This window comes from Centroberyx affinis, unplaced genomic scaffold, assembly GCF_046629955.1.
Source record: "Centroberyx affinis isolate AG114_WGS23_722 - 3 ecotype Tasmania unplaced genomic scaffold, CSIRO-AGI_Caff_v1 ptg000555l_1, whole genome shotgun sequence".
In the NCBI taxonomy this organism is placed as follows: domain Eukaryota; kingdom Metazoa; phylum Chordata; class Actinopteri; order Beryciformes; family Berycidae; genus Centroberyx; species Centroberyx affinis.
The window spans coordinates 380713-509671 of record NW_027279199.1 but is presented as its reverse complement, the minus strand read 5'-3'; the positions used below and the strand labels follow the sequence as shown (position 1 = coordinate 509671).

The following is a 128959-nucleotide window of genomic DNA, read 5'->3' as shown; positions in this document are numbered from 1 at the left end:
CACACTTGTCGATTAGAGTCTGTACCCCTCATACACTTATAGATTTTCTGTGCCAACTGGCCACGCCGACTGCCCCAAAATCTGCAGACTAGTGCAGACCAGGACAGACTCGGCCCGATTGTGAATCCTGGCTAAAATCGGGGCAATAGTTGTCTAGTGTATCCCCAGCCCGAGTGGATATGATGTTGGTGGGAGACAAAATTTGCTGGGCTGGGCAGTCACTTCCTACATCCTTCCCCTTTGCCTCTTTAAATTACCTGTCACCTTTCCTGCTTCTCGATTGTTCCACACCGGTTGGCTAAATGGGTAAAGACGCGGGCGGCCATTGTTGCAGCAAAATGGACTGTCGCTGTTTGTTGAGGGGCTTGTGAAATTGCATTTCAGCGTGAAGGCCAGGTTTTAGGCTGAAGCTGTTGTTGTGCTCTCTTTTTCCTATAGACCCCAAGCACAAAAGAGCCCCAGCAAGGAATTTTTCAGAATCTATAATAGTTTTGTACAACAACAGCTCAGGGAAGAAAGAAATCTATTAACTGTGCTCTCTCACCATCAAGGCCTTCAGCTCAAGTACCAGAGTCCCAGTAAAAAGCGAATTGACCTCAGGGAGCTCGGCTCCAGCTTGTAACACAGCTGGGGTGTCTTTGTGGAGCAAATTAAAATGTTGGTTCTGAATAGGCATCAGAGCTTGTTGCTCGCTGTGTTCTGTCCATTTTTCCCCCATCTCTTGTATTGATTCTTATCAATCTAGATATATAGTTTGTCTTTTAAATTTGGAGCGTGGATAATCATTTATAAAACCACTGTATTGTCTAGTTTTGTACTATAGGTCTTTTTTGAACGGTGATTCTAGCAGTACATGCAAACTGTATCTTAGTGACATACTGCCATAGTTCATAAACATATTAGAGTGGATTCTAGTTCTATTTTTAGATAATTTGATTACTGGCATTGTGCTAGATAAAGAAAAAAATTTTGTGCCATAGAAACCTTTTCCAACAAGGTTTTTGAGTTTTTGTGGAGGCAGAAACATTCTCTAACCGAGGCCTATCTCCCAAATATGTTCATTGCCGCCAATGCCTTCACTTTTTATTTGGGACCTTCAAGGCTTTCTTGTGTCAGCACACCAGTAGAATTCAAAGGTCTAATACTACTTTTATGTCTTACGTTCCTTGGGTGTAGGAAACAATCTTGAAGTTGCAGAGAATCAATCAAATGAGAAAGTATGTCTTTGTAATGAGTAGCTCACTGATCTTTGAGTTGTACAGCCTTGTGGAGATGCCTGACGCACACTGAAGTGGTGAATATATTAAAAAGCCTTTATTGAAGCATGGCTAGGCAAAGATAAAAAATTAAAATGACCAATGTGTTTCAGCTCACAGAGAGCCTTCGTCAAAGCACCCAGACCTCCTTAATTGCGTGTTTTGCAACTGGACTCTATAAACGACCCAGGTAGCGCTCCTTCATTTTTCCACTCTTGAAAAATGAATAAACAGTGTGTATGGGGTGTATGGCTTTCTCCAAACTTAAACCCATCCGGATGAAGGACAAAGGGTGAAAGACGACTCATCGGACCATATTACTTTTTCCCATCACTCAGGGGTCCAGGGTTTGTGGTCCTTACACCAGGTGATGTGTCTTTATTCATTGGCCTTGGATACAGTGATTTCCAAATGGCAGCCCTGCCGTTAGTACCAGCTTTGTGACGCTCACAAGGTATAGGCTAGATTTCTGGAGACTGTGTCACAGTGGTGTTCATTAAATTTTGTGGTAGTTTTTGGGGGTGTAGTTTTGTGGTGGCTAGCAACTATGCTGTTAAATGTCCATCTAGTCCTGTTGGTGAGCTGTGACATGCAACCACTGTTCCTCTACTTGGCATTCAACCTGAAGTCATACTGAAATGAAAAATGGGTTTTTCACATTTTTAGCGCATTCTAACTATCATGCCATACACATATTTGATAATTTATGCCAAAAATATTTTTGTGTCTCTTTACATTATAATCTCATTCCTTTTACTTCCTGGAAAACAGAAAATCTTTAGTGGTGACTTCATCGTGTGCCAGTAGGTGACATAAAAATCCCAATCAATAAAACCATCACAGATTTTTGAACAGTCCCGCACCTCTGCCCTGCCCATCAAATAAAACTGCCTTTCTCTCCCTAACCAATATCCCATTGGTTTACAGTATTGAATGATCCCTCTTCACATTATGAACCCCAACATCCTGAAAATACATCACATTAAGGAAGCAAGATGCTCTCAAAATGTGGTTTCATTGTGATTTTAAGATGACTCCCCTGTGTAGCTGCCTTTTGAAATTGTGATTTAGTTATGTTGAAATTAAAATCAAATCCTTTATTATGAGATTTCATTTTTTGTTTGTTTTGTCCACCCCCTTATATTTGTAATAGAGGGGCAGAGCTTAGAATACTCAAAAAAATGTATTCATCAGAACAGTATGAGTCCCTCCTAATATTAAATCAGGGTTCCCACTGGCCTTGGAAAACCTTGAAAGTTTTCGGATTTGAGAGCAATAAAAGAAGGCCTTAAAAGTTTTTGAAAATGAATGAATGAATGGATGACCTTGAAAATACTTGATTTTTTGTATTAAAATATAGTCTAGCACCCAAATTCATCATTCCTTTCTCCATCCTAGGATCAACATTTCCACATCAACCAGTTGATTGGAACTTTGAGGTTTAGATAAACAAGTTTTACTGCAGTACCTGATTTCTGGATTTTTTGGAATCTATTAGTGATGCGCGGGTCAATCCAAAACCCGCGGGTCCCACAGCTTTATCCATGGATGGGGCGGGTTAGGGTCGACTGAGGATGATATTGAGAACGATATTGAGAACGGGTCGGGCGGGTGTGGGTCAAATGGGCTATACTCACAGTACACACATAATGTAATTCTAGACTAAAATTGAACAAGTTTTAAATTTAATTAACGGAACAAACTTCTCTAATCTCCAGCTGGTTTATCCCACCATCCACAGGCTACATTATATTCTGAGCACACTGCACAGTGCAGCATTTAAGTATTAGGCTACCTTAGTTACACAAGTCTTTGGAAAATTACCTGGCCTCCTGAATCTTTTTTTTTTCGGGTTGCGGATCGGGTTCGGGTCGTTGTTTTACATGGGTCAGGCGTGTTTGGATATGTGTATGTGTTGGATCGGGCGGTTGCGGCTCGCGGGTTGAAAAAAACCTGACCCGCGCATCACTAGAATCTATAGCCAGTAGTTTGTTGTTGTGTGAGGAAGCCGCCTGTCAGTTAGGCCTAGCTGAGTCAATAGCCAGTAAGATGCTTGTCCCCTGGTGGTGCTTTCACAGAGGTAATCAAGGGTGATTCTGTCTTTATTCCCACCACCGCACATGAAAGTAGGCCAGATAGTGTGTAGCAAAAGCTGTGTATGCATGTGTGTGTGTGCGCGTGCGCATGTGTCTGTAAATAACACGGCACTGGGTTCTCTTGGCCTCAGATGGCAAGGAAACAGGCTTTTCATGCCCTGCAGTCACAACAAATTAACGAATTAATAAGACATTTGGTGTTGCCTGGCCTTCCTCTTGACTGCCTGCTCTCTGCTGCATGAAGGGAGCTGGCCTTGGCTCTCCACACTGCTGCACTGTAAGTGAACATGGAGGCATGAAGCCCACTGGCCATACAATGTGACTGTCTCTCAGCCCAACTGTGAACCACATTAAGAGGGTTATCAAAGCGGCATTTGAAAAGGTCTTTGTTTTTTTAAAAATATGTTTTTATAAGCTCTTGTTTCTGGCTAGATTATATCAACTGAATTCTTACAGTATGTGGCTGTTACACTCAACTGTTAAAAGAAATGCCATTGTGTTTGATCTGGAACACTAGTAAATTTAAGAGAGTAACAAATATCGATGTAAAATGAACTTGAAAGGAATGAATTGTCGTTCATTGTGGTGCCTCCCCAGCTGCCATGCAGTCTGGTGTTGGCCTTGGTAAATTCTTCAACCCAAAAATTTGAAAACGATCCAAAGGCATGACAGAACATTGTGCTGTTGACTGATTCCATTTAAGCTTGGTGAGTTTTTTTTCTTTTACAAGTGCTTGAGTATATGTTTTTTTCTGAAAGTAAATAAATCACATCTTTCTTCCTGTATCTCTTGTGTGAAAAAAAGAGCAGGAGTGCAGGAGGTGTTGGTGTGCGTGTGCGTGCGCGTGCATGTACGCGGGCGAGCCTGAGCGTCGTGATGCTTTCCTCTGCCCTGGGGAAAGGCTCCACAGTGTCACTGCTGCCCACACTCGGTGGCTGAGCAAGGAGGGCCAGGTGGTGGTGCCGAGCGCAGCACAGTCAAGCGTGGACGCAGCGCATGCTGACATTTGCCTTCGCTGACTGCTGCAGGGAGAGGAAAAATCTGCTTTTCCATATGCTTGTGCTCATTGCGACCCTTCCCTCCACCCACCACCCCCCCCCCCTCCCCAGTCCCTACCAGATGGCTCCCTGAACATTGTTTACCTTGGGTGACGGTCCCAGATGCAGAGTGTGTCCATAGGCATCCCCATTCCGCCCAGTTTGCTTCCCCATTCCTCTGCTCCCTCTTAGCTGAAGTGCCAGTTGCAGCTCTTACACTCCTTATCCAAGTCTGTTCGAGTTGTGTCTCTACTCTCGCAAACACTAGAACAAGTAGACACTCTCATTTACACACTCTTTCTCTCTCTCTCTCTCTCTCTCTCTCTCTCTCTCTCTCTCTCTCTCTCTCTCTCTCTCTCTCTCTCTCTCTCTCTCTCTCTCTCTCTCTCTCTCTCTCTCTCTCTCTCTCTCCCTCTCTCTCTCTCTCTCTCGATTTCTTTCTCTTTTGCTCAGTCATTCACACTTGCCTAAACACATCTTTTCACACCTTCTCAATCTCACACCAAATCCAAAAATACACAGTTTGTTTTTTGTGGAATGGGGCATCAGCCGTCCCCCGTCTCCACTTGTTTTCCATGCGTTGTGTGGGTGTTGACATATGGGCGCTCCCTTATGGCTGCATAGTGGAGATAGAAACAGGCCCCCAGATGTTGCCAGCGCAGAGGGCCAGATGCTTTTGGCACCACTGGGTGGAGTGCCACAACAGCCAGTCGTCCCGACAAGCTGAACCTCGTCCCCTACCTCTTAGTCCCAGAAACCACAGGACAAGCCCGAAAATACACAATTCTCATCAATAAGAAATGGGACTTCCTGCCATTGTTTGAGTATCTTGCTGAAGAATTAGAAATTAAAGAATGTAAATGGTGTTGTTATTATTTATTGATCTGTATTTTTTCTGTCATGAATTGTTAACATTTTGCAGTCTCAGTTTGACATGCCCCAAGACACTAAAAAAATAGCAGGTGACAATGTCCTTGGCAAGAAAGGACAGAAGGGCCTTGAGCACAATTATCAGTTAAAGCTATGAGAATTTGAAGTAAGACATTTTTGTGCAGCTGAGAAAATATAATAATGTGGCACTGGCAAACCTGGAAGTAACTTTGAGTGTGTGTGTGTGTGTGTGTGTGTGTGTGTTCAAGTGATTGTGGATTTTTCTTCTCAATTCCGTCTAACAGAAACGTTGCCCCCAGGCGCCTTTGCAGGAGAGGAATTGAATTGAGTGTTACATGTAAATTGCCGGGCCATGAGTAAAAAAGCCCAGGGTTCATATCCCAGCTACCGTGACTAGGGCACGCCTGCCAGTGTCCTTGGTCTTGGAGAAGAAAAGCTTGCTGGGTAGAGGCCAGCAGTGGGCTGACTGCTGCTGCTGGATGAATAGCTTTTTCAGTAATGTGTTGTGCATAAGGAGTGGTTCTATGAATTGAAGCAGATGTGCAAAGGCAAGGCCATTTATGTGTGGGAAGAGTGGTGAGAGTAAAGGTGCAGGTTCTCATGATGATTACGATGGTTTGGTTTCAGTTTCCTTGGTTTGGGCATGAGTGGGTTTAGGCCAGGGACCTCACTGCCAACCTGCTGTCTTGACTGGTTTATTTGGGTGAAGTGTTCTTGGACCAAACTCATTCACACGCTGCAGCCGTAAAGGGCCAGGGCCAACTGTCAGAAAGGAATGGCAACTGACTTCTGAGTCCTTGCTATGATGGTTATTGAGCATATTGTGTGACCAATTGTTGGTCTATTTCTTTACAGCCTGAAGTCCTGGAAGTAATATTACTAGTCCTTGCAGAAATTTGACATTTTGCAATGGGAAGATTTTATGTATTTTTATTTTTTTGCAAAATCAAAAAAAGAGTTTGCAATTCATCATTCAAAATATCATTATAACGAACACATTTTTGTGACTTTCATAAAAGACAGATAAAACACTTCCTACCAATCACGTAATATCAATCAAATGGTAATAATTGGGTAGATTTCAAGACATCCACCTAGCCAATACATAGCTCATATCATCTGCTAGGGACTGCAGCTATGCTGGATGTAGGTGTGTGTGTGTGTGTGTGTGTGTGTGTGTGTAGGCAGCTTGCAGCCTCTTGGAGCATGAAAGACGGGCTACATAGTGTAAAATGTGTAATTCTGAGCTGTGTGCTGGGATGGGGGAGGGTTGCGTCTCTCTCCAGTCTTGTCTCTACAGCCTTGGGTCTTCTCACTTGTTTTGCTCATTAATGCTTAATGTGATGGAACACCACTTGTCTTTCCCTTCACTAACCGGATGGACGACAATTAAATTAGAAGTGATGAGCTGGGATAATTGTTAATTGTTAATTGCTCTGTCTAAGCCTTGCATACCTATAGCCAGCATGTGCGCTAGGTAACTATTCAGTGCTTGTGGCCGGCTAGTTATGCATTAACGTACGTTCAGACAGTTTGGTCACATGACTTGGATGGAGTCCTGCTTTGAGTTGATTGTTTTTTGATTTACTGCATTAGGCTAATTTCTCACTGAAGTGAGAAATTTCAGCTTGAGTTGACTCTTTGCCTCACTTTGCGCCACCTAGAGCGAAGTTGCCTCCATCTCGTTCCGTTCCCCTACTTCTATTGACTTTGAATGCATTAGCGCCACCTCTATTTTTTTTTTGCCTTCTGTCTGAACATAGGGTTAGAGTTCCTGGCATGTCTTACCTCAAAAGCTATTTTACTTAAAGTTCTGGCCTTAGCCTCCTTTTTAACGAGAAGCCAGGTGAGGCCTTTGCCTGTAGACAAGCTATTCATATGGATTTCTGCAAACTATGTGCGTGAGGGTTTGACCTCCTTTTACTTAATCTGCCTTGCCAGGACTTCTCACTGCTAGTTGTATCAGTAACACTTGTCATTTGTATTTATTCCCAGCCTTAGTGTTGTTGTTAGCTGCTGGCTAGTCTATCCCCTGCAGACTATCTGTATCTCAGTGTTAGATTCTGACCATCTGTATCTGAGTTTCTGTTTTAGGTTAGTTGTCATTGGTGATCAGGAGTAACAGCTGGCTCTGGAGAGCCACCCCCACCTCCCCCCCACTCCTCTCTCCAAACCAGCGGAAACTTCTCCAGCTGTCATCTGCTTTCCAGATGACCCAGCTCTCCTTCCAGCTGCCATCCCAGCACCCTGCTCCCAGCCCCATTCTGCTTCAAGGCCAGGCTGATATTTTTTCAGCTCCCAGCCGCAATCCTAATTTCAGGGCAGCCCCAGTTTTCTATCTCTGAGGCCCGATTTCACCCCTAACCCTAATCAGAGTTCCACCCCAGCCACCGTCTGAGGTCCAACCCCCATCCTCAAGCTTAGCTGCCATATCTTGGTATCAGCAATAGCCTCAGCCTGAAGGCCTGATCCAGCTGTAGACATTGGAAAACTGTCTTCAACACCCAAGACCTTTCCCAAACCTAAGCCCCATCAGCTATCTGTACCTTCCATGCTCATCCCTACTGTTTCTCTCATATCATGTTACCAAATGCATAGGTTTTTGCAGTTGTTCTGCCACTGTGCATCACTGACCTATTTAGTCTTGGTATTCCAGGGACGTCGCCCAAGATCATCAAGCTGCGAGAGGAACCATTTGACTATGCTGACCCGGCCAGAGGGGAAGAGTCCAGTCATCAACAGCATGTTGGTTCCTGTCAAAGGCATCAACAACCTGGGTAACACCTGCTTCTTTAACGCTGTTATGCAGGTTGGTATTACTATGAGTCCATTCATACATAAATATTTTTATATCTATGTATATTATCTATTTTTATATATTATATTATATTTTTATATGGATATCACGGACAAATCCCAATACATGGCTACTCAATGATGCTGAAATCATTTTTTATTTCATTTTATAGAATATAGTGTAGTTATATTACACCAGTTTGTCACAGTTAATAGAAAGTAGCTATGAGTTAATTACAGATCTGCAGCAAGGTCAGTTTGCTGTAAAGTGGATTTCTGATTGCAATTAACCTGTTTGTAGTCATTGCTTTATGCTAATAGATTCTATGATTGTACCCTCATGGGTCAATGGGATTTTCATGCTAACATTACATTATGAATATGAATGCCCAAAGTATGTGTAACTGCTGTTCAAGTGGTGCCTCTTAGAAGATTAGGCTATAGCAAATCAGTCATAGGATGAATGTGAGTGTAAACAGGCATAGAGGTAATATTATGTTTAGGCTTTTAGGACATTTTGCAGTATATTCAGTGTAGCAGTAAATGCAAGGCTAGCTTAAAGGCTTGGACACTTTCACCTGCCCATACACGAGTGGCACTCAGTTGGTACACAGCATGTTCACCATACAACCCAGCTACAGAGCCTCCCAGTCTTTCTCTGGTCGTGTCGTGGTGACTGCACTGACTGGGAGACACTCGCTGAATTCTTATTTAATGAAGGTTTATTGCATTAAGTGGTGGTGACACGTTTTTCTTACAGTTTGAAATGCTGTATAAATTAATAAGTCATTGTGATGGTTCTGTAAATATACAATGTTACATCTTTGTATCTGCTATGTTTCTCTCTTCTGTATATTCGAGGCAATTTGCTTTGGGTTGACCAATAAATTAACATGTTCCTCTATTTCTGTACGTTATTTCTGAGCTTGTCTCTGACTTCCAGCAATGTAAAATGTGTGGGACAAAAGTGTCTGGACAAAAGTAGAGCCACAAGTAAAAATGCAGAATGCAAATAGTAATATGCAAAATAACTAGGTATGGCTGTGTAGTTAACACAATGGTTTGTGTCCGAGTCTATGACATTTTCAGTTTGTTCACAAAGTGCTCAGTTACCAGGCTAAGTTCCTATTCCTTCAAAATATGGCTGCTGCAAGCAATTTAAGATATCTCACACAGGTACAAACACAGGACTCATTCAAATCAGTTTCATCGCTGTCCGCTGCCTCATTTCAACCTGTATACACAGTGTGTTAATGTGATACTGAGCAACAAAGCTGATGTGGTAGACAGTCGCTGAGCAGAGCATCCCACCTAAATGTAACAAGGCCAGCCGGAAAAACACATTAATGACCCAACAGTTCTACACAGGACATTCTCAGATTCTATACAAAAAATTCCCCTCTGTGTCAAAGAAATCTTTCCCAGCTTGCACCACAGGAGAAATCTTTGCTGTTAGCATCAGTTCTTCAAGTTCGCTCTCTGAAAACACCTGTCCATCCCAGTCCTCCTCCTCTTCCTCTTCCTCTTCCTCCATAGCATCATTTTTGGTAGCGCTGTCTTCCTCTGTTGATCTTGCTGTCACTGAGGCATGTTTAGTAAAACCAGCCAGTGAGACGGAGAGCTGGGTGGGCAGCTGAGTGGTAGGACTGGTCACCAGGGATGTCGAGCCTTTGCCTCCAGGTATCAGAGTCTGCTTGGCCACAGTGACCAGTTCACCGGCTTTACTTCCACTGGGCAGGATGGCTGGTGTGCTTTGCCCAGGCAACTTTGGCTTGTCCTGCCCTGTCCCACCTGGAGACAGAGCCTGCTGACCGAGTCTAGCCATTACATTAGTGTCCTGCTTGGCTTTTCTTTCAGGAGTGGGGATGAACTTGCTCCTGAGGACTCTCCGGACGACGTCGGGGCTGACGGAGAAGCTGTTGGCCAGACGCTCCACTGTCCACTCCTCTGGCTGCTCCTGCTTCAGATATCTGAAATATGAATAACATTTGATGCCATGAAGTGTCTGAGAGTGTCATTTGCACAAATACACTGAAGAAAGATTAGATTTCTTGTGTGAGTGGCTGGAATGGATAAAATCATGGGTCACTACTGCAAAACAGAGCTCGTCACCTGATCTGCTGCATAGCATCCCATGTCAGCTTCCTCTCTGGAGCTCCTGATGGAGTCATCTGCCTCCTCATCACATGGTATTTCACAGTCTTCCGCCTCTTCCTATCCTCGCTGAAAAACAAGTGAGTGAACATGCAGTTAACTTGTCACGGCTTGCCAACACAGTATGCACAAAGGTCTAGATATTTGAGAAAATGTCCAAATGAATGGTGCTGCTTCTCACTCAATCAAGGACTGGAGCTTGTCCTCTACATCCTCCATGTCAACATCGTCATCAAACATCTCGGGGCTCTGTCTTGGTGCTCTGTGCACACGGCTCTGTCCCGTCCATGCCTTGGCATCTCTGCTTGCAAACCGACAGCTCCTTGCAGAAACTGTGGGCATCACTGACAGAGGACCCAGCCTGGAGAGCAGGGAGAAGACCCGCAGGGGCCTGGCCATGCTGAAGGATCACTAGTCTGGATACTGTGGAATCACAGAGACAGCTGGTGTCATCCTCTTTGAACCAATACTATTAGTCTATTCTGTTAGAGAGGCTAATTAATAGCGTGTTAGTTAGCTATCTAACATGCAGGTATTGGCTTCTGTTTCAAAATAGCCTAATAAGTGCCTAATAACCGACCTTGTCAAGCCTCTCAAGTCTAAGCAGCATCCAGGTCTTGTCAAGAGGCTGTCTAGAAGAACATGCGCTAATATTTTCTGGAGTAACACAACAAAACTCGTGTGGATACTACTAGAAATTGATGTACTTCCGCAAATATACTCTGTAGCACGAGCCTCGTAGCACAAAGGCTCGGTAGTGCCAGCTGCTGGAGTGGAGGCGCAATTATTGGTTAGGCCTGAACAAGGAGGTTCACCTTTAAGATGCAACTATTAATACCACAGCATAATATTTTATCAGCTGACGGTGATTCGCAGGTACAGTGTAATTCGTAGACAATGACAGCATTATATCCCTTGGGAGCTTGCAAAGGAACAAACAACAAGGTCTGCTAGTGTATGAATGAATGCAAATGGTGACATCTGCCGGGCGCCAAAGGGCTTTGCACCTGGAATCCTGCTTTCATGTTTCAAGCAGCAGCTACGCACCTCCTCCCAGTCGCTGTTGTTTCATTTGCGCCATTTTGTCCGCTCACTTTGGTGATTGGGCTTTAGAAAGCTGTACTAGAGCCAATCAGAGGGAAACCGGACAGCGAAGATACGGTAAGGGAAACCCGATTGAAGGCATTGGTAGTTGTCAGCACGGATTGGTTTGTCATGGACCAACCAAATTACTAACCCCACTAAATGCAAAAATCGAATGACAGTTTGATTCCGACCGCTCCGTCCCCGGCTGGGTAGCCTGTAAATAAGTTCTTGTTCCCCACATTGCCTGTTGTGTGGAAACATGATCTGTGTGGTCGACGACCGTTAGCTAGCTAGCTAGCTAAAGTCTCGAATCTCAAACAAAGGGATGATGGATCACGTTAACACCCAGCTAGCAGTAAATGCTCGCTAGCAAATGGGGATCATGTCAACAACAGCTCATCTACATTTATGTGTTGGCTGGCCGACTGACATTAGCCAGCTAACCGTTATCTTTCTACGTTTTTTGGCATCTGCCACGCTATATAGTTAGCTAGGTTAGCTAAACTGACGCTAGTCTGGTTAGCTCTCCCATGAAAATAACATGCCAACATAACACCACACAGCAAGCTGACAGCTGCTCTATATCAGAATATGGGGTCATGTCCCACCCCTCCGATTTACACAAAAAGACACGCTAACGTGACGAATTGGGCTTAAAGGAATACTAACGTTGGTTATTTAAATATCGTTTTATTTCTTGCCTTACACACAATGAGTTAGCAACATGTAGTAAACAGCTAACTTACACAAACCTCGCCTTTGGGGGTATTCAAGAAGGAGAGAGTCAAATGTGAAAGACATTATTGCTAATGATCTAATGTCTCTATCCCTAATGTTTTAAGAAGGCGGGGTGTCAAATGTGAAAGACAAGCTAATCATCTTAACATGTCTCTATGTCTTCAGGGAGGACCGCGACACTAACTAGCTATGGAGCAGTACACCACTGCCACAACTACAACTGGGGAGCAGATAGTTGTGCAGACTTCCAATGGACAGATCCAACAACAGGTGAGGATTCGCTCAAATAAAGCTGGTTTTGAGCACTAAGATTGTCACACAATAAGCTGTCAGCACACAGGTAATGGGTATCCAGAATTAAACCATTCTGAACCAGTCAACTTTACTGATAGTGCTGAGATATCTGCGCTGTGTATAGTTCCTTGCCCGAGACTGTAGCTGTCCTGCCTTGTCTGCAGACACAGGGCACAGTGACGGCTGTGCAGCTGCAAACAGAGGCGCCAGTGGTGACGGCCTCGGGCCAGCAGGTGCAGACACTCCAGGTAGTGGTGTGACCGCCGCCCTGTGTCACAGTGTCACAACAGTGTTACAGCCTACAAGTTTGCATGGTTCATGACCCATACCAGTGCTGTTTGGTTCATCCTCCGCCCTAGCATGTCCTATAGCTGCCTGAGCTGCATGTTCTTGACTCAGCACAGTGTGTCATGTGTGTCAGCCTCAGGTCTCTGCTTCTATGCTCATGGCTGTCAATGGACTACTGTTTATCAAAGTTATGTTTTCCATTTCTTGCCTTTTTAAAAGCAGGTTTCACAAGTCAGACCTTGTTCTCCATGATGTGGACACAGCCATCTGAAACATAGGTGTTATGGATGTGTTTTGTAACTAGTAGGAGAACCTTGTGGGGTTCAGTATTGAATGTTGAATGCCACTTGTCTTACATGGATTCATAGTCATTACAGGCTGTCACTTAGAACTCATCTCATGCTATATTTTTCTTACTGTCATTGTGAAATGGCAGTGGGTTCCTTACATTTGGCATTTTTTATTCATTTTTATATCCCAAAACAGCTGGAATAATGGAAAAAATCATCAAATACCATTAACCAAGATTTGATATCTGGGATGTTCCTGAATGACATCATTTGCTTGCTAAATCATAGCCATGGTATTAAGGTAACTTAACAGATATTGTGTTGTTAAAACAGTTTTGTGTCTCTCTGTGTAGGTCCAGGGCCAGCCTCTGATGGTGCAGGTGAGCGGTGGGCAGCTCATCACGTCGTCAGGGCAACCCATCATGGTACAGGCCATGTCGGGGGGTCAGGGCCAGACCATCATGCAGGTCCCTGTGTCCGGAGCCCAGGGACTACAGCAGGTAAGGGATACAGTTCAGTTACTATATCAGGATCAGCATGCAAATCTTACTCTTATCCTGTACTCGGACACAGTGTTTCCTGTACAATTGTATTGGGTACATGTGGAGGGTGTAGGAAATGCTTAGTCTGAGACCTACTTTCACTCCTATTCCAGGATCAGCTCCAATGGGCATTGCAGTTTAAGAATGCCTCTTATTTGGATATGTATTATAATGATAATTGATTTAAAGGAAACACTGCTGGGACATTATGTACTTACCATCTTATTAAAAAGGAGAAGTGAACCAAGCCAACCTGTGGATATTACTGTGTGCATGTGCAGATCCAGCTGGTGCAGCCGGGCCAGATCCAGCTGCAGGGCGGCCAGACGCTGCAGCTGCAGGGCCAGCAGGGTCAGCCGCAGCAGATCATCATCCAGCAGCCCCAGACAGCCATCACCGCTGGACAGAACCAGGTCATTTTCCATCCCTTTTCTGACGAGTCCTGTTTTACCAGCTTCGACTGGCAAATCCTTGACATTATAATAACATCATTAATGAGTGTCTTCCCTCGTCCCCTGTGGTCCCACAGGGCCAGCAGATCAGTGTGCAGGGCCAGCAGGTGGCCCAGACAGCTGACGGACAGACCATCGTCTACCAGCCTGTCAATGCAGATGGCACCGTCCTGCAGCAAGGTAAACTCATCTCTTCTATACCTTTGGTGGTTTTGTTACATTCACTTCGTAGACTTTTAACAGCAGTACCACAAGTATTAATTTTGACTAAGAATGGTGATGTTAATACCAAGATGATGATGATGATCCTTGTACTTGTAGGAATGATCACAATTCCAGCCGCCAGCTTGGCAGGTGCCCAGATTGTACAGGCTGGGGGTGCCACCACCAACACCACCAACAGCGGCCAAGGCACTGTGACCGTCACCCTGCCAGTCTCCGGCAACATGGTCAATGCAGGTGGAATGGTCATGGTAAGACCCTGCGCAGAGGTACCCAGCATCTTATTACCTACTTACCACAGGAGATGCATTGCATCCATTTTCAGGCTGAGTGTGGACATACAGTGAAACAAAATCTGATTTTAAGAGTCAAAATCTTAAAAATCCTGTCAAAATGACAAGTGTAACCATAGCCTTAGATGTCCTAGTCTATAATTCCAGGTCATGTGGCCACTGTGCGTGTCCATCATGCACAGTCCCTGCGTGTCTGTCTCAGTTTGTACTTGTCTTTACCCTTTCCCTGCCAGAGGTTCTAAGCACTGTGTGCCTGTATGTGTGTCTCTCTTCTCTCTCAGATGGTGCCTGGAGGTGGCACAGTGCCCACTATGCAACGTATCCCCCTGCCAGGAGCTGAGATGCTGGAGGAGGAGCCGCTGTACGTCAATGCCAAGCAGTACCACCGCATCCTGAAGCGAAGACAGGCCCGGGCCAAGCTGGAGGCTGAGGGCAAGATCCCCAAGGAGAGGAGGGTACGGCACATGGGTCATCATCATACACCACATAGGCCTAGGTTTTCACTGCATGTGTGAAGGAATACAACACTGGCATGGCGGTTGATTCCTGATGAAGTTTGGACACACAATGTCTGTTTACAACATCAAATAAGCCGTGGTCCAATTCACCACTTTCTCTCTGTCAGAAATACCTACATGAGTCTCGCCACCGTCATGCCATGCAGCGCAAGCGGGGAGATGGAGGGCGTTTCTTTTCACCTAAAGAGAAGGAAGAGATGTCTTTGGCCCTGGCACAGGTAAGGAAAAACAACATTACCTCTAGTTTGTCATTAAATATAAAATAGAGGATCTAGTCTGTAGAAGTGTTATCATTTTGTCAGCCAAGGACTTAAGCTATCTACCTTCATTTGACAAGTATCATAATTTGTAATTTTGTTCTGTCAATCATTTTGTCACTTTACTTGATAGTGAGGCATCTTATTTTGGAACAAAACTCTTCATATTTTGTTATGACCGGGCTCTCTTTCCTCTCTCGCTCAGCAACAGCAGGAGGCGGCGCAGGCAGCAGCAGACGAGACAGTGGCTCAGATGATCCGAGTCTCATAGCACCGTCACCGACATAATGCCTCCATCTGTGAACTCCACCCTGCCTGAGACTCTTCACCCTAGCTAACCCATCAGCTGCACCTTCTCCTCTCACCCGTACTCTCACCTCACCCGTACTCTCACCTGCCCCACACTCATACACCGAACCATAGCCTCGCCATCGGGTTTCTTCCGTTTTCTGTTCACTCCTTCATTGGTCTTCCAGGAGCTGGCCATGTGGCCGCTGAGCCTGTGGACTCCTGTGTTCCTCTCCTCTGAAATGGAGGATGGCTCCCTGCTCAGCTGACCCAGCAGAGCGCTTTGGAGCCGCTTTGCTTTTCATAAGGACATATAATTTGGACAATAGTGAAATGTGAAGTTATGCGGAACCGGGGCCGAACTCGTGGAAACCTTGGAAATGACAGCTATGAAGCCATACTCTCAAAAGGCTGAATTCGTCACCAGTGGATGCTTTTTGCTTTAAGTATTTTTGGTAAATGGTACAGATTTAAGTTTGGTTTGTTTGTTTTTTTCCAGAAATGCAATGATAGTTGACACACTTACATGTGAAAAGTGAATTTATTATACACTTGTGCCCTATATATTTTATGTGATGTCCTGTATGTTGAGATTTCATTTTTTTTTCAATCCACATATTGTGGGAAGAAAAAGCAAGTCCAACTTTAGTCCATTGAGAAAAGACTTAAATCTGATACTGATGTCAAGATATTGTACAGAATTTCTTTTTCCCTAGTGTGTATCAGCTGTACTTAATAAGGTGCCCAATTATCTGGATGTATTTTATACAATCTTTTTCATGATTAGACTCGATGTTTGTAGAAAAAATAGACAACTCATTAATGTCACATTGTATCATGTAGTTACTTATTCATTGTCTGTCAATCCACAGTAGGGGTGTTTTTTATTTAAATTGTAGATAATAGCTTTTTTTTTTTATCCATCTGATGCAGTCCTACAATGATATTTTTTTTTAATAATGAAAAAAGTTGGACGTTTAACTCATGATGAAATTTGTGTTCATTAAATTTTATCAAAGTGTTAAGTTTATTTGTGGTTACTTTTTCACTCCTGGTTTTGTGTAGTTATTGGGATGGCTTGGTTTATGTGAACATAGTACAGACTTAAGAACTTAAATCTGTGACTTATACATGCATATATTCTGCTGTCTTAATTTTTACCATTTGGGTTATTTCCATGTAAACACCCCAACTCAATACTGATGCTTTAAAGCTTCTTTACTCAAGAAAATACAGTAAAGCCATTATCCTCAACCCGTGGTCCAGCCTGCACCTACAGTTGGGTAATGCAGGTTGATCCCAGACTCCCTTGAAGCTTTCCAGTCCTGTCCTCAGCAACAGAGGCCACCAGCTCTCATTTAAGGTCTTAAACTAATCATTTCAACAATAAACCCTGGTGAGTTTTACTTTCATGATGGCAATCAATAAAATACATATATATAGGTGGCATAAAAATAGTATAGCACAAACTGTTACACAACATTAAATATGAATGCTCTTGCATTCCTCGAATTTCCTTGTATTGTTTTCCATTTATTCAAAAATATGAAACAAGCTGAGACAACCTTTAGATCACAATTCTATGGAAATAAGCCAAAAACCCTCTACTTTTTAGGGGAAAGATGAAGTGTGATCTTTTCAATTTGTGTAGCCTAAGAGGCACCCTCATATGTGATTTAATTGGGCCTGCAAGGTTTTTCCCACTTTCTTTTTTTTGTGTTTTATGATTTGTGTGGAGTTACACAAGATATAGCCTATCAATGGAAGTAGCAGCCATTAGGCTTAAATTTATTTTGGAAGACCAGACCAAGCACTTACAGCAGATTTATAGTGCTGTGGACAGGCAGGTCAGGTCAGGGTCAGCACATTTATTTCCTATCAAAAATAATCCCGTGTTCCCGTACCATTAGTTTTTTGGGGGGAGATTTTTGCATTTTCCCCTGTGAATGGCCAGGGGAACCAAATAATGTTCAATACTTTTGCTGGGTAAAATCAAACTAGTGGGAATGTTTCCACTCATTTCTGTCATTTCTCATTTTAGCTTTGTGTCCGTCTGAATGAAACTAATCGATGGTGAAGGTGGAATATTTTTTTTAGGTAATCCAACTACAATCTGATATTTAACAGATGGATCGATAACAAAAGTACTTGAATACACTAGGCCTACTTATTACTGGAAAAAGTGATGCATTTTCAACTTACCACTTTGCTTACGCGTTCGGTTATCACCATGGTTATCACTCCCCGTTAGCTTTAGTTAGCTTAGATGCGAAATGGCAGAAGTGGCACAAGTGACCCGATATCATTACTTTTGAAATAAGTAACGAGTAACGAGCCCAACACGGATCATTTTCTTCCCCACCGATGCTGATTGGATGAACACCGCCCACACACTGCCCACTTGTTCAGGTGACAGCCTCAACACACCGCCCCCTGTAGATGCTGCTGTCTGTGGATGACAGCTGACCTGGACAAAAAGAAGTGTTTTCCACTGCCCATCAGAAAGCAGCGAGGCTAAAAGAAAACAGGTGTATTGCTTAATACTAATTCTCGTTCCGCGCAAGGTCAGCTGTAGGTGCTTCAGTGCTTCTTTACTGCCCCGCTCGGATATTTTTCAAGGCAACACGAAGCTTGACCAAGACGAGGAGGAAGGCGACGGACTCTACACTCGTCAAAATCGGACATCATTAGATATTTTCCAACGCTAGCTCGACATCACCTGAATGCCATGACGGAGACGGAGGTTAAACAAGCCACGAAATATGTCAAAGAAACCGAAAACGTTGCAGAAAAATACTCAGCATTGACTGTTAGCAAAAACAGCGATTTGAATATGAACGTGGGGGATTTGCCCTCCGCAGCCTTCACTGCGGTCCCCACTCTGAAATCCGTCAAGAAGGTAAGAAACGTGATCCCCATCATCATTCACTGGCATAGGGGATGGCTGTGTGCACTGTAGGCTGTGACATGTGAGGAGGATAAATCCGCGTTGATGCGCATTGCACTGCAGCAAAGTCTACCACACAAAGGCCAGATAATCTATATTAGTCTGTGTGAATGTGTTCATATAGGCTAGCACCAACTGTTATCATTTTCAGCCTGAAGGTTGATGGACCTGTGGCGAGCCCCGCCATGCATTTGTTATGATACTGCAGTGTGTAATGAATCATGTTATTTCACGTTAATTAGTTATCCCGCTAAAGAATCACACCATCCCAACCCAGCATGTATTATGAGAAACTATTTTAACCATAAAAGACAGTCAGTATGAGCTGAAGGATTTGCAAAGTTGTGCAGTAATGCATCAGGAATTTAATTATCAAGCCTGTGCTACTAGACAGTCTAATCCTATCTTATATGATTGTATTACATGTTTAACAATATTGTATCAGCCTCAGTTACAAAGCAGCTTTTATCAAGTCCTGAATATTGTTAAAATCTGTTTTTATGTGGCCTTCCTGGTTATTTTAATCACAGGTTCCACATTATGCCGGTGGTATGCTTCCTCTAAATAAATAAAAAGGCATGTTGCCTCTTAACCCTCTGTCTCAAGACACTGAAGGAACACATGATCATAAATACTTAATAATAGATAAGATAATAATGGAAACACCTAACAATTTATGAATTTCAAGTACCTAATGAGGTGTAGGGCCACGCTTTGCCTTCAGAACAGCTTCACTCTTCCTTGGATTCCCATCATACAAGTCCTGATCTGTGTGTAGTGGGATATCAGACCATTCTTTGAGGGATGGAGGAGATGGAAATCTACTTTGTACTTTGTGTTGCAGTACTTCCCATAAAAGTTTAATCATGTATATACTATGTATGTGATGATTGGGGAGGCATTTGACTTCATCCGGGGGTGTCGTCGTGGTGGAATATGGGAACATTGTGATTGAACAGTGTTTAGGTGCACCTATGTGAAATGGCCTTGTATTCCCTGGCTGTTACACAACCGTGCAGACAGAGCAATCATCTGACTGAACGAGTCCCTCGAGATGGCTGCTCATACTGTTACAGATTCACCAGCATGCTTAACAGCTGGCAACACACATTGTGGGTTGAAGGCATCCTTTGGCTTTCTCGAGAATTTCACCTGTCCAGATGTAGGAAAAATGGTGAAAGACGACTCATCAGACTGTATTTCCTTTTTTCCCGTTGCTCAGGGGTTCAGGTTTTGTTCTCCTTACACCAGGTTATGTGTCGTTGGCTGTTTTCCAATTGATAGCCCTCCTTAAATACCAGCTTTGTGGTGCTCTCTATGAAAAGTTTTGTTGAGACTGTGGCATAGAGGTGTTGATTACATTTTCTGGTCATTTTTGAAGCTCTAGTTTTGTGTTTAGCAACTGTCCTGTTGTCTGCCCATCGCTGTAGGTAAGCTTTGACTTGTGACCACTGTCCCTCCTTGCTGATGCAGTTTGTCTTGACATAGGCTATGTTGTTATGATTTTCAGCACCGTTCCCCATGCTACATTAAATTATTTGATCAGTTTTTGTGACTGATGCGCCTGCAATTTGGGCACGAACTATTTGGCCTCTTTGGAACTTCATGTTGCTTTGAAAACTTGAATATAAAAGTGGGGATTGTCAAACCTCTTTTAAAGGTGACACATACTACTGTTAATTGACATTCAACTTAATATGACTTGCCTGTGTAGCTGCCTTGATGTGATTTGTTTATGTAAAAGTTGAAGTTCATCCCTAGTATTTTTCTTTTTCAAATTTTACCCAAGAGTTTAACCACAGTGCAGAAACAAAATATTTTTTTCTCAGCAGCGGGGCTTGTAGAGCCCAGAATATTATCCGCGACCCCCTGTCTGGCAAGGCAATAATGTGTGGACTGTGAGCAGCCTCAGGGAGCCTGATGTAAAACATATTGGATGGTAGGAATGTGGACCGCGCTTATGAAAACAAAGCTCTGTGTTATGAATAAATGTGAGAGCCCTGTGTCAAGCGGTGCCACCTGTTTGTGTGAAAAAAAAAATGAATGGGTAAACAAGATACTGAAAATGATAGAAAAGGGAAAATAAAACAAATTAAATTAAAATCAGACTGTATCAAATGTGACAAGGGTGCCATAGGCAAATATGTAGATGCCACAAAATTGATGTTACTGTGTGTGTGTGTGTGTGTGTGTGTGTGTGTGTGTGTGTGTGTGTGTGTGTGTGTGTGTGTGAAACAATACCACTACTCTGCCTCTTCTCTCTTTGAATCCATCCAACAGTTACACAATACGCCCCCCGGGAGTTGGACTCAGTGACTGTGAATTTATTCATGCATCATCATTTTCATCTGATGCCTGTGGGCTATTTTACATAGAGGAGACCGATTCTGAAAAGTGTTCATATTATATTGTTACTATCCAGTATTGTCTATCATAATGTTATGGCATAGTTGAGGTCAAATGTTTTTTGTTTTTTTTGATAGGTCTATATGATGAAACAGAAATCTCAGATTCTGACAGACTCGGATTCAAAATTAAAACTTAATTCGGACAAACTATATTGAGAAATTGCTTTGAGGATGGGTTCTTTCTAGTGTTTATTGAAACACCAAATCTTTCATGCACAAGTACAGCATTTGTCCTCCAGTGTGAACCATATTAACACTGGGGGAAAAATCGCTATAAGCTGAGAAATATAACACATCCATAGTGACTGGTTCCTTCAGTCTTCCTCTGTGTTTTAAGTTGTGCCGGTGGAATTTCAAAAGGATCTCTTTAGCTTTGCTGCAGTATTTCTGTTATGCTTTCTCTAACTTGAAGTTCTCAATACACCGGGTGCCTTCTCAATGTTGGCCTCCAAAAATGCATTTTTGGGAACAACAAACTGATATTGTCTGAATATACAGTATATTAGGGCCATATGTAGGGTTGTACCCTCTTGTAGTTGTACACTACCTTATTGTACATATTCTTTCAAGATCAAGGTATAGCTAGTAAGTAGAGGTCATAGTGTCTGCCAAAAGTCGTGAGGGATTAGCAACCTGTATTTTTTTCACAACACTACTGTGTAATCCGTCACGCCTGTGTTTATCTAAACAGACGCCTCTGGAGACCAAGGAAGTTTAATGTCTTTGGAGCTAGACATCTCTGAAGAGTTTAACTCTCTTAGGTTCAGGAGTTTTGCTCACGTACTATACACCATTCATACTCCATCGCAGTTTATTGAGTGTGACAGCTGTCAGTAGTTTTCAGGGCCTGATGTTTATACAAAGAAGGTCTGTGAGGATTAGACTGGATGTCTTTTCAATCAGATGGCGCTGCGGAGCATTAGTGGTGTCAGGGTAAGTGGTTGATGTCGCCTTATGCCAAACCCACATTCAGCCCTTATACCGCCCATTCACAATCACACCACGGCTTAAGTCTGTGACCTGCTATCTACGAAAGAAACGGTATTTTTAGCTGTAGGATGGGACTGGATGGGTTGCTTGTTGATGCGGCACAAGGCTAATGGAAACAGGGTTTAATTCCTCCTGTCAATCCCCTTTCATTCATTAGACCGAACCAGGAATACAGCCGGAAAGTAAAAGCTGCAGTAAATGTGGTTTGTGTGTCTGTGTGTGTGTATGTGTGCAAATTTTTCTGTCTTTCTGTGTCTAAGTCAACATCTTAGTTTGTGTGTTCCTGCACTTAAAAAATTAGACCACAGCCTACAAACCACTGACTTTAGCAGCTAGTTGTCAAGGGCAGAACCAGAGAGAGCGAGAAAGAGAGAGAGAGGAGGGCCGGGTTGGACCCCCCTCCACTCTCAAGGCCTCTCTCTTTCTCTCTCTCTCCAGGTTGGCCATTAGAAATCATGATAATAGTTGGGAACCTCCCCCCAGCCCTGCCTGGGAGTGTTCTGGGATAATAGCATCAGGGACACCTAGTACCATCACACAGAGGACACACAGGCACGGGGAAATAGGCTGAGAAACTGGAGAGAGCAGGGAGTGACTGGCAGCCATGGCACACAGACATGGGCACGGGAGAGAAAGGGTGAGTCACTACTAATGCATCACCAGGAGCTCATCCAGCACATTTATTGAAGAAATTGCATGTCCCACACACAGATGTGACAGAGTTGCTTTTGGCACACCGCAAGTTTTCTGTCCTCTTGTTGTAGTTTTGCAGAATGGTTCTTTATCTTGACTTGCGCACCGATGCGGACTATACAGAAGTGTGTTTTCACTGACTTGCCATAAAAATGATATCCGTCACTGAAATACAGGTAGGGTGTACAATCTTCTCTTCAAAAGGCCCAGGTTATTAACAGGGCACGCCTCTGGAGTAATCTACTCTGTAAGAGCAGAATGCTGTCTTAAGTAACGCTAAGCTGTTCATCATTCATCCAACCAACCTCTATTTTCTTACATGTTATAACCACAGAGGAAGGATTCTCTGCTTTTGCTGTCTGTGTACTGAGGGAGGAACAATGCTGAAATTCAACAAACCAGCCAAAATTTATGCTGAATCCCCAAGAGTCCAAACTGATGCAAAGCAAACATAAAATAGTATTTTGCAAAAGTGTGAGAAAGAGCACACTCCCATTTGCCAAAACGGAGACCTGCAGAGATCCCCTCCGCTCACACTGTCTCAGGAGGTTCTTGAGTTTCTTTGTACTGACACAGTAGATTGTTTAGGCCCAGGCATCACTGCCCATGGAAAGAGGGTTTGTGAGATGTGGACACTTTGACTGATAGTGAGTAAAGTCATTGTACTGTTTCAGCCAATTCTTACTGAATAATTAAAAAACAATTTTCATGTGATATTTGTAGTGTTCTTGGAGGATCTGCTACCAGGGAACTGAATCATGCATACCAGCTTCACCTGGTTCCTGCAGTACTCTCATAAAAGTTCCTTCTCAGCATTACGTTAGAAAACAGAAATTATCTCTCAGCATACAACATTGCTTTGTATGTAGGTGCTCTGTCAGCAGTCGCCTGAGTATTTTATCATTACACAAACACTCTGCAGTCTGTCCTCATAAACATAACACTAAGCTAAACCTGTAAGACATTGCTATGGGATACTGGTCATATATGCAGCGCACCTCACACTCAAATGTTACCCACCTCACTGTTGTTGGTCTGGCATTCATGTCCTCCCGGATTTATCAGCTGTGTGTTGTGTCAACTCTGCTGGCCTGCACATTCGTTTTTACTCCAAACACATTCTATGGACATCTAAAATAACAATAAGCAATCCTACAGCCTTTCCAGAATGAATGAAGACACTGGATTGGTATCATGTATAACTGAGGCAAAGTGAGTGTGGAAGAGTATGTAAGCCATGTGGAAACTGAAGGGTAGCATTGAGTATACCTGAAGAAGAATTAACTACAGAGGACACAGCGCTGTAATGCTGCTATTAAACGAAAACCTTTTGTACAAGTCGTTTAGTGTACACGTTTTTCAGGAATTACAAAGATCTTTTAAATTTGTACAACAGTTTTTGAATGGGTTTCATGGGCGTTAAACTTACTCAGCCCATAAAAGCACCTGCAAACTGTCGACCATCAGGAAAATCACCAAAACTGATTTTAAATGTTTTCGCACAATGGCAGATAAGGAAGGAAGGAAGGCAAGAAGGAAGGAAGGAATAATCTAAGAAAAAAGAAGTAAATTTATGTGAAGGCCTTTCTGCACTAACAATAAGCATCGTGGAAGTCCACCGCCCTCGAGTACATGATTCATTTTTGTGACAATATACAGTGTTGAGGGAAAGAAAAGAGATGAAACATCAAAGGACGGGCTTGGATTTGATCCCATGCGCTCTAGCCACTAAACCACCAGGACACCTGTAGGTTTGATTTCCTGGAAAGGCAGGGAGGGATAGAACCACTACACTAGAAAAGGGAATGATTTGTTTGTCAGCTTTGGCAAACATCCCTATTAACCGCAGCACCCAATCAGACTGTTCGGGGGGTCAAGGTATCATTAGTTTCATCATTTCTTTCACGCAGGGTCTTGTTAATGATTTGCTTTGCTGCTAGACCTACAGTAGTAGATCTCTTGCCGACTGCGCTCAGGGTGTTAAGAGCAGTGGTACATCAGTGCCTGTCAGGTCTTTAATGAGGACAGGATCCTGGTGCCTGTGTTGGTTCAGACGGAGCTGTAGCCAGAAGGTCCTAAACCAAATGACATCAAGAGATCCAGACCTGATGCTTCCCTGCAGACGTCCTGTTTCACTGAGCTGCAGAGCTACACTCTTCTTCTTACAGACCCATTTTTGTGCAGATCTCACTGACATGGAGAGTTGTAAGCAAGATGGAAACTACTACTAAACTACTACTACTACTACCCTTCATCTAGGCTGTACATGGCTCATCTAATTTTTTCAGATCTCCTATGGCTAGGCATGTCTTTATAATTACATAGAAATGATCGGTATAGCATGATCGGTAAAGCAAAGCATTTCTGCATCCAGGATAACGGGAATTGCAAGGGATTGTTCCTGGATTTTCCCTCATTACCAACCTAGGTGTGATAGTGTGTTCCACTGGAGTGTAGCAGTGGTTAGTGCCTCCTCACTGCCCTCACTGACCCAGTTTAAAGGACCTGACGGGACATCTGGTTAACTCTCCCTAATCTTTCTAATGTTGACAACTGACTGTTGTCTACTGCTAGTGCAGCCATACGGTTCTTGGCTCAGCGTGTCTAAATGACACTCAGTGGATTTGTCAGATCTTGAGACTAATTCTAACCCTAGCCCTAACCACAAAGCCCTAAATAGAGCTAATTTCACACTAGCCACTGGCTTTAATTCTGCAGTTAGCTGTGTTATGCTTTTACCAAATAAACTTGTGTGGTTTTGTACTGTAACCCCAGGATAGGACAACTGAGACTTAATATTTCTGTTAAAGCCATGTCTAAACTAACAGATAGCCAGGCTAGCTGCATTTTCATTCACTTTCTGTGCACCCAGGTCTTTCATCTTGGGCCCTTTGAAGGGTTGGGTTGACATGGTGGTGAACCACGCCAACAGCTGAGGCCTGTGTATTTGAACAAAGCATAAATCACAGAGCAGGAGGGAGCATCCAAAAATAGCCACCGGCTCCCTCCTCCTGATCCACCTGTGATTTATCTGCTCTGTGTTAATGTAACAGTCTCAGGTGAAGCCAAGTACTCACAGCCTTTACCTTTGAAGGGACATTTTTTTTCTTTATGCCTGACACAGCAAAATGAGTCCAAATACAAACCAAGAGGGTAAACATTAGCAGAACCGTGGGCATATAACAGAAACTGTCACCTTTGTTAATGTTTGAAAAGTTATATTTTGTTCCTTGCTGTATGGCGTTTCTTGAGTAGTTCCCGTCTCCCTCTGTGTCGTTGTTGACATTAAATCAGCACATGTGGGCAGACATAAGTCCTAACACGCACTGGCATCAAGTGATTAATGTCTAGATTTTATTTGCCATTTATGTTAACGTTGTGTGCGGTTTTGTCTTGGGTTTTTCCAGATCCAGTTTGCGAACACAGAGGACAAACAGGAGTTCAGCAAGTATCCTACCAAGGCAGGCCGCCGCTCCCTCTCTCGCTCCATCTCTCAGTCCTCCACAGACAGCTACAGCTCAGGTACTGCACATCTGAAAAGGTTCATTACAAAATCACATTCCCACCATTTGAAAAATGTGACACCAACTCTTACAAAATGATGGCTGTCATGGTAGTAAAGCCCATTATAGGTTAATATTAAAGTGTCGCCACCGATTTTAAAGATTCACATATGTTATTCCTGTGCTCCAGGACAGTTCAGTCAATACTACTACACTCTTTCCTAAAACTAGAAACTGGAGAAATGACACTTAAATTTGTGATGTCACTGGGATGTAAAATCTGGCACTGCTCCATAGACAATGAATGGGGCACTGACTTTGATTTGTGGAAGTTCTCGCACCCAAATGAGGTTTAAATTCTGATTCACACCTGAGTATTAATTTTGGTCTGGCAACACAACTTCACATCTAATGGGTCCACAAAGTCACTTCCCCATTCATTGTCTATGGAGCAGTCCCAGATTTTACATCCCAGTGGCATCACAAATTCAAGGGTTCTCTCTCTGATTTCCAGCTTTAGGAAAGAGTGGAGTTCACAAACATTGACTGAACTGTCATGGGGCACAGAAATAACATTTGTGAATTCTTAAAATGGGTGGCATTCCCCTTTAAGACCTCTGCTTACAAAACAGTTCTGTTTTGAAGGAAGAATCACCTGTGGATAGCCTGTGGATTAAGGGGAATGCCACCCAATTTAAGAATTCACAAATTAAATACTTCATATATGCACACATGCTCACACACGTACACTGTGTAAATGCTCACACATGTACACTACTGCACACACACACGTACACACACACACACACACAAGCGCCACCCCTTACACAATAGATATTAAGTATTCATTTCATAATTGTCTCTTTTGTATGCTTTACCACAATAGTGACCTTTTGTGTTGCACATTTCCCAGCTGCCTCCTACTCTGACAGCTCTGATGATGAAACCTCCCCGCGGGACAAAGCCCAGGTCAACACCCAAGGCAGCAGCGACTTCTGTGTGAAGAACATCAAGCAGGCCGAATTTGGCCGGCGCGAGATTGAGATTGCAGAACAAGGTATATGTGACTCAGCATGGGAAAACGGGCACATTGTGGGAGTTTTGCATAGATAAGCGATCTTTGTATCCCAAGCTTTAAAATGGCATATTACATAATCGGGGGTCAATAAATTATTTTGTTTGAATTATTGAATATTCAAACAGAAAACCTTTTTTCTGATGTAAAATGGGTTTCCTTTCAAGTTAAATGAGCCTGGGTTTGTGGTGTTTGGCCTCATATGGAATCATTGTTCTCTCTTCACACGATGTATAATCAAAGATACACAGAGAGGCGATCATGCACAAAGAGAGTTCAGTCTTGTTACTAGGATTTTCTATTAACTGTAAATGTTAGTCATACAGTATTGCGGGGATATCACTTGTTGTGATACAATTGATTCAGTTGTTGTTGGGATAAGAGGCTCAGTATCAATGCCATCAAGACAGAGAGGGCTTTGAGCTCCCTGTTGAGACTTTGTTCCCAGATACGTATCATGTGGCATCTGTTTTGCTGCTTAGACATTGTTTGAGTCAACTATTGGTGTAAAAGTCCTCCTTCTGACTCCAGAACAGTTCATGACCCAAGGCTGGGGCTGTGTCAGTGTTCTTCTGGGAAAACACAATCAAGGCTCTTTCTTTCTTTCTCTCTTTCTCTCTCTCCTGCTACTTATTTTCATATTTTTGACACCTCTCCCCCCATCTCAAACTTTTTCGCAGACTCTCAATCTTCAATCCACCACCTCCTCCCTCTCTCGTTTTTCTCTCTTTCTGGTTGTTTACAATGCCCATTTGAGTGCTAAGTAGGCCTAAGTGCTGGATAAGTGCTCCTCTAGCCTAAGCCTGCGCCTCAACAGCTGTTGCCGACACTGTCGTTCAACCAATCTGCATTTAACAGCCATTAACTGCACATCCACCACACAGAAAGAGATGATTTTTGTATTCAAAATGCTCTCATATGCAGCCATGAACACCCTCTTCTCCAAAAACTTCTCTCTCTTTTTGTCTCATTTTCCAACCAATTTCCTCTAACTTGTGCTCCCTCTGTTCCTCCACAGATATGTCTGCCCTGATCTCCCTGAGGAAGAGAGCGCAAGGGGAGAAGCCACTGGCCGGGGCGAAGATAGTAGGCTGCACCCACATCACTGCTCAGACAGCAGTACGTCCGCTCATTCAGTTACCTCTCTCTCCTCATTACCTCTGCAACCTGTTTTTGCATTTACATATTCTATCTATCTTTCTCTATTAGGTCCTGATTGAGACGCTGGTAGCTCTGGGAGCTCAGTGTCGCTGGACTGCCTGTAACATCTATTCCACTCAGAACGAGGTGGCGGCTGCTCTCGCTGAGACAGGTGAGATGATTTACACAGTCAACACACACTTTCCTCTAATGGACCTGTTGCCTAAGCAGCTGGCCAATCCCCATCTCTCCCTCTCGCTCTGTCTTTGCAATTATGTGTGTGTGTGTGTTTTATTTCCTACAGGAGTACCTGTGTTTGCATGGAAGGGCGAGTCAGAGGATGACTTCTGGTGGTGCATCGACCGCTGTGTCAACACCGAGGGCTGGCAGGCCAACATGGTATCAGCCTGACAATCCCACAATGCACTCGACACCCATCCTAGTCTGTATATTGAGCTCTACTATCAGGGAGCGACTCGTTATTCATCTTTCATGTGTTGTGTTTCTCTCAGATCTTGGATGACGGGGGAGACTTAACCCACTGGGTGTACAAGAAGTATCCCAGCGTGTTCAAGAAGGCCCAGGGCATCGTGGAGGAGAGTGTCACTGGGGTGCATAGGTCAGACGGGGCTTAGACTTGATGAGTCCTGGGGGTTTTGCACTGTTAAATGGGCATTGATGATTTTATGACTTTTACAGACCTCTATCGGCAACCAAGGAATTGCAACATCGACAAGTGCCTGGCACAGCTGATGGTAGAAATATAATGGACAGAAATATAAAAGTCACATTTTTACAGTAGAACAAGAAAGCTAGCTAATGAGAGCAGATAACCAACAGAAACATCTAGTGAAGAGGTATTATATCACATTTCAAAATAACACTGCTTTGTCGTTTGTTTGAAATTGAATTTGGCTTGGCTCTGTTTTCCAAAACAGATTACAGGTAGGAAAATTAGTTTTCAAAAGCCAGAAGTAATCGTTCAGCCATACTGATCAACACTCACACCCCCACAGATATATTATGGTAATTGTGTGCTACGGGACAGTGAAATCCTACTTAATGCCCCTTTAACACTGAACTGAACTGAACTGAACTGAACTGAACTGAACTGAACTGAACTGAACTGAACTGAATGGAGCTGAGCTGGAAGTAAACCAAGTTCACATCGAAAGCAGTTGTTAATGTATGATATATGTCAGGAGGAACAGTATCAAAAGCACGGATATGACTCAAATCAGTATTAATACACACTGACATTGGAGATTGAAAAGGGCACTATCCTGATTTGACTGGAGCCCATTTGGAAACATGTCACAGCAGCTGTCCATATACAACTCTCAGTGGATCCAATTAGACAGACTATCTGGAAAGTATAATATCACACAGCCCTCCAACTCGGTGTGTGTGTGCGTGTGTGTGTGTGTGTGCCCATGTTTCCCCATGTGTCTTCTCAGATTGTACCAGTTGTCTAAGGCTGGCAAGCTGTGTGTCCCTGCGATGAATGTGAATGACTCAGTCACCAAGCAGAAATTCGACAACCTCTACTGCTGCCGTGAATCTATCCTAGATGGGTGAGGAGAATGCATCATCTAACACTTAAAAAGCCAAAACACTAGCCACTGTTAATAAATGTAGTGCTGTAGCTCATTTGATTGTGTCAATGCTTATGACTCTGCTTGCCTCTGCCAGCTTGAAGAGGACCACTGATGTAATGTTTGGCGGCAAACAAGTCGTCGTGTGTGGTTATGGAGAGGTGAATCATTCTTGGATTAAATAAAGTTCTCAGTACTTCAATTTAGACAGCATGACTGCATTGCATGATTGCACATGTTTTATTTTTCTGTCCTGTGGTGTGTAGGTGGGGAAAGGCTGTTGCACTGCTCTTAAAGCCCTCGGAGCCATTGTGTGCATCACAGAGATCGACCCCATCTGTGCCCTGCAGGCCTGGTGGGTGACTAACCATCCCATCAGTAAATCAATGTGCTATCCCGGTTGTCCTTCTGCCTATATGCTGCTGTGCATCGGATTAGTTGTGAGGCCAAAAGGGCAAAATAATCATAATTTATTTCTATTCATTTGGTTATTCATTTCATTTATGCTGCTTAAACTTGAAAATATCTGTATATGTGTCCATACAGCATGGATGGCTTCCGAGTGGTCAAGCTGAATGAGGTCATCCGGCAGATGGACGTGGTGATAACCTGCACTGGTAAGCTGCCCCATGCAGTGACATCTATTATTTCTGCTTTGATAATCACAAGGTTTCACAAGCACAGAAATCAACGCCTTTTTTCAAATATCCCACTTGAGGTCCCTGGGAAAAATTCAGGCGTTTCATCCAAATGCTAAAACAGTTGCGTTTTGAGTCAGTGTGCTGTTCAGATGAGGGAATCGCCAACCAATTCACAAGTCAAACCCTTCTCAACACATGCATTGATTTTATTTGATTTTCACCCTCTAAAATCTTGAATCTCTCTCACTTCAGTCGCCCTGTTACAATAGGTCAATTCCTTTTCTTTTTTATTTAGGTAATAAGAACGTCGTTACCAGAGAACAGCTGGACCGAATGAAGAATGGTTGCATAGTCTGCAATATGGGACATTCCAATACTGAGATTGATGTGGTAAGTAATGCTTTGATACAACTTAAATGTATGTGTGTTTGTGTGTCTATCAGGGCATTTCTGCATGTTTTATTTCTGTACATTTATGTCAGCCTGTTGTATGACTGACCAGTCTTGTCTGTCCTCAGGCGAGTCTGCGTAGTCCTGAGCTCACCTGGGAGAGGGTGCGCTCTCAGGTCGACCACATCATCTGGCCTGACGGCAAGAGGGTTGTCCTGCTGGCAGAGGTAATGTGCCTCTGCAGCCCTGTATCCTCACAACATAGTGTCTGTTAAACGTCCCTAAATCATATAAATTAAGCTTCCCACACAGAAGCATCTTACTGTAACTCACGGCTTTGTTTCCCATCCCTAACTCCTACTGTGTGCTCTGTGGTCCCTTTCCTAGCTAGATATCTGTATGTTATTCCTAATTGTGTTATTGCAGCCTGCTGTTTTTTCTGTCTTTAAACTACCCATTGAATGTGAATTTCTACACGGCACTTTCTGAATTTTTACCCACCTCCTGTGTTGTTTCTCAGGGCCGGCTCCTAAATCTGAGCTGCTCCACAGTGCCTACGTTTGTACTGTCCATCACTGCTACAACTCAGGTTAGTGGTTTAATTTCTCTTTCACTGGTCATGTCAGTGTGTTTCAGTTTCTTGCTCAGGGACACTTCAGCAGGGCAGATGCTTGTACTCATGGGGGCAGCGACACCCTGCTGCTCTATAGTAACATTCTTCTCCCACCAATTCAGAAAAATCAGTTTTAAAAAATAAGGTGAATATCTCAGCATAAGAAAAAGTATTCCCATAAGAAATAGACTTGATCGGGCCCCGGCCTCCCATCACCATCGCTATTATTTAATTGGTGATGGCGTAAATCATTCAGCCAATCACAGGGCCCGTCAAACTGTCAGTCATCATGAGGCAATTCACAGCAATCAAACAGCAAGATGTCAAAGTGACACCTACCTGTCAGGTCAAGAGAGAGAGAAAAAAAAAACAGAGGATGTGGAGGCACAAACTGAAGGTGTTGCTGTGTCTAAAGTTATAGTTTTCTTATATCATGACTGCCAACAACAAAAGTTTACTAGTTTTGTAGCCACTGGGTGTAACAACGCTTAGGGCCCCCAAAAACCTTGGGAGGCTCTGCTTGTGAGTCTTACAGCTGGTTTGGTCTGTTGTCTGTAGGCCCTGGCCCTGATTGAGCTGTTCAACGCTCCAGATGGACGTTATAAACAGGATGTGTATCTCCTGCCTAAGAAGATGGGTAAGAGCAGATTCACTTTATATTTAGTATCTGAATGATTATATCATAATTTGTGAAAAAAGCACAGTTTAGTGTCATATTCTGTAGCCAAACTTCCCAATGCTCACTTAACTTGTGTGTAGCTCATTGTTGCCACCTAGTGATCTGACCTCGAAACTGCAGGATCCACCATAGTAAAAAATTATATACAACATGTAGAAAGTCTGGATCACAATCTGACTCTTTCCTCCAGATGAGTATGTGGCCAGCTTGCACCTACCAAACTTTGACGCCCACCTGACAGAGTTGTCTGACGAGCAGGCCAAGTACATGGGACTCAACAAGAACGGCCCCTTCAAACCCAACTATTACAGGTAGACTATACCTGTTCAGTCCAATGCATCTCTTCTTATTTAGTTTTTACTTAGTTTATTCAGTTGTGTTGATTCACATCTGTACAATAACACTGGATTTACCTAAATGTTAATTTTGTTCACAGGTATTAATGGGAGTGTCTGATGCTGTGACCCTTAACACACAGCTGCCCTGGGATAAACAGAGATATCTATTTTATTTTGTAAATTGCTACAAAAAACGGAGGAATTATTTTACTTATGCTGAATGTAACTGAATATTAGCACTTCAGGCATTGTGTTAGATATGAATCATAAGATTAAAACACATAGGAAACATAAGATGTGACCAAGTGTACCATTACATGCCTGTCACTTGTTTAAAAAAAGCCTGCTTGCATGCTCTCATCTGTATCTACTCATTTAGTTGCTACTGCTTATGTTGCTAGATCACAAGGTTGTCGATTTGTCTATTTATCCTAAATTTACACTCAGTGCCAAATGATGGCCATACGATTGAAACAGGAGATACCATTTACGTTTTGTCTGTCTATGACATTAAAACTTTATTAGTACATTCCATGAACCAGGGTTGGGGCTGACCCATAATGGACTCTATATATAATGATGTATTTTAGAAATGTTTTGTTATCACATGCATTGATTAATCTCATTGAATGGTAACTGCATACACACCCTTAAAGGTAAGGTAACATCCAGTCGTCCTATTTACTGTGACAAAGTTGATGTATAGATAATGTGACCTAAAGTTTTTTTCTGTCTTTTTCTAAATCATAATAGCCTACAATTGGTTGAATATTTTTTTAAATGTCTGGCATAAGATGTTGGCTTAGAGAATTCCCTGGTTGAGTGTGTGGCGTTGGCGTTCAACACCCATCCTGAAAAGATCTTATAAACAAAACCAGCTTCCTCTGAACAACTGGACAGCAAAGGGATGTTTCACATGCCATAACAACTGATTAAGACCTTTGGTATTCTACTATTAAAGGTAACAGACTGTATTATTTCCTTAAAAGGGGGATACAGGGAAAGAACTATGAGCTTGAGGAAGAGGAGCCAGGGAAACCTTTTCAAATTGCTATAACTCCACTGTCATTTAAGAGTTTTCATTTGCTTACTCCAATTCCGTCCAACATTAGTCACACTGTGGAACTGTACTGTCTGGTATGGAGTGTTTTGACTGGATAATACCTTTAAGGCCCTGGTATGAATGTGCCTTTTGAGTCATTTTATCAGCACCCACATTACTTAACTGGGTATTCCCTTTTGTTATACCACATATTAGAAGTGGTTAATCCACTGTCTTCCTTCCACTGCTTCTGGTACTAATTGTTATATTGAGGTATAAGCTATATGTTTAAAAACAAAACAAAAAAAACAACCTATGAGACTTAATGTTTGCCATATGATTATCACTGTCTTATTTTGATCCAACCGGGTCACCTAAAAGAATTATGTTTCACAAGTGATTATAAAACATATATGTGTATACAATGTATGTAAAAGAATGTATTAAATCAGCAATAAAGTCAACCCTGTTAACAGAGAAAGCATAACTCAAATGGTTTATTTTTATGCAAGAAAGATGGAAACAGCATGAAAGAGAGAAATTCAGTGGTCACATACTTTCCATTATTCTGGGTTTAAAGCTCACATTCATGGCTGCTCACACTTTCACGCACCTTCCTGAATGTGCCTTACTGCTCCATTCTCTGCATTGTGTTCGCTCCATGCCTCTCAGTCAGCTCTTTTGGCAGAGTGTCAGATTGCTCAGCTACAGGCTGTCCCACTCTAGAATATTCACCGGCTCTCGCGGACCGACCCGACTGCATTAGTTGCTAATATTAACAGTTGAGTCACTGAGCTCAGGGGAGCTGGGAGCATTCTGGAAACTTGCTTTCTACTATATAAGCAGTGGGTCTGAGTCTGTGAAGGCATGACTTTTAGAAGAACCACACAACTCAGACGCAAGAGCTGACAAAGGAAACTACTCAAGGGGACTCAGCTGAGATCCTTCTACATCTTTAAGGAACAGAGAGCTTACTACTGAAAGTAAGTGGCAATTGATAATCAGATTTTAGTCTAATGTGGTTAAATGAATGGAAACCAGTGGACAGTCTTCTATATGGTGTGGGGTGAATCTTCTGGCATTATTAATTCCCTGGAAGACAAGATTAGAGTTTATCGATATTAATGTATCGATTCTGCTTGAGCATCTTGATGATGCTTGATGATGAAGATGTCTTCCAGACTCCATTCCAGAAACTGCTGTAATATCTGGTTACAGAGAGGGAATATAGATATGGCCAACAGATTTATCATGCTGTTCAAAATACTTGAAACCTATGGATCAGGGCATTTCCACCCAGGAATACATTGCTAGAAAGGTGTCATGGGATAAGGGTGAACACTAAGTCAATATTATTTATTTTATCATGGGGATAATTAGAACAAAATCATGCCATGAAATAGACTCGTCACCAGTGCATAACTACCAGAACTCTTAACTGTAAGTTAGTGTTTCCATTTAGTCAGTATTTCCTTCATTTTGACTATACCTCCTACATATGGCTTTATCTGAGGTTTGGATGTGACAAAAGTGTAGTTTCTTGCTTCCCCTCAGGGTGTCCTGAAAGACTAATTCACCAGTGGAGGCTTGCTATGCCTAGGCCCCACTTAAACTGACCCCGTATTAAGGCCTGGATATGCTTCCTCAGAACTGCTTCTGAGAACCTCCCAAAACAAACTTCCAGAAGCCCTGAACTTTCATGGTTCTTCAGAACAGTAGGGTTTGTAGGAGGAGCTGCAGGCTGTCCGTCAAACAAGGGGGAGTGGTGGTAAACAGGAACTAGGCATAGGTCAGAGGTGAAAGCCTGTGTTCCCTGTTGTCTGTTCAAAAGAAATGGCGGCAGGCTTGTTTCCCCATGTCACAGGTTTATTTTTGGTGGCGCTCTGCCACAATATCTGCACGAGCCACAAAATCAAAAGTTGGTCAGTATATAGAAATTGATCTAAAGCCATCTGTAAGGCTGCACGTCACATTATGTTATCTGTTGCACCAGAGACTGATCTCACCAGCGCTCACAGCTTCTGCTTGTAAACTCACCACACACACACACACACACACACACACACACACACACACACACACACACACACCTCTCTTCCCTCTGTATCTCTCCTCCTGCGGCTCCACTCACATAAACCCAGTGTTTTAATAACTGTGCTTACAGTGTTTCTATAATAACTCAGTCCTATAGTAACTGCTATAGCGTTTTCCCCCGGACCGTGCCGCCGCTGTAAGATAAAATTCTCGGGGAAACACTGGATAAACACCCAGCTGCTCTCTCCCTCCAGCAGCTGAAAGCCTGGTCGACAGCAGCTTACAGGAAGTTGTTGTGAGGAGAAGCTACAAACAGAAATTTGTGGCTCACTCCATTCCCAGCCCCCTTCACACCTCTTTACATCTGGCCAATCGCTGCAGAGGGGGGCGGTGTGTTCGGACATTTGTTTCTGAGAGTGACTTTTCCAACCTGCATCGACCCGCCCCAAACGGAAGCCCCCTCCGACCTCCAGAACACGTCTGAAACCCTTTAAGAACTGAATATAAATCACACTTTAGTCTCACTTGTCCCTGAGGCCCTTGGTTTGGTATGGGCGGGAGTCTCTTCCCTTCAGGTCACTAATCCAACCTTAGCTCCCGTAGGTCTAGAAGCCACAAAGGGATATTCCCTGAGTTCCCCCAAGAGAGAAGGTTAATAGTTTTAACTTTGCTAGATTTATGACTTAACTCTGTATCTAGTCTTTGTTTTTTAGCCAACCAAGTTCACCCTGGGTCACCCTGGTGAGAGCAAAATATTACCCCTGAAAAAGTGTCAGCAGGCTTATCTGCTGACACGCAGAAAAAAGAGGAAGTAGTCCTGGGTTTGTCTTCCCAAATTTGTATATAAAAAAATTATCACACTCTCCCATCATTGAGAAACTAACGGCTGCCTAGCAAAAGAGGAAGTGTATCTGTCTCTTCAGCAAGCAAGCTGGATATATATAGCAAGCTTCTGCAGGGTGTTTTTCTTACCACCCCTGTCATCATATTTTAACATATTCCTGATGATTAAAACATTTACAGGCATGTCCTGCTTTCTTATAGGTGGACAGTGTCTCTAGTTAAATCAAGCATTACATTTCAGTTAGCAAGCAAGCAGAAGCACAGCTAAATATGCTCACATACATTTAACAATCTTCCAGCGAGCCTGTTGCTGACACGTGACCCCCTAGTCTCGGCGAGCTTCTTCTTATTGCCTCATCTTCCTTCTCCTTTCCTTCCAAACTATCTTTCACATCTGCTTTTTGTTAACCCCCTGTCCAGCTTTTGCAAAGCTTGTTGTTTTCTGGTGGCAGGGTCTACAACCCCTCGTGCTAACCAGGTGACAGGCTCAACAAAAGGATGGTGCTTTATTAGTAACTTCAAAATTTTAATCAGAATTATTGGCATCAATCATTTAGAATGTTTGATTTAGAATGATTTCAACTACAGTGATCACTGCTTTGATATGTAGTATTAAAATACTAAAACATATTTCCCTAATCTTCCTAGGAACTCTAAAGGAATAAGCAAGATGTCCTCAGCTAAGGGAATATCCATTGGCATTGACCTGGGCACCACCTACTCTTGCGTGGGTGTGTTCCAGCATGGCAAAGTGGAGATAATTGCCAATGACCAGGGCAACAGGACCACTCCCAGCTATGTGGCCTTTACTGACACAGAGAGGCTCATTGGAGATGCTGCCAAGAATCAGGTGGCCATGAACCCCACCAACACAATCTTTGATGCCAAACGGCTCATTGGCAGAAAGTTTACCGACGCTGTTGTGCAGTCCGACATGAAGCTCTGGCCTTTCAAGGTCATCAGTGATAATGGAAAGCCCAAAGTCCAAGTGGAGTATAAGGGAGAGACCAAGGCCTTCTATCCAGAGGAAATCTCCTCCATGGTGCTGGTTAAAATGAAGGAGATTGCTGAAGCCTACCTGGGGCAGAGGGTGTCAAACGCAGTCATTACGGTTCCAGCTTATTTCAATGACTCTCAGAGGCAAGCCACTAAAGATGCTGGGGTGATCTCCGGACTGAATGTTTTGAGGATCATTAATGAGCCCACGGCAGCAGCCATCGCCTACGGCCTGGATAAAGGCAAAAGAGTAGAGCGCAATGTTCTGATCTTTGATCTTGGTGGGGGCACCTTCGATGTGTCCATCCTGACTATTGAGGATGGCATCTTTGAGGTGAAAGCCACTGCAGGAGACACGCACCTTGGTGGGGAGGACTTTGACAACCGCATGGTCAACCACTTTGTAGAAGAATTTAAAAGAAAACACAAGAAGGACATCAGCCAAAATAAGAGAGCAGTGAGGCGACTGCGAACAGCTTGTGAGAGAGCGAAGAGAACTCTGTCCTCCAGCTCGCAGGCCAGCATCGAGATCGACTCTCTGTTTGAGGGGATTGACTTCTACACCTCCATCACAAGGGCGCGCTTTGAGGAGCTCAACTCTGAGCTCTTTAGGGGAACACTAGAGCCAGTGGAGAAGTCACTGCGAGATGCCAAGCTGGACAAGAGCCAGATCCATGATATCGTCCTGGTTGGTGGCTCCACAAGAATCCCCAAAATCCAGAAGCTCCTGCAGGACTTTTTTAATGGCAGGGAACTGAACAAGAGCATCAATCCGGATGAGGCGGTGGCCTACGGTGCGGCGGTCCAGGCTGCTATCCTCATGGGTGACACCTCAGAGAACGTTCAGGATCTGCTGCTGCTGGACGTGGCTCCTCTGTCTCTGGGAATTGAGACTGCAGGCGGAGTTATGACGGCTCTGATCCAACGCAACACCACCATCCCCACCAAGCAGACCCAGATCTTCTCCACATACTCAGATAACCAGCCAGGTGTGCTGGTTCAGGTGTATGAGGGTGAGAGGGCCATGACCAAGGACAACAACCTCCTGGGCAAGTTTGATCTCACAGGTATCCCTCCTGCGCCCCGAGGCGTACCACAGGTGGAGGTAACCTTCGACATCGACGCTAATGGTATTCTAAACGTGTCTGCAGTGGACAAAAGTACAGGCAAAGAAAACAAAATCACCATCACCAATGATAAGGGCCGCCTTAGCAAAGAGGAGATCGAGCGGATGGTACAGGACGCTGAGAAGTACAAGGCTGAGGACGATGTTCAGAGGGAAAAAGTAGCAGCCAAGAACTCACTGGAGTCCTATGCATACAACATGAAGAGCAGCGTGGAGGATGAGAATATGAAAGGGAAGATTAGCGAGGACGATAAAAAGAAGGTCATTGAAAAGTGCAACCAGGCTATCTCCTGGCTGGAGAACAACCAACTGGCTGAGAAAGAAGAGTATGAGCACCAGCAGAAGGAACTAGAGAAGGTGTGCAATCCGATCGTGTCCAAGCTGTACCAGGGTTCGGCCCCAACAGGAACCTGTGGCGGTCAGGGAGGGGCTAGCTCCAAGGGCCCAACCATTGAGGAGGTGGACTAAACAACCGAAAGTCCCCATTTGATTTTTACAGAAATGCTTTGGCTGTATCACTGTTGTTCAATACCATAACTCCTGTAATTTCACTGTTTTCTTTTCTTGACTTGTCATAATAAAAGTCAATCAGAAAATGAAACATTTTGGAGTTGTTTTCTTCTAATGCACACTGTTACATTCTGTGTGATAGTTTAAAGATGTTGCTTCCAATGCCCTTTAATTGCCTTTCTTATGTGATGCACTCTCATTATTATATCTCATTATTATACTCTCATTATTTACAACCAAGATTAGTTTAATGTATGATTGGTGGATTTATTCCTCAATTTATGAAAATGTATAAAATTTCCCAATTTTTAGTAACAGTGATCTCTAAATACTAATGCTTTAGCACTACAATGGATGGCTCACTCAAAACCCCTAAACAGACGTTTCATTAACATGTTGTGCTCTAAAAAGTCCAGTAGGTGGCAATCTTAGGTTGTGCCAGCAACATCACTGTTTTTCTAAACACTGATACAACACCTGTTGGATTAGACTATAAAGTATATGTCAGAATAACTGCTCAGGTATCAATGAGAACAATTTCCCATGTATCTCTTAAGAGGCTTTTACTGAAACTTTTCATTTGCTTGTTAATGTGTTAGTCTAAAGTAGTCTAGCAACAACTTAAGAAGTAGACAAATTTAAGAGGTTAGTGTACTTGTTTAGTTGATTTCTTGCATTTGGGGATCATCATTCCTATGCGTAGTGGTGTTATGTCCTTTATTACAACAGTGGTCTAGTCTATGTTTATATTGTCTCTTGAATGTGCATATATTTCTATTATCTAGGCTAAATGAGCATTCTAATTTTGGCATATAGTGCTCAGTGCTTTATTTGTTTGTAGTTTTGGGGATAGGCGTATATGCGTCTCATTACATTTATAGGTATGGAATTATTTTCCAAATCTTGGTGCCCACTGTAGATCAGCATGATGTCCCCACGAAGACACACAGACCTGGTAATATAACCACAACGTTCAAATTGTAACGGTACAAAAATTAAATTGTGGATTTCTAAAACACATGAGTTATCGGTCGCTTCTTACAACTTCATCAGCCAAGCCTCTCAATCTAATTAAAGGGAGTGGTTCAATAATGCGCCACAATCTCCACCAGCAGGCGAAGAGTTAATCTGTCGAGCCTGTTGTTGAACGCACCATCCAACCGGGCTGTGTCGGTGAGGGAGGATACTTGTGGAGGAGCAACAGATCCTCGGGTGGAAAACAACCCCACATCTTGCATGCAAGCCGAGCTTTTGACAGCACGAATTGATGGAATATTTCAATGCATGATTAATTGCGCGACTGGATCATTCTTGGGTTTCCTCATCTTGCATGGAGAAAAAAAAAGTTGCCAGGGTTAGTTTTTTTTCCGCGTGGATTTTGACATTGCAAAATTTGGATAGAATTTGTCAAAAAGGTGAGGATTAATAATATTCCTCTACCAAGCTCAATGGTTCAGTCTATAGGCCTGTAGGTACAATACTAACCTGTGTAATTAGCCTATATTTTGTATTGGCAACCCTGTTTTCATGAGAGGGAACTAATTTACTAAGGTCGCTGTAAGTGCAACATCTGGAGCCATCAATTTGAGTCACGTATTTTTATTTTATTATTATTTTTTTTTTAAATACTCTGCTTACATGTAATCTATCAGAAGAAAACACCTTACAACACCTACAGCAAGGCTTTACCTCCGTTTTGTTGCACACCGCCGCGCCGCTGGACCTGTCTGAGTGAGTTCTATTGTAACAGGTGGTTTTTATTCCTGGGCTTCTCACTCTGGCTCTGTCTGGACTATTATTTGGATAAATGAGCCGCACAGTCTACTATAAGGACTGGGGTCTGAATTTAGGGCGTACTCTGCATTTATTTTGTGTTACTGCTCGAGCGGACAGCAGTTTATAACCCAGGGAATAACCAGAAGCTCTCTCCGGCTAAATGATAAGCTCGGTGTGTGTTTCGTCTTATCGAGGGCGCAAGTCGGGCAACAAACCCCCGTCTAAATCATGTCTGAAGGAGGAGATGGCTAGGGGGGAAGACTCGGACAAAATTGTCATCAATGTAGGTGGCACGCGACACGAAACCTACAAGAGCACCCTCAGGACCTTGCCGGGCACCCGCCTGGCATGGCTGGCCGACCCGGACACACAGGTCAGCTCGGACCCGGACTCTGCCCCGGCAAGTACAAACGAGTTCTTCTTCGACAGGCACCCCGGTATTTTCGCATATGTGTTGAACTACTACCGGACCGGTAAGCTCCACTGCCCCGCCGATGTGTGCGGTCCGCTTTTTGAGGAGGAGTTGGCGTTTTGGGGAATAGACGAGACCGACGTGGAGCCGTGCTGCTGGATGACCTACCGGCAGCACCGGGACGCAGAGGAGGCCCTCGAGATCTTTGAACCACCGGACCCGGACGACACCGACGACGACAGAGAGATACCAAGGCGGTTCGGCATCGAGGACTGTCCCGACAGGTCGAGGGGCTGCTGCGAAGTTTGGCAGCCGAAGATATGGGCCCTGTTTGAGGACCCGTACTCTTCCAGGGCTGCGAGGGTGAGTTCACCAGGTGTTTGTTCTCTCACTGTTTAATCATAGGCTTCCGTGAATGGACAATGTAAAAAAACCCATAAAGCCTTCAGGTGATTTCCATTTAAAAAAGGCGCGCGTGCTGCCCAAGTCAACAGGTGTCCCTACATGAACCAGCCAATCAGGCAGAGGTAGGTACAACTTTGAGTCAGCGCGTGATAATGTTTAGCTGGATGTGAACTATCGGCTTTGTGCTTTAACTTTTACAGTCAAGGTTTTCACTTATTCTATTACGTCCACATTTAACATTCAACTGTCCTGAGATATTGAGCTTCAAAAATATGTAGGCCTATATCTTTTTAAATATTTCATGTTAAAAAAAAAAAATAGGGCACACAAGCCTAAAGTAATATTCAAAGATGACGAATATGTGGATAACTCAATTTTGATTAAAAAAAATGTCAGCCAGAAGCTTGTAATTCCAAGCTCTTTATGCTGTAGCCCAATTTACATATCTCACACTACACTAGGCAGAAGAGTCAGGAACTCCATTGTTGGTGTGAAAGTGTGACCTGAAGTCACACCTTGAATATGCACTGTAAAATCTGCTCCAAAAGTTCTTCGTTTAATCAGTGTAATTGGGGAAGTTGTATTTTCTGAGAAAAGTCACTTTCCATGTGTTGCGCTTCAATTTCTGCAGTTTTTGACCCTGGAAATACTATATTCATAAGATAATTGTGACTTTCTTGTCATTATAGACATTATGTGAATGAAAATTAAACACAGTTGCAGCATTGGATCTGTTGGACTTTGAAAAGAGTCTGGCAGCCTATAGACTTTGACAAGTTGAGTAGAAGGTGCATGCTGTGCTTAGTATGGTAATGTGTTTTTTTTTCGGACACTATCTGCCCTCTGACAACTGTCCTCATCCTCACACCTGTTGTCTAGTAGTGTTAGTGCTCCTACACACACACATACATTTGGAGTTGAACTTGAACATTCTCCAATATCACTTTAACTTGGACTTTAGAAGCTACAGTTCAACTGGAAAATCATCAATACAAACACCAGTCTAACTCTCAAAATTATGAACATTTTTAATATCTTGTTTGGTGTAAGGGTTAATAATGCAAGCTCACAGATGACAGGTGAGACTTCTTACTGGATCATCGTCACTGGTGACTGAAACAATGGGGGAATTGAATACAAAATTATACTATAACTTTACATCCACTTTTCCAAGTGGTGCCACCAGAAAATAAGTGAGCATGTAATTGTGTGGTCTTCACTATGTAAAAGCAGTCTTCCAGTCAAGATTAGATTAGACTTGTTACTCTATACACTTGTGTAGTTGTTAATAGTGTATCAAAACACTGGAAATAGAGAAAACTACCCATCTCCACTCCACATCTATTTTGATTGTGTCATGACAGAGATATAGTGTTACTGAAGTGTTCCCACACATCTGCTTCAAGGTTTGCACTTGAAGATCCTCCAACAGCAACTGAAAGGCTTCAGTGCTATACATTGATCTAGATAATGGGCATCTTAATACATTTCTTTAGGCAGTGCATCGATGGACTCTACAGTAGATCAGTGGAACACAATAAACCAATCATCTATCTACTATACCATTAATTTGTACTGTTCTTATTCAAGAAGGTCAATTGAGCAACCCATCTTTAATTGAAGTATGGCAGTTAAACACAGTTGCCCCATTTCTGGTGGATTGAAGACTTTTTTTTTTTACACTCAGGGCATTAGTGATATTAGTTTTACGTGTATTTGAGGTTGTAAAACAGGTTTTAGATGTGTAATATCTGTAAATACTGGAGTATATGTGACAATACCCAACATGTAGGTGGTCATATAAGTTGCTAATTATATTTTGAAGAACAAGTTCCTGTTTACAATGATACCCTGTGTTTGGTTCGTAAATAATTGTAGCTGTGATGCAAATTAAAATCAATTAACTAGCATTGCTTCCGAGGGGGATATCAGACAGCTGTAGCATTTGAAAGTATTTTGTAGCTAATAGCTGTGCAACAAAAGCAGCAGAGTGCTTAGTGAGGTAAATGTGAAAGCAGGTATCAAGTGACATTACAGCAGTAGTTGTCAGGCAAATGGCAGTGCAAGGTTGCATTGTTATCAAGAGCTTTCAGGAGTCAAAAAGAAGACCACATTTAATCCAGAAGAGAGTGAGGCTGATGCTCACTCTGTATTTCTGTTTGCCTGTTAATGGAGTTGTATGGTCTATTCAGACACTCACACAGTGTTGCAGAAGTATAATGTCCTTATTGCATGCCAGTCATACTACAAATAGTGTTTATTTTAGCTTTTAGTCCAGGTGGCATTTGCAGGCTGTGACCGCAGAACGGCCGACATCACTGAGTCACACAGCTGCCATGACGCTGACGCCGTCTAAAGATGACCTGCCCCGTTAATCACTTCTGTCTCTCACCACGGAATATTTGTAAATCATGTGAAATAATTGTGATTTATGCTTTGTGAACTTCTATGGCAGACAGAAGTGCAGACGTGAGGCGTTCCGGAAGTGAACGATAAGAAAGAGAAAAGACAGATCCATTATGAACCAGCTATAAGGCTCATTGTCTGTTTCCTCTCCGTCTGATTCATGCATGCATGTTGGCTCTATGTGCATTCTGAACGGATGCAGAGTGCATTTTGAGGGACTCACGTTACCGTTATGGCCTTTTTATTTTCAGAGAGCCTCTGAGCCCATCCCAGGTAATGTGATTCTTAAAAGCCGGGGGGGGGGAAGTTAATCTGTCCATCATTTACACCGCATCCTCTTCAATATGAACCAAGGCTAGAAGTAGAGTAAAAGTCAGCACATGAAGCCTCTATACTGCAAGTGGGAGGAAGACAGAATTATATAACCCCACGAAATATAATAGGAACCTAAACAGGTATATCAAAGAGTACAATAGCCATAACATATGTACTAGTAGTGTCTTGTTACTGTACGACTTTAAACAAATATGCTACACAATCAGTGGAAGGACTATTGAAATGCTTAACATGTAAGAAAAATATACAGCTAAAATAAGTACCTAACAGTCTGTAATTATTTATAATACCTGTATAGGGAATAGAGATGTTCATGACACCGATACTAGGCATTGTATTTTAGCTTTGTAGCATGTGACAATCACAGACCATAGTTAGTATTAACACTCAGCTCAGACCAGATAACTTTCTACAGTCTTCCCTCATGCACCGTTTCATTAATTCCAAGCTCTTGCTGTAATTAATCACTGCTCTGGTTAATGGGCTGCAACTTGTTCTTAGTGGTGAGCAATTACAACTCCCGAGCCCGGAGAAAAGCTCCCAAGCAGAGCGAGAGAAATCAATTTACCATTTGAATCAGAAAAAATTTTGAGGTTTGGTCATTTCAGAACATCACCTGTGGTATCAGGGAATAGTATCAGTGTAGCCAGTTGTTAAATTCCACTGGTTAAAGCTTTTCCAACAAATACATCATGGAGAAATGATCTAATCAAGACTTTATTTATCTGCGTGTTTGGAATAAGGACTGAAGTAACATTCAAGAAGCCGAGTAACAATGATTTAAAGTAGAAAATACTGTCTACTGTCTTTTAATCAATGGCTTTGTTCATTGGTGATACAATACAATTTATTCACACACTTTACCTTGTGTCTCAGTGTGAAACCCAGATGAGAAATAATAAGAAGAGACTGTTTGAGTACAACCCCCCCATCCCAAAGGTAGCAGCCCGGCTTTCACAGGGCCGCCACCTCTCTCTACTACTCTGTGAATGGAATACAGGGTTTGATTTTTCACACATCATCAAAGCAACACATCCTCGTTAGGGAGGCTTTTATCACATTGAATTCTCGGTAAAAGGGGTTTGTAATCCTGTGTGATTATGTTTGTTGTTTATTCTGCTTTGGTCTAAGCTGTTCGCTGAAAATAAATTGGCTCTCTTGCTGCAACATCCGTGGATGCGTCAGCGCAAGGATGAATAAAGTCTGCGACTCTTTGCAGACAGTTCTGACAGTCAAATGTGAAATTACCCAGCAAAAGCCACCTCACACAAACTGAAGGTGAGGCAGCACTGTTAGTCTCTGCTTTGGATCTGCATCATTTGCCTTTATAGATACAAGGGGGGTTTCTGTGTATCCAAATCAAAAATCAATAAATTCATCTTACTGACAATATAATCTTAGTTCCACACTAAGCAAGTAGCACTTATCTGTGACCTGGCTTGTTGGTCTTTGAGCTGCAGCTTACTGGCTTTCTTCAGTCTGATTTTCCCTTTTTAAAACAATCTGATCTGGAGTATTTGGAGGACAAATTGGCTGACAATAGAGAATGTTGATGTCAAACATTATACTGAGCTAACAACTCAGCACTATTCATAAGTGGGACACCTACTTGGTGAAGCAGATTGAATAATGTTACATAGAGTGTTTTTTGCTATATTTTTATTGACATATATAGTTTTTTTTATCAGGAAAACTTCATCAGGATTGTGGGAGCTATATTTAAATGCAGAGGGAATGTCAAAGAAATAAGAGCTATATTCTCATCTTAAAACTTCCTAAATTTGGGCAAATTGTTGCAAATGAAAGGTGCAATAAGAAGGTTTTTACTGGCCCAAAGCGCAAAATGATCATAATACATTTGGGATTTTGATAAAGTTGTTGATCAGTACCAATGACTCAACGATTACTTCGCCAGATGTTGAGATTTCTGGCTTTCAAAACTCACTTTCCAGCCCACATTCTCTGTTGTGGAACAAAATCTCCCTGCCTAAAATGCACCCAATCTCTCTCCAACCACCCCCTCAAACCCCCCCAAACCCCCCAACAGTGGAGGACGGTGGTGCGAGCGAAGCGCACGCAAGTATTGTTATTACAGTATTTTGCATCATGATACTTTTCCTCTTCACTAGACCTTTTTGATTGATCTCTGCTCTAATTAATTAGTTAGCTTACTTGTCTCTATTGTGAAAATGTGAGTATATTATTTGTGTCAATTAGAGGCCACTGTAAGCTGAGCCAGTTATCGCATTGACTGTCGATGCTGCTATTCCTTGGTGGCCAATAGAGGTCAATAAAAGTCATAGATTACTTAATGCCCCTTTAATAGAAATTCAAAGAGACAGGAGTCAGGCTGTGTCTGAAAACTACAATGACAATACAGTTCATCCCTATGATGTTTCTCTTCCACAATCAGAAACAAGCATGTAGCCATGTTTCTGGTCTCATTATCTACAGAAGTGGAGTAGGTAGTTCACACTTATTAACTCCTACCCCCTTTTTTGTGTGTGATAATGACAGACATTAGATGTAAGAAGCTGATGTAAGAAGATGTAAGAAGCTGACAGGCTGGGTAGTGGACATAACTCTCCTTCGCCCTCAGGTCTACGTCTTCGGACACTTTGACGTGAGTCAAAAAAAGAAATCGTCAGCGGCTGCTCTTACTGCTCCCGCAGCTGCTGGCTGGTTCGGTGCCATGGTGTTATGTATAGAGCGCCGTGTCTCTGTGTTAGTAACAGAGTGTGATGCTGAACAGCTGGAGGTGATGGCTGTGATGGGACTCCCCAGCTGCTGCTGCCTGCTGCCCAGCCTGCTGCCTGTCTAGGGTCGAGCCACGCTGCCTCCCGCTCCGGCTGTCCCAGCTGGGCCCCGGCTCCTCTCCCCTCCGGGCTGTTCACTCTGACTCCTCATAACCTTGGACTGTTGTCGTTTTGACATCAGTGTCTGACATCTCATATCCTCAGAGGTTTCACATAGGGCTGGGTGATATGGTTGAAATCAATATCACGATAATCATTCTTCTTTCACAGTATCACGATATGGCTCACCTATGCAAATTCACATCTTAAATAATCAAATGAATGTACATCCCATTGAACCAAATGGTAATGTTAGGTGTAGGGATGGTGCAATATATCGAAATTCAATATATCGCATTACAAGAAGTATACATATATGAATATGTGAAGTATACATATATATTACATATATATTTTCTTAGATTTTATATTTTAATAAATAAGTATATGTTCAATTGCATCCAGTTATTGAATAAGCCATAGGTCTTATAACTGATTCTTGCTTGTCTAATAGTAATGGGCCTTGCAGACCAATGCAGAAATGCTCTGGCAGTCATTCCAACACTGACAGTGTTTAAAGTTTCTGATACTTAACTGTAAACGTAATATTGTGGTAGCCCCTGGTGTTACGCCATAAATATACACACACATTTAAATGCTGCTAGGTTGAGTGGCAAAGGCAAAGACATTTATATACAGACATGGTGGCTCCATGGCGGCTCCTGAAGTTTCACACACAGATGGATACAAACAGCCAGATAGACAAACAGATAAACAAATACACCGCTACACACCCAAAGACAGACTCACAGCAAGAGATCTGACAGACAAACATGTACATAGCTGCCTGCAGACACACACACACACACACAGGTGCTGTGTCAGGCAGTGTCATGTTATTGTTAGACTTTAGGGCTGATCCTTTTATGAGCAGAGCGAGGTGTCCTCATGTGTTCCCAGACCTCCAGCACCTTCGCTGCACATGGTGCCCTTGGACAAGACGGCGTGCAGATATACAGCTCTGTTTAGTTCTGGGATAAACCGTTTGGCATTTGAATAAACCAAACGCTGTTGGGGCATGTTGGGCTCATCACACACTTCAGAACAGCGGAGCCTGAGCCTGATTCACCGTTTTATTTGGTCAGCTGTCACACCACAGTTGAGTACAGAAGCCTTGGTGATATCTTTATGTTGAAACCAAGAGAGGTGTGAGTTATCTATTCACCCACCAAAATGAAATTAACATGATTTGGAATCATGTTAATTGTACATATCAAAATTGATGTAGTCTCACAAATATCTAAAACCATACATTTTGGTGTTGTCATCTCACCCAAGGCCACTGCATGCACAGACCTGGGATACATGGCTGCTAGGGCTGCAACTAATGATTATTTTCATTATCGATGAATCTATCGATTATTTTATTGATTAATTGATTAATCATTTAGTCTATAAAATGTCAAAAATAATGACAAATGGCCATTACAAGTTACCAGAGCCCAAATTGCTTACTTAGTCTGACCAGCAGCCAAAAACCCCCAAAGTATTCACATGATATAAAACAGAGAAAAGCATCAAATCTTAACATTTGTGAAGCTGTAACCAGCAAATATTTGGTAAATGACTGAAACAATTAATCGTTATCAAAATTATAATCTATAATTATTTATTAATTTATATGAATGGCTACCATATCATCTAAAAATCTAATAATCCATCAATATGAAATGTAGTTTATAGTAGTAGTAGCAGCTTTTGTTCACAAGCAGTGCAAGACACAAACAGGCCAAACACACAAACCAAACGTACCAAAAGTAAATATATATGCACAACCATCCCTGTCTATACTAAGCAGACAGTTAAGATACAACTCCATTATGATCATTCCTCAGTTTCATTGCACTGGGTTAACCCTAAGCCTAACCCTAACAAATGTCAGGGGATGACATTGGGATGTCAAAACCCTAACAAATTTTAACCTGTCTGTAGACATTGTGGGAAGTTTAAACCTGTTACTGAATCAGCTCCTGTGTTGAATCAGTACTTTGTGAATTGGGTGATCTGTATTGTCCCTGTACTGTCTCTGAAATTGTGACTTGGTTCTTCTTTTGCACAGTACATTTAGTGATTCCAGATTACAAACCATAGTTGAACCAGCTGTCTTAATGATCTTTCCCAGTTCGTTGTCATCCGCTTTTCTAACCCTAACCCTTTCTTGCAAGTGAGGGCACAACTAAGAACACTAACAACATAAAAAAAATTGTCACAGACATGAAAAGACCTTCTTAAGGAAATGGAGCCTAGATTGTGCTTAAATATCTGTAATGAGTTTTCCCTTCAGTTCAGCTTATTGTCCAGAGTAATACCTACATACTTAACTAACAACTTAAAGTTGTCCATTGAGCCTATAATTTCCCACTGTACAACACCTGGATTCAGGGCTTCAGCCTTTTTCCGTAAGTTAAGCGCTAGCTCTTTCGTTTTCTTAAATTGAGGATACAATTTCTGCATATAGCTCAATTCCTGATTGTGTTTAAAGTCATTTGTATACAAGGTGAACAAGAAAGGTGAGAAGACCCTTGGGGAGCCACTGTGCCAGTGGAGATCAGATCTAAAGTGACGTTCATGAAATTCTATTACTTTGAGTCTGTAGGACAGCAAAGTAAATGTTCTATTAGACAAATGCTTATTATTTATAGCTCTTTCAGTGATCAACATTGGATTTTGTCTCTAGATTAAATGTTTTATCATGTTGTGACCTTTGTGTCTAACCGTATCCAATATTTAGGTCACAGTTTACACTGATGGTGCAAATTCATCTGCTTAAATAGCGCTACAATAAATTATTCAGTGATTTATTGTGAGTCTATTCATCTGTACCGGTGTCATTTCCCAACACAAAACTCAAGTGGAACATGCTCCCAGTCATCATTACCATGACAAAATATTACATTGATACATTTTCAGGGTCTGTGGTTATTGCTATTATAAACAATTTCATGCCACAGTGAATTGCATAATTAGTTAGGTGTGATGATGCATACAACGCCAACAAAGGTATCACCTTTTTTTTAATTGTAGCTCAGAACTGAACTACGGCACATACTGTGATGAGCGGTGCAACATACTGTGTAGTTATGTTAATGACAAGCTATTCTGTCTAGTATTGAGCTTCTGTTCTCTGGAGACGTTTTGCCTTCTATGGCTTATTGACCTTAAGCTACAGTAAGAGATTGCATTATGCAAAAGCAGCCCAAAAGACTCATTTAATACTAACATTTATATGTTACTGCTTGTCTCCCATTTACCTGATGGCTGTTACATCAGTTCTACTCAGCATTCATGAGGTTATTAAAGTCATGAGATGGCAGTGCTTGCTTTTTCTAAGTGCTTAATGCTCGTTTGAACAAGTCCACCGCCAGTTCAACTTGTACCACAAGCTCCTTCTTTAACAGCTCTTCTCTTGATACTTCTAGACACTTATGCTCCACCATTCAGGCTGTGTGGTGAAAAAAGAGCAGGTTATTATTCAGACTTACGCAACAAGTCAAGAGCCCACAGCGAGATCTACACATCCACAAAGGATAGAGCGCTCTGAAAAGCTGGGGCCATTTTTGATTGATTGACTTTGGAAATTTTTGCGATGACGAGCTGCAACGGAGGCTGAACTGACTGCCTTTGTCTGGCACTGATAGACAGATGCCGTCGCCACATTGGCCTCTCAAAATACTCTTGTTTGTCAGGACCGCCTTAATTATCTGGCACTGGCTGCATATCTGGCTCTTTTGTCTGGATAGCTCTCGAGTAGGAAATTATGGATGAGAGCGACACAATGAAAACATATTTTGTATCTGTGTGCGTGTGTTAGAGAGATACTGTGAGCGCCTGTTCTCATATACATTAGAACCTCATTGATTGGAGGGAATGAAGGCTGCTCAGGCTCGTTCAGTGTTGAAGTACGCTGAAATTCCAGTGTAAAGCTCACATTAAAAACAAAGAACGTGAGTCTAATTTGCTTGAAATGCTTGCAGTTTTAATGTCTCAATAACTTAACATTACAATTGCCAATTGTTTTCTTCTCTGTGCTAATACATTTGTATGTCTCAGGATCAGATAAATGAAGTACTTTGGTATAAGCATATGCGTGTTTGTTGAATGAATGAAACCGGAAGACAGGAGGAAAGAGCTGGCTGTTGCATTTCCTGTCTGCGCTCTGCAAGTGAAAGATAAGATCTTAATCTTGTTGATGCATATAGGAAAAAGCATAGTAAAATGCCTTCTACATGGTTACAATCCTCAGCTTCAGGCACTGAAACATGCTAAATTAGTTACTCATCCACCCATGTGCTATAATTTCAACTTTACCATTTGGGTTGTGGCTGTTCATATAAGGGTGCAATTATTCACAGTGACTAGCCTTGGTAATGTTCAGGGTAACTGTGTCTATGCAACAGGGGGAACTCTGCAGTCCTCCTGGGGCAGAGTTAAGGCTTCTAGGCTTTCCCTCTTGTCCCGTGGCTGGGAGCTGGTCTCCACCGGCTCCTGGGGGACGGCACGGCACTGTGGGCGGTGGAGCTCCCTGGAGGTCTGGAGGGGCCCCACATGGAGCTGAGAGGGCTGTTATGGTTGAATGTTGCAGATAGGTTTTATCTGGTCGCACGATAGGTATTTGAATAGACAGATATAAGATACTATGCTAATATGTGTGTACAGTATCTCAGGAGTTTTTGTTGTTTTGAACATGCAAACAGAGCCTGTCCCTAGTTCCACTCAATAAATCTAGTATATTGTCCAGTTCTTATTTTATAGTCTTAAAGAGAATATGTTTGTCCCACAATGAGTGAATGTCCCCATTAGTAAAGCTGGACATCATGCTTTATTTGTTTTTCTAACCATAGACCCAAACACTATAGAGCCGATTGATTTGTGGCTGACAGAAGAAAATGGTTGATAAGTGCATGCATGGCACAGGTACATATTTATCCAGCTGGGAGATGAGTAAGGTTGGAGAGGCATTACAATTTGTCCAGGCTATAGTAAACAATAAAGACAGATCAGGTATTAGTTGGCACACAATGTTAACACAAACAGACGTGGCCATTGTGCTGGATCAGGTGAATGTCTGCCACATCTTTCAGTTTTAAGAGGCAGACACCTGCCACGGATTGTTAAGGTGATTTAACTCACTCACCGTATTGATTGGATATGGATTTTTAAGCTAGCTAATTTGGATTTTTTTTTGTCAAAGAGGGAATATTGAAAGCTGTAACACTGAAAAAATAATATTGTCAGATTTTTTTTTTCATAATTAATTGCAAGAACAACACAGTTCCATGGTTTGTTTTTGTCTACCTTGATAAGCCAGCGCACACTTGGTGCCATGTGAGCCCCCCCTGCTGTCTGTGAGTGGCAGGACCCATGATGGTTGAACTTAATGGATTAGCATTTTCTCTCAGCATGATTCAGTCTGTGTGCATAGCAGTAATTGATTTGAAATGGGGCTTTTTTTCTCTGAGAGCGTTGTCGTGGCTTTCTTGTGGAAAAATTGGTTTCTTCAAATGAAAACAATAGCTTCAATCATTAATCTTGAAACAAGAACAGTAGTGTCCAATCATACGATTCTTGATTCCCTGACAGGTAATAACATGTTGTAAGGAGGCAAAATGAAGCAATGATAAGCATATTATATTGGTATCCACTTGGGCTGCGCGATTATGGCAAAAATGATAAAACAAAATTATAATAAAAAATGATTATTGTGAATATTGTGAGTACGATTATAAATCAGAAATACTGATTATTATTATTATAAGTTATTTTATTGCACTTTGACAACTGACATATATTTTCACTTCTTCACTTCAAGATTAATTGTGCAGCCCTAGTATCTACTGTTTGCCTTTCTGAATGAGCTGTTTTGTCTGTCTCCTCCAGGGAGTAGCATTTGCCTCTCTCTTTTTCATCCTGGTGTCCATCACCACCTTCTGCCTGGAGACCCATGAAGCCTTCAATGACGTGCAGAACCAGACAGAGGCGGTGGTGGAGGGCAACGTCACAAAGCAAGTGGAGAAGTGGAAGATCGTGACCAAGCCTATCCTCACCCTGGTGGAGGGCGTCTGTGTGATCTGGTTCACCTTTGAATTCCTGGTGCGTATCGTCTGCTGCCCAGACAAGGTGGTCTTCATCAAGAACATGCTCAACATCATTGACTTTGTGGCCATTCTGCCATTCTACCTGGAAATGGGCCTGAGTGGTCTGTCGTCCAAAGCTGCCAGCGACGTGCTGGGCTTCCTCCGTGTGGTGCGGTTCGTTCGGATCCTCCGGATCTTCAAGCTGACGCGTCACTTTGTAGGCCTGCGGGTGCTGGGCCACACGCTGAGGGCCAGCGTCAACGAATTCCTCCTGCTCATCATCTTCTTGGCGCTGGGTGTGCTCATCTTCGCCACCATGATATACTACGCCGAGCGCATCGGAGCCAGCCCTGACGACCCCACGGGCTCCAACCACACGCACTTCAAGAACATCCCCATCAGCTTCTGGTGGGCGGTGGTCACCATGACGACGCTGGGCTACGGAGACATGTACCCGCAGACGTGGCTGGGCATGATGGTGGGGGCGCTGTGTGCGCTGGCCGGGGTGCTGACCATAGCCATGCCTGTACCCGTCATCGTCAATAACTTTGGGATGTACTACTCCCTGGCCATGGCCAAACAGAAGCTGCCGAAGAAGAAGAAGAAGCACAACCCGAACCCGGACGCACCGACTGACTCGGCCTCGTTTGGGAAGTCGGACACTAACTCTCACAGAGACAGCACTCAGAGCGACACATGCCCGCTGGCTGCAGAGGAGAGTATTGGCAGGAACCGCTCAGGTCAGACCACCCATCCAGTATTAAGCGAATGTCTTTGATTGGATTTGTTCATGTTTCATGTACAAAGATGTGGATTGATTTTCTTGTTTAACCCATTCATTTAACTAGTGGATTCATCTTTTAAAACCTGAATGACAAATATTTGAGTGATGTTAATGTCCCAAATGGTAACACAAAAAACCACTGTATTGCTCATCTTATAGTTCCTGAGGCTTTTCAGCGCTTGCCTGACAGATGAACCTCGCTTAGTCATAAGGACAGTAACACACCAGGATCCAATTACTCCTTATAAGATCTCAGTCAAATTGGATTTCATCACAGGAAAATACTGTTTTTATGCAATATGCCTCTGCCTTTGTCTGGGCCCTCAGGGGAGGCTCAGTAAAAGCTTTGGCATTTACGTTGCTGTGTGTTTTTGTCATCCTGTCAGACTCCAAACAGAACGGGGATGCAAACGTGGCCCTTTCAGAGGAGGAGGGCTGCAGCCTGACCCAGCCGCTGTCCCCCAGCGAGAAGTGGTCCCTGCGCTGCTCCCGAGCACGAGACAAGACTAAGAAAGAGGCCACCTGCTTCCTGCTAACCTCTGGAGACTTCTCCTGTCCCGGAGAGCCCACCGTCCACACTGGTGGGTTACACACACACATGAATAGTCCCACATTTTACTGTGTTGTTTTTGGAAAATTCACGTTTTGTTCTGCAAGTCAAAAAAACGTGAAGGAGTGCTTCTTGGGTGTTTCGTATTACTTCCACTGGTGCTCTTTGGGAAGGGATCAGATTATTCAAGAAGAGTGTGTCAGTCAAGAGATGATTGGCTGATTTAAGTGATCTAGCCGATACTTTATTGACTGGTGGCTGACATGTGACTTAATTAAGCCACATCCTATACATACATGTCTGTTTGTTGAGGGTGACACCCTGATGAAGGCTTTGGTAGCGTGAGAAGCATTTTAATGTCTTAGCTCTAATGAAATAAAGGCTGTTTAACTCTACAACCCACATGAGTGCCTTGGACTTTATATTTCTTTTCAGATTTTGCTCCCTTTTCAGCCATCAGAAGGTAAAATAATGGTCTTGTAAAAGCTTTGTGTTATAATATGCATATTTAGATCTATCTATAATATTTATAAAAGAAAATGCTGCATGGCAGTTGCAGTACTAGTGGAAGATAGCTGCAGGATAGGAACTTTATTGATGCATACCACTGTAAGCTTCTATAGATTTAACACACCGGGCCATACTGTACCAAGGCTGCAGTGTGTTGCTAAAAAGGTGGGAGAAAAACTTCAAAGTATACCCACTTCCATTCCTAAACCTTTATCAGCTTTCTTGCAAACCCTAACTGACTAAGGGCAGTTTTTAGTCATTATTCATCTGACAGATCAAAGGAAAATCAATTGAAGAGCTTTGTAGTACTAATTGCATCATCTATCTGTCTGTGTGCTCTCAGGGACTTAGCCTTTGTTGAATAATGTAGTGTCTTCATAGAGAACTCCCAGGTTGTGTGGCAACACAGGGTACTAAACAAAGTGTTGTATCTAAATATGTATATAAAGTAAGAAAAAGCACTATTCATCACAACTACATTAGCGTTTGACATGTTGATACAAAGTTATTGTATAATTAGAGTATTACTAAGCAAATCAATCATCTTGTTAGATCTTACCAGACGCTCTGACAGAACTATAAACACATTCTGTCTCACTCCTTGTCTCTCTACTAACTTAAGCTACACAATTTTAAAATGCAACACCAATATTCTGAAATTCAGACTATATTAAGAGCTAGATCTGAAACGGGCAACGTGGGTGCAGTGAATGAGAAGGTGACGCTCCTCCTAATTCTTTTCATCAGCATCCGCTGTCAGCCTGCCATCTCTCTCTGCCTGAATGGCCTGCCGGATCTCACATCTGAGCTTCCCAAACTACCCAAAGCCCCTCGTGAGAAGAGGCTCTATATTTGGCAGTCATGGATTCATTCCTCACATCCTGAGCAAACATCCCACCCCTTAAACATCCTGACTCTCATCTACAAAAGGCCCAACGAGAATGAAGGTGTTTACCTACAAAAAAGCACTTTCCCAAGATGCATTTTTCTAGCAAAGCTCATTAGTACATCACTGTCAAGGAAAAAACAACAGATAAATGGGGCACTTAGCTTGGCCCCAATGAGAGTATCCCCCCTTTTTTTCCGACAACCCATTAAAAGGAAATTATATTTCAACGAGTTGCCTGAAAGCCTTGTCAATCCCTGAAGGTGTTGAGTGTTGTAGATTGGTGTAGCTTAATGGCATGTTGTCATGTGCTGATAACAGTCACACAGCCTCAGTTAAGCCTGTCAGAGAGGTGAGAAGAAGGGATGTGTGCGGACACGTTGTGATGTGTAGTAAGGGTCGGAGCTGAGGACACAGATAATTCCCCCTGCCAGTCCGAAAGGTCTGCAGGGGCTGAAATACACCGTGAATACAACATGCAAATCCGTCATTGGATAGGGGCACACATGTTCCTAAGTCTGTCTTGATGTAGTTATTCCTAATAATATGTTAAATGATATGGTTATCTTATGGAAGTGCCCAGCTAGCCCCCCTCTGATCGCCGAGACAAAAACGCTGGAAAGCTGAGCAAAGCCAGAACGCCTCAAAACTAATCTTTGAGAGCGAGAGGAGGGGGGGGGGGGGTAATTCAATCCTGAGCCCTGTGTCTGGTGAGTATGTGGATAATGACATCCCAGTCTATTACAGGAGAATATCACACATACACAACACATTTTAGTGCACATTACCTGCAGGATGGGTGAGGTGGATCTGCATTGTTTCCTAACAATATTAAAGCATTTAATTATATCAGAATTCAGTGCAAAATCAGAAATCCTTGCTTGGGTGTAATATGGAGGAGGCTTGCCATCGTAATTAGAGCCATTTTGAATTGGTTAGTTGGAAATAGATTATGGCGCACTGGCTCTGCTGTTCAGTGTTATGCCCATAGGGGATGGTGCTAGGTTAATTCCAGGATTAGAGGATGTAGGGTATGGATAATATGTCAGGAGAGCAATATGGCAGGAAACAGGGAAAAGGACAGATGGATGCAGCCGGTCTGAAAACGCTTAGATGGTTATCAGTGCCAGGAAATGGTTGCCTGCTCTCTGGTAGGAGCAAAATACTGGTGGATTTGGTTGTGACAGTCTGTGACAGCGTCTGCGCTCCCTGTCACAATTTATACACCGAAGCAAGCGCTCTCCTGTTTGAAAAGCACATTGTCTCATGATGTGACAACTGCCTGCTCATTTCCTTACGATGAGTGCATAATGGTGTGGCAAACCATTCAAGTGCTGCTAAGAGGATGCAGCAGGCCGATACACAGAGAGGCAGAGAAAGGCTTATGAGTTGGGATGGGCTTCCGTATTCCCAAGTGACTCCTCCAGATGATTGCCACTAATAGGTTTCCATTAACAGCATGGTTGGTCAAGGCTAAAGGCTCCTGCTGGCCTCTGCAGGGTTCTTCCAATATACCTGTGGACCTTTCACAGTTTAAGACACGGCCGGGGTCAGCGTTTATTCAGCACAGATCTTGCATCGCAGTACAGAAATATATATATAAACACTACCAGTTAAGTTTGGACACACCACATTTTTCTTTATTTTTTTTACTATTTTCCACATTTTAGAATAATAGTAAAGACGTCAAAACTGTGAAATAACACAAATGGAATTATGCAGTGACCAAATAGGTGTTAAATCAAAACTATCTTATATTTAAGATTCTTTAAAGTAGCTGCCATTTGGAAAGAAATTCATACATAGGCATCAACTTCACTATTTATATTTGTCTAAGAAGCAAATTTCAAGGATTCAAGCATAAGTGCCTTTAGATCAAAATGGCTTTAAGATAATGAAAAACATTCAATCAGGTATGTCCAAGCCTTTGACTCCAGTTCCATTTTCCAGCTCCTTAATGCCCATATCAGAAGATGTTGTTTGATGTGGTTTTGAGTGATTGTATTTCCACCCTCTGTGTTGCCCAACAGAAAGCTGTAAAGACATCCTGGCCGCCACGGGAAACTACGCTCAGCCGGAGGTCACCACTCTAACCTGATGCTGATTGGCTGCGAAAAGGAGAAAGGGCACAAACTCACGGTGAAACAAGGACACGTGTTGGGTTGAGCTTCGGCTCTGTTCCCCTTCCTTCCCCCAGCGAACGAACTGCAGACCGGATTCTTTTTATTCAGGATAAAGAATACTTTTTTGTCTCATTCACACATCCGAAACCCTGTGGTAGAAAATCAGATGCATAGTACACAAATGTGCACTCATCTATATGTTACGACGCATTTTGCATGTAGGCCTATTGCATGATCTAGCATTGTATGATGTACCTTGAAAATGACTAACATTAATATGCTTATCATTTAGCAGTCATATCTTAGCTTGTCTGGATCTGAAGTGACTCTGTTTTAATCACCCGGCATGAGATATTGCTACCATGCATTTGAGAGCGAGGTTTTTTAATGTGTGAAAAAAAAGTGTTTAGGTATGGTTAGTTTGAGTTCTTTTTGGAACTCAAAAAAACGCTAACTTTGATGTCATTTTAACTTCTGTCTTTTATCCATCAATGTCGTAACTGTTGAGTAAAAAAAACACCCAAAACGTGTGAATATGGGATTGTACAGCAAAAAATGTTACTGTGAACTAGAATTAGATGAAAACTTGAAATTGTTGTCCAGAGTACTTTGTTGAGGAACCGGTCTCTGCCTTCTGTCGTGCCACTGCTATTTAACACAGACCACAGGGACAACATGCAGATATTTGTCAAGACACAGCGTGTTATGAATGCTGCTCAGGCAACACACTGTCTGTAAATCCTTGTACAAAAGAGAGAGAAAAAAAATCAATGGAACGGTATTGTCTGTCTATTACATTAGCTGTATACAATTGATGCATCATTACTGGTTGAGTCGGGACCAAATGTAGGCTCTATTAGATTACATGGTAGATTTTCATTACCATCGTTAGTGAAAGCATAGTAAAAAATACACACTACGACATCAGTTCCAGTTGTGCCTATTGTTAAGTAATGGAGCTTTGTGCAGTAATGTAATTAGATTTGTTCCTTAACACTTCTAGTTGTGTCAGATCTGTAGAAACGCTTTTACATGTTTCCAAGGAGGGAACAGGAGGAGTGTGGTTTCTTTCACTGGTGACTTAATATATTCCTCATGGTCGACCATAGTTGCCTTATGTTTAATAAACAAATGGAAAGTTTATTTCATCTTAATTAGACTCCAGCCCCATTTTTATGCTGACACAGAAGTCTGTAATTATGTAAAAGCACAGTTGTATGTAGCACAGTACGATATACTGGATCATTCCTAAATCATTTTCTCTTATGTATATGACATGCATATGCATCATGAAGCTCTGTTAAAGTAACCAATAATGAAAGATTATTATAAAGATTATTATTTTGATAATTCAGATTTATTCACCTTTTTAGCCTCGTTTCCCATTCCCCCTGTTGTATATACTTGACAGAGGAGAAGCACACAGTACATCAGTTTGGGATTTCCTTGTTATGGGTTGTGTAGGTGTGAGATGTCTTGGATTGAAACCCAGTCAAACTGTCAGATGTTGTGCGTCCGATGCAAAGCAGTGGATATCTTGTATCATGTAGGCATGTGTTTCTATGCAGAAATACAAATAAAATCCATTTCCCCCCCTGTGTTTCAGATAAAAGCGTGCGACTGTCTTCTGTGTGCGTTCCCGTTCTGTTTTGACGCAGAATATTTCCAATCACAGCTTACGCTATGGAATCCACATTGTTCCATTAACGGCACAGTTTGTGACCATAGCGGTGCTGTTTTGTTAACTACCTCTATTTATAGTGACACCCAACTGTGGTCTGGTTGATCTTTTGCTCGCTCAAAGTGGTGTAATGGAAGTCACAGCCATGCCTCCTGCTCCCCTGTGCCTGCATGATTATGTACTGAAGGTGTAGATGGCATACAGAACACATCTCCATGGAGATTTGGGATGACAGGCAACGCTAATTACTGTTCGCCTGCCTCCGTCTCCCCCTCCCTCTGTCTTTCGCACGCAATGCATGCAGAAACACTCTCTCACACACTCACACACTTGAGTCAAGCACACATGCACCCGCGCAGACAGCCACTCACACTCACACTCACACACACACTCACACTCACTCACACCTCAGCTCAGGGCAAGATCATCATTACTGTTGTTGCCCATGAGGAACGTTTTGATGTTCAGAGCTGAAGTGTGCACTGCACTGTGGTGACAGGGGAGGAGGACAAGATGACATCGGTGAGTCACAAACATCAAGGCTGCATGAATATGAAAGCAGACACCCTGTTTTCATATGAGAGCAGACACACACTCTCTTACCAGGCTAAATGTGGGCTGAGAGGTTGACTGGACTGATAGGAGCAGATGCACTTGTTCTGTTACTGTCGCTCAAATGGGTGTTCTCACTTATTTTGCTCTGTTTATATTAACAATTCATTAAATTAAGGATTCAATGGTTAAGAAAATTAAAGAATAATAGCCATCTTATCACTAGAGATATATATATATATGTGTACAAAGTCACATTGAGATTAAAACCTCTTTTACAAGTGAGACCTAGCCAAGACAGGGTCAAATAGCAGCATCAAAGACATAACAGGACGACAACATCAAATCACAACAGCAACAATAGGTACGACAAGAATACATTACATAATACAGTGCATAAACAAGGCAGCAATATTTAGTCATGTGTTTGTTAGTTGAAGCAACTAAAGCTAACAGTGACCACTTCCATTATTCTAAGTTTAAAATCATTTAAAGAGATAAGGGTCTCAAGTTTGAGATTGGCCTGCAAATCGTCCCAGGACCAAGGACCATAGTAGAACAGACTTGACCATTGCCACCTTGACCATTTAAGGCCGCAAATTGGCAAGTTGTTGGAGTTGAGTGCATGCATCACCTCTATACCATCTATATGCAAAGTGATGACATGGGTCAAATTGAAATTGTGTGATAGGTGGGTTTTGTAGCTTGAAGGCTCTTTCATTAGCAAACCTTTAGGATTTCATTTACCATTTGCCACAGTATTAAAATCAGATGCACTGGTGGGCTGTGTTTTGATTTTTGGGGCCATTTTAGCATTTTAAATGGAGAACCAGCCTTCAACATGTCTGTAAGTGATATGCTGCACTCAAATCTTTGGTATGATGCTACTGGCACTCTGTCTAGGGTGTTTCCCTGCCTTCCACCCAATGCATGCTGGGATAGACTCCAGCCCCATGTGACCCTGAAAAGGAATAAGCAATAAAGGAAGGTAATGTAAAGGTAAAGAAGGCATGAGTGAATGAAAGTTTTTGTAGCTCAGCTCTTGTTGTGAAGGCAAACTCTTAATATCAGTCATGTTCACTGCGATGGCATTTGAATGTTATGGTCACATCAGATATCACATAACATCCTGGTTTAACAGCAGAAAATGCCTTGTGATCACCACATGGGCTCTTATATCCAGTGCATCTGCCATGCAGTTGGCAGTCGCAGTCGCACAACAAAATTATATAACAAAAATTCACTAATTCCTGCGAGACTTATCACCTTAACAGTGTTTTTTTAAACTTGTGTACCTCTCTTTGGCGGGAGGTGATAATTGCCCGGCTGGATGCTTCCCTTTGCTTGAACGCCATATTTTGACGACTCTATCAAAACAAAGCAGTCATCATCACAGTAGCTGATAGTTTTGCACACCTGAATAACTCTTTTGGTGTAGCAGCATCACACACTCCGAGGGCCAGGAAGCACGCTCCAGTGATTGACAGATTGCCGGGCCGTGATTCATGAAACAAGATCAGCGCGAGGCAGAGGAGAGAGCGACTGAGCCGCAAGTTGAGGGAGAGTATCTGTCACAGGCCTCGTCCTGTCATCCCTGATTACTCCCTTTCATTGTTTCCCCTCATTTGTTGTTTTATTTTTTTCTCCTCCGTTGAAGGTTGTCATGACGATATTGAACACAGTTTCCATGGAGAAATGCTCAACCTCAGCCCCAGCCAGTTCACCGCTGCATTCACTCAGTGATACCCTGTGGAAAGGGGCCATCTTGACTTCTTATCTTGACTGGTGGAATAATAAACTTCACTTATGACTTTATGAGGCCACGATTTAGAGGGTGGCCTATAATAAGCAATGTCTCTTTCCACTATCCATAAGAGGTAAGGGGTCTCCATGCCTTGTATAAATTATGTATGACTATTGGACTATTGCTCAAGTTCAAAAGCACTTGAGAGTTGACGACAGATTGGTGCATGGTGGGATTTGGATCACCATACTGAACACACTTTGTGCAACTCTAACTATAGTTTTATAGCAGCTGTGTGAGTCTGCTGGTGCCTCTGTCAAGAAAGCCTTTCCATTCCTCTGCTGTTTGCAACACATGGTTGTGTTTTTTTGTTTTTTTTTTATGAGTGAGAAGATTCATTTCGAACTCCTGGGATATGACTAAGCCTTTTTAGTTGTTTTGAACAGCTGTACAAGTGAAAGTATCTTACTTTAAAGATTTCACATAGAAAGCTTTCATTCCATTTTAATGAATCTGTATGTGCTGCTGAATGTTTTGTAAAAGTAAATAAAGTCCATCAAACACGTGAACAAATATTGACGTCTGACGCAAGGAGTGGTAACATCAAAGCTGACACAAAACTTATATCTTTCTTTTGTATGTAGCTCAAGAATATTTTATCATCAAAAGAGAAGGATTTTTTTTTAGTAGCCACAGCCTACGCCTAACTAATGAAAGCCCGTCCAGAGCGAGAACAGCGTGTCTGTCACATGTCAGAAAGCGAAGGTGTAATTGGTTTTGGCCTTGTCTATCAGTATTCACAGGCTCTCCTCTGTGCAAGCCTTGTTCCGCCAATTCCTCGCCTCTTAAGGACAAATGAAAGGAGGGAGAAAACAGAGGCACAATGTGGTTGCTATGGAGATGCAGCTTTAGGGCGTTGGGTGTTTTTTTTTTTCTTTTCCCCTCCATATCTCTTCTCCCCGAGTTCAAGCGTCATCCCCATTTGGAGAGCTAACCCCTATTAGCCTTTAGAACTGGAGTGGATGTGTAGCCGCAGAACCTCTTCACTGATAGCTATGCACGGCATTATGGGAGCAGAGGATCCTGTGTCATGTTTCCCCCCAGGCTGAGCTCACAACTTATTATATTTCATCACTTCAGATGGCGTCAATCAATCTCTGACGGCTTTGCAAGCCACTCAGGTGCCACTGCGCCGCTACAAGAGATCAAAGCACGCTATTAAGATCTGCCTGGCAACTTCAAACAAACTGAAAACAAACATGCTGATCTATCTATCTATCTATCTATCTGTCTGTCTGTCTGTCTGTCTGTCTGTCTGTCTATCTATCTATCTATCTGTTTATATGTCTATCTGTTTATATGTCTATCTATCTAATTGGTGGTTAAGTGCCTTGCTCAAGGGCAAAGTGGCAGTATTTGTTGAAGTGAGAAAGAATATCACTCCTTCACTTTTCCTAGGCGGTTCAGTATTTAAATGTAACTTTCCGGTCACAAGCCTGTGACTCAAATCTCTCTCTACTGCCGCTCTCATCTCTTCTACAAATTACTAGAATTACGATGTCCGTTTCTATCATCGTTTTTCAAAACTCTTCATAACAGTTCAGGCAGAATGCATCCTGAGGACAGTCCTAAAGTGAAAAGTACAATAACAACAACACACACACACATACACAAAAATAATGAATGAAACCAATCCAACTCTGTGAACGGGGATGGAAACTTAATGATCTGTGAAGAGCAAATGTATTATTTCTCGGTCAACACTCCTAGAGGGAGTTTCCCCCTGCCGCAGAAGCATTATGTGTTCAGCAGAAGGCCAGTCTCAGTGGGGCCACTAATGGACAGCACTCCCTGTTCTCCTCCGGCCCCCTCTGTGTGTTGTGTGTGTGTGTGTGTGAGTGACAGAGAGAGAGAGAGGGAGACAGGGGGGTAAAAAGTGGGAAAGTAAGTGTACGACAGTGAAAGAACATTGATATTGCCCTTTGACTCCGCAGCTCCATCAGTGACGACCCTGGAGGAAAACACACCACATCAGCTCCCTTACTCCCCGCCATCAAACACTGCCGCTCTCTTCCCTAGCAACCGTGACACGATCATCAGACCACCGACAGGACACCAGCTGAACACGACAAACCGGCGCAAACACACAGGAACTCAAGTCATCAGATACTACGCAGCATTATTTCTGAACCAGAAAGTCAATCTGGGCTGATAGACTTCGTGAACAGATTCAACAACAGATCCTGTTATACTGTGATTTTCAATAGACTGTTGGTCCAACGTTTTAGAACATAATTCCCCCCTATAGCATTTTTATTGATAGAAGAGAACAGAGCACAGGGACACCATTTAGGAGAGATTGTTCCTGTTTGGGGGACCGGATCTACTTTAATTTTTTAATACTAATTCTAGTGTAAACCAAGAATAGAAACGCAAAATGTGGAGGTACCCAGGACTGCTTTGTTGTCTTAAAAGCAGGATCTGTTGTTGAATCTGTTCACCAACTTGTTAAATGTAAGTTTTCAGGTTTTTTTCGTTGCCTCATTCAAACGAATGGGAAGTAAAAATCTGAATGCTACAAACACGTCCAGCTGCATCAGATCTTGGTGATTAGTTTATATTCGAGTTTTCATGGCGGTCAAGTGCCAAATAACCCCCACGTTAAAACTAAGTGGAATATTGCTTTAAGGGTCAACATGTCTGCTGAAGATGTGTGAGGTGTGAGACTACAGAGACTGAAAATGTTTGCAAGTCGAAGTATTAATAATGTTAATAGTGCAACACAGAGGCCAAGGACACTCATTGGGACATATGGCTTATGGTTGAGTCAGTTGGTAACAGCTTGTGATTAATCAGCACAAAAAAACAGATATGATCAGTAATGTTTTAGTCTTTCAATTTTGCTGTTGAATATGGTGAGCTTCCATGGAAAGATCATTTGCATTTGATCATTTGCATCATACACTCTCCACAGTTACGCTGAGATAATTCTTTTAAATCGCCACGGGTGCACACGGTCCTTAAATGAGTTCACGTTTTGTTTTTGTTTTTGTTGGTTCCATTCAAATGCCAGCCAGTGGAAATAATTGGATGCTCGCTGTTTCAATCAGCTGTCCAGAAGACTCAGGTGCTGAGCATTCACATCTTAATGAGTGACGGAGCTGCTGCATGCAAGCCAATGAAAAGGCCAGGAGGCACAGACAGCAGAGTTCACTTCATAATAAGCTCATTTGGACCGGGCTGAGGCAGGAAAATATGACAAAGCTGTGTCTGGATTTGTGATGTGGGAGATGGAGTCGAGTTTTTTTTCTTTTGTATAATCATACAGTTGTGTTTCCAAAGTGTTTTTATACAGAACTTTGTCTCCTATCAGATATTACCCCCCTCACTGCAATATCACTCTCAAGTCGTTCAGCCTATTTACTCTTAGTTTTGAGTCTTTAAATCTTGTTTCCCTTAAAAATGTGAAAGAAATCTCCAAATGGGTAAGATAATTTCACTTGATCAAGTATCAAGATAATGCCCAAGAAAGTCTTAAAACATGTTGATTTGCATTGGGAACAAGTGAAACTTTCTCACCCCATTGGCAGATTTTTTTGCACATCTTGAAAACATGATGATTTTAAGTCTAGATGCTAGACTACAATATAATCAACAGAAGAAACATGACTAATGTCTAATCTGAACAAATTGTACTCCACACTCTACCTCTGAAATTTCCTGTTTGTCAGACATGTTGGGCCTGTGCCTGGTCTGGAATGGGACGGTGTCTCAATAATCAAGCTTCACCAAGCGCCAAGTGACCTGGCTAACTGGATACGCATCAGCTGGTGGAAAACATCTACACTGCTCCTTTGGGCCTTTCTGAGAAGTCAGCTCTCGTACTCAGATATCTGGCGGAAGGTGAATAGAACGTATGATTGTTTAAACTGTGTAAGAGTTGGAAACCCATGTGATGTGTTTCCAAGAAGCATTTATAGTTCCTGAACTAACTTACAAACACGATAATCAATCAAACTGACATATAACTAATTGACTGTCGCTCTCTCATTAGTTTTGGGCGACATTTTCACTGCGACTGTATGTCTTTGTTTTGCAGCGGGAATCAACTAACAGCAAGGGAAGTTTATGAAACTTTGAAGGCAGCGTTGTCTGGACAGCCTCTCGTAAAGCTCTTTACTACCATTTAGTAAATTCATGTTACAGGGGATGAGATTCCTCTTAGAAGAGAGAGAGAGAGAGAGAGAGAGAGAGAGAGAGAGAGAGAGAGAGAGAGAGAGAGAGAGAGAGAGAGAGAGAGAGAGAGAGAGAGAGATGCCTTATGTAAGAGCTTGGCCATTATGTCTGAAGACAGGGGGAAATAACATGGCCATTAGTATGTGCATTTGCCTCTTCGCGATGTCCTCTCAAGTCTCTGAAATACTGGGTCCATTTAGATACATTCCCATGCAGTCACTTCCTGACACTTTGAAAGGAAATAATTATAAAATGGATAAAAGGAGGGCTGGGTGAAGGGGCTAGATGTGAACGGTAGGATTCATGAATATTAATCAGCTCTATGGTTTCACTCAAAAACATTTCTTGCCACACTGTATGACCTTTCTTAAAATGCCTTCTCTTTACAGTAACACTACATTGCAAACATTGCTTCGATCTCCTTACTGTAGATCGTTACTCATGCATAATAAAGTCTTCTACCTCCTTCTGAGATCAATGAGGAGTGAGAGACTGATACCACGCGTTGTTTCTCAACAGAGGTCTAATCAGCGCCCACCGCTCCTCAGCTGTCGTTACGGACAGGACGTATCAGAGCTGCACTCCAGACCGATGGCTGAATGGGTGCAATCATCCCTTTTGACTGGGGCTGCACACATTAAGTGGCTAATGCATTAGAGCTGAGGCCTTCCCCAGGTAGGTGGGGAATCATTAAGGCGCCGATGTTATTCATCAAGGAATTACTGCGCTACCCTCAACTCACTCACTTTGCTTACACTGCTAGAAATACAATGTGAAGCTGTTAAATGTTTCATACGGCGGTCGATTCACTAATTGGGGCCCCTATCAAGTAACCAGGTATGATTGCTGGTGGGTGGCTCATTCAACTTCAAGCTGTGGTTGAGGAGATTTGCAGTGGATTTGGTATAGTGGAAAGCATTAGAGCCCTTGATGTTGCCCTTGTCTCACTGACTGACTCATGCTCTTCTCTCTCCAAATTCATATTGATCACATGAAGCCCTAAAAAGACTAGACATGTAAGTTTACCTGTGTAACGGGATAAGATATTGGCGTCTCCAGATGGGTAATTTAATCATCACTGCATGGGTTATTTTTTGATAGCCTCTCCTTCCTCCCCAACCTGCCTGGTGTGAGGAAAACGACAGCCCGGCTCTGCCAGGAGACAGATTTGGCATAGACCTGAAACCATAGCAACCAACGAGGATCTCTCAGCAGTGGCCATATGAGCAGCTTCAATCAGAGTAGTGATCAATGCAACAAATCAGCCTCCTCAGCCTTCTGAAGACCCACAAAAGGGAACCACAATGCATCTCCCCCCTCCTCCCACATCTCTCCTCCCTCCTCCCAGTGCTGGACAATCATCCCCGACCTCCGGTGATCACATCTGAAGATGAAGATGAGGAGGATGATGAACATGAAGATAATGGCACTGCTCTATCGCAGAAGAGGAGATCTTAGAGCGGTCGGTCTATTCTGACACTGGCTATTAGGACGGGTCAGAACGTCTAATACAAATCAATGGTTGTAGTCCAAGGATCTACATCTGTGGATGTTGAGCCAGTTAAATTAACTCTGATGTTGAATGTCCTCCAAGACCGAACTATGGCAAAAATAAAGCTCACTGATATGGAGAAAACACAATATGGACGGTTCAATTTTACTGGGTTTAACACACCTAAAGAACAAATATATTGTGTCATCACACAGGTGCAGCACTATATCTATATATCTATGTTTTGTAATGCAACAAAAAACCCATTTCCTCAGATTGTAATTCCTCATATTTTTGAAGTGGTTCCCTGCTAGCAAGAGAAAGCGCTGTAATCAGAGCTACACATCACTCAGGAGGGGAAATATGTTTCCCTTGAAATTGGTGTCGGCCATCCCACTCACACCATTTGATAGGGTATTGTATTTCCAATTAAGATGCCTGATTAAGTGAGATCAATATCATAATATTGACCTACAGGACTCTTGCCAAGCACTGCTGGAGTGGAATCTGAAAGAATGAATTGCTTCCAAATATTTCCAAAGATCCCTGCCGCCTCCTGCCAATTTTCTCCTGATGCTCGTCCAAAGATGCCATGTAGATATTTCCATCTGCTCATGAGCCTGCGTTTGCTTTGCTTGGGATGAGTAATATTTCTTTTTTTTTTTTGGTGGAACATTTTTTGGCAAGCACACTGCCGTCATGAATTCATAAGCTGTCAACCACTGCTATTTTCTGACCATGACATCTGTAGTGACGTCACTTGCTTTTGTTTTTAAAGCCTAGTTTAAAACCTGCAACAATGTGGAACTTGATAGCATTATATTATTCTGTCTGTGGTTACAATCTCTCAGTAATGACTGCTTGCATATATTGTTAATGAGAGTCTGTGTATATACTTATTCTTGGCAAAACAAAAAGAAAAAAAGTTGGCTTTTCATTCATGTATGCTAAAAAAAAATGATGTTGTGATGTTTGATAAAGTTAAATATGGCTTTTTTTTAACACAATGATAGTGTGGGATTGCCTTGTTTTGACAATAAATGTGTTCCAGAAAGCCTTTCTCAATACCAAAAAAACGATTAATACAGTCAGAAGGCAGTGTTTGTCTTCGGCTTGTTTGTTTATATTAGCACAGATGGATTCCGTGACCTCTGCACCTCCCTCGCTCTTCCTGGTGCTTTTCAAACTTCTTCCTGTTTACCTGTGACCCTTCAAGAAGTCAGATACAAATAGCTTTTATGTGAGGATGAATGGAACAGCTTTGTATGGCTGACCTGTGTGTGTGTGTGTGTGTGTGTGTATGTGTGTGTGTGTGCATGTGTGTACGTGTATTCATTCTGTGGACAAAGAAAGAAATAATTGCGGAGCATGTCACTTGAATTAGAGTGTTGTTTTTACTTCTTATTTTCACACTGAACAATTGTTGTGCTTAAATGACTTAAAGTCCAGTGAAAATTTTCTTGCTCAAAACACAATGCTCCATCTTTATTGCCGGTCCAGAGATATTTCTGGCTCTTCTTTGATACCGTACAAGCTCCAGTGCAAGGGAAACACGAAAGGTTCTCCTCTTCATGGTTCAAGGCGTCGCGGCGGTTATTAAAGGTGCTGGTTGTCAGTGGGTGTCTGGGAGCGCAGCCGCTTCAACCGTCTAATTGGGATCCAGGAAGACAAGGTGTATTGTGGTCCAGCAGGGTTTGAGTGTGGAGATAATTGCTGGTGTCCATGTTCCTCTGCTGTGAACTTTTAACTACGAGCCATGGTTTGTGCTCAAGGATTACTCTCATGTTGTAAGTTTTTATATTGAACATTACATAGAGTAAAAGCAGGCAGACACTGTATGTGCTGTTTAATGTTCCAATTCATGAATACCCTATCTCTATCAGGGTTGGGGCCATTCATTAATTGAATTGAGAATGCATGGTAAAGTCCAATTCAGTTGTTGGAATTGGAATTGGAATGTCACCCAGCTCCATGGAAACAGAACTGGAATTGAATTGGAATGACAGGAAACATAATTGAATTCCATTAAATTCCATTAAATTCCACTTCAAAGAGAGTTTGTCTTGACTTGCTAAACATTATAAATCAAACATCATGAATCAAATGAATGACAGTTAAACAAATCAAATACATTCAATCATAATGTATGTATTACGATTACATGTTCTGCATAAAATACCACCTGAAAGTGATCTTTAATATTTTATGATCTTCAGTATTGATAATATATAACATATAATCTCAGATATGTGGTAAGAAAAAACTAAAAAACTTGGAATTTCACAGAATTTCATTCAACTTCCTGAAATTATAAGTATACATTAATTACAATACATAAATAATAATTTATCAGTTGAACTATAATTGATGAGTTCATTCACGAATTGTCCCCAACCCTGATCTCTATTAATGTAAAGAGAGTATTTTCTTTACTTAAGCAGCAAAAGCAAACATAGGGAGTCCAAACCAGAACCTTGTTATCCCTCTGCTCACTTCTGATCAAGTTTGAGAAAAGAAACATGTTACAAGACCTATTATTGGGTGGTTCTTGAAAGGGGCCCATTGTATCCTGCTTCCCTTGCTGTGCCATCAGATAATTGACCTCTCCGTGTCTCACAGCAGAGCAGAGAGCCTGACGCACGACTTGCTGCTCATCCAACAGGAAAAAACAGACTGAGGGGAAACAGCCGGCTCTTGTGACCTGCTCTACCTGTTTCTCTGTGTTCAAACTGTATCACAACTCATAATGACTACTAACCTGCCCCTCACCACTTCACACACTCACTATTCTGGATAATGATATAATAATATGACTAACTTTATTTATATAGCACTTTTTAGATCATTGCTATAAAGTCATTTGAAAGCAATCAAATAAATAGAAGGCACTTAGAGAGCGCAAACCTCCGCCAACTCTGAACAACTTCCTGTTACACCCAAAAACATCATTACGTTAAATTGATTCCTTGACCCTGCAAACATTCCCTTAGTATTTGGAATCAAGTCTCTATCTCCATTATTTTTATAGTTATGGCTAAAAAAAACATCAGTGTCTCATCGCAGAAATCCCAGATCCAGACCACCACCAAAATCTGCTCAATCATTCCTTGACCCAAGGCTGATCTGTCCTCCGAATTTAATGGAAATCTGTTGATAGCTTTTTGAGATTTCCTGCTGACAGACAGATAAACAAACAGGGGAGAAAACATAACCTCCTTGGCGGGGGTAAAAATGAATAAAAGGCAATAATTTAAACAATAAAAATAGCAGACATGAATGAAAAACAGGATGACAGGAGAGTGAAACATGCAAATGTGCTTTATTGATATGTGTTTAGTCTTGTCAATAACCTTCTGTTGAGTGAGACAGGAGAGCAGGGCGTTATATTACTATATTACTACATTACAGTACTTGATTTATCCAGGGAGGGTTTGCTGTTACACCCAAATACATCATCCCTATCTCTGAAGTTTTAAGTTAAATTGATTTCTTGACAAAAATGCCCTTAGGATTTGTCTCTATCTCCATTAGTTTTATAGTTTTTTCTGATTCTACAAATGCTACTTATTCCTATTAAAGTCTTGATGAAGACTGTGACAACAGCTGGTTTGACTACTGTTGAAAAAATGCACTTTTTGGAAGTCGCTTTGGACAAAAGCATCTGCTAAATGACCTAATGTAATGTACGATCATCAAACTATCATTGCCTCATTGTGGGAATCGCAGATCCAGTTCACCACCAAAATCTGCTCAATTGCTCCTTGGCCCGAGGCCGATCTGTCCACCAAATGGGCTTTTTCAGCAACGCCTGCTTAACATCGATACAGTTACACACATTTACACCTGGGAGATCTCCAGTGCAACCACAGTCTTCTACTGTTTTTTTCTATTCATCCATCATCCATTATCCTGCTCAGATTTCCAAGGATTCAAACTATAGCCGCCTTCCTCCATAAGCCGAGTTACTGCTGCCCCCTCATCCTGTGATGCTAAAAACTAAAGGCAGACAACATGTTTTGTTGAGGCACGCTGTCATTTTTAAAAGCGATCTGATTAACAGTGTCTGTCAAATGATAAAAAGTGCTTTATTGATATGTGTTTAGTTTTTGTCAATAGCCTTCTGTTGAGTGAGACAGGAGAGCAGGATGTTACATTACTCAGTTACTCCAAGTGATCTGATGAAAAGTGTCTGATGAAGATGAAAAACATTTTGTCACATAAAATCACTTTGTCTATTCAAAACACTTTGCTTATTGCTACTGAACAACATATGGACTCCTTCACTGCGAATGCAGTTAAAGCTCGGGGTTGTTTGCAGACTAGCTGGTCATACAGTAATGAGCTGTGGTGGCTGTCTGGTCAGTCCCCTGAACAGGCCTTGTGGAGGACCAGCTGGCCTCTGGTGTGGAAGCTGACAGCGAGCTGAAAGAGCCATGTGAGAATATGACTGATTGATCTCCTCCCCCACAATCCCTTCTGCCAGGAAAATGCTGCTCAAAGTGTGAAAAATGTGCCGCACCGCAGCCTCTTCCTAATTCAGGTGGCGGGGCCAGTGGGAAAATGGGAAGTGGCCTCTTGGCTGCATGCGCTCTTTTTAGATAAACATCTGTAAGGGAACCTGCGCGTAATTAGCTGTGAAGATGGGATTCCCATTACTGCGTGTGAATATGTGTGTGTGTGTGTGTGTGTGTGTGTGTGTGTGCATGATTGAGTGAGTATGTGCACACGTTAGCCTCTCTAAGTGTGGCTCATTTGTGGGGGACTGAAGTGATATATGCATGTGTTTATGTGTGTGTTTGTGTGTGTGTGTGTGTGTGTGTGTGTGTGTGTGTGCATGTTTACACTGTGTACACCTCAACCCATATCTGTGTAACTCATGGGGGACAGAGGTGGAGCAGTGGTGGGAAATGAATTTGTTTACAGGATACTGAATAGTGAGATGTGCTTCAAAGTGCGCAGGACTGCCAGGTTAAGAATGGAAGTGTGACGCAGCCTGGGAGAAAAATAGAGGGACATTTACGCACACAACCTGTGTGGCCAAGCCAACACACTGGAAGTCCCAGTTCCTGCTTTAGTGGAAGTCTAAGCACATGCGGTCGGATATCAATTAAAGAAACAACACTTTGTTGACTCATAGATTGTAGAGTTGAAGATTACCTGTGGGAGCTGTGCAGCATTTTATTAAATCCACTACTCAGCACAAGTGAGGCTAGAATTAGACTGGAATGCTCAGCTTTGTTTTGTTTTTTTCAAACTCAAGGACATGAGTAGACCTGGGAGGCATGTGTTTAGAGACAGCAAGCCAGGCTATTTTCACACCAGTGTGACTGTTGACATTTTGCAAATGTTTTTCTTGCACAACAGTGATATACAGTAAATCTGTACCATTTGACTGCACTTGTATAAATGCTCAGCCACTAAGCAGAGGTAAAGAGCAGGTGTTGCGCCTGGCAGCTCAAAAGGCAGATGATGTGTTGCTGTCAACAGCCCATAATAAGGCTGCGTTGCGATGGATGTATGACTGTGTGCAGCCTTTACTCCTAATTTGTGTCCATGCTGAGATGTTAGAGCTGGATAATGCCTGGTTCCATGCTACGCTGCTAAGGCTAAATTGCACCATGTGACAATAATGGTTGCTGAAGCTATACCTAACCAAATTGCTGCATCCATTTCCAGCCAAGTGTGCACCACAATGGGATGTGATCCAAGCAATTTCATTCAATTTAGTAGTGGGAAGAGGTTTAACAGCCGTATGTGTAAAGTGGCCCTGAGAGCCGAAAGGATGGAGGGTGGACTCGGCTTATTGCAATTACCACAGTTTCTTCTTGTTACTGAATGACAATGCACCCGAGATTATCATTGATTGGGCCAAGTGTAATAACAGCAAGCAGAGGGCAATGGGCATAGAACTAGAAAGCTGCCCATTGATAGGAAAAACACAAAAAAGGAGCTTGATCCACGGTCCTTTATCATGTAGTGCAGAAACTGAGGATGAGCAAGAGCACTTGAGCATGATTTAACACACAAACACATGCTTATAGGGATGTATTCTGCACCCGCACACACACACACACACACACACACACACACACACGCACACACTCTCTCTGCCGTTCTCTTTCTTTATGTCTCTCTCACACACACAAACATACACAAACACACACATCCTCCTTACTTACAGTCCACTGTCCTGGGAGTTTCTGAGCTGTGGGTCAGTAAGTAGGTAACTGCATCCAGTGAGCTCTAGTAACTGCTGCTGCTGGCGTGGGGCCAGGCTGAGCTGTGCTGCTGTGTGTCTGACTCCCAGGCTCCGTCACTGATACTCAGCACTGTGCACTGAGGCTTGCGGCGGACATTTTTCATACGTACCGAGATATGACCCCCATCTGTGACAGTTACTGAGCAATTCAGCAACTCGCTTGCTGCCGACAGCGCAGGAGACCAGTTGAATCAATGGTGATTCTATTTCCAGTCGACCAAAATTTTGCTTCAATCATTCACCAGAAGCAACCATAGTAAAAACCAAAATCTGCCTTGGATGGTATCTTAACATCAGAAATTGAAAACACATTTTAGTGTCTGGTAAGGAGACAAATATAAAAAAAAACCACCAACCAAATTAGATCACATGGAATTTGGGCATCAAAATATAATATGTACATTTCCTGGCAGCCTCTGTAAATCACTACTAGCAACCAATGTCCAAAGGGAGTATCTGTCCCCTCCCATAGAGACTATATTCTGACAGATATTACTTTTCCTCACAGGCAGATATTAACTCCCACCTCCATCTTTCTCCGCAAGGAGCAATTTCTTGGTGCTGTGGCCTAACCAAACGGCCGCATAAAGTTGAGATCTAACACCTTTTTGGCTCTTTTTTTTTTCTTCTTCTTCACACATCATGACAAGATTATGTAAGATGGCAGATGTCAGGACTGCTAAAGAACAAATATTGTTCTTGAAATCACAGGAATCAAGGAAAGCCAGGTCACTATAAACACACATTTTGACACACTTTGGAGTGTAAGTCTCATGTAAATCAGAATAAATGACACATGCAACACAGTTCTGTTTCATAAAAGTGGTTACTTTAATTTCTGGTTCCCTCCATCATGTTTGTACAGTATACCATTCTCTTAGGCAAGGAAAAAAAAAGATTGTTTCTGCTCATCATTGTAGTCACACATTTCATTTTGATTATGTTGTCAGTTTTGTGATGGAAGCCACTGTATCTCCAGTGAGCGGCTCCAGAAAACACAGAAGAGATTGCTGACATCAGTGGTCCCAGGTCATCACAACAACAGGAGTCTATCTACTGGATTAGGTAAGCAGCACACAACACTGAGAGTGGAGGAAAAAACACACACGTTTTAACACCAAAACCTACATGTACTTGTACTTCACACGCACACACACACACACACCCATGTACACACACACACACACACACACTAAACACAGTCGCTCGAGCTATTTTGATTGAGAACAACCACACACTAACACCATAGATCAACAGACACCAAAGGTACATTACGTACAAAAATCAGAAATATTTCAAAATATACAGTTATTATTTACAGCTCAAGTATTCACCCTGTCACTCTTACTATAGATACTCATTGTGAATTTCTCAGAATGTACATCAATATATACAGATTAAATACATTGTCTTAAGTACTATAAATATAGCTATGGTTTGGTCACATAAAGACTCTATTTGCACAGTTAAATAAATACACTATAACTCTAATTTTGTTGCGTTAATCTCACTAATTTGAAATCTGAGTTAACTTGTAGGAGTTGCTTTGTAGTACACATACAATACATATGACACATGGACAAGACAAAGAGACCCTGGAGTGGTAATATAACTTTCTTTGTTTTCAATAATAAATACCAAATATCAATACAAAATTACAATACCTAATTACTGGGCGAACTTGGTCCAATAAGAGAAGACCTTGTTCCATCGCACATTGTATTTCAGCAGTGCTTTCAAGTGTCTTTCCATTTTAGAGGCAGTTGACCTGCTGTGCCCGGTGTGTGGAACAAGGGAAACTCCTTGGCATCATGCATCTAAATGGGCAAACCATTTAAACAAATGAGGGAAGTTGTCTGTCACGGTGAATGATGCTGTTTCCACAAGATTATAATAAACTGATGTATTGCGATTGTGCTCTCTCTCTCTTTGTACAGGATCTTCCGCATCAGTGATAGCTCAAGTGTTTCATCTCAGTAAATTGTCATGTATTTATTGATTGTGCAGATCAGCTGGTAGCAGTGCAGTATGGCCTGATGGTACAACACATCTCAGTACCTTGTTTTATCCTCCACTGACCTCTGTGGGGGGGCAGGAATCAAACCGTAACCAACATGATCCGTCAGTTACATCACAAATTCAGTTCAGTGTGCTGACTCATGATATAATTATCGGGTCGACTGGTAAAATCCATTGCTCACTAAGAAACGACATGTAACTCCTTTGTGCTTCCTTTCATGTGCTTCCGCTATGTGCTTTTCCAGGTGTGTGCCTTCATCTTAGGTCATGTACCATTTGTGGGTGGTTGTTTTGTGCCTTTCATAGACATTCATGGACTCTCTCTCTCTCTCTCTCTATAAATATTGCTAATCAAGACACATTCAGTGACAGCACTGCTATGACCGATGCTAAATCTCCAGACAAGCTCTTTCAAATCTGTGCTCAACGGACAACTCCAGGGTCTCTACTTAATTAAAGTGCTCAAGTGAATAAGACGAGACATTGGTCCAAACTCTGCATACTAACACTACATGATCGACAACGGTAAAAAAGGACAAAAGCATAAGGCGAACAGACAACAGAGATGCTGTTCAGGCACCAACAATGTGACTGACTGTGCTTCACACAACATCTGTTCAGCCTCAAGAAGAATTGCAGTGTCGTCTCAGGGAGGGGCAAGAAGACAGAGGATGTCACTGGCTCCTCCGCTGGCCAGCAGAGACACCCAGTGGCAAAAACTGTGTACTGTGTGTATTCCCCAAAACATTTATATCACGTTACATTTTCCACATTAAACCCCTAAACATACATTGTCATACAAGATTCTACATTGAAAATAAAAAAAAAGGCTTTAGTTTTCACACCTCAGTTCACAAAAAGACATAAAGTGTAGATTGTAGTGCTTATGGGATGATCATGTCTGTAGTGGTCACAATTTGAGGAATGTACAACGACTAACCCTAAACATCAACGTCATCCTCCATGGGATAAAATATGAATAATCCACAGTGTGGCATGGCAGTGAACTTTGTTGAAAGCCACCATCCACTAAGTCAATGCACTGTAACAACATCAGAGATACACTGTTAGGACACTGTTGACAGTAAATTGTCTCATCACTGTATTGCTGAAAGGACAGCATGTGCCATGCAGGTGGAGCAGACAAAGCAAGGCAACGCGCTGCTCTCCTCCTCCACCTCCTTCTCCTCCTCCTCCTCCACCTCCTCCTCCACCACATAGCAGGAGGATTCGTCTCTATGGTGCGTTGCCACGGCTTCCCCTGGGTAACGCAGCTCTATTTTTAAACATGGAGGGTCACCGGCAGCACTCATTCAGAAGCAGACACAGAGGCACAAACACACTCGCACTCACACACGCACACATACACAGAAACATGCACATGCACACTTGCCCACATAGTCAAATGCACATGCACACTAACACACACTCCCTTCTCTCTCTGTCTCTTTGACTCAAATACGCACACACACACACACACACACACAAACACACAATTCCTTCTCTCTGTCTCTAACACTCTCTCTCTCACACACAGAGACACTCAGACAGAGATGAGCGCGAAGCTGCCTGCTGATCAAACACGAGCTGCTCTGCTTATCTTTGCCCGTGCAAAGCCTCCTCTGCCTTCTAAGGCATTGATTAAAATGGGAAAGCTTTGTCTAGGCCAGCTGCGGCTGGAACGGCGGAGAGACGAGAGCAGCGCTGCTGGCAGCAGCTCTGCTCCGGAGCCTTGTTTGTTCAGGAGAGGGAAAGGTTGCTTTCATGAGAAGTGCTGCTCTGTGTTAAGGCTCAGAGATGCTCTAAAGATACTGGGGCTCTGTGCTTCTGTGTCGCAGGTTCAGGGAGAATAAATGAGCAGGCTAAAACTTTCCCCCAGTTTGTACTACTGGAGTGTATATACATGATTTACGGTGACATCCTAGACTTTGACTATTGCACAACACATATGTACAGTATTCTACATCAATGGGGAAAATAGGGATAGAAGGAGATCCACAGTTTCATAAGGACTCTACTTTGACTGGTCGTTATTGCTGACGCATGATACAGACAGTGAACGCATACCTAAACATTAAGCTATAATCTCTTCATAACACTTCATAACACTGTTTACACACTGTATAACACCAGCGTTGGTTATGACATACTGTTATGGATGAATTTGTCATCATTTTGTACACTAAATGAGAAATGTTCTCTTTGCAGAAGTACAGGACCGATTAAGATCAGGTCATTTCATAGAGAAAGCCAAAGTAAATCTTCCATGAGATAAGATAAGGTGAAATTTCACAGCAGTAGAGGTGAAAAAAAATACATGTTTTTTTCTGAGTCTCCTTCCACCCTATCCCCATGAAGAACAATCCTCTAAAATTGAACCAGAATATCATGAAGCGCTCCGAGAGCAAGGAACACCCTTCTGTCTCAAAAATAACCTTCTCCAAACTAGTGAACACATGGGATTATGGTTCAGTACAACATAAAGTATTGCAGCGTTGCGGACACCTTAACCTCAGCAAGAGCTTATTAACTGAAAACCCTGTATCTGGGCCCAGAGGGAACCTTTCTAAGCTGCTTTCCTCTCTCTCTGCTGCCCCTATAATACCTTGATAGACAGAAAAAAGGGCATCATATCTGTTCGGTATCACTTTCCCATGATCCTTTCATCAAAGCTGGGACTGCCAGGCAATCAGCAGCATGGATAAGGAGTGATGGGAGCAGGGAAGGGAGGATAGAGGGATTCAGCTCTTGGGGTTAAGGTGTGATGAACGCTGCAACAACCGGCAGTGCTCTTTCTCTTTCTCTCTCTCTCTTGACCTCACTGTCTCTATCTCTCTCTCTATCTCCCTTTCTTTCTCTGTCTCCCTCTCTCTAAGCAGGGCTGGGGTTTAGCGGGCGGGAGTATCTACGAGCTCAGCGGATCATAGCTCGGACTCGGGCGAGCCGATGTTCTGGTAGCCCGTCTTGGTGCTCGTGCCGTAGTTGGTGTTGGTCATCTCCTGGGTGCCGCCGGGGCCCAGGTAGGCGCGGTGAGCCGGCATGGGGGACGGCGCCTCGCTGGGGTTCTTGCTGAGGATGAAGCGCTGCTCGTCCTGCTCCTCCAGGTTGGAGATGTCCTTCATCATGCCTTTGCGGTAGGAGACGGACAGCTTGTTGGAGCCGTCCGACACCAGGTTGAAGTGGCGGACGAGGAAGACGAGGGGCAGAGGCAGCATGGCCACGGCGATGAGGGCGTAGGCCATGGCTAAAGCCCAGGGCGGGTAGCTCATGAATCGCTCTGAGCCCTAACAGAGAGAGAGAGGGGGAGAGGAAGAGAGAGAGAGAGAGAGAGAGAGAGAGAGAGAGGGGGAGAGAGCAGGGGGAGGAGGGAGAAAAAGACAAAAAATGGGAAAAGGAGAAGGAGAGGTTGAAAGGGAAAAGGTTCAGGGGAGTCGGTGGAAAAAGCAGACAAGAAGCAGAAAGAAAAGGAGATAGGAGGAGAGATAATGTGGTAGAGAAAGAGGAGAGAAGAGAAACAGAAGTGAGTAACACTGCAAACCATTGGACAGGAGCCATGTTTGAAAGGCCAAGCAGATGCATGGATGAATATTGATGACAAGATGCTCCGAGGTGGAACACGGGGCTGGCCAGCATTTATGGAAAAAACATGAAAGTCTGGTAGTGCCTTCTCTCTCTCTCTCTCTGTCTCTCAGTGTCTTTCTCTCCTTTTCCACTACTGTTTTCTTTCACTCTCTCTCACACACACATATACAAACACAAACACACACATAGCCTGGAGGGCCTGAGCCTGAGCCACTGACCTCCGCCTCCACCCAGGCGTTGTAGCCTGCAGGGCTAATGGCCATCTCAATGACGGTGGCAATGATGAGCACCACCAAAATAGCCGGGGACACGTACTTCCACATGTAGAAGTAGAAGGAGTACGGCCTGAAACCCAGCATGTCCTCTAGGTCCTGCATGAACCTGGGAGGAGAGAAAGACAGAGAGAAAGAAAGAAAGAAAGAAACAAAGAAAGAGATGATAGACAGATAAAAGCACAGAATGAAAGACAGCACATTGTGTGTTCAACCTAAAGCCATATTCAAATGGGATCAGGCAACAGGATGATGCAAGGTAATGCAATCCTTACCTGAGCATCTCTGTTATATTATCTGTCTGTAGAATCTAATGTTTACAGACAGCATGCAACTGCGTCAATAAAGATTTTGTCCTCCTTTTGTCTTCACCTATGGCTGTCTACACAGTAAAATTTACATCAGGTAAAACTAGAATGAATTTTTTTGTAATTTTGTTGGCATTTTATAGTGGGAGAAGTCTGGATTTTCATCAACATGTAGAGATACATGAAGAAATGTTTGCCTCTCAGTCATATCTGGTCCAACTACAGGTACGTAAGAGGTACAAAATCGCCAAACTTATCCTTTAAGTAGGCCTACACCAATTAGAAGACAACAAAAATAAATCAATGAGAAGAAAAAGATGAAGAGTGTTAGTTAAGTGTGTGATGAGTGCATGAAGTGAGGCCGCCTAGCTACACCCATCTACATAATTCTGAGCTAGACTACAGAGCTCTTATTCCGAACCGGTCAGTAACATTACAGATCTTAAGCTAACAATTACATCAGACACGTTCCTGAAAACTAATCCTATCCAAACAGGGCTTAGGTCTACATATCAGAAAACCTGATCCAGACAGTTTGCCCTGACACGGTTTCTCATTCCAGTCCATTCTCCTCCGGCCTGGTGCTGTTACCTCTTAGTGCCGTAGATCCAGGCTACAGAGATGTTCTCCAGGATCACCACCACAGTGAGAGGCAAACCGGCGGAGTAGTCATCAAACATGGTGACAAAGTAGTTCCCTGAGCGCTGCACAAACAGCAGGCCTAAGAAGAAGGCTATGATGCAGCAAGCCACTGAGGGGGGAAAGGGGGAAAACATCAGAATCAGAAATGCTTTAATTCGTCAAGTATGAGGGACGCACAAGGAATTTGACCTGGTTAACTGGTGCTGACACATTACATGACAGTTACACAATACATGTTAGGAGCTTCGAACACCAACATCAACCTGTGATATACACAATATATATATATAATATATAATATAATCTACACAATGATATTCCTCTTTACCTCTTTAATTACACAAAAAATGTAATGCTTTGTAAGTACTTTGGATGAAAAATCCAAAATAATACATGTATTTACTTTGGAGAGGCGGCTGCATGTGCAGCATTTCTTGTATGATATCTAGTCCATCATCTTTTTGACTATGCATTCTGTAACAATAAGTATGGTCATAATAATTGTGATGTACTATATTAAGATTTTGGGTGGATATATGGGCTTAGTGCAATATGGGGGTAATCTAGGGTCCCTGTGCTATTCTGATGCTTATGTGTAATTGAGTGTAGTGTGATTATGTGTGTTATGTGCAGTGTGATTGTGTGTTCACCCTGTGTATGATGTGAGTTTATTCTTTTTAAAAAAACGGAGCTGTTATGATGCATAACATTTTTCATAGAAATCTGACATTAAAGGTCTATCGTATGTATCACATCGTATCGTATCAAACCATCCCTCTCACCACATAGGATCTCCTTGCGTATCTTGAAGGCATCCAGGATGGGCGTGGTGATGCCGGTCATGGTGCCGATCATGCTGCCCAGGCCCAGGTTGATCAGCATGAAGAAGAACATGACAGACCAGAAGGGACTGGCGGGGAAATGGGTCATGGCCTCGGTGAAGGCGATGAAGGCCAAGCCTGTTCCCTGCACCGCCTGGAGGAGACAGAAGCAGGGGTCAGGGGTCAATACAGGGCTGCACAGCTGAAAGCGGTGCCGGATGTATCGCTTTTGATGCTGACAGGGAGACAAATGCTTCTATGTGGAGAAGTACTCGCACTATGCAATATATATTTTAACGTTTACATTTTATAATCCAGTCATTTAAGGTGACACTCTCATCCAGAGTGATTTACAATGAGTGCAACAGTAGACTAAGCTACAATTCCTAGATCACCAACATAATAAGCAACCAACAGTAAGGACAATATTCCTGGGACTTTTGACTGATCTTGAGAGAGAGAAGTGCTCGGAAAAGAAAGAAGAAAAATAAAAGCTAAAGAGAGAGGTAGAGAGGATTATTTTACTTCAAGATAAGAGCATACTGGAGTAAACTGAGGAGAAAGATATATGAAACAGGGGATATTAACCAGTTGGGAGAGCATGCCATAAGATACTTATTGATTTTCCTATTATTCCCCTATTTATACACAGAAATGTACATGAAACATATTCTCATTACAGCCTGCGGAGTCTCTGTTGCTGACCTTGTTGAGTTCATCTTGATTTCGAAACCATTATTCACACGTTTCTAAATATAGAGAAATACACATGAAACATATTCTCATTACAGTCTTTGAGTCTCTCCTGGAGTCTGACCTTGTTGAGTTCGTCCTCCAGCAAGCAGGCGTCCAGGCCCAGCTGGTTGAAGCTGTCCTCCTTCACCGTCTTGATGACGGCGTACATCTCGGCGTAGTCCTGGGAGGACAGGTGGGAGAAGTTGATGTGAGGAGGGATGAGCTCTCTGCTCAGAACACCGGTGTTCAGGTAGCCCAGGATCTTCTCTGCGTTACTGCACACGGAGAGGTGGAGAAGATGAAGAAGGATGTGTTAATGTCGAACAGTTAAAGTACAAACAGCTGCCTTTTCATCCAATAGAAGAGAGACTGCTAGAAACTTGGATGAGTATTGCAATTGCTGAATTCCAATAAAGAAGGCAAAAAAAAAAAAAGGAAAAGCGTTATATCAAGATCCTGTTCCATCTGATTCCAATTCTGTTGCATCTCACCAGAGGTGGGGACTTGAGTCACATGACTTGGACTCAAGTCAGATTTGACTTGTCACAATTTCACTTGCTTGAGACTTGACTTGACTTGGATTCTGGTGACTTGGGACTTGACTTTTGACTTTTTGAGGTTTCTAAAGTCTTGACAAAAGATTTGGGATTGAAAGTTATGAGATTTGTTCCACCAGACGACTGAATTTAAATTCTGTTTTCTGAATTTGTATGGAATGATTGAATTTATTGAAGTTGAAACTGATTATAGAAATCAAACTCATGATGCTCTTACCACGTTTTTATCCTATTAAAACCATATTGCATTGAAAAGGACTCTTGACTTGTTCTGACTTGGTGTTCTACATTTAGACTTGAGACTTGACATTAATGACATGGACTTGACTTGAGACTTGTGCCTCAACAGTTGAGACTGACTTGGGACTTGAGCGAAGCTGACTTGGTCACACCTCTGCGTCTTACAGCAAAATGCTAGCCAAGTGACATATTTTACACGATGACACACTCACTCGACGACACACTTCTCGTTCATGACGTTCGCCTTGAAGCCCAGCACGGCGAACACCACCAGCGTGGCCAGGATGGAGGTAACGAAGTTGATGACGGAGACCAGCGCGGCGTCAAAGTGACAGTTGTTGTCTCGCTTGTTGTAGCTGGAGAAAGCGATGACGCCTCCGAATCCCAGGCCGAGGGCGAAGAAGACCTGGGTGGCTGCTTCCCTCCACACCTGCGGCTCCAGCATCTTTTCCAGCTGGAAAGAGGGAAGGGGGTGAACGGGTCAGTCAAGGGTTGGGTTTCAGATTTGTTATGAAGTTTCTTAGATATGTATCTTTACTTAGTCTTTTTTCTCCTTGTCCCACCTCGCCTTGCCATCTAAATCGCTCAAATAATTGAAATGCTCTTTCTTATTTGTTTGTCTTATTTGTCTTTTTTGGCCTGTTAATTCTTTTTTCTGTTGAATTGTTGATTTATCTGTCTCTTTTAACTACATTATTGTTATTTTATTCTCAATCATTTTCATGTATTAATTTCATTATTTTGGATGTCCATGTGATTAACAATAGGGGCAAATCATCAGTATAAGCATAAATAAATAAATTCATTACAGTGGTAACAATACTTAAAAGTGCACCTTTGTGCATTATTCCTGCATCTATCCTGCAATAGTACTGCAGATAACACTATTTTACACAGTAAAAACAAATTAGTATATTGTATTATAAAACACAGTTTCTTATTCTATTAGTTACTAGATCATGCCTTGTAAAATCTCTGCTGTACAAAACTTGATTTTACTAAGTAATTCCTCATGGGAATAAACCCCAAGTACAGCAGTATATAATAATGCTATTCATTGCCTGCAGTTCAGAGTCCATTATATATACAAATACACCGATCCACCATGAGAGGGAGACATCAACCAAACTTTCATTATAGAGCCTGGATATTAATGACACAACATTTTCCTATGAGCGGATGTAATGGCCTGTGTGGTACAGCAGCTGAAACCATCAATCACTCACAGCTGAACACCTTGCATAGACTAAATGTCACTTACAGATGTCAAATATCTATCTGGTCAACAATCCATGAATGAATGATCGGCACCAAAGACAGCAGCAGGGCTTTAAGACAAAATTTTCCACCCAGTATACCAAGATTTTCCTACCCAAAACTTTATTCATACAATTTCCCTGAACATGTGCTGGCTGAATACAAATGTGGCCTTTTGTTTAAGATCCCACGGGAGATCGCTGGTGTGTTTTGCTCTCTCTCACCTTAGGGGTGAACATGTGAGCGATGCCATCCACCGCTCCCTTCAGCAGCAAACCTCGCACCAGGAAACAGAAGAGCACCACATATGGGAAGAGAGAGCTGAAGTACATCACCTGAGGGGGAGAGAGAGAGAGAGAGAGAGAGGGAGGGAGAGAGAGAGAGAGAGAGAGAGAGAGAGAGAGAGAGAGAGACAGACAGAGAGTCAAGCACGCAATACAGTGTTACCATGGTCACCGCTCTTCTGAAGCCTCACACATGGAGTAGGACCAAACTGCAACCATACACACACACACACACACACACACACACACACACACACACACACACACACACACAAAACACACGACACACACAAAGCCCCACACAGACATACAGTACATAAACATGCCATTCACACACGGCCCTAGTCTTACACACACTTCCAAAAACACAATGAATCAATCACAGGACTGCTTTGTTATTTTACTTGGCAGTGAGGAATCTGTGAAATTTTACCAAATGTGGAGAGGAATCCTAGAGGTTTGGAGAGGTGACTCAAAAATCCTTCCTACGGCATTTCAGGGAATTATTGCGGCATTGCTATAATAATTGGATTACTAAGTTTGGTGTTTAAAAAACTGTGTCAGACCTTGGCAACCCCCCTCTCTCGGTTGTGTATTTCCTATTGAAAATGTGGGCTGGATGTTGTGCTGTGGTACATGACTCATTCTCTGGATCCAGATCACAGGACGTTGTTGCAGATGTTGCCAACCAAAGCATTTTCCATCTGCATCCTGAACCAGTCTTTGCTTGGTTCAGTTTAAGCTTATTAATGTTGCATGTCTCTCTCTTCCATAACATAGATGAGATCCAAAAACAGAATAGTGATGATGATAGGGTTTAGCATCTCACCTCTGACCAACAAGCATTAGCAAAGTAAAAAAAAAACCCTAAATGAAATCCACTGATTAAAATGAATTCAAGGATTATATATAAAATTTTAGAACCTTAGTTGCAGTGAATTACTGTCCATAGATAAATGGCAAAGCGGTAATCTCTGTATTTTTATTCCCCAGCCCCTGCTGTGGAGCCAGGGAGACCCCGTACCTTCCCAGAGGACTGGATGCCCTTGATCACAGCCAGGCAGACGATGATCCAAGCAGCCAGCAGGGAGAGGGTCATCCTCCAGTTCAAACCACCGGTGTCGTCGATGCTGCTGGTGATGTTGAGGGTCTGCCGGTACCAGAAGTAAGTGGTGGCCGAGCTCTTCTCACACTCCGGCTCCACAACTATGAGGGGAAATGGGAAAGACATGATGAGCATCCAATTTGGTAATGAGTTTTATAGGAATCCTTTAAATTTTCTGTATGGTGCATCAATTCATTTTCTAAAGATAAGTGAATTGGTGATAGTCAAGCTAAATCCCCTGCTCTATAGGATGCTCCACAGCTTCCCAGCTCTGTTCATAATCATAAGCGCAGCAGACACCAAGGCATGTAATGCTAATGGGAGCTGATGTCTTTTACTCTGTCAGGACCTGTGTGTGCCTCCGCCACTCACCGCAGGCGACCAGCTGCCAGCCATTCGAGGTATTCAGGCTGTTGGCTAGGTCATTCCTTCTGACAGACCCCGCTAACAGAGCCGCCCTGTCAGATGAGGCGCGGGGCTGTCCGAGCTCTGGAGTCAGCACAAACACTGTCTGCTGTCTGCTTGACTGTGGAGCCACAGCAAGGCAAGCTGCTTCAATGCAAAGAAGAGTTCTGTGCAGTATCAGGCTGCCTGTGTGTCTGCGTCTGCCCAACCACTTTGCTGAATATGTAATTGTCTTGCAGAACTCACTGCGGTGTTATTTTTTGCTCTACTTGGTGGTTGAGTGCTTTACATTATTATGCTCTTCTGTATGAGTAATTGTGTTGCGCTGCATTATTCTAAACTAGTTTCAGTATGTGAATTGTTGCTGTGCTCACTGCTCACTGTTGTGCTGTACAAAACTGTGTTGTGGACTCACTTGCTTGGCTTCCATTTCTCCGGATGGGACATTCAGCCCAAGGTAGCGGGTACTGGAAGGACTGGAAGAAATAGAAGATACTCCAGCCGATAATGACGTTGTAATAGAGGCCCACAAAACCGCAAACCTGCAAGGGAAAGGAAAGATAACTGTAGTGTTTATCACTCCTAAAAACATCACTGTGTCACCACACAGATGGGTACACAAACACAAAGCAACACAGGGGCGAGGGCAAACACTCTGCAATTTGTTGATGTGAACCTCCCTCCTCAAGTCGGGGCTCAGATGCTGAGCACACAGCTTAAGTCAGGGTGCGTATGAATTATTGAACTGTGTTCTCTCAGCAGCCAAGGCCGGGGTCCTCTATGACGATGTATTTATAGCTGCTGAATCTCTCTATGCCACATCCTAGCTGCCGCACGCATCACTGCCCCGGGCCAGTTCCTCTGACTCCTCCTCCTTACACTACATCACTGATTGATGAGATCACTGACAGACTGACTAAGGCTCGGAAAACACCAGAGGACTTTTAAAATCCTAACTGATTTGAAAACGCACTCCATCACACACAAAACAGCGGATTTCACAGATTATTTTGTCTCTCTAGATCACTGACTGACTGACTAAATCACTGACTAAATGACTGAATGACTAGATCACTGACTTACTGACAGAATGTCTAGATCACTGATTGACTGACTGAATGTCTAGATCATTGATTGACTGACTGAATGTCTAGATCACTGATTGACTGACTGACTAGATCACTGACTGACTGACTGACTGACTAGATCACCGATTGACTGACTGAATGACTAGATCACCAATTGACTGACTGACTAGATCACTGACTGACTGACTGACTAGATCACTGACTGACTGACTGACTAGATCACTGACTGACCTGACTAGATCACGTCACCGACTAACTGTGTTTTAGGCTGATGACACTGCATCTGGACAGCAGATGGGAGGGGACACGATGGGTCGTGACTTGCACAGATGACAGGGACAGATTATGACAGTAATTGGTGCTGGTCTTTGTATGCCGCTTGCTGTAAAGCATCAGAGGGAACTAATATGAGCGGGCAGAAGGAGTCCAGTAGAATGACTTGCACATGACTCTTGTCTCTGCATTTAGCTTGTTTAACTCTAAGATAAAATTGTGCAAGTGAGAGAAATTGGCATCTGAATCCTACATCCCACACCCATCATGTAAAATAGAACTGGCGTTTCAGGCCTTTGATCGTGAGCACACACTGCATGTCTTCCAAGGGTGTTGTTATCATGATGTACAATGTGATGAAGTGATTATAGGTCACGTTAAGGAGCTGATGACAGCACTTACCATCAGACTGGAAACCCCGATGCCTCCTAGCTGCGGGTAAACGTAGTTCCACACCCCGATGCTGCCGCGCCTGATCCTCTGACCCACCGCCAGCTCCAGGAAGAACAAGGGGATGCCGATGAGGAGAAGCAGAATGAAGTAGGGCACCAGGTAAGCACCTGAGACAGAGGGTGGAGGGAGGGAAAAGGCATTATGAGTGCTGCTGGAAAATGTACAGCTGCTTTGGTGACCGGAATGTGTATAACGCAGTTTGTTTGAAATTCATATCTAGTGAAGTACAAAAGCTCACTGTAAAAAAGCAGGAACACTCATCAAATGCTCTCTGTCAGTGTCTATTTTTGGGATCAATTCTCTCTATCCTCCTCCACTCTAATTTTCGCCGCTTCCGCTTTCCCTCTCTCTCTCTCCCTCTCTCTCTCTCTCTCTTTCTCCTCAGTTCCTCTCTGTACCATCTCCCATCCACCATTTTGCCAGATTTGCCCCTCTCCGCCTTTTTTTTTTTTTTTTTGCATGAAGTGAGGAGGGAGAGAGCAGCAGGCTCTCAAAGACAGCATGTCACGTCCAGGCCTGCTTACGTCAAGACATGAAGGGGCACCATGGTGACAAAAAGATCCAAAGCCAGAGAGGAAGGGTTCATGTGGTGGACAGCTCTCTCACCTGCTGCTATTTCCAGACCGATCCAAACAAATCACTCTAATAACACACTAGGGAGGTCTGACGTTTGACCGGATCAAAAATACTGAGAACCATGTGGGTAGCTATTAGAGCTAACAGCAGACAAAGGAGGCAAAGAAAGGAACACAGTGCCATATTACACACAAGTATTATTATTTTGACTGGATGGTTAAGAGTGAATGCTGTACGGCCTTTGTTCAGTGTTACTTCCACGGGCCTTTGATGAAGAAAGGTAACTGTATGTGTACTTTTGAATAGCAAACACACAGGGCAAAAAAGGGGGAGAGAGAGAGAGAGAGAGAGAGAGAGAGAGAGAGAGAGAGAGAGATGGGACAATGATGGACAAGGAGGTAGAAACAGAGAGCAGATTGTCAAGCTGAAATCGACATCCTCATCACTGGGACAAGCCTAGACTGGAGGATGTGGCACCTACCATGGAGTCAAGATTCATTGGGGGATACACACTACATGCACACACAATGTGCAAATACACACAATTTTACACATGGCCATGCGCACACACCTGCACACACACATTGTGCGGCTCTGCGCATCATTTATTCAGCTTTGTTATATCATGTATTTCATACACCGTAGATACGCACGCCACCCACGCAAAGTAAACCAACAATAAACGTTTGGAAACCCAGGAAATCAGTGTTGACTCTTCCATTTGCTCCATCTCCATCAGCACCACCCACACATCTGAGCCACCGCAGTGTACACCGCCACAGATAATACCAGGGAGATAAGCCTGAGAAACCTTGCAAGCAACGCAAATAAAAAATTTAACTGGGAGCTCTGAGTCCGCGATGCATAACCAACGCTATTGTACTCAGCCTCTCGGTGTTCCCTTATCTGGCTGAGAGAAGCCACATTGTCTCTGAAGCTGCTGATGGCACAAGTCCACTCAGCTTTGAGAAATGTTCAAGACGCTGCAGCCCCCTAGCTGACATGAGCGGTCGGCTAATTGGTTGACAGGACCCAATTTGTCAAGGAGAAAGGGACTACAGCAGTGTCATCAGGTGTACTGTGTAGGACAATTATATGAGAATAATGATAATAGCGTACAGCCCATTATTATGCACTTGTATGAAAGTGATGGTAGAAACAGAGGATAGATGCCCGGTGTAGTACACATGCAGAAATGCAATACAATCACATCACGGTGTAACAAAATCCGCCTGGTATACCATTTATCTCTATCCTCAGCAGCCAAATGAAATCAGGTATTCACACAATATGAAGTGAACAAACATAACAGCAAAGGTTATGAGAGATTTTGTTGTCACAACATGGATTATTTCAGAAAAAGTCATTTTGTAGAGTAGCTTTGTGCCCATTTTCTTTTTACCACACTGATGCCTCCGGTCGTCTGCAAAGCAGATGGTAAATGGTTCAGAATAATGGGTAAAGTGCATTTGTACGCAGCCGAGATGTTGTTGTGGCAGCTTGGATGGGTGTGAAATTTTAGGTGGTTGGAACTGTCACCACAGGCTGTCCAGGCTGGTTTGGCCCCGGGCGTATTGTTTACATGCTGGGAGAAGCCCTACATGTGTCATTGACTCAGAGAGAGAGAGAAGAGAGGAGAGAGAGAGAGAGAGAGAGGTGTTGTCTGTGTGTCAGGTGCAACACTAGACGAAAAGCACAGTACAGTACTTGGCGTATAAAGTGACTGCACTTGGCATTAGGGAAATAAGAGCCAAATTAGTTGAAATTGCTGGAGCAAATGCAATTTTTATGAGACAAAGCGATACAGTGTTAAATATCACGGCAATCACCAAGACCGGTGGGCATTTCCAATCAAATCACTTTCTAGCAAATAGTTGCCTGGCACAAAGCAATATTCTGGATTGTATTCGTCCATCAGCCTTTTCTAAACAGGCTGGGACAGGAAAATGCTAATCCCATACTCAAACAAAAGGCTTTTAAAATCCAAATCATTACACAATATTAAGATAACTACTCTCTGATGACCACAGCTATTTGGCCACTGCTTTAGTTCTCCATTTTACAGAACTAATAAAAAAGGTCACATTAAAAGCCTTGACTCAGCATAACATTCCACATTACTCAGCACTCTGAGGGTGCACATGTTCACTATGGGTGGCCCAAATGGGAATTGATTGCCTAACCCTGGAAGCATTTACTGCCATGCTTTAACCACACACTGAGATGTCAAAATGCAGCAAGATCATCTACAGACATCCACATATCCCTGCTAGCCTTTGCCCATACACTGTATTTCCCCTGATCACCTACCTCCACCATTCTTCTGGCACAGGTAGGGGAACCTCCAGACGTTGCCCAGGCCGACAGAGAAGCCCACCTGGGCCAGGATGTACTCCAGCTTGTTGTTCCAGGCCGGTCGGCCGTCCTCGCCGTCTGGGTCAGGGGAAGGCAGCAGGCCCTTTCCTGGGGCGATGGCTCCAGGACTCAGGCCCATACTCATCTGACTGCTCTTATAGTCCATGGGCTGCTCCAGGGCCAGCAGGTCAGCCACCGACTCGGTGACCGGCTCATTGCTGTGCTCCCGCTGGGTCACCTTGCTGTTCTTCGGCATGGTTGCTCCTCAGGAGGGTGGAGGTGATGGAGGGAAGGAGAGGGGAGCCAGAGTACAGAGAGGGAAGAGGAGGCGAGCTGGAGGGAGATCAGCAGGAATCTGAGGAGGTGCCAGGGGGAGGAAGTTGTGCTTTTTTCCAAAACCTGTGAAGAGAAACGTTTGGAGAGAGTCAGGGAAGTTAGGCGTTTAAAATGTCCTGGTTTATGAACTATACTTTAGTTGGACACTGTTTCTGCCTTGTTATAACAACACTTACAAAGAGTCAAGCTTTGTTGTAAAAAAAAAAACATCTCAGAAGTAATGGAAGGAAGGAAGTTTAGGAGCATGGTCTGTGACAATAATTGAATATGTCCATCTCTGAATCATGTGTGCTCCTTTGTCTGCTTGCTAGGTAGCATGAATATATTTTTAGGAGTGGTAACAAAATAGTAGGACTGTGGAGCCCTGAGTGAGGTATTTCAGTAATCCACTTCATTATAATGAATGAGAGAGAGAGAGAGAGAGAGAGAGAGAGAGAGAGAAAGATTGTGTTACAATCCATTTCACAGCAGAACCCATTATTCTAAAGTTGAGTCATGTGAATAGCATTGCAGAACACATGAACAGCAGCGAGCGTGGAGATCAGTAGTCCGTTTGTGTGACTACTGGTCTCAAGAGAAAGTAGAATCTGTATTAAGCCAATACTTTCTTGGTTATTAGTGTCTGTATTTTGCTCTTATCTTGACAAGCCCATCCTATCTGCAGCAACCTCTGTGCAGGTTGATTTTAAATTTCAGTTGTTAAAAAGAGCAGCAAAGGCCAGAGCTCCTGCATTAATTGGCTTCTTGTTAAAGAGAACTCTTGTCTGGAAAGTCTCTCCAAGCCTCTCCAGGTTCACTGACGTGTAATCGTGCGTGAGTATATAACTTTTTTTCGGAGTCCCACTGCAAAATCCTCTGATAATCCCACAGCACTACACAAGAGAGAGACCATACTAGGCATTGTAGAAGCTCTGGGTCTGCTGCATTCACTGTCTAAAACATGAGTAACAGAGACCCAATTGTTTTCAATTATTTGATTTTGTAGCTGCCAGCACGCAGCACCCCAAATGACAAGACCTCTGCACCCCAAAGACGATGTTTGACAATAACTAGATTAAAATATTGTTGAACAGACAGCATTTACATTAACTAATTTATTTAATGTAAATGTAACTATTAATCTTTAGGGTTTTTTTGGCCATTTTTGCCTTTATTGGACAGTTCAAAGAAGAGATAAACAGGAACGATTGGGAGAGAGAGAGAGACGACATGCGGCACAGGTCTTGAGCCAGATTCAATCCCAGGACATCGTGTTTACATGGTACACGCCTTCGCCCACTGAGCCACCAGGACACCCCAAGGACAAACATGGTTAAATGCCAAACAACAGCTAGAGGAGCAGATGACTGAAGGAGAGGTCAAATGACTGAGAACGGGACTTTGAAGACAGATTTCTGATGTGTGCTGCGTGGGGACTGGCGGCAGATCTGACTCGTCACTCTGGCAGCTGAAGGGCGGGACGGGAGCTAGAGGTGTTTGATCTGGAGAGAGAAGGCCTCTGATAAGAATATGGAGGCGGCAGACTGAACACAGAGCCGGGTTCTCATATGCAGTGACTTCTCAAGAGCGGGTGCCGGCCGGACGGACTCTCAGCCCACCCAGAGGCCACTCCAGCAGCACGCACATCACATTCCTCAACAGTGGCAAGGCCCTGCAGTCACGACATGCAGCAGCGCCGAGGCTGAGCGCTCAACCCAGTCCTACAACACCAATGACCTTTCCCACAGCAATCTACAACTGCATAATACTATGAATCATCATCAAACGGTCTATGAACGAGGTGTGAAGCGATGACGTGCATGTGTTTGCAAACAAAAAATATTTTTTGCCAACTTGAGAAGAGTGTTTTGATTTTAAACACCGTAGAGTGAAAATCGGAGGTTGCACAACATTATTTGTGTCCTACTTTTTGAACGTGTGGAAATCATGGTATAGTTAGAAACAAATTGTCCTAATTACTATGTATGGGTAAGATGATGGCTCATTAGACAGAAATAGCTGATGTGAGTCACACTGTCTAACCATGTGCAATTAAAGTATAGGAGTTTGCCTTAGTGACAGTGATGCAGAGACACATTGACAACTTGCAGAGTTTCACAGTACATGCTGACACACATGGTACAGTACAAAGACAGCAGGACCTCACATACAGTGCACAAGACATGTTATAGACAGTATACATATCTTTCTACATATATTCATTCAACATTCAATATCCGTTTGAACAACATGGCACACAGTATGCATGCAGCTGGGAGAAGTATAGTGAGTAACTCAAATCTATTTATATATCCCTTTATCACGAGCATGTCTCAAAGGGCTTAACATACATGTCATATACATACTACATCACTATATACCATACTACATCATATACATACTACATATACATCATATACATCATACACCATACTACACAGAAACACCTATGGGCAATTTAGAGTCTTCAATTCAAACCATCTTTCCACTGTGGGAGGAAACCGGAGCACCCAGAGGAAACCCACGCAAACACGAGGAGAACATGCAAACTCCACACCGCACCACAGGTTTAAAGCACGCAAACATCATAGTAGTAGATTTTTTCAAGATTTCATCATTTTCACTTATTTCTAAAAGTAAATTCTATCTGAGCAGATGTAAAAGCTGCATGACAAACTCAGGATCTGCCTAAGTGCTGGATCTGTTCCCTCCTGGGAGGCAGAGCTGTGTACCTGTATCCTCTTGTGTGTTCCTGACTATATATTACCAATTCTCCACAGACAGCTTTGTGTTGATGATATAACAGTACAGGTTTGCGGTTTCCGCTATAAAGATATGCTCCACTTTTATCTAGTGTGGTTGCTAAGCAATGGCTCTTCCTGCGAAATTGAAATCCCATCCCTGCAGCATCAGTGGTACCCTATCTCTCCTCTCACCATCTCAAATGGACAGACGTGATATCCCCCAAAGGACAGCTGCAAATAACATGGAGTTGCTGTGACAAGACAGAGGTGGACTAGATTGTGGCACAAGTGGAGGTGATGGGCTGCTGTAGGATCTACTGCATTATCAGTCAGGCAGCCATCAGTGATTGTCTCATTTCCTCCTCAATTTATGACATCCTTGATATGAAAACGATAACCTGGTAACATACAAGGTTTGGACAACAGCCAATCAGCAAACATGAATTAGGCTACGCTGCTTCCCACTAGGATTTGAGCCTTTGAACACCACAGTGAATCTGACAGGTCCAAAATGGCACCTTCCTGGCCCTGTTAAGGCATCCTTGCATGTTCAGTCACCGTCTCCAACATTACATACAGGCCTGCCATAGCTTGAGGACCCATATGTGGATAACCTCGGATGCCTTGTCAAGGTCAAATGACACACGCAATGATAATAATGCGGTGATCGAAACAATAGTAATATAAGACAACCGATGATTTGTAGCCGTGCAGGAGATGTCGTATTCGAGCCAAATTTGGGGACACATGGCGCGACATCGTCAACCAGGGAGGATTAATGAACGACGCGCACCCTGTGGCGGCGAAATCATCATTTGACAAGTGATAACTACAAGGTGAAAGATGACGTTCAATTCTCACGACCGATCACAAGTACATTTGGAAACAGAAAATATTGCAATTTAGGGGAGAAATAAACGACATCACGACGCAATTTAAATACAAAGAGAAACGCACATGATTAGATTGATCAAATGATGTAAGGTACAAAAATACCCTTACCTTAATCTGTGTGCGGGACGAGGTATAACGTCGGACTCGGCGTGACTGTATGAATCCAAAGTAAGTATATCTTCATTCAGGCACTGTCTCTGTATGCAGCATCTCTGCGCGCAAAGAGATGCGAAATCACAGAGCTTCCAGTCTGCCAGGGCGCATGGTGCGTAAAGTCTGACGCAGGAACTCAACGCCTGACACAAGTTTGGTTTTTAATTATTTTAACTTTTACCCAGATAGACTAATTTATTCGCTTTTAGACTAGTTTATTGCAGCCGTATATTTCACTGCAGCGCTGTGACCGATCTTTGCTGTCTGGAAAGTCTGCTCACACCTCTGGTTTCCACGTGGTTATGGTTGTGTTGTGGGATAAATCAGCTCCCCATAGGATGAATAAATTACTATGGCAACGTCACGACGAAGTCTGACGCAGGTTTGACTCACTCTTTCGCACGTCAGTAGTTGATACTCGATCCAAAAACATCTGCAGTGTTCCCAGGACAATACTAATAGCCCAGTACAGGTGTTACCGTATTTGGTGACCCATCAGATTCTGTGACCTGCAGTGTTGGTTAGGTTGGTTACGTTTAGGCATGAGGAGTGAGATGGTTGGGGTTAGGGTAAGAATATCAGGGCAGGTCACAGAATCTGATGGGTCACCAAATTCGGTGTAACACAGGTATCAGGTGCGTCAGACGACTTGTTTCAATTACCTCTCGGCCAGTTTGTTCATATATGGTGAAAATAATCCTCCTGCTTTTGCAGCTCCAACGTTTGGATTAGTAAAGCTGCTTTCCAGCGTCTGTGGGATCTTGAAAAAAATGTCTCAAACCCAAACAAGGCATGCTCTAATGAAAAACATGATGATTATGATGATGATGATTATTATTATTATTTGAAGCAGGATATTTTCTGTGCTGATAACCCAAAACACAGAACTATCAGTTATTCATCATATTATCCTGCAACATTATGCCTGTAATGATGGCATGCTCCCCTGACACAATTTACCTCAATTAGACAAGTGCTGCTTGACTTTAATACCTAACAGATCTGTCAGAATTTGCTGTTATATCCCCAGTGATGTAGACTAAAACAGGTTTTGTGAAGAATAAAGGACAGGGCTTCGTAATGGCCATTTCTCTAGTGTAGATAATTTGTGGCAATGTCATTTTTCTTTGTGACAACAGCAATTTATTCTGTCCTTGGCTCTATCTCCTGCTGCTCCACACTGCATGTTTTTCTTACAGCACACTGGGTGGTTTGTTTTTTCACAAAGTTGTCAGCTTGTCCATGAACATCAAGAGAGGTTTGAATAACCTTTTTGTTATCTTGCATAGTCATTGCTACTATTGTGATTGTCTTCTCAATTTACAGCATACACTTCAATTTTCAGTTGAAGTATAAGTGAGGTGTGGATTATCATAAATATTTGGGACACGAGCGAAAAGGCTGTAAGCAAAAGAAGACAGAGATTATGATACGATGGGTGCAGTCTTGTTTACTCCTCCAGGTAATATATTACTCCGTTGGACATCCTAGTTAGCCCCTTTGTCACCAGAACAAGTTTAGAAAGAGAAAATGGAGCTGTCAGACGGTGCGAGTCAAACAAGGACACAGATACTGTTGGGGAGATTAGGAGTATTAAGAGTTGGAATGTGCTGCTAGTATATCAGATGCTGAAGGATATCCTGCAGGACTGACAGATTACTTTTCCACTGATACATTTCCCTATTCAATTTATCACGGCTTAAAATGTTTGCCCAAAGTTTGTGCATATGTTTCTTATATTCACGCAATATCAGTGTCACTTTGTATGTTGGAGGTGTTGCATGATTGTTTCCAAAATGCCTCTCTCTTCTCTTCCTAGATATGTTTTGTGAAAATGAAGATTCTGGTAAAGCCTTTTCTTACTGGAAGTCTTGTTCAGTGTATGATGAATAACTTTTTATATCTAATTTATTCCCTCTTCTTCTCACACTAACTATATAACGAGACAAGGTAGAGGACATCCAAACCCTGGTGTTTGTGCTCACACTGGGCTGTTCTCTGCTTCCATCACGAGACATTAATAACCCCCCCCCAAACACACACACACACACACACACACGCACACACACACACTCTCACGCCACACACACAAGCTCTCCATCAACTAACAACATGCATACACAGTATGCTTCCTGTCTCCTTCAATTCGCTCATGTGACTCACTTTCCAAGGGCCGACTGCTGGGATCAGTTGCTATGGCAACCAGAGATCATATGATGGTTACTCAGCCTGTGAGTGATTTTTTTTCTTTTTAGCACCTACTGGCATTCTGCAGCATTGCTGTGAATGGGCCGCTGAGGTAGTACAACGTCCTTCCTTACAAACCAACTTATCACGGGCTGGCATGGCTGGCCGGCTCCAGGACAAGGCTGCTGAGGTTCATCGTTCCTGATTTGTGCCTCGACTTGTAAACGTCTTGTTTATCGCACCTTTAAATTATGCAACGAGAGACAAATTGTCCCCTGTTGCTTCCCATCATAGCCAGAAGTCTGCTGCAGTATTACTCACCTGATACAGACAAGCTTGTGTTTCACGAATAACCACAGTTCATAATTCCTGGGGTGACAGCAGGGATCAGCGCACGAGCCAGGGGGAAAAATAGATGAGAATCCCAGACGCTGTGGAGGGAAACAGTATTTTACCCCCCCCAAAAAAATCACATCTCACATGCTACAATCGGATAAATCGTGTCACAGCAGATATTTGATTCTGTTCGCTTTACTACACCCAGTGCACCATTAACACAGCACTCCATCAGTCTCACGGCTCTGTCCTGGACCGTCTTGACCTTAAGCTGGATGATCATAAGTGGTTATTTTATTCAGCTAAGATGGTAGTAGAGGGAAAAGCTGCAATAAGGGCCACTGGATGCAGCATTAATATTTCACATGTTAAATAGGAGAGAGTGGAAGGGTAATGAGCCATCAGACTCTGATTTACTGAGCTTTATAAGACCCTATAAAGGTTTAGTGCTGTGGAGCCGGACTGTTAAAGACCCAGGAAATAGAGAGGAGAGAGACAGCACCCCGATACTGATAGCAGTCTCATGCATTTCCAATAACGTAATCCTACCCTGCGCTATTGATTGTATCCTGAATGTGAAAGCTGGCATTAGAGAACAGGTGAGCGATAACGCTTTGCCACACACAGTGCTCAATGGGATGCAGTGCTATTCTTCAGCGCGAGAGCATATTGTGAATGGCTGTGATGTTTATGTATTCGATAATCTTGTGAGAACTCCCATTCACCATCAGTGGAGCACCAGCCCTTATCTCTAACCTCAGGAGAGCCAGGTTGCCAGGTCACAAATTAAACATGGTGACGAACACCGGCGGGCTAAAACCCATCCTGGTCTCAGGTGGTGTTTTTGTGCAGCTGCGCCAGGCCGCCATTGAGGATTCAACTCTCTCCCTCTGTTCCCCCCACCTAACTGAAATGGTGCAGTCCCGACTCCGTCAACACGCTGACACCTACTCCCCTCCGGGTATGATGCAGCCGTTGAAAAGAGATGGGGAGATGAGGAAGGAGGGATACCTCAGCCAGTCCCTTGGCTACCTCCTTTTCTGTCTATGAACAGGGAGAGGGAGAGAGTCAAGGGCAAACGTAAACATGCTGGAACAGACACGACTCCCACACTAAATCACTGACAGAATAGACAGACAGTGCTCCTTCCTTCCTTTTTCCCTTCTTTGCAGAAATATAGAGAGTACTATGCTACTGATACATGAGCAGTTAAAGGCTAGTGTTTTGCATCTGCAATGAGGTACAAAATCTGCACACTGTTATTCCTTAATACTGCCTGGTGATAGTATACCATTATGTTCCAGGAGAGATAACCCATTTAGTATTCAGCTCCTGCCCTTTGCCTACTCCCCTTTAATCACCTATCCCTGCTGTTCAAGTGACAGGAGCCTCATTAATACTCTGATAAAGACTTTTTCCTCTTCCCTAGATAGGGAAACAAACACAAAAGTCATGACCGCAGGAGGGGAAGCATGAGTATTGACACCAGTGATGAATGTGCAATGGTAAAATCAATGTCAAAGGTTTAGCTGCTCGCCCATCTACTAAACACAAAATCAAGGTGACGCATTATGTGTGTGATGGCCAGACCCAGGACACATCAGGAGATCAATGGACAGACAACATTTAGGTCTATTCTGACTTGCAATGGAGGCCTCAGACCTGTGTGGTAAGAGACTGTGATTGTGTTGGGGGAACATGGCAATACAAACAAATCTGGCCTTCTCCCAGGAGAGGAATACAAGCCTTAATTAAAAAGCGACTTCACACGGAGAGCGAATTTACTACTTAGGTAAGTTTGTACAAGCTCAAAGAGGTGACAGCTGGCCTGTATCACCAGAAGCAAAAATAGAGCTCCTTTAATATCCTGTCATCACACTGCGTCATTTCATCATTCAACATCACAGAAGTCAGCAGAAACCTCAGATCTATGAAGAATTATTTTCGCTCATCATCCCACCCCCCCCTCCCTGACTTTTACACCCCCTCTTCATCTTGTCATCTTTTACAAGTGACAGTAATTTTCTCTCATGCCAATCGAGAAAGATAAACACACATCAAGATCTAGGGATCATATCAAAATAGCATTTGATAATCATTTTTCCCGTTCTGAGGACTCACTTATGCAAAAGCAGAATAAATAATGTACTGCAGACCGCTAATGCAATATTCCTTTATTACTAACACAGCCTTGTGGCCTGCAGTTGCCCACAGTATGTGTGTGTGGGCGTGTGAGGAGAGGGGGCTGCTGGGAATGGGAACAGACAGCTTATCGTGTCGCCAGAATTACCACATCACTGATCAGTCTGTTCCCTGAAGAATATTCTAAGCAAATATTGCACGAACGCAGCAGATTTGTCGGTACTGAATGGCTTAATCGTGTAATAGTTTAGTATATGAGTCCGAACAGAAACCAATCTGAGTGCTCATGCCCTGGGGGAAAAACCAACGGCTTGTGAAATGAAACAAATGTTACATTCCTTGTTTTTTTTTTGGGTGGCAGTAATTTCAGCAGCTGCTTCAACAAATTTTGTGTTAATTGTTCTTTTCCGTACGTTTCAACAGGATCTCAAGGTCGTAGCCATGACCGGGTTAGAGTCACGTGGCTGACGGTACGTTCTGGTAATAACAGTGTGAATGCTTAGAACTAGACCCTTGTCCTGCTTAGTGTTATCTCTCACCAATAGGCCAGATGGCCAGTCGGAGCCCTGCTGTTCAAGGCTCTACAGTAGAAGAAATACGCAAATAACTAAGGACTGCCTGCCCAGTTCATAGATCAACGCGCATCCAACCTTATCACGCATAATGAAAACTTATTGGTCCATGTTTGTATTAATGGGCATGAGCCAGTGCACCCTGATAGAAACAGCAAAACAATTAAGTGGTAGCTGTTGTTCCCAAGGTTTATGCAAATGGGTTATGCAAATCCTGTAAATTGCAAAGCTGAATGGGAACAGACCAGGCTACAGTAAGAATATTTCCATAAGTTATTGGTATTGTTTCAGCTTATTGTGTCATTTATTTGGGTTAAGTATGGAGCTTTTAGCTAGTTAGTAGATCAACAGTGTAGTGATATGTGCCACCCTGACCTGAGGACCATTTGTAAACAGAGTGATAGGATATACCAAAACCCCACAGACCCAGTCAGCGGCCTGTGAAAGGTCCATCCCAAACTGTAAGGGCCACTTCTCTGCCACCTCAGGATGACTAATACACAGTGACTGGTGTCAGGAGGCCACTACGATGCTTAAAGAACCAGAGCATGCACCGTCTTTTATGTAACAGCATAAAAGACTGCGAACAAAATGTTTGCACCCCGGCTGCTGCGACCCTGTCAACTGCATACTTGTCAAAATTTGTATTCCCCGGGGACGATGGGAGTGTGCGTTCATGTGTTGTGGATGTGCATGCATGTTGCGTGTGCATGTGTGCCTGTGTGTGTGTGTGTGTGTGTGTGTATGATGGTACTTTGTACAGCTGTATTAACTCAACTCCCTGTGTTGTTGTAGCCTCTATATCTTGGTTAACCAGCCTTGACCACAGCAGACGGCTGCTGTCCAATCAAGAGAAAGAGAGAAATATGTTACCAGTTAATTGTAATAAAATGAGATTATTCTTTGTCCGATTTCTCTAAAATACATGTTGCACCAAAACAGTTCTATTTTACATTATGTTAGTCGAATTTCCATAATCATCCAGTAGCTACAATGGATGATTACTAAAATTTAAATAACATGACATGCCATACATATATTTTGTTGCTGTCAGGGGAAAACCTTGTACCTCCAAAATGTCATATTTTCAGGAACTAAGAAAAACAGCCTTGACGATGCATTTTTGACATTATCCAATGGATTCTGAAAGGGTTTCATAAGCCCAAGGGTTCTGGGCATTTTCTCAACCCATAGAGGAGCATGTAATCCTTAAATTGAAATGAAAAAATTAACATCACCAAAAAATTGAGTTACAAGGTTTCCACACAACAGCAGCGATTTGCAAATCCAATGTTCATTCACCCTGCTTCTAGAGGCTATAGAAAATCTAAGCTGTAGGTTTATTTATGAGTACATATTGAAGCACATGGATGATCACCTAATGGACCTATGCACTGTAAAGGCCGCTCCTTAGAAATAGGGCATAGGGTGAGTCATGTCTTCCCCTCCTAATACCTCAACCGACAGACTGCAGGGACTTTAGTCCTGAGGCTAATTTTGCCTACATAATAAAAAGGCAGTAAATTCAATTTTTATAAAAAAAAAAAAAATGGGATTCTGTCTTTTTCTCTTAGTCAGCGTTTGGGCAGAGGAGGATAAAGTCAAAGAATAAACTCTTTGTAAATCAGCAAATCACATTTTCCAAAATCTTCAAAGTCTTTTGGCTGAGCAGCAAAAAAATCCTTCTGAAGCTATTTTTCTCAGCTTCACACTCCTAGCAGTTAATGTATTTTGCCTTTGTAAAGTATAATGCAGTGTGGTCTTTGTGGGAGTCCACTAATCAGAAAGGTAATATCAGGCTTTGAACTGCAAAGCTGATTTAGTTTTAAAATAAACTGACGTAAGTGTGAATACGCAACCTATCTCCATATTATCACTTATATAATATGACTGATTGTGATTCTATGCAGCACTAAAGGTACCAAATTTTCACTAACATTCATCCATCCATCCATTGCTGGTTATATTATTCACTTCTAATTACAGTCCAGTCTGTGCATCATTTAGGTATTCTTTAGGCCAGAAAGCATAAGAAACATTAAACAGAAGATTTCTGATATGCACAGAAAAACACATACGGATATGATTCTGAATGATGCATAAAACACATAGAGTGTGATATTGTTGTGCCCTCTACTGGTTGGAATTGTAGCAACACCATGAAATACTAAACCAAACATTGCTGACAGGAGATCATTTGAATACATTTGACATCCTCTATATACCTGAGTATGACTGTTATGTTAATGGCCATGATGACAGTAATCTCACAAAACCTGCCCCACATTGTAGCTATATTATGAAAAGGTGTTTACCTTCTAACACTGTTCTATTTACAACGGTGCATTTTGTCATGCATCTACTGAGATCCGCAAATGACAAATATTGAAAAGCCATTTTCCACAGGTTTGCGCGTTCAGTCTCATGTGTCTGAATGATTAGCATGGTAATCCTCTCTCCTCCCTCCATATCCTCCCCGGCTGTTGAGGCAGGCTGCTGAGATCTCTGCTGCAGAGGGACGACTTCACTGCCATCTGGGCTGCAGCAGGGAGTGGCAACCAGGACACCACACACTGAAAGGTCACACACATGCACATATACACAAGGTATGTGCATACATGTGTGTAGGCCTATATACAAAGCATTCATGCACATATACACACACGGTCGGAGAAAGCACACACATGTATGCAGACACACACAAACACACAATCACACACATATCTGAAGACTCAATAAATGTGCATTTGTCAATTCAAATGTTGTTTTTCTGATTTATTTTGTCAATGAATGAAGGTCTGGAGGCATAAGCTCAGGACATGGCTGCCATACCTGGCCTCAGTCTGGCCCCATCTCCCCTCCCTGCTCAGATTCATGTCTTCATCAGTAACAAGGCCGGCAGCCACGGTGATAAATTCTACTGTTGTTCAGACGCCCTCATACAGAGTCTGGCCCGCTGCCAGCTCCATCAGCAGACAGCTCTGTCTGTCTGCCTCCTCTCCGCTTTCTCTCCCTCCCTCTCTCGCTCTCTCTCTGTCCCTCCCTCCCTCTCTCTCTCTCTCTCCCTCTCTCTCTCTCCTGGAGATAAACGACCTAGTCTCTGCCGTGGCACTGTGGCCGCCATCGATTATCACTGCTCTCCGTCTCATTCCCTTCTTGCCTCAGCCCCCCTTCTGTCTCTCTCTCATTTAATTTCTTGATTTTTTTCACACCCTGTTTCACTATCGATTGAAATGCAGGGCGACAAGAGCATGATGTCTATTTTGCAGTGTGCTGCTTTCTCTTATAGCAACAGCATCCCCCCGAGGCTGGACGCAAAGAGGATAATTGCAGGACACGTACCCTATATTTTAGCATACTTCTCACAGACTGTCCCTTTAACGTGACAGTTCAAGTGATTAAGGAAGATTGTCAGTCCATATACTGGCGCTAGACTTTGGGGTCAGCAGCATCTTGCCTGAGTTAAAATCAGCCACCGCAGCCATGAAAAGTGGCAACAGTCTGCCATTACAACCATAAACAACACAGTGCAGAGTGAAATGACCTGGCCATAAAAAGCTGGCTGGTCTGAGGGTTTGACGTACAGTTCTGGGCTCTATAAAAACCTTTGCTCTGAGCTCCGTGGCCATTAGTGGGAATGATTGTCGCCATATATTTCAACCTGTATTCGCCTACTGAAGTTTTAGGTAATAGTAACTCCAAGGTCTTGGTCCTGACAGTAGGGAAAACAAATGATTATTATAAGAAGCTAAAGGTAATGGGCCGTATTTCACAAGCCGCACGAAAGAGTTTCTGGTGGTAATCAAAGCTGGTTTCCATGCACTGAAGGTGCATGTCTGACAGGCCGTTTATCTCACTGCACCAAGTTGTTACACACTCCCGGCTCCCAATATGTGCCAGGCTTGAGAGGAAAATGATTTTGAATTGCATGATTTCAACGATATTATTTCACCAATCACAACAGTATCTCACAGTTCAGCCAGGCTGTGAGACATTTATAAGTTAGATGACTTTTATATACACATTTACAGTATACAAGCTGGGGAATGCTTAGTGCCTGATGAACTTTACCAGTGATGTTGATAATGAGATAATATTGGGTTAGACTTTCACCCTTCATATGTAATCAGATAAGCATTAATCATATATGTATATCTGTATTAGCTGTTCATAAATCAAAAGCACAGGATGAGAATGCAGTTCACAGTTCAAGACATAAGATTTCAGCTGACATGACCACTGATCACCACTAGAGGGAATCATGAATTTCACTGTGGTTTAGAGTGTGATTCTCTTAATAGACATAGTGATGGTGGCCAACTGGTTTGAAGTTAATAGTCCTACCACACAGTGCAAAAAATTCAAATGTCACCATCTGCTGCCATCTGCTTGTTCAGGACAATTCAGAAACACTGGCGGCACTGGAGGACTGGATCACTTCAAACCATCTTTACGCACTTGATATATTTATCTGTGTACCTTAACTGATGTTTTTGCTTCATCATACAGGTAGATTACAGGATTCTAGTCACATTTTGTGTTTCATTACAATGCAAATAGATAGAAAAATACTCTAAATTCTTCATGGGGTGTCTCACTGAGCCTACAGTATGCAACACTTGCACTAAGATTGTAACTAGTATCCCAGCACTGAAGTAAGCAGGCCAGACAAAACAAACACTGGTTTCTGGCTGTAACTATAGATGCCATAAAATTAATTTAGGATTAGATGTCATATTACTTCGGCGTGTGGGAAATATTCTCGGGCTCTTGAAAATACCCTTCCTAAAAGAACAGCAAGAAAATGCGAGTCGCGAGTCATAACACAAAAGTAAATGAAAAAATGAAGAAAGTGTCTTTTTAAAAATCAGGCTTACTTTGTCCAAACACATAGACACACACAGACTTCAATAAGCACAGTCGCCTGTTTGATGCACAAAGGCTATTGCTCTCTAGTCTTTTTCCTTGGGGTCAAAGGTAAAGCCCTGACCTGGTGAGGCCAACATGCCCTTGTTAATAAAACAATAAACAGCAGTCTTCTCTCAATAAAACCCCCCAGCCTGCACACTCACCAGCAGGGTTGGCTTTCTGAAACCCTCACTTTCATTCCCTTATCCTGCACCCAAACTATACCCAACACACAAACACGCAAGGGAACGCGCACATGCATCATTTTGTTATCATCATCCCAAACAAAGGAATATAAGATTCACAAGCAAGATCCCAAATCCTGTTTACACATGGATGCTAAAAAGGAGTTTAATAAGACTTTATTTACTCTTTGCCCACCACATGTGATGTTCCTGAGTGTTTGAAATCTAAGATCAGTCACAGAGGGGGGGCCCCGTGGCTCCCAGGACACCTAATACTCTGCGTGCTCCAGGGCCGGTGAGAAGAAAAAGAGCACAATTGGATTAGATACCAAAATAGGGTCAGTGTTTGTTTTAATCAGTCTGGTGACACAGGGAGCTCTTGAAAGCGCTGGCTAAAGAGAGCCTGGAGAGAGAGAAAACGAGAGAAAGAGGAAGGGAAAGGGGGAGAGGGAGAGAGAGAGAGAGAGAAAGAGAGAGAGACAGACAGAGAGAGAGAGAGCAGCCAGGGTGATTGGTCCCCAGGCTATATGGCTGGCTAATGGAGACTCGGCCTGAGGGGAAGCTGTCTGGGGGGCGGCTGGCCTTTCAGAGTTCACTGTCAGGTCTTCAAACCTAGACGACAGCGGTCACTTCTACTAGCCAACATTTTGTCAGAATGAGCGTGAATACGGACAAATATGTGGCGCTGTTGGTTTGTTATACTATTTTCCACATAACACAAACAAATGAATTGACAAAAGGCTCTACTGAAGAGATGACTCTGCCATGAAATTGACGATTTATCTGTAAAAGATGATTTAGATTAACAACAACCATTGCTTTGTTTGTTTTATGTATTTACAGATTATATAATCGCAGTGAAAGGGGTTTCAGATAAAGTTGCAAACACATCTGAAATCCTGGTCTGGGAATGTCAACTGTCTTGTCTTAGTCCGGGCTATCTGATTACCAAACGTTTTTCTAATCTCAGGAACTGGATCAGGAGTTTGGATAATGAGAGTACTGAAGCTTATGATTGAGGAGGATAGCATACACCATCAAGGATAAAGTGATCAAGTGTAAATAAAAGGCTGTGGCTCGTGCTTTTCAGTCTGGGCGATTGCAATGATTACATTCCCTGGCCAGAATTTAAATTGTGGCTTATGGGGAAAGTATTGTGGTGGTAGCTGACTAGACTCTCCAGGCCAGGACTCAAAATCCTTACAGGGGAATACCGCTAAATTTCAGATGTCAAATATGATTTTCCAATGCCCTGGGACGGTTCAGCCTGTATTGAGGAACAGTAACTATTGTCTCCCATGGCCAGAAACTAGAGGGTAGTTTCCTCGTTCCTAATCTGTGATGTCACATCGATACACAGCTCCCAGAAGAATTAACAGGAAAGGACAGAAAGGTGAGTGGAAGAGTGCCCAGGGTGGGTTTTGATCATATGGATACATTTGCTGGTTCATAACAAACCTCAAAGTCAGTCTTCAATTTATGGCCAATGGAGCAGCTCCAGACTGTAGATCTTAATGCTTTTACAGATTAATGTTTAAGTTGTCTGGCTTTGGGAGAAAGTTGTTCAGTTCCATAAATACTCATTGAACTGTCATAAGCCGTGACTTGTGTAAATTCTTGAGCATTCTTAACATGAGTGCTATTCCCGTTTAAATGCCACCCATGTACAGTCTACTGACTTAAAGGTTCAAGTATAGGTAAAATAAAAACAAGACGACCACTTAGATCAATATAGTGGGAAAATCTGAATTTTCCTATCATACTCTCACACACTGTATCTTTGTTTTTGGTCTAGAATGACACTGTTTTTACTGCTGTGTGAGCATGTGCATGTTTGTGTGTGTCTGTATATGTGTGTGTGAGAGAGAGGGAGAGAGAGAGAGAGAGAGAGAGGGAGAGATAGAGAGAGAGAGAGAGAGAGAGAGAGAGAGAGGGGAGAAAGTGTCTAAACTCCTGCATATCCATCAGCCTTCTCCATGGTGTTTGGTAACGGTATCCCCTGGTCGGAAGTGCAAATCCAGCTGCTGCGAAGTGGTCATAAATTAGATTTTCTGGAACCTGGTGCGGACGTCGTCTCCGGTGTGCCGTTTACTGGAGCGCTCAGGCCTCGCTAGCCCACTGCAGCTTTCATTATCATTACCTAAATCCCTAAAACCTAGCTGATCAGTTGTCTCTCAAATTACCTCAGTTGTGCATCAAATCTTTCATCTGGAGGGGGGCTACTTCCCTAACAGTCAATGCAAGAACTTGGTTTCAGTTTTACTTGAAGCTCCAGCAGAGTCTATACATAATTTATCTCCTTTAAATAACGGAGACATGCTGAAAACATTACACACTCATGCTTTTGCACTGCGAGCCTAGAGGTTAGTGTGATGTGCCTGCTGAAAGCTTTTCCAAATCACAGAAAAATCAACTAAGTAAGTTCAGATTTTTGCAGCTGCTTTCTATTCCTCAATGTGCAGAGTAATTCCAAACAGTTTATTTTCTATCCAGCCACTTCAACCCCCAAGGTCATTTACTTTTTCTCTCTCTAAACAGGCAGAAATCTCACATGTCCTTTCTTTGTAGAACTCCACTCTTTCCGATTCGATATGCTAGTCTGTTCTTCCCCAGCTGAGTTGTGACAGTCCCACTCAGATGTGTCAGAGTCCAGAGTTCCTCTAAAAAACTGATAGCAGACTGTTTCCCCCCATCTTCTGCCTGAGATCTTCTGATAACCAAATGACAAGGCCGGCTTCAGCTGCCTGAGGCCCTTCACCCGGATCACAGGCTGCTAGTATACAGTCCTTTGATGGAAAAAGACGCACTCTTAATGTGTGTTTTATTATCTTCAGTTCAGCGACGGCAACAGCACAGTACAATAATCTGTGTGGATCTGTATCTGTGTGTGTGTGTGTGTGTGTATGTGGTTCATGTTTATATCAACGTCTGTATGCGAGTGTTTGCAGTGCAGCTATTCCCTCTATCATAGAAAGAAATGTAAGAAAAGTAAAGTTAATTTATATAGCACCTTTCACAGAGCAAAGCCACAAAAGTATAGTTAAAATAAGACCAGAAAATAGTACAAAACAGTAAGACATAAAAGCAATAAGACAAAAAACACACAGAATTACAGACACAGAGGCTGAACAGAGGCCAGTCTGAACAGATGAGTCTTCAGCTGCTTTTTGAAAGTGTCGACAGAGTCCGCAGATCCTAAGTCCAATACAGAGACAAGACAAAACGCTGGCCGCCATGCTAGCAAACAGACGGCTATGGTGGGTGAAGCGGGGCATTATGGCGTCTGGGTGGCTGTTTGGGGGGGAGGGTCACGCTCTGTGCCCGGGCCCTCGGGGCACCAGTAGCAGGATGGGCCCGAGCATCCGCTGGGAAGGATGACCCCAGCTATCCCTGCCGAGCTTGGCTTATACAGCTGTATCTGATTGGACAGGAACAAAGGGCAGCGCTGCACCAGGGGGTTTGGCATTCAGCAGATACACCGACCACTCCTCTAACACTAGAATCACACTTTCACCAATATTTTCTGCTTGTGCATCTTTCTTTCCTACGCTGAGAATGATGGGGGACATTTGGGGGTTCAAAGACTGATCCAAAATTTCTCTTTTGTGGCTTAATAGACTGTAGACTTGGTGCTCTACGGTACTTGAGTCCCCTAAAAATTAAAAGATAGTATGAGGAGTTGGTTTTGTTGTGATAGGAGCAACTCCTTTTTGTATCAAGCAATATGGCAATTTGTTTCTGTTGAACTCTCTGACTTTGTCTCAGTTCAAGTTATGCACCAAACAATTAGTCACAAAGTTCAATTATTAGGCGGAATTCAACTGGGCAAATTAATACACCCAATCCCTCTTTTCAAGACATTGTGAGGTCTATGATGATGCTGTAGACCTAATTATTGGATATCCAGTCAGAGGGTGGTATCACTGCCAGACTCTCATTAGAGAGTAATAAAAAATGGAAGCATTATGAGTCCTCCCTCTGGGCCTCAGTCATACTGAACTGTTTTCCTGTACTTGGGTTCACTTCTGCAGAGAGGGAAATATGATGACCCCCACCACACACACACACACACACACACACACACACATTCACCCTTCACTGCCTAACTGTACAAGAACCAGACTCCAAAAGGTCAAGACTTAATAAGCCACTTATTTAAATTTTTATCACGTTTATTATAATTCTAATTGGAAAATCCGTTAAATTAAATAAGAGCAGGCTGTTTGAATCCACGTTAGAATGAGGTTTCCTACCTCGACGCAGTTAAATGGGAATTTGTAAAATCTATTAGGCATCAACCTCCTACAAATCCCACACTGATAGCAACACTGTCAGACAAATATGAGCATTTAAAATTATGAAGTCCCTGCGTCGTTTTTTATTTTACTGTTTTTATTTTTATTTTTATTATTATTTTTTCGGTTTCTCTGTGCTCATTGCCATCCTTTCCCTCAACTGAACTCGCAAAAAAACGACTGATTTATTGTGAGGCGCTGCGGACAGGAAAAAAAAAAACTGTTTTGCTCATAAGTATTTATCCAGAATATAGCTGACAGGTTTCTCCAAAAAATGTGAGAAACTTGGTCGGCTACCGGAGATCTCCTGTGCGTCAGGAGTTTTCTCGTTTGATGCGCTGCAGACGGAGGCCGCTGCCAAAGCCGCAGGTCCTCCTCTCTGCTGCACGACCATAAAGCTGAGTGTGTGTTTCTGTCCTGCATCCTGATGCCGGTGTCATGATGCCCGAGTCTAATACACACTGACACACACGAATCTTTATGGTTTATCAAAATTATAACCGGTGGTAAAAAAAAAAAAAAAGGAGGGCAAACTATGACCTCCAGTTAAGGGATCATCCTGAGGAAAAACTCACCACTGTCAACAAAAATCAATTATATTTTCAGCAAAGCACACATTTATGTTTTTTTCCTTAAAAGATCTTGTTTTCATATAATTTGGATCGGTTTTATGCCACTTACTGTGAATTTAGGTCAAAGATTTATGTGGTAAAATTCCGCAAAGAAAAACGTGGGCAAACTGTGTTTAGGTGAGTTTATACTACATTCCTGCTTGTAAACAGAAAGAAGCTATTTTATGCGATGCTGTATGTAGCCTACAAGGAACCAACAGTAGCCTAAAACATAACGGGGGCAATTGGACTAAAGTGAATAAACTGATGTAGGCTAGATTAGTTCTTCTGACCTGCAGTCTGACTGGATAAGGAAGCCTACAGCTTTTGTGAACACAGATAATCAGGCCGATTTAACTCATTTGTCATTTCACTATTTACTGTTTGTCTATGTAATTTCTCTCGCTCCAAGCAATGTCTTAGCATTTCAAGGCTTATATCACCATTCGCAATATAGCCTCACTGTGTTCAGCTATTAGGTGCATGTTCTTATCTTTTTTTCTGCTGTGAAATTATCAGATACAAAATTTTAAATGTCAAAACTGTTGTCAAAGAATGCTATAGGCTACCAGAATGAAGGAAATATTTCCAATAGTGCTCATAGTTAGTTTATTCTTTTTATTTTTTTCGTTTTAATTAATGGTGATAAGATATTGAATTCATTTGGCGGCATACAACTGGCAGAAGATGTGGGGAAGCCCCTTACCCGCTCGTTCATCCTTCAGTCAAAAATCAGAAGAGACACCCTAAATCACGAGTGAAAAATGCCTTATTTTATCTCTGGAAAAAAATACACCATTGTGTTGCAAATAGTATCTGGAAGGCAAATAGTGGGGAGATTATACCAAAAGGCTCTCTATGGATAGGCCTGTATGATTTTTTTAGTAGGTCTACTTCTTTCTAGGCTAGCCTACTTGCATAGAGACCATGGCAAAATAGTCTATTTTGAGAAGCATAATTGGCCAAATTGCTATAAATGGAGAATTTAACTGTTTGCTGAGTTTTAGGAGACATTAGAGCATGTTTGCATTAATTAGCCCCTCTGTAATGCGTTCCATTAGAAACCTTTTTTTTTTTTTTATAAATAGCCTTGCATTTTCTAATATTAACTGTCACACTGATAAGCCTATGCGCTACAAATAACTTTTGTGAGTGGCAAATAGCCTAATTAACCACACTGTTTAAGTTCAGCCTAAAGGATGAAATAGGTCAATATCTCATATTTCAAAATAGACTAATTATCTCACAAAAAAATCTACATTGATTACGCTGTGAAAAACTTGGCGGGACAGCCAAATTTAAGTTCAATGAAGCCATCAGCAGTATCACAGTAATTTTAACGGGTGTTTGTGGTTTGTAGCCTATGTTTTAAGGTCAAATGTTTAGTGGCCTATGACATCTGTGTATCAAGTCTTAAAAGGCTTACTTCACGTTAACTTTTTACTGGGGCATCTCCGGTAATTTAAACCGGCGTGCTTCGATGAATGCTGGAGCATGAACAACAAACCTTGCAGGTGCTATCTTGATCCCATGTGTGATGTCTTAAGCCGGAACCTGGGGTCCGGGAAGGGGTTAAACGGGACACCGAGCCAAGTGTCTGCAGGATGGGAGGACCTGAGAGGAGGTTCCTGTCCTCTGGCTCCGGATAATGAAAATCCCATGGTTTGCATCCGTGCTGCATGGTCACTGCTCGACCACCTCTAATTCGATCAGGGCCCCGGGGTCACAGGCTGTTTTGGGCTCGTTACTAAAAAAAAACAACCAAACAAAAAACAAACAATCTATTACTCATTACTCAATGCCTATTTCAAAAGTTATAGCCTGTGTTGTTACTTTACTTATCACTCCCAATGTAACTGATGAATGTATTGAATGAATGTAATTCGTTACTCGTTACATTGTAACTTTTCCGTTATACCACCACTAAATTTGCGGTTGCATCCTCTCTTACCTTCAGAAATGAGGCTAACTTAATAACCTCGGTTGTAAATGGTCAGGGGAACCAAATTAGCGTTGCTGTCCAATGTTTTTCTCGTCTCTTTGCTCGATACAATCAAAGTAGTGGTAACAGGCAAATCCCACCCCAAAAAGTAAACTTCTTCGTCTCATTTTTCGTCTAAATTAGCTTGGACTATCACGTCAACTGAGAGGATGACGTAGGCTACTAGCTTAAATGTGATGACAATGAATTGAGGATGGGGTGGGATATTTTTCGATAATTCAACTAAAACCTTATATTTAAAGAGGCTGACAATGAAAGGAACTACTTTTTTTAGTGGCAGCTGTATTTTAACTATACTATTTACTGGGAAAAGTAATACTATTGTAACGCGTTACTACGCGTCACCACCCAACCGTAGTCACCGGGTCCAGGACGCTTCGCCAACGGTTCCCCGTCCACTCTAAACACATTTAGGGATTATTTATTTTTAGCGCTGGCGTGCGTCCACTGCATCGGGGCCTAGCTGCATATCCAGATGGTTTTTGCTAAGGTGCATGTTTACGGATTCCTGGAGATTGTGAGTAAGGAGCGAGGTTGTAGCGGCCTGTCCTTCATTAGGAGCCAGTCAGAGCAGAGAGACATTCATCACGATAGACAGAGCTTTCATAACCCGGTGTTCCTGCACACACACACACACACACACACAGCGTTTCTCTCACTGGGCTACTGTTCCGTGGTCTGGAGAGAGAGAAAAGCCTCTCCCTAACCGTCGTTACACACACTGTGAATTCACTAAGCTCATATCCAGCTTCCAGGAACCAATATAAAGAGGTTTAGTGGTCATAAAACTGCTAAAATATCACAAAACTGGCACCTGTGTGGGTTCTTCAGCTTGTCACTATGGCAACACCAGAAGTGCAATGTAGAACATTTTTGATAGAACTCTTTCTAGGCCTGCAACAAAGGTCTCACGTTTGTGGGTTGTATCTACAGTGCTTCATGCTCAAGAAGTAAAATTGGAAAATAAAAACAGGTTTTGAGTGTATGTTGGCCTTTGCAATTTAACTATTTTGAGCCTAGACCTAATCCCCTCTATATTATACAGTTCCAGTTTTATGGTTGTTCTGTCTTGGATTTAACCTAAGTGCTTTTGATTGCCAGAACTAGGAGAGCCACGCAGCATGTGTTGTAGCAGCAAATCTTTTGTGATAAATCAACCATGATAGGAAACAAATTCCATGTTGTGATGAGCTAAGGCTGCAAGACTTTAATGACATTAATAATCTGTGAGACTGCGCTGTCACACATCAATGTTATTTTGAATGACTAAAATAAAGCAGAAGATTAACAGAGGGTTAAATGACTTGCTTGCTATGTCATAATCTTTCCAACTGTGAAACTCATAAAGAAAAAGAATGGAAAATGTTTCCTTTTCAAACTTTTATGCTCCTGTGTGGAAAAGAACATTTTCAGACAATAAAAAGTCTAAGCAAAACAATACCACCAAAGAACAAGCCTGTTGGCGGCTCTATTTTGAGTATCTTTTGTCAGGATAGGGCAGTGTCAGTTTGTTCGCTACTGACAGAAACACACACACTCATCTCTTGCATGTCGCGGCTGTGGATTGTGATTTGCTGCTAACATTCACTGGACTCCAGTGTGTTAGATGACGCTTCGTACGAGGTCAGACAGAGGACAGCGACCCCACTTCCCATTCCCCCTCCGAACCTCCACCCCGCAGCGCTCGCAGACCAGCTCACGCTTCCCAGAATGCACCTCTCCAGCCGGCTGACCCCGGGGTCGGCAGCTGTCAATCACGGCCTCAGCTGGCTGTGCAGCTTCTGGACACAGACCGGAGGATGTGAGGGAGGCCTCTGAGAGGAACCCGGCCTCTGCATATGGGATCATCTCTGTGCATTCATGGCGGGTAATTAAATTAGCTATCCCTTCTCCTATTCTAATGCAAACCTCAGGTTGAATCGCCACCCTGTACGTGAGAGGAAAGGCCTCGGGCGGCGATGGCCAGACAAAGACAGCCGCATGTGCCGACAATGTGTATATGTTCAGTCCAGACAGAGTTGTGCTTCATACTGGCTGGCTGTCTATGTTGGTGTTCATCTCACAGGTCTATTCTAATGACTTCTCCATCTACATGCTGTTGGAGGATCACACAGGTTGTCGGTGGAGGAGGTCAGCTCTTTGTTTTCTCTCCATACACATAACAGGCTTGCCATTATAGCATCGTCAATATATTCTGCTGCCGCTCTTTTGCAAAGTTTTGATGATCTTATTCACAGTCTGACGTTACTTAATAAAGCAAGTCAGTGTCTCATTACTTGAATAATTTAATTACAAATGTGTGTGTGTTTGTGTGTATGTGTGTGTGTGTGTGTGTGTGTGTGAGGATGTAAGGTGTAGCAGGGTGTGACAAAGCCCTGCAGGCCGTTGACCAGGCCAGGAGGATGTAGCGGAGGGAGGGTGGTGACGGTGTCGGTGGAAGGAGCCGGCAGCCTTCGGGGCCCCGGGGTGCACGGTGAGAGCGTTCAGGGGCTCAGAGGGGTCGCCTTTATCCAGGCCGTCTGTGCCCAGAGCCGGGAGAGTCCCGGCAGGCTGAACTGATTTCCTGTGCGGGGTCATGCCAGGGACAGGTTCAGAGGACGAGGGTTTAGGACCCCGGGGTGCTCGCAGAGGAGCGGCGAGCGGAGCTGCATGGTCACGGTAAAGACGGTGAGCTGGTGCTGTTCTGCCATTCCCCCGCTTTTCTCCACTGGCGAGTGTGTGAAGACAAAATGGACACATCTCTGGCTGAGGTAGGATTCAGTCAAAATCTGTCAGTGATAGTTTCTTTCACATAGCGTGTGTATTCTTAAGGGACAGGTGGTGTGTTTGGTTTGATGTGGCTGAGATTTCAATGTCATATTTTGCCCTGAAAGTTGGGGTTTTCAGTGTTTGAGCTTGTGCATGAATGGACTTGTCCCCCCCCTTCTCCCCTCCACCATAATTAAGCAAGCCATGGTAAACACAGCACACAGACGTCTACACAGACTCGTAGGAGACTCCGGTTCCTCCGCAAATAACATACCCATAATCCTCTACATCTTATGCTCTCTTGACGCAGGATTCATATAAACACTGGTACCTGGGGCGGCTCGGAGATCATAGCGCAGACGTTCTTCCTCTTACCCACAATTCTGGAATGCATTTACTCAGCTGGGCTCTCGAATTCAAGAGCGCTCCGCCGCCTCGGGCTACAGAGGACATACTTGTCACGAGATTTGGGAAACATAACCCTGTCCCCACTGCGTACATCTTAAAACTTACGCTCCTCTAACAGAATTATGAGGTTTTTAATGGTGGCCGGCCAGAGAGTTTGATAAATGCTGGCGACTACCGAGGCTTAAGTTCTCGGGGAGGAGTACGCTCAGAGTGAGGGAGGGTAAAAGGTGGCACTGTGGTTGTAATTAACATGACAGCACAGTCACTTTTAGCCCCTACACTCCCCTGACCCAAACATGCTAATCTAAGTCATGTTACACATAAATGTCATTATGCCTTATGTCAAAGGACACAAATCATTGTAAACTTAAAGAAGCTTTTCCTTTCCATGTAAGCAGCCATGTCTTTGGAATTTGTGTCCAACATGCTGATGAAGACTTGAATTTTCATTTTGTTCACAGTTACCTTTTTTGAGTCATTTGGTAAAAACCTGAACTTAGTTTGTGAGTAGTTTGAGCACACTGTAGTATAACCATAAACTGCATTAGAACATGTTTTTCTGTTGAGTTATTAGTGTCAATTGTTTGAACACACACAGTTTGATAGCAACTTTTTTCTATTGTTTATTGAACCTGTACGTCCTGATATCAGGCATAATTTGTAAAAATCAATGCAAGTCAGTATTTGAGCTCACAGGAGCCATCATTCAAATGCAACGTTAACAACTCCACATTTCTAGTTGCACAGCCTCTTTTGCTACTTGGATCTGTTACAGTGATATGTGCACTGTCGACACTTTGAGATTTCAGAACCCGAAATGGAATCAAATGGGCCTTATTGCCCCTCTCCGCCCAAATGGACCTCATGTTTACACACTTGTCCATCAGCTGGGCAGCAGGCGGCCTCAGGTATCCAGACAGATTGTGAGATGTCCTCAAAACCAGTGTTACCGTCTCTGAACTTGGTAAGTGCACTGTGTTTAGACGTGGTTTGACCAGATCACAGATAACATGTCAATATCAACAGCCTTCAGAGGCAGCCTTTAATCATATACTGCTGAGTCCCACTCTGCATTATAGGATGAGAATATTCACTCAGTTTTCAGCTACATGTCAATGCCAGCAATAGACCTATTATTTTGTTTAAAAAATGAATAACACATTCTGTGCTCTGTGCCATAGAGAACACATGATTTCACTGTTTTTACTTTAAATATTGTAGTTTTTTTTATATTTAACGACTAGAATGAAAACAAATGTCAGTTAAATTAAAGGAAAATGTATACAAAGATTTAAAAGAAAGTTATTTATTGAAACTATATTTTAGTGGAATAAGCAGGGAAATGTTATGACCATCTTGACTAAGGATTGTTTTGCTATGTTTCCATAATTTCCGAAAGATATATTATTCAGTGTTCAGGGCTTCAGCGCCTCAGTTCACAGTTAAACGACAAAGACATAGACGAAATGACATAAATAAATAAATATGAACAACTATCAGCCTTTGTGCGACAGACGGTAATGTGCTAACGAAACGAACATTTTGTATTTAATTGGTTTGCAATATGAATCATATATCTAGCTTTCTTTATTCTTTCAAGTTTGATTTTGCATTATTCTGAAGTTTACACGATCGAATAATCAGTTTGTTTAGATTAATATTTTTTTATTTTAAAAGTAAACAATTATAGGCTATTATAGATAATAACTAATCTATAATAAACAAAAAACTATAGCTACTATAATTATGCCATTTAATTTTGCATGAGTGATGTCAAACTATTTTAAGCGAAAATTAAGGCCTAGAATTATGATCAATAAAATAATACAAACGTCAATCACAGTGGACAACAACTAAATGAATTTATTAATAGTTAATTATGGCATTATCCTTATACGGGGGGTTTCTTTGAATGTTTGGCGTGATTATTATTCAGTTAAGCCCATATATCGTTGTAGCTTTACATCCTGTTTGCGTCGGGATTTGAGTCTCATTTATGAACGAGCTTCGGCTGTTTGAGCTCGACCGCAGCCGTTTTTTGAACTTACAACTTTTATTTGTTTGCTAAATGTCATTTTCTCTCTCCACGTTTGTTTAATGTATGATGATGTGCTAAAATCAGATTAGTCATTTGGTTAAAATACTCAAAGATGTTATTGGCTTTTTTTTGTTTTTGTTTGTCTATCCAGTTTCCATTTGGGTTTTTATGGGGCATTGTTTATCAGTGCCTACCTCCCTTTATGTGTTTTCAAAATGAAATGGAAACACTTTTTAGACCATGGTTTTATCAACAATATAGGCTAGTAATTCATCTAAATTATAGGAAAAAAGAAATACATGGGCTTTTTATTATGTTAAACACTCTCAATTGTCCATCCAGAAATTTTAAGAAAATACAAGAAAAAGTCTGAAAATCCTTTCTAATTTTACAAAGTATAACCAAAAATGGAAAAAAATATTTAAAACCATTATGCCTGAATGTATCCAGATTTAAAAAATCATAACAGAAAGGCTCATCGTGTCCATCAGTGAAAGTTTGGCGTGTTTTCATTCGCTCAGTTTTCCGTGCCTAAAATGTCCTGCTGCTGTCGGGTTCTCCCTGTCCTGTTTGTTTTTGGTGACTGTAACAATATATGAAAAAGGAATTAAATGGTTAATTGGAGGGACAGAAACCACACGTGATTGAATTTTTGGCGGATTATATCAGACTGCTGGACTGCTGTCACCCCCCCCTCCCTACCTCCAACACACACACACACACACACACACACACACACACACACACACTTCCCATCCATCCTCCACTCTCCACTCTCCACTCTCCACACACACACACACACACACACACACACACACACACACTCACTCCACTCCCGGTTTCACGGGTCTTTGTTTCTGATCTGCTAAATCCCACCCACTTGACATGAACATAAGGAAAAAAAAGTCTCTCGCTCTCACTCAGGCGCCCACACTATAGCGCCCAGTCATTACTGCGTGCTGGACCCTTAAGATGGAGACGGAAAGTTGTTTGTCTTTCTCTTCGCAGACAAGCAGGACCACGCCAGAAGACTCTCCGGGACTCGAACATGGCTCTAGCTCCTTTCTGCCTTGCGACGAACTGCAGAAGTGCTCGCACCTTCCTCTCCCGCACCGCCTCAGCCTGCGCGGGGATTTCTACACTTCCACCATGGGAAGGTTTGGAGATGCTCCGGCGGACTTTACGCACGGCGCTGCCGCGGCGAACCCCCCCGCCTCACCGGCCAAACACAACAAGTACTTGGACAATATAAACCAGGATCAAAAGGGGAGAGCAATAACCGGGAAGCCGGCGTTTTATGAGAGCAACTCGGAAGGTAAGCCAAGGAAAATATATACAGGAAAAACACAGCTAACAAATAAATAGAAACAGAATGACCTTAGCAGCAAGAGCAACAGCAATATCAATATAATAGTAATAATAATAATAACAATAACAACAATAATATTGGTAATAATAATAATTATTATTATTTTTGTTTGCTTGTTAATTTATTCCTCTGAGCTAGTTTTGTGTTTTTATTGACAATAACGCCTGCTCTAAAATCTGCATATTTTCCTGGCAAATATGCTGATTTTAGTGTTACTGTTATTTATGAGCCTTAACTTATTTTTCAAAGATAAAAATAAAATTAACAAAAAATATATTTTTTTTATGAAGTCAATCCTGGACTCAGAAAGAACTTTCCTAATTTAGTCCTTACAGAAATAAAATATGGATTTTGTGTGAGAAAAATTCAAAGGGCCAGAATTTTAATATTTTGTGAGAAAGTTTGTATAAGCGACACCAATTTGGCGGATCAATTTTCCAAATATTTTCCAGAAGGCCTAACATGATATCAGCCAGGCATTTTACATGTTTTGTAAACTCTTTTCAACTAATAATTAAACCTACGGAAACACATAGCAATGCAGTTTTACTGACTAAGTTGTGATAAAAATGTCAGCAAGTTTTCTCTGCACTTGACACTGTTCATGTCAATTAGGCTTGATGTAGAGTGAGAGAGGTTAAAGGTCAGCCTGGCAGCAAGTTGGGTGTGTCATTAGTTAGCTATAAGCCTTTTAGGCCAAATCCGCCATTGGCCGACACTCTACAGAGCAGCTTGACATGACATGAAGACATATTTCAACCTTTAGGCCAACTCTACTCATTGTTTCTTATTTTCTTCATTTGCAAAATATATATTTTTTTCATATACAATAAGACAGATATGACATATTTATGAATTCTATGATAGCTGGCTTATACTCCAAGGCTGTCAGACATAATAACCAACAAATTCTCATCTTGTGAAGAAAACTAACAACTGTGTATGTTGAACCGAAGCCTGAAGCAATGATGTGGTCTTTAATTTTATTTATTGGTGTTGATCGTCCTGCAGAGCAACAGAGGAAGAGATATGAGTGCTGATACGGTCTTTGTGATATCTGTGTCCAGAATAATATACAGCAGCTTGATTCATGTTCCTGCCAAAGTCAGCCAATAGCCATTTTTTTTATACAATTAGTTATGATAACGATATGAGCTATCTTATTTGAAAATGGGCTTTTCTTGACTTTTCTTTGAAACTCTGTTTAAATAAGAAAAAAGGCATGTGATGGCTCACCCATCCTCTCTGTCTCTCTCTCTTTCTCTTTCTCACACACACACACACACACACACACACACACACACAGACACAGACAGACACATGCATGCTCGTGCACACACAATTGTTCAGTGTCTATTTAGTTTTACTGAATTAACTATTGGCTGAAATATATACTGTTGTATAGGGCTTTGTGTTTATGTGTGTATACATGCATACATATATATATACATATATATGTGTGTGTATACATATACACACACACACACACACACACATATATATATATATATATATATGTATATATGTGTGTGTATATATGTATACACACACACATAGTCATACCTACATATATATATACGTATGAGTGTGTGTGTGTGTGTGTGTGTGTGTGTGTGTGTGTGTGTGTGTGTGTGTGTGTCCACACTGGCCCTTCAATAGTGAACCGTTTTAGCGCTTGGACTCGGACACCTTCAAAGGCAGACAACATGTCTTCCTGTTTTGTCTATAGTGAGAGGAAGGTTAAGAGATGGCAGGACAGCCGTGAGAAACCCTTCAACCTTCTTCACATTTTCATTACATTTTATTTGCATTTTGCAGTCGACTTTCATATAGTTTTTACAAATTACAATATAATATCTACAATTTTATACTATTTCACAATGAATTACTTATTTTTTTATATTGTAAATTTTTCCAATAAGAAATGCCTAAAACTATGTCAGTGTCGCACTATTTCTAAGAATAAAAGAGCTTAATAGGTCAAAATAGTTGTCTCTTTTTCTTGTAATTATATAGGGGACTTTTGACACTTGAATGTCTTTATTAAAGTGCTAAATAAATGCTACATAGAAATAGAAACATGCTACGAACAAAAATATTATTCTTATTTCTCCAAAATATAAAAATCATTCACGAGTTCAAACTTCTGGTTACCAAAATTAGTGGCTTAAACTGTGTCACCATTATTAGCATTAGCCTATTAGTTTGGAGATAACAACTATAGCAGATAAATGCAGAACTATGCACTGCCACTGAAGAACTTTAGCAGATAAATGTTGAACCAATAACATCCTTCAGAGAGCCAAGAAGAAACACTTGTTCTTCATTGTCTAAAGCTCCATTTTGCCCACAAACTAACTCTGAAAATCCCTTTTTTATAGTGTAGAACTTCATATACAGAACAAGAGGTCAGGAAAAGAGCAGCTCCAATTTCTACCATGACAATGTCACGGTGTATATTAAAATTGCTCCATACTTTAATGATATTCCTGGCTAGTTTTGTACATTTTGAATTTATCCTCTATATGTCTTGCCCTGCATTTCACATAGATCTCCAGTTACATTGCAGCGGGGGGAGAGCGGATGTGGGTTCTTGACAGGGTAAAAGCTATACGATGTCCTGTGGCCCCATAGTTTGCAATCTTGACGGAGAATAATTTCAGCATGAACTGTGGTGTGAGGTGGATCTAATGGACACGAGGAAATTAATGTTGCAATGAAAAGTGCTCTCGGTTGGGCCCAATATTGAATTAAGAGAATAGCAAAGTAGTGTCTCAACTCTCCCCTGCGAGCGCCTGCAGATAGATGGAGGGAGATTTTATTTTGGAGGCCAGGCTTCGACATAATGAACATGGACAACAACATCCAAACACTGCAGGAGGGGAGCAGCGCTTTTCTTGGTCTGTCAGAATGAAGGAAAATAATGGCGTTAGATTTCCTCTTGCTGCCGTGCATACTACAAGAATTAAAGGCCAAAATTGTGACTAATTAATTAAACCAATCAGATGCATTGTCAGATATAGATGTATTATCTTTCAGTGCTATATCCTTTTTCATGTGGATATTTTGATATGGTCCAAGCATTTTCACTGAATAACTTTTAAAAATTACAATAACATACACATAATAGAAATGGATGTATCTGTCTCAAAGGTGAACATTTAATCTCTGTGAACCTAAAACTCCTTAGTCTACTTATTGGTTTGTGGCTTTAATTCAAGCCAATTTAGGAGAGCTATGAAGGCAAACACCAACCAGGCCCACTCAGTGTATGGTGTGCCTGGGCAAATCTAATTAAAACGCAGCTCAGCTAAAGGCAAAGGAGACCGGTGGAGTTCAGACTTGTATATTGCTTCTCTCAGGCTTCTCACAGTTCAGCCTCATCTCTTGGCGTCTCTTGTTTTGGGATCAAATGGGGAAGCACAGAAACAACATGGGAAAGATTGCTAGTTTCTAACAAAACTTCCCCTGCCAGACCATTTAATGATACCTTCTCAGTCAAGCTGAACCTTTGATGTGATACCCTGTGTATTATTCACAATACAGTTATAGACTGCTTTTTTTTTGCAATGTATAGCATTGATGCATTGGTCTTAAAATCTGACTGCTGTGTGACAGTAGTAGACTTTATTTTTGATACAGACTTTGATACAAACAGCAATATTGACAGTGAAAAGGGGGGCGGCACAGTGGATCAGTGGTTAGCACTGGTGCCTCACAGCAAGAAGGATCTGGGTTTGATTCCCGGCCCTGGCCTTCTCTGCATAGAGATTTTATGTTCTCCCCCGTGTTCGTGTGTGTGTCTCCTCTGGGTGCTCCGGTTTCCTCCCAGATTCAAAAGACATGTTGGAGACCTAAATTACTTATACGTATGAATGCATTTGTCTATGTGTGTTAGCCGTATGATGGACTGGGGATCTGTCCAGGCTGTTTTCCTGCCTCCCACTCAATATATCCTGGGGTTTGACTCTAGCTAATCAATGAATGAACAATGAAAAATGCTGAGATTTACAGATACAGATTTATACATTTATACTAATCTTTGTATATCTTTATAAATGTCTGCCTCTGCTTTCTGTGTGCCCTGCATGCCTCAGTCAGAGAGAAAGCGGCTCCAAAAACCATGGGCTATCCTGTGATTGGCTCAGACTGTTGTGCCAAGCTGAAAGAGCCAACCGGCGGCATACAGGGGGATTCTATCGCCGACTCCATCGACCTGTCGGGCAAGAACAAGAAGCGGCGCAATCGCACCACCTTCAGCACCTTTCAGCTGGAGGAGCTGGAGAAAGTGTTTCAGAAGACACACTATCCTGATGTGTACGCCCGGGAGCAGCTGGCCCTCAGGACCGAGCTGACTGAGGCGCGGGTTCAGGTGTGTGTCGGGACAACTGCTGTACACTGCACTTCACGTAATCTTACTTTTACACCCTTTCATTTCACAACTATTATCAAAAGAGAATTTATGATAACCTCAATAAGGCAACATGTATAGTCTTCCAAAAGTCTTCCAAAATAGGCCATTAAATTTGTAGACCTATGCATATTTTCTGCCTTTCAATGTCTCTGTTTTTATTCGTTAGGTTTGGTTCCAGAATCGCAGAGCCAAGTGGAGGAAACGGGAACGCTATGGGAAGATCCAGGAGGTGCGCAACCACTTTGCTGCTACATATGATATCTCTCTTCTCCCTCGCCATGATACATACCAGGTAGGCCACCGCAGTCTGATCAGAAATAACATCATTCATGTTGTAGTAGTAGTAGTAGTACTTTATTGCCCCCACTGTGAGGAATTGCTTTATCACTGAAATGCCACAGTTGACACAGAGCAAGCTCAATCAGGAAGTTGTGTGCATAGACAGAAACACAGAAATACAATAGTTGTCCAGTGTTATAACTATTTGTCAGAGTATGTGTTCATAACAAAGTAGGAAACAGTTGCATATCCCTTCCATGGAAATCCAAAGGCCTTTTCCTCACAAGTTTCTCACCCTAATTCCCTCCCTGTCTAGATGCAGGGCAACCTGTGGCCGGGGGCGGCTTCAGGAGGAGGCGGTGCTTCAGGCGGGGGTTGCGTCCTGGGTGCCGACTCCATCCCCTCGTCCTGCATGAGTCCCTACTCCCACCCCCACAGCAACCTGCCCGGCTTCATGGGCATGCCCGCGTCTCCCAGCCACCCGCACCACCACCACCCGCCGCACCATCCGGGCATCAACGGCCTCTACTCGCTCCACGGCTTCCCGGGAAGCCTCGGGCCGCCGTCCCTCGAGGGGCCCGAGACCGAATACAAGCCGACGGGCCTGGTGGCGCTGCGGATGAAAGCTAAGGAGCCGGGCAGCCTCCTCTCCTGGCCTACATGACCACCACAGTGCCAGCTCCCTTTTATGCACTGACTGAGCCAAAGCATATTACATTCCTGACCCATACACACATTCACACACGAACCCAAATGTACACACCCACCTCAGCACATGAGTCAAATGTTTCCTCTCCATTATAACATTTATGTAAGCCAACTTGCAGACTTTTAACCATCATGTCCCAAAAGCTCTTGGATTAGAGACTTCATGAACATGAAGGGCGACTTGAGCCTCTTGCACGAAAACCCAACATATTAATAGGAATCTTCTTGTTTCCAGTTTTAGTTTAATATTACATTGCTGAGACCAAAGAAGTGAAAAACGGTGTTATTTAAGCATGTAAAAAATGTAATTATCATATTAATCATTGTTTTATGTCTGTTGTGCTTTATAGTGTGACCAATAATAAAGACGTCCATCTATATCATCTCTCTTATTCAGTAAGAAAATATTTTTGGAAATGAAGTTCAGTGGTGGAGAGATTAGAATGTCCTACTCAAGTACAAGTACTGTTACTTTGCTGATATTTTACTAAAGTAGAAGTACTGATGTAAAATCTACTCAAGTAAATCTAAAAAGTAGCTAATTTAAAATGTATGAGTAAAAGTTACTGAGTTACTTTTTTTTAGAGAAGAAAACATTGTTAGATGTGATCTTTTCCATGGAATTCTAAAAGGATGAGAGTTCAAACTAGATTCTTGTAATTGGAGGAGTTGGAAATTACAAAAAAACTGCACAAACAAAGTAAAGCCAGATTACTGTTCTCTTCTCAGCTGACTGCCTGTTCACTGCAAATGGCTCCACAATTGGCCAATTTGTGTCCATGGAGAACCACAAAATGTGTACTCTGTAATGGATGTGATTTAAAATGTGGTGAAGTACAATACTTCAGTAATAACGTACTTACGTAAAAATAAAACCGACTTTAAAAAATACTCCAAAAAGTAAAAATAAAAAAAAAAGCAACTCAATTACAGTAACAAGAGTAAATGTAATAAGTTACTTCCACTACTTCAATATATGCAACAAAACAATCTGAGCCAGCTGAATTATTTTAGTCTTTACATTACTTTTTTAGATGATGATGACCAACAGAGCTAACCAAAAGTCTGTGTCATATATCTGAGTGTGACTGGGAATACAGTTGTGAGGTAAAAATGTTTTACAGGCTGTGGTTGCCATAAACATAAAGTCCTGTGCAGTGAGGGCAGCGAGCCTCTTGGTGCTGGGGGAGCGCACAGAGGGACCGTACATGTGCAGCTGAGCTGGCTTCACTTCAAGACGCCTTCGGGTGGCACCTCATGCATCAGGAGCAAGTGGCAGGTCCATTAATGAAAAACTAACTGAGCGACCACACTTCACTATTGATGATAAAGTAGAGGGCCTCCCACAACAGTCTGGCTTAACATTGAGTCGGGCATTCCCCATACACATCTGGCAGCAGTGGTAAACCCTGACTAAATGAATGATGAGCTACAGTCTGATAGAAGAACCTGGGGTTACCAGGGCCCAGGCCGTACTTTGTTTGGCGATATTATTTTTCACTGCATCCATTCAGTCTCTAATCCATCACTCAGTTCTGATTGAGTTGCAATTATATCAGTTCACTCCTTTTATTTATAAATTGATGCCTATATGTGCTTATGTGTTGTTGTTTAAAAAGGAAGATGACATGAATAAGTTGTACTTTTTCAAGAAATGTTCTTGTTGTGCTGCTCCCAAAGCAATTTACTCTATTGTCAAGGAAACACTGAATTGCATGGCACCATCCCATCTGGTCTACATTACTATGTGCCCACATATTCATGTCAGATGTGCAAACATTACAATCTGTGTGAGACTGATAATGCAACTTGAATTGGGCAAAAAGGGAGTTCCACCAGTGGGCAAAACCCTCCCAAGCTGCACTTACTCCCCAGGAGTGTAAATGGCTTACGGGGGAATATTTGGTTCTCCCTTCCCTTTGGTTGCTTCACTGTGACAGCCATGCTGGGGCAGATTAGCTGCCAGTCCCTTTAGTCCTGGAGTTTTGTGCGAGCCGCTAACATGTGGTTCCAATAGAAGAGCGCACAAACCCATCAGAAACACTTTCCACACCCACAGCTTCAAATTCCAGCCGGGCCCTGGGAGACGGCAGCCCTCGCTGCAGTTACATAGTCTCTCTGATTAAATCCCAGATTAAGTGGAGAAGATAAGAAGACCCGTCAGTAGGGATAAGGAATTGAGGAGATGGCCATCTTGAGGAAAGCTGAGGAAATAGTAGATGGGGGATCAGTGCTCAATTATAACATGTATTTTTAGATAGAGGTGGGTTATTCAATTCTTTCTGTCCATAAACAAAAGAAACATCAGGCTTAGTGAAACTGATGTTAACTCTTAAACACTGTAAGCACATTTGCAATGGAATCACTTACAATATTCTAAATGTAACATGGTTCATTCCACTTAAAACAAAATACTGAAAATAATTACCCTCAACTTGCCATAGAGGCAATCAGTTCTCACAGAGTTGTCATCAAAGTAGCAATGCTGTGGCACAAGATTTAATCTGTCTAGACTCAATATATCAGGCTACAAAGGCCCTAGATTATTTGTCATAAATAATCATTAATCAAAAATGTTTAAAACAGCATGATGCTGGGGGCAATCATTAATTTAGCATCACTTCACTCTCTCTGTCAGGGTCGTTGGGTGAAGACTGTCACTGGAGTCTGTAAATTACTATATCATTAGCCTCATTATGGACACAAAATATGATTTAATGCTCATTAAAATCTGTAAAGCTGTCTGCTGACCACAGTCCCAAGCTTTGATCTCAGGAAGATTTATCTTGGCCTTGCAGTGCAGCTATTTTAACCCCACATCCATATATTTGAAGCAGTTGAAGGGCATTAACAATTTTACTTCAGTAAGCTAAATAACTGGTAGCATACAGTGTGGCCAGCTCACTAACACTGTCAGTCAAAGCTTTAATGGAATTAGGCAAGCTCAGAAAAGTATGCCACATTGTATTTGGTTACATTCAGCAAAGACATGAAGAACTAGAACTTCATTTGGCAGTTCATCATCTAGAAGAAAATAATTTAAAATTAGGAGGTGCCACATTCAATTTGCATGTATAGCATGTACAAAAACATTTTGACAAATATCCAGAGGTGGAAACAGTAGACTACAGAAATAGTTAACTCAACTACAAGTTTTGTTATTTCAGTTAAATTATATTCAAGCCAGAGTAAGAGTGCTTGTCGAGAAAATAACTCAAGTAAAAGTCAAAGAGCAGCCAAATAAAAACAGTCCACAGTAAATATGTTTTAATGTAAATGACAAACGCCATTTTGCTCACAACTCTAAAAATAAAACTTACTCAATTAAAAGTAGTAATACCAAAAATGATTACTCAAGTACATGTTAAAGTTCACTTCAAAAAGTAGCCTACTCAAAGCTACTCAAAAATACAGTTGCTTAAAAATCTACCCAAATACACTAAATAGAGTAGGTGTACACTACTTATTACTTAATTAGGGTGTATTAATTACTTTGTTACTTTTCACCTCTACAAAACAAAATTACGGTAATATTATAGTGTGAAGAAGGGATGACAGCTGAGAGACATGAGAACAAATATTATTATCTTGCCTTTCCATTTGCAAGGTCATTTTTAAGGATTAGGTGCTCAAACCTTCTGTGTTACTGAACAAACACTGCCACCTTCTGGCAATGTGTCGACTTGTTCTGTTGAAATGGAAATATTTCACTATATCCTTTCCCCCAGGAAGTATTATATTATCTTAATGTATCTTTAAATTGTCTTTTCCACATTCTCTCAGCAATTTCCATTTTTGTCTTCCCTCTTGTGAAACTGCAGATTAACTTTTTAACGTTTCAAAATCCCATTGTTTCATCTGTTCAATAGATCTATAGTCCACAAAGGTCACAGTCAAAAATCGTATAGTTCAATCCAAAACAAAGGGTAAAACAGAGACTATAAATAGCTAATTTTGGTTTTCTGTACACAAATGGCAGCATAGTCAAACTGGCGTACAGTAGTCAGCTAGATGATTGACGTGCACTGCAAAGTTTTCCACCCACTTTTTCTTCCAATCAGATCGAAGAGGCGGGCCTTCGCATTATTCTTGACAAAATGGCGAATGTTGTTGTTTTGCCGCAGAGTCAGTGAATAAATCTATTCTTCTTTTCTAACCTTTTCTGCAATATTCTGCAGAAATAACGCCAAGAAACCCCTAAGCGTCGCCAGGGTCGGTTCCGTGTGGACTGAAATGAAAGGTAAAGAGCGGTCGCCGATTAAAAAACGCTCCCGGGCCTTGGACGACATCCGAGACAGGGGAGGATGCCACCCGACCAGCAAGAAAATGGGGGCTATCTCGGTTTCCAGTGGGAGTAATAATGGAAATAGCTCGACTAAAAGTGACGGCGGCTCAACGAGAAGGAGTTTGCTCGGTGAAAAGAGAGACAGAGATTTCGATGGACACAGCCGAGCCGGGAATAATCATAGCTACCAGGCTGCCGCCGCTAGCTCAATCGGTAAAAACCACAACCTAAGCCTGACATTAGATTTAGCCA

At 42.5% G+C, this 128959-nt stretch overlaps 8 protein-coding genes across 13 annotated transcripts in view; 6 read left to right on the top strand and 2 right to left on the bottom strand.

The window, feature by feature from the left end:
- Positions 1 to 8769: 8769 nt before the first annotated feature.
- On the bottom strand, positions 8770 to 10929 carry LOC139643038 (neugrin-like). Of its 2 annotated transcripts, none has more exons than XM_071518163.1 (4): positions 10811 to 10929; positions 10412 to 10653; positions 10189 to 10299; positions 8770 to 10046 (listed from the first exon to the last, which is right to left on the bottom strand). In XM_071518163.1, the coding sequence occupies exons 2-4, from the start codon at positions 10627 to 10629 to the stop codon at positions 9452 to 9454; spliced, it is 924 nt and encodes a 307-aa protein (XP_071374264.1). In that variant the 5' UTR covers positions 10630 to 10653; positions 10811 to 10929; the 3' UTR covers positions 8770 to 9451. The 2 variants fall into 2 exon arrangements, with proteins under 2 accessions (XP_071374264.1, XP_071374265.1); XM_071518164.1 differs by having other exon boundaries at positions 10412 to 10646; positions 10811 to 10917.
- Positions 10930 to 11300: 371 nt separating this feature from the next.
- Positions 11301 to 16467, top strand: nfyal (nuclear transcription factor Y, alpha, like). 3 transcript variants are annotated; one of them, XM_071518152.1, is made up of 10 exons: positions 11301 to 11391; positions 12220 to 12324; positions 12513 to 12599; positions 13280 to 13426; positions 13750 to 13881; positions 13998 to 14100; positions 14242 to 14393; positions 14717 to 14890; positions 15061 to 15171; positions 15416 to 16467. In XM_071518152.1, the coding sequence occupies exons 2-10, from the start codon at positions 12244 to 12246 to the stop codon at positions 15479 to 15481; spliced, it is 1053 nt and encodes a 350-aa protein (XP_071374253.1). In that variant the 5' UTR covers positions 11301 to 11391; positions 12220 to 12243; the 3' UTR covers positions 15482 to 16467. The 3 variants fall into 3 exon arrangements, with proteins under 3 accessions (XP_071374253.1, XP_071374255.1, XP_071374254.1); XM_071518154.1 differs by lacking the exon at positions 12513 to 12599; XM_071518153.1 differs by lacking the exon at positions 12513 to 12599 and having other exon boundaries at positions 14242 to 14411.
- Positions 16468 to 18316: 1849 nt separating this feature from the next.
- ahcyl1 (adenosylhomocysteinase-like 1) lies at positions 18317 to 34033 on the top strand. Of its 2 annotated transcripts, XM_071518177.1 has the most exons (17): positions 22375 to 22480; positions 25944 to 26058; positions 26953 to 27096; positions 28133 to 28233; positions 28324 to 28426; positions 28559 to 28653; positions 28767 to 28873; positions 29712 to 29828; positions 29947 to 30010; positions 30116 to 30204; positions 30396 to 30466; positions 30786 to 30880; positions 31009 to 31107; positions 31401 to 31469; positions 32052 to 32130; positions 32363 to 32483; positions 32609 to 34033. In XM_071518177.1, exons 1-17 carry the CDS (start codon positions 22448 to 22450, stop codon positions 32613 to 32615), a joined length of 1509 nt encoding a protein of 502 aa, XP_071374278.1. In that variant the 5' UTR covers positions 22375 to 22447; the 3' UTR covers positions 32616 to 34033. The 2 variants fall into 2 exon arrangements, with proteins under 2 accessions (XP_071374279.1, XP_071374278.1); XM_071518178.1 differs by lacking the exons at positions 22375 to 22480; positions 32609 to 34033 and adding an exon at positions 18317 to 18397 and having other exon boundaries at positions 32363 to 32487.
- A 402-nt stretch (positions 34034 to 34435) lies between these two features.
- hspa1b (heat shock protein family A (Hsp70) member 1B) lies at positions 34436 to 39088 on the top strand. Its single transcript, XM_071518135.1, has 2 exons — positions 34436 to 34535; positions 37078 to 39088. The coding sequence occupies exon 2, from the start codon at positions 37100 to 37102 to the stop codon at positions 39017 to 39019; it is 1920 nt and encodes a 639-aa protein (XP_071374236.1). The 5' UTR covers positions 34436 to 34535; positions 37078 to 37099; the 3' UTR covers positions 39020 to 39088.
- A 1178-nt stretch (positions 39089 to 40266) lies between these two features.
- On the top strand, positions 40267 to 59768 carry kcnc4 (potassium voltage-gated channel, Shaw-related subfamily, member 4). Of its 2 annotated transcripts, none has more exons than XM_071518148.1 (4): positions 40267 to 41612; positions 53129 to 54065; positions 54496 to 54690; positions 58086 to 59768. In XM_071518148.1, exons 1-4 carry the CDS (start codon positions 40998 to 41000, stop codon positions 58151 to 58153), a joined length of 1815 nt encoding a protein of 604 aa, XP_071374249.1. In that variant the 5' UTR covers positions 40267 to 40997; the 3' UTR covers positions 58154 to 59768. The 2 variants fall into 2 exon arrangements, with proteins under 2 accessions (XP_071374249.1, XP_071374250.1); XM_071518149.1 differs by having other exon boundaries at positions 40267 to 41616; positions 53133 to 54065.
- Positions 59769 to 79082: 19314 nt separating this feature from the next.
- slc6a17 (solute carrier family 6 member 17) lies at positions 79083 to 91370 on the bottom strand. The gene is made up of 11 exons (XM_071518126.1): positions 91070 to 91370; positions 88133 to 88290; positions 86785 to 86911; positions 85884 to 86065; positions 84800 to 84910; positions 83531 to 83772; positions 82604 to 82796; positions 81748 to 81940; positions 80915 to 81074; positions 79962 to 80124; positions 79083 to 79445 (listed from the first exon to the last, which is right to left on the bottom strand). The coding sequence occupies exons 1-11, from the start codon at positions 91368 to 91370 to the stop codon at positions 79083 to 79085; spliced, it is 2193 nt and encodes a 730-aa protein (XP_071374227.1).
- A 27254-nt stretch (positions 91371 to 118624) lies between these two features.
- alx3 (ALX homeobox 3) lies at positions 118625 to 124378 on the top strand. Its single transcript, XM_071518179.1, has 4 exons — positions 118625 to 118967; positions 123119 to 123393; positions 123602 to 123727; positions 124031 to 124378. The coding sequence occupies exons 1-4, from the start codon at positions 118625 to 118627 to the stop codon at positions 124376 to 124378; spliced, it is 1092 nt and encodes a 363-aa protein (XP_071374280.1).
- A 4155-nt stretch (positions 124379 to 128533) lies between these two features.
- rbm15 (RNA binding motif protein 15) overlaps positions 128534 to 128959 on the top strand; it is a 4464-nt gene continuing 4038 nt past the window's right edge. The window contains exon 1 of the mRNA XM_071518146.1: positions 128534 to 128959. This exon is cut by the window's right edge and continues 4038 nt beyond it. Coding sequence (XP_071374247.1) covers positions 128656 to 128959 — 304 coding nt within the window. The 5' untranslated portion in view covers positions 128534 to 128655.

Coding starts and splice junctions, on each gene's coding strand:
- LOC139643038 (XM_071518163.1), bottom strand. CDS start 10,629: ATGGCCAGGCCCCTGCGGGTCTTCTCCCTGCTCTCCAGGCTGGGTCCT. Junction 10,300..10,411: donor AAGCTCCAGTCCTTGATTGA/GTGAGAAGCAGC, acceptor CTTGTTTTTCAG/CGAGGATAGGAAGAGGCGGA. Junction 10,047..10,188: donor GATGCTATGCAGCAGATCAG/GTGACGAGCTCT, acceptor TTCATATTTCAG/ATATCTGAAGCAGGAGCAGC.
- nfyal (XM_071518152.1), top strand. CDS start 12,244: ATGGAGCAGTACACCACTGCCACAACTACAACTGGGGAGCAGATAGTT. Junction 13,882..13,997: donor TCACCGCTGGACAGAACCAG/GTCATTTTCCAT, acceptor GTGGTCCCACAG/GGCCAGCAGATCAGTGTGCA. Junction 14,891..15,060: donor AGATCCCCAAGGAGAGGAGG/GTACGGCACATG, acceptor TCTCTCTGTCAG/AAATACCTACATGAGTCTCG.
- ahcyl1 (XM_071518178.1), top strand. CDS start 18,332: ATGAACGTGGGGGATTTGCCCTCCGCAGCCTTCACTGCGGTCCCCACT. Junction 29,829..29,946: donor CGTGAATCTATCCTAGATGG/GTGAGGAGAATG, acceptor TGCCTCTGCCAG/CTTGAAGAGGACCACTGATG. Junction 30,011..30,115: donor TCGTGTGTGGTTATGGAGAG/GTGAATCATTCT, acceptor TGTGGTGTGTAG/GTGGGGAAAGGCTGTTGCAC.
- hspa1b (XM_071518135.1), top strand. CDS start 37,100: ATGTCCTCAGCTAAGGGAATATCCATTGGCATTGACCTGGGCACCACC.
- kcnc4 (XM_071518148.1), top strand. CDS start 40,998: ATGATAAGCTCGGTGTGTGTTTCGTCTTATCGAGGGCGCAAGTCGGGC. Junction 41,613..53,128: donor ACTCTTCCAGGGCTGCGAGG/GTGAGTTCACCA, acceptor TGTCTCCTCCAG/GGAGTAGCATTTGCCTCTCT. Junction 54,066..54,495: donor TATTGGCAGGAACCGCTCAG/GTCAGACCACCC, acceptor TCATCCTGTCAG/ACTCCAAACAGAACGGGGAT.
- slc6a17 (XM_071518126.1), bottom strand. CDS start 91,370: ATGCCGAAGAACAGCAAGGTGACCCAGCGGGAGCACAGCAATGAGCCG. Junction 88,291..91,069: donor GTGCCAGAAGAATGGTGGAG/GTAGGTGATCAG, acceptor CCTCTGTCTCAG/GTGCTTACCTGGTGCCCTAC. Junction 79,446..79,961: donor ACGCCTGGGTGGAGGCGGAG/GTCAGTGGCTCA, acceptor TCTCTCTGTTAG/GGCTCAGAGCGATTCATGAG.
- alx3 (XM_071518179.1), top strand. CDS start 118,625: ATGGAGACGGAAAGTTGTTTGTCTTTCTCTTCGCAGACAAGCAGGACC. Junction 118,968..123,118: donor TTATGAGAGCAACTCGGAAG/GTAAGCCAAGGA, acceptor TGCATGCCTCAG/TCAGAGAGAAAGCGGCTCCA. Junction 123,728..124,030: donor CTCGCCATGATACATACCAG/GTAGGCCACCGC, acceptor CTCCCTGTCTAG/ATGCAGGGCAACCTGTGGCC.